The sequence below is a fragment of the Lissotriton vulgaris genome, chromosome 6 (assembly GCF_964263255.1).
Source record: "Lissotriton vulgaris chromosome 6, aLisVul1.2, whole genome shotgun sequence".
Lineage (NCBI taxonomy): Eukaryota > Metazoa > Chordata > Amphibia > Caudata > Salamandridae > Lissotriton > Lissotriton vulgaris.
Window position 1 is genome coordinate 929,245,054 of NC_141694.1, and position 144,179 is coordinate 929,389,232.

General features: G+C 44.9%; 1 protein-coding gene across 1 annotated transcript; it reads right to left on the reverse strand.

Annotated features, from left to right (window-relative positions):
* Positions 1-7,961: 7,961 nt before the first annotated feature.
* SEC23B (SEC23 homolog B, COPII component) lies at positions 7,962-97,678 on the reverse strand. Its single transcript, XM_086926912.1, has 20 exons — positions 97,541-97,678; positions 84,610-84,842; positions 83,961-84,018; positions 80,629-80,715; positions 69,997-70,233; positions 69,814-69,899; positions 69,033-69,177; positions 62,144-62,302; positions 60,002-60,117; positions 52,277-52,400; positions 44,253-44,333; positions 42,346-42,435; positions 40,389-40,495; positions 36,556-36,709; positions 35,323-35,400; positions 28,684-28,845; positions 26,542-26,628; positions 24,175-24,330; positions 13,442-13,507; positions 7,962-9,411 (listed from the first exon to the last, which is right to left on the reverse strand). Exons 2-20 carry the CDS (start codon positions 84,828-84,830, stop codon positions 9,322-9,324), a joined length of 2,304 nt encoding a protein of 767 aa, XP_086783038.1. The 5' UTR covers positions 84,831-84,842; positions 97,541-97,678; the 3' UTR covers positions 7,962-9,321.
* Positions 97,679-144,179: the final 46,501 nt, after the last annotated feature.

Genomic DNA, 144,179 nt, shown 5'->3' on the forward strand with positions numbered 1-144,179 from the left:
GTAGAACCACATGCCAAAGACATTATCCAACCACGCCTCCGTCAGCCTTGTGTTGAGACTGCCAGTGGCGTCACTAGGGGGGTGCGGGGGGTGCGGACCGCACCGGGTGTCACCCTATCTGGGGTGACACCAATCTAGCTGCCTCATCCCTCCTGGCTGGCCGCGCTACTACTGCTAGTGCAGTGCATGCAGTGCTAATCATCAGACAGACTCAGCGCACCGCGGCACCGCCAGCAGCACAACGCACCGCGGCGCGCGCCAAGAGAGATACTGTGATTGATGATCCCATTCGGGATCGATCGTCATTGCCTGGGCTGTTGGTGCGATGCGAACGCGGGATGCGTGCGGCGCGGCCGCGGCGTTCACTAGTTCGCCGCGTACCCAGGCCAGCAGAGCAGTTAAGTTAAGTTTACTTTGGGTCCCAGGGCCGTCAATCTAATTTGTGCACCAATGACGGCCCTGGGACAGCCCCCGCGCACTGTGCGCACCTGCTGCCTGCTCCCTCTCTGACGCGTCACAGCGGCGGTCACGCGCCCGTCACGCGCAGTGGTGCTGCAGCCTGGTCACGACTCGTGACTCACGAGAATAAACAATTAATTACCGACCGACGAGTCCGACGACATCAGAGAGACCACCTGGCACCATAATCTTTTTGTTGTTGATCGATTCGCGATCGCCGTCGTCGTGGTCTCGTAGTCGTCTCTCCAGTCTCCCCTGGGCCTTCAAAATTTGGAACGGTGAGAGAGAGATTGAGAGAAATAATATTTATTTATAGTACTACTCCGACAATGCATGAACTTATTACTAAGTTAAAAATGTGGCAGTGCAGTGGCACACAAATGATTATAGTTTATTTATAATTTATTACAGTAGTACTACTCCGACTGTTACCAGTCTACAGCACCCTTGGCTATAGTGGCATGAACTGGTACCACCATTAACTGCCTATGTGTTACCTAAACTCTTAAACTGTTTTGCGACCAAATTCTAGAAAATCCACACAAGTTACAGAGCAAAATAGTTGTACAATGTGAGCTGGAACTTGACTACCCTTGGACTCGCCAGGAGTGCTGGTCATTAAGCGATTGGGATCCATTAGGCATACGTAGGTCAGGCTCGAGGTTGGACCCGGCCGGGTCACATTGCATGTCTATTGCGGTATTTCAGGGTGTTACACAAATTCAGGTGCTTCATGCTCCGCTAACAGCTCCCCAAGGAAGAACAGGTGGTGCTTGGAGATTCTGCCGGCCTCTCTGATGGTAGTGATTGAACTGGAAACCCAAGGCATATTCTTCCTTAGTCCAAGACTGGCATTTCTTCACCGAAGCCTGCCAAAGACCTTTGAGACCATCTACTTTGATGGACCCTCTACTTTCTTTGCCAGTGAGCCCAAAGCTCTTGGCTTGTTTTACGTAAATTTGAGTCTTGTTTTCAATTTGTTAACTTTTTTTATGTGTCTTCGTCTTATTATCGCCAGGCTCTGCAACACTCACTCGACAGACAGTGCATGAACTTACTAAGTTAAAAATGTGGCAGTGCAGTGGCACACAAATGATCATGCTTTTTTTCTTTTTACTGTAAATTACTGGCACAATGACAAACGAACGTGCAGCCCGTGCACCAGGCTAAAGCTTTCAATTCTAACCTTCCTTAGTTGGGCTGCGGGGCGGGCAGACAGTCACGAAAGAAAGGCCCTGGCCCCCCACCACACCTCATAATCAATCATTGATGTCTCCCCTAAGTGCGACTTGTGAATGCTAGTGATAATTGAAAACACGGTCAAGTCACAAAACAAGGTCTCATCACCTAGTAATCAGCGCAGGGCTCTGAAAGAGATTATCCTTTTTAATCAACACCCTTGATGTGGTGGACATGAAAATGTCTTAGGCGCCCGCGCCAAGATGCAGCCAGGCTGGCAGTGGCATGGGGAAGAACTGACACAAAAGATGAACTTTCTTCTTAGCATTAGGCTAGGGCCTTCTGTGCTGCCCACTTCCTCCCAAGTCCAACAATTGCAGCCATGTCGAGACTGTTGTTCTGGAAGGGTGCAACTCATGATGTATAGGAAGTGCTTTCTTGCTGTAGTGTACCCTGCCAGCCGGTCAGAGTTACTACCAAACACCAGGAGCGGGGCCTGCCGCCTGCATGCTAATTGTCAAGATCTCCAGTCCCTCCCCACCCTTTCTTAAGTCGTTATAGGGGTGGGGGGTTCACTTCAGACAGTATCACAGGCACCACCCTACTATGACACACGCTAGAGTGGGGTACCTTACCATCCCAGCCCCACAAGGTCTCGAGTCGGGCCACTCGAAAAGCTGTAACCATTGAAGCCCACCTTTCAGCCACCATCAAGCGCCACTGGCACTGCATGCCACCCTGTACAGGGCGGCCGACCCTGAAGCTGGAGAGCCGGGTTGCTTTCTAGGCAGGGAGGCCCAACACACGTAGCTGCATTCTGGCCAAAATGGTCACCCCTGTGCCTAAACATGAAGGAGCCCCCCTGTAATATCTAGGTGAAGAAACAACTCTCTCCCCCATCTGTACTTGATCGATCCCTTCAATCGCTGTGAATACAATGTTGTGCAGAATCCAGAATTATTCCATACAACCGGTATTCGCACATTCTATGGGTTTATAATGGTAAACGGAGGGTGTTCTTTCCACAGTGCTCATTGTGTCTCTTTTGTAAAGCAGTACAGATGTCTAAGGTGGTTATTTAGACAGACCGTGTTCTGTCTGTATGTACAGTGGGCGTTTTGTTTCACAAAAGGTGTAACCCATGCTCCTTCTAGCACAATAGGAATGCAGGCACATCTCATGGTGTGCCCAATGGCAATCGGGGTGATGCTCTACAGAAAGACTATCAGATTTTGTGCACTTGATCCTCTTCAGATTAACACAGTGGGTGTGTGGACAAATCTACCTGGGTGGGAATATAATGATGCTCTCCAGTTGACAAAAAGGGCACCTTGGCATATCTTTCGAGTGAGTGTTGCCGGGGACTGCGCAGTAATGGCATTTTGTTTGCTTTGATACTTGCACAAGTGCCACCATTGCCTACGAACGTAACGTTTGTTCTTGTGCTTGAGTGTATACCATATATTGCAGTATCATACCTCTTCTAATTGTACTTTGTTTTCTCTTGAGCATACTTCACTTTAAAATAGTTTATTGGGATTAGACTGTAGACACCTGGTGCAGAGATCTTTGTTTACCCAACAAATTCCAAATCATTGTAGCTGTAAGATAACTTTAGTGGTGAATACACTTGCTGGCAAGATCTGTGTGCTGTGTAGTTACAGGCCGGCCTGACTCAGACAAAGTATAAAGAGACAGAGTTAATGTGATGTCCCAGCTGCAAAGTGAAGCATGCACCATGCAGGTCACAGATTTGTATTTTACGTAGGAAGCTCAGTGAGTTACTGCTTTCATTGCAGACTTTCTTGAGTGAGATAGGTCTCAGGTTACCATCCTTGTAATATACCTGCTTAATGAATTATGAACCATCTTTAAGGCATTGCATGCTAACTGCAAGGTATAAGTTTAGAAACAGTGCTTTTTGCTCAGTATTTTATTATTCAAATTTTTCACAAAAGTGTTCCTTTAGTAAGAAAGACGCATTAGTAACTGCTTTTATACATTGTTATTAGTTTAATTACTCGTGTAGATAATGCATCTGGCATTCAGACAGTGGATGTGAAGCTCTTACATTCAGGGATTGGAAAATTCAAAACCTGCCTTCAGTCATAGTTTATCTTTTAAGCACTTGTAACCTGCACACGTCACTTTTTCCTCCTGTAATGCACCATTTGCAACCTCATGTATTTTGTTTGCTCACAATTGTCACTTTTGCCTCTTGTAACTTAACGTTTGCTTTTGTAATTTGTTCACTTGTAATTTTCTCCTCATGTTTCATTACTGTTCCTATTTTGAAGCGCTCTGACGCCTTTGGGTAAAGTCTGCGCTATATAAAAACGCATAAATAAATTGAAGACCAGAAGACCCTGTCCGGCCCTGCCCTTCCAGCCTCCTAGGCTAGTCCTGACCCGGGCGGTGCATTGTGCTTGTAGTTGCACACGGCCGGCTGCATGATTGGGAGCACGCCAGGCCTTTCCTTGAACTCGTCATTTCACTTGCAGGTGGTTCACTTCACAGTTAGTTCACTTCATACGTATACTATGAAGTGAACTGCTTTGGCTGAAATATGCCTGCTTTGCTGGCGGTCTTCATCCTGCTGCCTTATTGTCCATCCTGGCAGTGGCAGCTTTTATGTCCCTGTGCTTTTGGCTGTGGATTTGTGTTTCTGCTGACTTGTGATTTGTTATTTTGGTCATTCCCTCGGTTGGGGCCCTGCTTCCCTGGGTACACTGGCTGTGCCATTTCTCTTTTGGGTTTCTGGTCTGTTGGAGGTAGAATCGGCGTTATGGGGTTACCAGTTAGAAAATAGAGCATTCATGCTGCCCCTTTTAAGTGCCCACAAAGAGAAGAGAGGTACCAGATTTTAAAGTGAAAGAGACAGTCAATCACGAGATGAAAATATGGTTCTGTGATTCCATCACATGCCGCAGTAAAGAGAAACTGTATGAACATATATATATTTGCCATCTGTGTCCACTGGCGGACTCGGAGCGGAGGAGGTCCATGCGGTAAGTCATGAGGGGGTGACACCATGAGTTACCCGCACCGGGTGACACCAACCCTAGTGACGCCACTGGAGACTGCCCACACATACCCCAACAATTTGCATGACACTTCCTGACAGCAGCAATGTTAGACCAGGTTTTTAAGGCTGGCATAAGACAGGCCATTGTAGAGTATTTTGAACACAATACAGGAACAGTGGTAAGTGTGCATAAGTTATGGGAGGCCTTTAAGGCAACGCTGCGAGGACTATGTATTGATAAACATACTGGTATACAACGCGACATCCGCCAACAACACACTAAGTTGGAAAATGATATTGAGGCATTGGAGCGGGAACCCGCATAAACCCCAGACACCGCACTACTAGCTGTCTTTAGAAACAAAATGACCACTTATCAGGAATTTGCAGAAAGGAAAGTAATATTACTCTAAAGCAGGCATAGAGCATGAAGGTAACAATGAGGGCGGCTGACCTGGTCGCTAGTTTGTGGCACGGCTACAGTCATCTCGAATCCCCACACAAATAGTGCAGATAACTTATACACAAGGCAGGACATGGCACACAGTCTATAATAGGGGTATTAACAGAATATTATGCAAATCTGTACGGCCTACCAGGCAAATTTTATAAGAAATTTAGTGAATTACTGATCCCTCACCTGCTCATGATGTACACAGAAGCCTACAAAAGAGGAGTGCTCCCCCTAACTCCGAGAGGCTCTTTTAATAACATTACTTAAGCCAGAGAAGAAGCCAGACCACTGTGATTCTTACAGGTCTCTTTCACTTAAAAACACTCATGCCAAAATTCTACCTATTAGATTATAACTTTTAATGCAACACCTAGCACTAACTGATCAATCAGGATTAATTCTAACTCGCTCGTCAACTCATAACCTATGCACAATTTTTGCACTATACCACCAACAGGATCCTGATCTGCCTGCAGCTGCTGCGGAGGATGCTTGTTTCTGGTACAGGGAGGACCTGGCTGGGTAGTTCGGTCTGGACTGTTCCCAGGAAGCACAGGGTCAAGACTGATTTGCATAAGGCTGGGTCCCCACTGGGGTGGCGTAGTGGGCAAAAGAACGATGGATTTAACCCATATCTTTTGACTGGGGGAGAATGTTTGCATTGTCAGCATTCAGTGCATCATTTGTTTGCTGCAACGTTCTTTCGGATGTGGCCAAAGAATTTGACTCAATGGAGTGAGAATTCATGATTGCAGTCCTCCGCAAAATATAGTTCCTGCAAACCTTTCGTCGCTGGATTCTGTTGCTATATACTGAACTGGTTGCCAGAATTTGTATTAATTGCAAAACAGCAGAACCGTTGCGTATTCACAGAGGAAGCCGACATGGGTTCCCTCTGTCCCCATTATTGTTTACATTAGCCCTTGAGCCAATAGCATGAAAAATACGTCAACAGAATGCGATGCAGCGCTCCAGTTTTGATTACTGCCCATCAGCATCTCATTATATGCAGATGACATGGCATTATATGTCCGACACCCAGCAGACAACTTAAACCCACCAATATGAGAATTCACTTGCTTCGAATAATAATCCGGACTAAGTATAAACTGGTCTAAATCAGTAGTAATCCTGTTGACGCCGTGCACAAAGCAGTTTCCGCTGGATTTTCTGTCCGACGACTGAAGTTTTTGTTGCACTCACACCTAACTGCAACCTACGTATTAGTCACTTGAAATGCTTGCAGTAAACCTATTCAACACCGGCACAACTACATAAGTATGGCTTATTGGGGGGATGACAAATATGTGCGATGTGGAGCCACCCAAGCAGATTTTTAACATGTTGCAGAGATACTGGGAGGAGGGGACGTATAAATTGGGAATTATACTATCAGAACCAATTGCAAATACCCCACAGATTTGTTTATTAGGCCGGATTAAAACACAAAAATTACCCAACCACAAATAACTGCCCATAGCCTTTTTACTGGCCCAACAACACATTGCTATGAAATGGGGCAGCAAACTAGCACCATTCGCGGAGAACTGGATAACAGACATGATATATTGTAAGGAACAGTTAGAAATATATGAGGAGGAGCTACTAGTGACCTTTGGAGTCCATTGGTGCAATACCTGCGGACACAATGTGATGGACAACCACAGGGTGGTGATGGTAAAGACAATTACAGAATTAACTCCATTATGTGATGAGACCATGGATGCCATAATACTCTGTAATGTGCTGTAAAAGGTGGGAATGATCAGTCATGCAAATATCTAAGGTTAATGTGCTGATAATTATATGGTTGTATTGTATACCTCACTATCAATAAAATTATAAATACATTTTGGTTTTTACTTGCGGGGACAAGATTCTCTCTAACAGCATGGTATGCTGTAGTAACATCTGGTGAGAATAGCCTTGGTGGCGGTGGCTGTTATATGTCCAAGGTGATCTAGGTGGTAGTGGTAGTGGTAGTGATAGTGATAAAGTGGCCTGCTTGGGTGCAGCAGGTGAGAGTAGGGCTGTAGGAGCTGCTACTTGATCATTGCGTTTTTTTTAAGGGACTCTGTGCTATCATGCTTCATACTGGAGTTCCTTCTCAAAAGCAAGTCTCCTTTTCTTTGGGAGAGTGGAAACATGGAAACTATCCTTGGCTGAGGAGGGTTCGCTGAAATCCTGCTGGTCTCCGGATGGATAAAAAATGCTTCTGTCTGGTGCCGAGATACTCTGCCAGTCTCTTGACAGATGGGAGCTATAAAAGGTTTCCAAGGTAAACACCAGGGGTGGGGTAGTGGGAATGTTTCAGCTTCAATTTCAGATGCAGTGTTTTCCGCTTCGACGGCTAAGGCTTGGTGCCCTTTGGCTGAGAAGGCATCCAGGTAGGGTGAGAATGTCAAGGTTCCAAAGCTTTATCTTGGCTCCGGCCAGAGCCCATGGGCGGAAGTTGACCGGTACCTGGTTCGAGGCTCGATGCTAGATTCCCTGGTATGCTCACTGCTCTACTTAAATGTAGGGCTGTTTCTGAGATTGTGTCTTTATCCTACGGCTTAGGGGTAGTAGTCACAAACACTGGAAAAAAACACAACCTAAATGTGGAATTGCTACACATACGCATTGGGAGAAGTCACTTCACATCCTGTGTCTTGAGGCTTCTTTGAAGAAAAAGAACTTGTAATGCTGAGCACCATACTAGATTATCCTAGTATACCTTAGCAATTTGTTTTACTTAGCATGGTTGCTAATGCTGGATCGATTCAATATTTAAGAATCACTTCTAAATTTCTTATAGCAACCAGAACAGTTTTCTGCAAAGGTACACATTCTGTGAGTCTACTGTTCTCAAGTTGCTTTAATATTATTTTGTAACCGACCATATTGTGATCAGTGAACATAGTAACTCACAGACAAAGCCTCATTAGACCAACCATAAAGCAACCAGATGGAAAATGAACTTAGACAAATTGATTGATGAATATGTTGTACAAAAGAACTCTAACATAACAATCCATAAGATGATTTGCCCCTATTTGCGAACTCATAAATGTTCTGGTTTCGAAGAAAGGTGTTTCTCTTGATTTTTAATGAATGTAAAAAAATGGTTAATCTACTCAGCAAGAGATGTTACATCTGACACACTGTTCCCAAAACTGTAGAAGCCAGAGTTAAGAGTCTATCTTCTAGTGCAGAAATGTTCAACATAGATCCAACGGGGCAGATCCGTTCCAGATTTTCGACATATTCACATACAAAAATTACATTCATTCAAGGAACCCACACAGGACAAATGTACACATTTTTCTGGCATGGATTGTTGTACAGTTGATGGAGATTTTTGCATGGGAGAGACCTGTAAAAATAAGCTTACCTAGAGTCCAAAGCCATAGTATAGCCTTGTCCTCCAAATAGTTAAGTGTTCTCTCCTCTGGAATTTGTTTGGCATGGTTTCTGTACTACAGACATATTTTTTCATTTGAGAAATATGCTAAATTAAATCAGTACTTTCATTAATTTTAAACACACCATAATTTAAACGTGAAGTTGATAGGATCAATATACAGTTATCTATAACAAGGGTTGTAATCAGATAAGAACAAAACAGAAATACAAAATAAATTAAAGCCTAAAAGCACTACACAGACAACTTGCACACTATACACATTTTCTATAACATTGAAAGATATTTTGTGTGGGGCCACGAAAGGGGGGCGGGGGAAATGAGTTCTTAGATGCTGTTCTAATACTTAGTCTGGTTTGTGGTTCGGTTTATGAGCCCATTAGATTTGGTCCCTCAGTTTGCTTTGCTCCAACGTAAACATCACCAGCTATTTGTTCCAGAAAAGGACAAACACCTATGCCCACTCTTCACAATAGTATACCTCCGCTGTACCTATACATCAGTTGTGGCATGTAATATTGGCATGACTTCAAAGAAATAACAGCCAGACTGTTTTATATTTGTCACACTGTTAAAGGATCAATGAAAACATGCCATCATGAGGTTTAACAGTTTTCAATCGGAGTGGTGATAAGGAACACTGGAATAGATCGTATTTTCATTTTCCACATTTCAAATCACACAGCAGAAAACAGTTTCCTGGCAGCTGTGGTGCAGCTTTCAATGGTTTTGAAAATGTCTTAATGTTCTGCCTTTCATAAGATTTGTTTTGCTTCAACAGCGGTATACAGAATTATTTGGTTATGATGCCGTGGAAACCGCCAGCTTTTTCAAATGGTCCATAAACACTTGCAGACTGACATCATCTGTCAAAATGGGAGCGCCCGATTCCTGTAATTAGATGGAGGACATGATTGAAATGCAGCGAATAACAAGATGTAAATGCTTACATTATAACATGCAAATCCTGAATAAAACTTTTGAGCAAATTGATTTTTCAAAAAGTAGATCGAGTCTCAGATTCATAGAATAGGGGGTAAGGCACCTCGTTGTAGACCCTATGTGGTTGTGTGGATATATCATGAGTAATCTACATGTTTGGTGGGTGGTGGCTCCCTTGGCTTACACATGGGCTTTGATGGCAGGAGAAAGCCATGGTGAAGTAGATTTGTCCTTACAAGTGTCTCTGTGCTATATTCTATTCCAGTGCTATTCATTTGTGAATTGAGACATTTTTCTGCATTTTCTTTACCTTCCTATTGTTTGTAGTACGTGGGTGTGGCTTGAGCCACTGTCTGTAAACAGCTGTTATCCATAAAATTCAAGAAAGATTTGTTCTTAAAATAAAAAAATAAAAAAAAGCAAACTGGCTTCTGTGAAAGTGGCAGCTTAGGTAACTACATTATTTTCGGGTTACTCTACTTACGCCCTGGTACATTATAGCATAAGTAAACAGGAAAAAAATAGATGTGGATCTTGATGGATGAGTAAACACAGTAACGCTAGCATGGTGTTTCAAAGGTTAAGGGAGGTGAACTAAGTTTGAGACCAACCAAAGGTCGAAATAGAAGCATATCTCCAATAAAACAGGGCATTTGTAATGTGTTACGTCCAAGTCTCACGGACGTACATTTTTTTTAAGGCTTTGCTTAGTTTCTTATTGCAGTTGAGTTTGAAAATCAAGTGAAAGCATCAGTCCGGTATTAGAAGCACTATAAATGAGGACATCTCACAATAATAGCTTTCTAATTAAAGCATACTCAACACCTCCAACTTAATAAAGTTAAAAATTATTATTTAAAGAGGCCATCAGCAGTGCTCCGACACAACGCCATGAGCAGCGCATACTTCTGTATTCACCTCACTTGCATACAGGAGTACAATCAACTGCTCCTTCTAGAGACCACCTTCTTTCCAGACGACTGGAAACATGCTGAGATCAACCCTCTCCTGAAAAAACCCTCAGTGTACCCCATCGACCTCAAGAACTTCAGACCGATCTCCTTACTCCCGTATCCGGCGCAGTCATGGAAAAAGCAGTCAAAAGTCAACTCGCCTCCTTCATAGAAGAAAACAACATCCTCGACTCCTCCCAATCAGGCTTCAGGAAGAATCACAGCACTGAAACCACTATTCTCGCTGCAACAGACGACATCCACTCCCTCCTCGACAGAAGAGAGACTGCGGCCCTCATCCTCCTGGACCTCTCAGTGGCCTTCAATAGAGTTTCACATCGTACCCTAGCCCGCAGACTCCACCATGCAGGAATCCGGAACAAGGACCTCGACTGGATCCACTCATTCCTCTCCGGCAGAACGCAATGGGTCAGGCTCCCTCCTTTCCTCTCGGAACCCACAACAACCACCTGCGGAGTCCCCAAGGATCCTCCATCACCCTCTCACTTTTCAATGTCTACATGGCCCAGTTCACACACATCGTCAGATCCCACGGACTCAACATCAAATCGTTCAGAAGACAGCCAACTCATCCTCTCCCTATACAACAAACCCAACATCTTCAAACACAACCTCCAAGAAGGATTGGAAGCAGTTCCCAGGAGGATGAAGAACAGCTCCCTGTAACTCAACACGGATAAAACCAAAAGTACTCATCCTGGGCCCACACCCCGACGCTTGGAACGACACCTGGTGGCCTCCTGCCCCTGGGAACCCTCCTGCCTCCATGGACCATGCACGCAGCCACAGAATCACCCTGGACTCCCAACTCAAAATGGACCGCTAGATCAACGCCTTCACCTCTTCCTGCTACCACACTCTCCACCTACTCCAAAATACCTTCAACTGGATTCCCCTCAAACACAGGAAAAGTCACCCACGCCCTCCTCAGTAGCAGACTGGACAACAGCAAAGCACTCTACACCAGGATCAAAAAAAACCTTACCCGCTAACTCCAAAATGTCCAGAGCACCGCCACCAGACTAGTCCCAACCTACTGCACCACTCCCACATCAGTCAACGCCTACGGTCACTACACTGTCTCCCCGTCAAGAAGGGAGTTACCTTCAAGCTCATCAGTCACATCTACAAGGCCCTTCACACCACCGGACCTGCCTACATGAACCACTGCCTCTCATTCCATGCACCACAAAGATCCCTCCTCTCAACCTAGCTCTCCCTTGCGATGGTCCAACGCACCAAGGAGATCAGAACAGGAAGCTCCTTCTCCCAGCCAATTAAACAACAGGGGGTGGTGAAGGACAGAGTTTCTGAATTAAGCAGAATACTCTCACCCAGTCAAGAGATCAGGGCTTAATCCAACACCGTTTTTTAGCTCACTGCACCATCCCAGCTCAGAACCTGGCTATATGCAAATTAGTCTGTCCCTGGCCCAGTGCATCATGGGAACAGGGCAAACCAAACTACCAAGCCAATTCCTTCACTGGGAAGGAAACAAGCTACCGGGGACCAATTTCTGGCATTTCAGCCGTCTTCGGCCCGGCTTGCTTGAATCCTGATGGTGCAATGAGCAAGGGACTCACGTCTGAGTATACCCTTCCACGCTTATGGTGGACAAAATAATTAAACAACAGGGGGTGGTGAAGGACAGAGTTTCTGAATTAAGCATAATACTCTCACCCAGTCAAGAGATCAGGGCTTAATCCAACACCGTTTTTTAGCTCACTGCACCATCCCAGCTCAGAACCTGGCTATATGCAAATGAGTCTGTCCCTGGCCCAGTGCATCATGGGAACAGGGCAAACCAAACTACCAAGCCAATTCTTTCACTGGGAAGGAAACAAGCTACCGGGGACCGGTTTCTGGCATTTCAGCCGTCTTCGGCCCGGCTTGCTTGAATCCTGATGGTGCAATGAGCAAGGGAGTGTGCTGGGTATACTCAGACGTGAGTCCCAGGCTCTCCACACCACTGGAGTCAAGCTATCCAGGCTGAATGAAGGCTGATAGCCAGAAACCGGTCCTTGGATGCTTGATTCCGGTCTGGGAAAGACATGGCTTGGTAGTTCGGACTGGACTGTTCCCATGGGGCACAGGGTCAGAGCTGATTTGCATATAGCCAGTGTCTAACCCAGGGTGGTGTGGAGTGCAAAAAAACGATGGATTTAGGCCCAGATCCTTGTACTGGGATGAATGTATGACATTGTTCTACATTCTGTCCATCAACTGTGTTTTTTGCAATTTTCACCCCGAGTGTGCTGGGTATACTCAGACGTGAGTCCCAGGCTCTCCACACCACTGGAGTCAAGCTATCCAGGCTGAATGAAGGCTGATAGCCAGAAACCGGTCCTTGGATGCTTGATTCCGGTCTGGGAAAGACATGGCTTGGTAGTTCGGACTGGACTGTTCCCATGGGGCACAGGGTCAGAGCTGATTTGCATATAGCCAGTGTCTAACCCAGGGTGGTGTGGAGTGCAAAAAAACGATGGATTTAGGCCCAGATCCTTGTACTGGGATGAATGTATGACATTGTTCTACATTCTGTCCATCAACTGTGTTTTTTGCAACCTTCTCCCAGCCAAGGCATGGAACTCCCTCCCTCTCCACCTCCGACAGTCACCAACACTCCCCAAGTTCTTGAAGGACCTCAAGACCTGGCTCTTCGATGAAGCACAGTGAACATCCAGGAGCTGCACCCCCCCCCCCACCCCCACCCGCCCCCCCCCAGCACCTTGAGACCCAGACCCTCTTTGGTGATTAGCTGCGCTATACAAACCCCTGATTGAATCTTTCAAAAAGACTGAGCTTCTGAATCAGACACAATTTTAAATACACTCCTGTTATGAGACAAAAATGAGGGTGTGAAAATGAGACATATATTGCTTCACACAAGAGGTTTAAATTTCATAAGCTATTGCTTAAGCTCTGTGTGTGTAAGACCTATTTTAGTACAACTTTGGTAGCTTAAATATATATATTTCAGTTGCAGCATTAGAGTAAATGCTTACCTGTCCCCATGCATACAGATTATTGTGAGTTTGGGAAGGGTTCACTTTAGAAAGTAGGAACCGGGCCTGCAAAATTAAAAGAAAAAAAATATAGAAATGTATATTTATCAAAGCAGTTTCATGAAAATTTTACATATAAACGCCACAGTCTAATGACTGTGTTAACAAAGGTTTGTTCCATAATGTCAATGTTTCAAAATGTCAGCAACCTTTTCTATTAATGCTGGAATGCTACAGGAAAAGAGACTGGTTTGTGCCATTTGATTTTAAGCTTAGCCTAAACTAGAATAAAGCACACTATTAGGACTTTCAATACCCGGCACCACCAGCTAAATGAAAAAGTTATGTACTAACCTTTGGAATCATCTCCATCTTGTTGTGCAGAACATTTCGAAAGTAGAGAAACTGGGTAAAGGCAGCCTCTAGAGGAAGGGTTCAATAGCTTTGTCTCTCTAACCCACTTGACTTTTGGCTGCATATTGGCACAAACGCCAGAGGCCATTTTGTTGAGCCAACGTCCACACACCAAATGCAATTCATGTAGGGCCAAACTAGGGGGGGGGGGATGAGAGCGAGAGCGAGGTGTGTGTGTTTTTTTTTTACACTAGGCAGGAAAACAATACCTGGGGAAAATTATGAACTACAGTGATTTTATGCTTCCATGTCGACAGAAAGTCTGACAGTAAACTTGCCAATCTGAACCTGTGACATGAGGAAAAAAGACTGGATAGCACAAGTGTGGGTAACACCTTTTTAGTGTTTCAGCACAACTTGTTTCTTGTGTGGACAAGATGGAACTATGTAGCTGTTGTTGTTGCCTCAAGTCGGATGGGTGAACTCTTTCACATTTTTTGATCTTGCGCCAGGAACATCTGTACTATAAGGAATCTGCAGTTGGAAGGGTCCATCATAAATCGCCATTGAAAAGCTAGTTTGTTCTCTTTTACATATTTAAAATAAAATGCACTTAAAATTTGACATTAGGTAAACTTAGGGTTAAAAGTGTGTTTGAAGTCTCCATCACAATGTATTATTTATTCAAGAGTTTTATTTAGCACTGGCTAGACCCGGAGGTATCAGAGCGCATTACAAGAGGTTCCACAAAAATTAAAATAGAAGATTACATCAATTCCAATTAACATCAGATGCTAGACAAACAAATGCAAGATCATAGAAGACGAGATGATTGTAGTATAAAGGGGAACGGGGTAAGGGTAAAGGGATAGTAGGGAGATACGGCAGAGAGACGAAAGGAAAGTCTGTCCAAAGTCCGGCTGGGTAGGTGACGGTCGAGGGGAAGAGCCAAAACCCATCTCCTCTATAGCTATCAGGTAGCTCCACCGGGCATTGGCCAAATAGCTCGGTCTCAATGGGAAAAACAATTAAAGAAACATGGGGGTCAAAGTAAATGGAGCGAAGAGGGGAGGGGGCATGGAAGGAGAGAAAGGGGGGATGGGGGAAGAGACAACAGGGAGAGACGAAATGGTCTGTCTAACGGCCGACTGAGTAGGTGACGACCAAGGAGGAAGTCCACGACCCATCTTCCCTATAGCTAAACCATGTAGCTCCATCGGGCATTCGACAAAATAGTTCAGTCTCAATACATTGAGAGAGGAGAGAAGGAGAGCCAAAAATAGAGGGAGGATGCGGGACAAGACGACGGGCGAGACAAAAGGAAGTCTGGCTGAAGACAGACTGAGTAGGTGACGTCCAAGGAGGGAATCCCCGACCTGTCTCCCCTATAGCTAAACCAGGTAGCTCCATCGGGCATCAGACAAAAAAGCTAGATCTCAAATGACGAGGGAAAATTCACAGATAGACGGGGTGGGGACTAAGGGCCAGGACAGGTGAAAGCAGTGGTCAGCAGCAGGAAAGTGGAGAGGAGTAGAGCGAGAAGGGGTAGGGGGAATGTAGTTTGGCAAGAAGTTCCCATGGATCTGGTGGGTTATAGTGCTCACTGAGTCCCCATTGCGTTGGATATCTGCCATCCGGTGGTGAGATCGGACTTTAGCTGATCGATGGAGGTTTGGATGTCTTGACTCCATTCTCTACGCAATTCCGCTTTAAAGTCTCATAATGAGGACATCAAATGTTCCTTGGTGAGGGCCATATCGGACGTCTCCCTGTCATGATCCGAAGCCCGTTGTTTGTCTGCTAGCGGAAAAAAGCTTGAGACCTTATCTGTCATTCTAGCTATCAGCGGCATAAGGACTGACCCCGCCTGTTCACTTTCGGCTTGGCGTGAAGGGTTTAAACATAGACTTTAATAGTACCTTGACTTGGGGAAGCTCTGCAGTCGCGATTAACCAGGTTCTGCGCGGCCATGGTCACCCTGGAGTGGCTATATGTAGTGAAACCAATAGGGAGCAGACAGTGAATCACATGCGGTGGAGCCCCATCACCAGCTCAGTACAGCGGTGGATGGCGGAGATGAGGTGTGCCCTGGTTCGAGTGAGCAGTCCGGGTGTATTCCAAGTGAGGCTAGTAAAAGCTCCGCGAAACGGGTGCCAGGGCTTCCCATAGGAAGGATGACAGTAGCATTCAAATCCTGCAGTGCTCCCTGTGGCTGTTCGATTTCCTGCCTGGCCTCCAGTCGTCTCCTCTGTGAGCAGTAGAGGAGTCCCTGGTGTCCGCTTCTGAGGCCTAGGGGTTTATTTATTTATTTGTTTATTTGAACTTATAATGCGCAACAGCTACCCGCAGTGGGTTTCCCGGCGCCAGGGATAGACAAAAGAAGAAAAAAGAAGACACAACACAGTGCAATGAGCCAGCTAGAGCGAAAGGACAGATCTACTGAAAGAGCAGGGTCTTAAGTTTTTTCCGAAAGCAAAATAAATCAGTCTCTGATTTCAGGGCGATTGGTAGTGCGTTCCAGGATTTGGGGCCTAGATGGGAGAAGGACCGACCCCCCATCTTTAAAAGTTTAAATCTTGGAGCAACAAAATCGCCATTTGCAGAAGATCTCAGTGTGCGACTGGGTTTATAGGTTTGGACAAGACTCTGTAGATATTTTGGAGCCGAGCCCTGCTTAATTTTAAAAAGATAACACAGGGCTTTGAATTTGATACGGCTCGGGACCCTAAGCCAATGTAGGTCACGAAGAGCCTGTGAGGCCGAAGATCTCCTCGGTACATTACAAAGAAGTCGGGCCGACGAATTTTGCACCACCTGAAGTTTGTTGATAGTTGAAGTGTCGGCACCGAGATAGAGGACATTTCCATAGTCCAGGCGGGAGATTACTAGCGCCTGGTCAACGGTTCTCTGGGTGGCACGGGGCAGCATCCATAGGATTTTCTGGAGCCATCTCAAGGTGGCAAAACAAACGGAGGCCACCTTAGTGGCCTGCTGCCTCATAGAGAGCTTGTCATCTATAAGAAATCCGAGGTTACGAACCACAGAGACCGGCTGGGGGAGGGGTCCCATGTCACTAGGCCAGTGCTGAGGGTTGAGTATGTGCTGCACCTTATTGCCAGGGTCGACTCTGGTTACTTGCAGCGATCGTCATGGGAGGAAATGGCGCCTGTTCTAGTTTTGGCCGCCATCTTAGGGTCAGGCGCGGTGGAGGATCAGGAGAGTCAGCCAGCCGCTTTCCCCCCTTCAAACAGAGCTCTTCAACAATCTCTCGTCCCCGCGCTCACCTCCCCGGGGGCCCTCTGATTATCAGCACTGCGCCGCTCCTTTAGCCTCACGGGAGATGGGAGCCCACTGAAGCGCCACATCGCCTGCTGAGCTCTAAGGCGGACCTCTTACCTCTGTGCTCGGGGCGTCGCAGCGGGTGTCCGGCTGTGTCCGTGGTTGGTGGCAGCGTGACTCCCCAAGGAAAGCTCCTCATAGCCCTCAGTCTTAGGCGATCGAGAAACTGGCGGCCGCCATATTGACCTGCGTCCAGGCCTCCCAGTCAGGGACTCCCCGTAGCTCTCAGGCATGATCTAGACTGCGATCACCAATTAACTTTCTTCTCCAGTCCCTGGGCCATCATAGGATCATTTTCCGTGCAGGTAGGGTGGCGATTTGCGGTGGTTTCAGGTCTGGAGCACCAGCATAGCCCTGGGGCCGTAACATTATCGGAGAAAATGAGTGCCTTCAATGACCAAAAGGGCCGTGCTGTACCACTTATTGCAGTTCACTTGGAAGGTAAGAACAGAATAAGTATGTGACAGTTTCAATTTTGCTGCTTGTTAAAGGAGCAAGTCAGAAGGATGTTTATAAAAGTAAAGATGATATCCATGAGGTAGAACTAGGATTACAAGTTACTTTGCTTCTGCACCTTGAACTGATCTGCAATATCCATATATAGATAAGCTTAACTGACAACCATAAAGAGGGCAAACCAGGTAGCAGGGTAAAAGAAAATAGGAATAAACAAATTAAAAAGAGCACAAACTCTTCCAGAGATAGAACATTTCCATCTTGATGGTACAGTAAGGTCTTTTACATTGAAGTTTTCCATAATTCAAGATGCTTGTGTAGTCTTGCTGCAGGTTAAAATAGCTGACCTGGATGGAGTCCAGTGGGCTATTGTAGAGTGAAGATTATCATCTTCTTGAACAGTTTGAGCTTTATCAGACAGGGCAGCTGGGTGGCAGCTGGTAGATCACTGTCGAGAGTACAAAAAACTGTGAAATTAGTCAGCAAAAATAATCATTTCAGTGGCAGTTGGGCTCTTTGAACCTGCAACTATCAATGCTTTGTCTGTGTGGTGGTGAATAGTTCCAATTAAGGGGTTCTCCACTAGACAAAAATGTCCATGAGGACATAGACAGTCCACTCATAGTCCACAGTAATACATAGGAAGTGTATCCACCTTTACATACTGAAACCTCAGCATGTCAATTACCACTAAAAAAAGGGAACTTACCCCAGGTGACAATGTAAAATCTTATAGGCCTCCTTTACGAAGTGAACGACTAAAGAAAGGGCCAGATGGATAGGTCTAATTTCCAACATAATTAAGTGGTACGATTGTTTGCTCATCTACAACTACCCGTGATCTGTCAGCTGATCTATGAAAGGGCTCAGTCACTACTGACTGAGTGGATAACTGCTTCTTGAAAGATAGTCCTATCATCCAAGTCTCCTAACGCTTCACCAAGGAACTGAGTGAAGGAGTAAGGAGAGTTAGCTTCTTCCCAATTCTCCTTCCTTCCATTATGGTTTAAAGGCGCTTTTGAATCTGTATTATGTGCAGTTGTGTATGTTAGTGGTGACTTGGTCATGTTGTTGAAGTTTGTTGTCAGCATGCTCTAGTGTATTCCTGGCATGTGGTTTTCCCGAGTGGTATACATAGACCTGCAAATAGCGAATATTCCATTACCTAACAATCATATTTAGTGTGCTATCTGTATTCCTACTCAGCTGAGGCTCTTTTTAGGTCTTGGGCCTAGTGTCCGACTGCGTCAGCAGTGGGCGTGGCCCAGAGTCATATTCTCAGGGCTTCTGAAAACATACCTACGAATTCCAGGCTGCTCGTGGTTTTTCGTGCTTTTTTTTGCTACCTGCATTGCTATTGGCCTTCGTGTGCGTGTGCTTTAGAAACAGAACACGCAATAGGCCATAGGCGGTCGAGTAGCTCCGCCTATGGCCTATTGGTGTCTGTTACGCGCACCAGAAGGCCATATATCTTCAATTATCTCGGCCGTCACGGCGGAGATAATTGAAGACAAATGCTGGGCGCTCGTGCAGCACTCACGCGTTGTTTTAAAAAAAAATCAATTTCACGGAGCTCTCCCTGTCAGCGCGTCTTCTCTGTGAACACGCTTTCCCCATCGCGTGCAGCACTCTCGGTTCTTTTCATGCTAGCCTGGTAGTGCCAGGGATCATGGAGAGGAACGGGGGCTTTGCAGCCGAGCTGGGGAGCTCAACCTTCGGGGTCAGGGGCAAGGAGCAGAGGGGGGCGCTGCTGGAGGGGATATTTTCACAAGCAGTACTTAATTGTTTGGAGCACACAGTTGAGCGCATATAGGGGAACTTGTTGAAAGACAGATGGCCCGTAAACTATTGTAGTCGCAGTCTATCCATGCCATGAGTGATATGAATACCTCAGCATTGTCACTTACCTGTAGCGATGAGGCTGTCCGAGTTGCGCATGAATGCACAACAAGTGTGCTATATGAAGTAATACGGACATGAATTATGTCCGTGCGCATGAGAGTGACAGTGAGTACAGAGTGAGTGAGAGAGCGAGCGTCAGTGAGTGGAGAGTGAGTGCGAGAGTGGAGAGTGAGTGCAGAGTGACAGTGAGTGGAGAGTGAGTGCAGAGTGACAGTGAGTGGAGAGTGAGTGCAGAGTGACAGTGAGTGGAGAGTGAGTGCAGAGTGACAGTGAGTGGAGAGTGAGTGCAGAGTGACAGTGAGTGGAGAGCGAGTGCAGAGTGACAGTGAGTGGAGAGCGAGTGCAGAGTGACAGTGAGTGGAGAGCGAGTGCAGAGTGACAGTGATTGGAGAGTGAGCGAGAGTGACAGTGAGTGCAGAGTGTGCGAGAGTGAGTGCAGAGTGTGCGAGAGTGAGAGCAGAGTGTGCGAGAGTGACAGTGAGTGCAGAGTGCGAGAGTGACAGTGAGTGCAGAGTGTGCGAGAGTGACAGTGAGTGCAGAGTGTGCGAGAGTGACAGTGAGTGCAGAGTGTGCGAGAGTGACAGTGAGTGCAGAGTGTGCGAGAGTGACAGTGAGTGCAGAGTGTGCGAGAGTGACAGTGAGTGCAGAGTGTGCGAGAGTGACAGTGAGTGCAGAGTGTGCGAGAGTGACAGTGAGTGCAGAGTGTGCGAGAGTGACAGTGAGTGCAGAGTGAGTGCAGAGTGTGCGAGAGTGACAGTGAGTGCAGAGTGAGTGCAGAGTGTGCGAGAGTGACAGTGAGTGCAGAGCGAGTGCAGAGCCAGAGCGAGTGCAGAGCGTGTGCAGAGCGAGAGCGAGTGCAGAGCGAGAGCGAGTGCAGAGCGAGAGCGAGTGCAGAGCAAGAGCGAGAGCCAGAGCGAGTGCAGAGCGAGAGCGAGTGCAGAGCGAGAGCAGAGCGAGAGCAGAGCGAGAGCGAGTGCAGAGCGAGAGCGAGTGCAGAGCGAGAGCAGAGCGAGTGCAGAGCGAGAGCAGAGCGAGAGCGAGAGCAGAGCGAGTGCAGAGCGAGAGCGAGAGCAGAGCGAGAGCGAGAGCAGAGCGAGAGCGAGTGCAGAGCGAGAGCGAGTGCAGAGCGAGAGCGAGTGCAGAGCGAGAGCGAGTGCAGAGCGAGAGCGAGTGCAGAGCGAGTGCAGAGCGAGTGCAGAGCGAGAGCGAGTGCAGAGCGAGAGCGAGTGCAGAGCGAGAGCGAGTGCAGAGCGAGAGCGAGTGCAGAGCGAGAGCAGAGCGAGTGCAGAGCGAGAGCGAGTGCAGAGCGAGAGCGAGTGCAGAGCGAGAGCGAGTGCAGAGCGAGAGCGAGTGCAGAGCGAGAGCGAGTGCAGAGCGAGAGCGAGTGCAGAGCGAGAGCGAGTGCAGAGCGAGAGCAGAGCGAGTGCAGAGCGAGTGCAGAGCGAGTGCAGAGCGAGAGCGAGTGCAGAGCGAGAGCGAGTGCAGAGCGAGAGCAGAATGCCTGCAGAGTGAGAGTGAGTGCGCAGGGTACGAACATTCGAACTAAGTCCACCACAGATAAGACCACACACACACACACAAGAACACACACACACACAAGACCACACACACACACACACACACACACACACACACACACACCACACACACGACCACACACACAGACACAAGAACGACCACACACACACACGCAACCACACACACCACCACACATACACACACACACACCACCAGCCGTCACTGCACACTTTCACCAGGCACAAACACCACCAGCCGTCAGTGCAGGCTTTCACCAGGCACACACACCTCAAGCCGTCTGTGCACTCTTTTACCAGGCACACACACCACCAGCCATCAGTGCACGCTTCAACCAGGAACATACACCCGCAGCCGGCAGTGCACGCTTCCACCAAGCACACACACCACCAGCCATCAGTGCACAATTTCCACAGGCACATACACCACCAGCCATCAGTGCACACATCAATTGTTAACGCATCCACAATTAACTATTGTAGCAATCGCAGTATGGTGCACTTTACTTTTAAACATTCATCTAAAGCGCAGCATGCCATCATTGCTACAATTCCTATCCAACCCACATAATTCCGCTACACACAACGTGCATACACTCCATAACAGATGGCTAAAAGACATTGCCATTTACAATGCCATTAGCTCTAACTCAAATAAATCTGAGACCTATTGCATTTCTAATGCTTGTTGTTTCTGTAATGAAACATGTTGCTATGAAGTTTGGGAGAGTTGGATATTTGGTTGATCTCATAGTTCTTTATATAATCCAACAAGTCTGACTCCAAAGAATTGATGTTGACCTAGATCAAGACATTGCACGTTTCATGTATGGAGCAGAGTAGGGACTGAGACGCGAGTACCTTTTTCAAAATGCCAATGTTTGGCCTGAGGGGAAATCAGATCTTTGGGATAAAAAACATACCTAAATAAGTAGCAGGCTGCGCGTAGCTTGCCACAAGAAAGCTGCAAAAAAATAAATGAATATACAGCTGGGGAGAATGGAGATACCTGGTTTGGCATACTGCCACTACTAAATTGCAGGGATATAGGGAGCCATCAATGGCAATGTTTATACTTTGACAAAGGGAAGCCTCTCCCAAATATACCATGGAGCAAGTGCAGACAGCTCCTATAGGATACCCATGGGGACAACATCAAACGTTGGTGGGCCTGGGCCACGGCAGGTAAGTTTAGTCTAAATGTGGGTTATTTCAACCCAGAACATCAGACATCGCATGGATACCACAATAAAGGTCAGCCAAGAATGTCCAATCATAATCTTTTCTCGGACCTTTTATAGCTGCGTGCGATTGTCCAGAACTGAATAATCCTCCAATCAGTGTTTTATATGCTTAATCCTGTTTGCAGCCAATTTTCCTGTTTTTTTGTTTTCTTAGTAATCCAATCAAGGAAGAAATGAGATTCTCAACCCTCACCTTTGTTGCATGAGCAAGTGGTAAGTCTCTCCACAAAGCAGGTGCACCAACATTAAATTAATCTTGCACCGTCACCCATTGCCTGGTCCAAGGCCCAACTAGTGGAACACTAACATCATGAAAGCAGATGGCTGAGCATCTCAGAAGCCTCCCATATTACTGTAGCAGATGGGCTGCTTCACGTGTCAAAGACCAATGAAAACAACACTAACCTTGTATTCAGGCCACTCTGAACCCAGTGATTTTGACAAGTGCTTCCTATCCACTATTTCTCACCTTGAAAGCAAACCTCCCTCACGGTATAGGTCAACTCATAGTCTTGCATGACTACTAAGATCTTATCCCCTACACAGCAGCACGCATACGCTGCTGATAATGCAGCCTCCTCTACTACCAGGATTCACCATCATCATTCACCAGTAGCTTTCCACTAATGTGATGTCCAAATAAACTTTGCATCATCCTTTCATATAATCTACATCAAATTCTCTGTCAAAGCTTTGTATCAGAGCCTCAGCTACTAATCCCTAGTGTCAGCCATGTGGATACAGATCAACTCAACCTCCACATCTGTACCCTACCAGGATAAGACTATTTATTATTGGTGGCCACCCTTCTTGCCATTCTTCTCCTCAATAACCATTTCCAAGTCTTTTCAATATAAGGAATAGTGGCAATGGTGCGGCGGCACAATCCTCTCTACACAGATGAGCCAGCCTTAATGTTTTCAACATGTGACCCCTACAGAGATGGCACACTGGTTCTTGAGAGGACGAGGCCCTTCAGATGAAGCAGAGCTTTGAACCCATCACTGTCTGAATAGCCAATTAAGATTATTTGAGGTGTGGAGTAAGGGAGAGCGAGAGAGAGAGAGAGAGGGAGGGAGAGAGAGAGAGAGGGAGGGAGAGAGAGGGAGGGAGAAGGAGAGAGACGGAGAAGGAGAGAGACGGAGAAGGAGACGGAGAAGGAGAGAGAGGGAGAAGGGAAAAGAGGGCGAGACAGAGGGAGGTTTTGAGATGGACACTGCCTGAACAGCCACTCCGAGTCTACTCAAAACACAAGGCCATATTATGCTGCCTCCAATATCCTAGGAGGATGAAATACCAAAATTGGACTACAATTGTGCAGAGATGCCACTCACCAGATAGAAACCTACTGTATAGCAGTTTTGAGTTTTCTTGGGTTCAATCTTGTAATGCTCGTTCTTCACCGGGTGAATGTGTAAAGAGTGCCGATAGAGTGTCAGAAAGTGGAACTTGCGGATCGGCAGATCTGCTCTCGGTCACAATCATCACACAGCAACAAAGCCTAAATGCACCATTATTAAAAAGAATGAGCTACCTACCTTTAACAGTCGCTTCCCCGTTCTATTTCAAAATACTCTCTGCAGTTGAGTTGGACGTACAACACTGTTTAATAGTTCGAATAACATTTTGAACCTATGAAAGACTGAATGCTGAAGAGCTTTCATTTTGGGAACAAGGACCTAAGGAAGCACTCCATTTTGAGGAGGATTTATTTCAGTTCCATTTAGATTCATTGCGTCACATTAAAAAAGTAGCACTCTTGCACCATCAGGATACATGTTGCAAAGCAATCACTGTCTTGGCGGTCTACCAACATTTCTCCAAACATACACTGAAATGCATTAGAGATAAGGTATTCTAGTGAACTTTTTCAAAATTGTAATAAGCTAGAGCAATGAGGTACCTGACTGCCTCCATGTTCTGTGTTAATGTAGCGTGGCATTGGGAACCGACTTTGCAGAATCTCCTGAGCATCATCCGATGGGGCTTGCAATAGATGTTTGAAGTTTTCATATTCAGGCATGTCCTGATATCCAGCTTTACGCCACTGCGCAATTGTCTATCAAAAACAGAACACATTAAGAAAACACTATTACCATACCAATGCTTTGGTAATATCAAAACCCACAAGTACCACAGTCTAGTATGTCACCAGAACCACAAAAATGTTGCTAAAACTATGAAATGCTAATAACGAACAAGTTACTTACCTTCTGTAACGATATATCTGTAAGAAACATAGGTTTTGCAGGGCAAGTTGACTTTGACTTTGCCACAGTTTTCGCAAGGGCTGTAGACAGGCCAAGTCAGTTTCTCTCTTCAGTCTTCTGCTTTTGAGGCTCTTCGGTATCCTCTCTCTTCTTAGGTCATCAGGATCTCCTTCTACAGTGGCAGGGAATCCCTAAATACTGAACTTAGGGGCGTTAGGGAAGGGTAGGGTAGTAACCAATGGACCTTGGGGTCACTACATCCCCCTATATGACCACTTCCTGTGGGAAGCGGGCATAACGCAGTCCCAAAATTCCTAGGCATGCCATCACAAAGATGGCTACCTCTGAAAAATAATGTCGAGTTAGCTCACCTTAGGGGTAGTCTGGAGGTGGCACGCCTGCCTGGGCCGGGTGAGGGGGGCTTGGTCTACTGTGGGAGGAGCCAGATTCGCATTCCAAATGTCGCAACTCCTTTGAAGCTCGCCAGCCCAAGGAGGCCAATCAGGAGCTCATCCTGTGGGAGGGGGTGTTACACCCTCTTTCAGGACTGGCCATTGTTTCTGATCTCCTACGAGCAAAAGGTACTCGCCCTAGGAGTTTAGAAACGAGTCTCGAGTAGCAGGCTGGCAAAAACCAGTCAGCAAGCACATCAGAGGCTGGTAGGTTTTCAGGGGGCATCTCTAAGATGCCCTCTGAGTGCATGGTTTGATACATCTAACACAGGCATCAGTGTGGGTTTATCAAGACGAGATGTTTGGTACCAAATATACCTATTTTCAGTGATTCCAACATATAGCTAGGTAACTCGTTTTCACCAGTGTTCAGTATATGGTTAAGATGGCTTTCCTGGTCAATTACACTGGCAGCAATGGGGCTGACCAGCACAGGGGCATACCTGCTAATTCAGTACCCAGCCTTAGGCCTGTCGTAGGGGTGGCTTACTAATGTCAAATGCAGTGGTAGGGGACCTGGCACACAGGGATGTGCGACAGGTTGTGTTTTCTCTTTTGTTTGCACCTAGACATGCAGCCTTAAATGGCAGTCATGCATGTGCTTGGGGAGGAGACCCTCTTTAGTACCGTAGGTCTTGGAAACCAGGTTACGATTTGCTAGGGACTTAGAGGGTGCTGAACATTTGTCAATTGGGTGGGGGAGGATGATGGGGGGGGGGGGGGGGGGGGGGGGGGGTTAACTGTACAGATTTGGAAAAGCGTTCTGGCACTGGGGACCCCATTAGTAAGAACCCAGTGCACTTTAAGTTAAAATCATGTCATGTACCGGCGTAAACCATGTCAAAAAGGGGCACTTTCCTACAGGCATACAATATTTAAACAGGAGTGTATTTAGAAAGGGTACCCTCTCAGACCTGCTGTTTTAAGTCATAGTAGCACTCGGCCCAATCCAAATAATATCAAGCGAGTTATGGTTGAAACGCACTACTCACTCGTCAGGCCCCATCAGGCCAGATGGCTTTGTATACCAGGGAAGCAGAAAGTTTAAGTGATTTTTCAAGGGGTCACTCACCAAATATTGCAGCTTGGGATTTGCGGGAGGGTGAAGGGGGTTGCATCTGTTGTCACAGAGTTATTCCTCCTCCCTCGCTTGTGCTCATGAGCCACATATTCTATCCTGATGGGAGTAGCTGCAAGCTCCTACCCTCATCCTCACCTCACTTCCTTCCTTCTTCCCCTCCCTCCCTCCCTCATCCCCGTTCTGTGTGAGGGGGTACTGAGCTGCAAAAGGGAAACGGTTAGCCAGTACCACTTGGGACTGCAATGCTGTCCTAGAAACTTGTGGGAGGCCTGTTCTGCGCCACTGAAGAAAGGAAAGTTTCTATTAGTTCCTTTGGTTCTATTGTAAAGAAGCCAATACAAACATCATTTGTATTACCAAGCATCAGTTTACCTGTAGAAGGAGGGTTTTTTACCATATCTTTCGCTGCAAGTAAGCACTCACTTATCGTGTAAAGTGCCATACATCTGCTACTACGCTGTAGGAGACTGTTAGAGCAGAGACTTTCACCTAAATGCAGAGTTAACAATTGTTACACATAACCATACCTCGCCAAGATAGATGACAATCTGGAAAAAGGTATCCATGAGCAGAATTCGGTCTTGCAAAATGCTGCTGCTATCCAAGAGAACGGGCTAGGGCAAAGAAAACATGAAATTGGTTAAGTAAGAAATTGAAGGGTAACACCCAAAAACAATCACATCAAGGTATTTTACACTAGAGGAAACTTTTCTCTAGTATAGTTTGTATGAGGACACAATTAGATGTGTTGATTCCAGTTTTAACTAGCTGTCCAGAAGATGGGTGCGACAGGAAGGAATGACTGATATTTATAAGAAAAATGCTAGCCTATAACAAGAAGAGTGGTTTTCTGCCTGCATAATTATTAGTAAAAGACATCATACAACAAACAAACAAAATTAAACTGAGTAACTCTTCAAAGACGAAAAGAAGTTAGAAATTTTGAAAGTTTTCACTTTCAGTATCCTTTTTCCCTATAGACTCGTCTCCAATGCAGGTATAGATTTTTGTCTACATAGATTGTGAGAAATGATAATTAAACCAAGGTCTGAGAAATCAGCGATGTTGTTATAAACTAAAAGTAGACTGGAATTCCTTTTAAAACTGCCTAAATTTCCAAGGAGTCTTGTCTTGCCCACAAACTTATGAACAGTCTCCCAAAGGAACTAAGCCTCAACCACCAACTCATTATCCTTCAAAAAAACTTTAACGCATTTCAGCATCTTCCTTAATGTTCCATTCAGCTCTTTTCACCTACTTGTCTCTGCCAGCCCAAGTTCAACCTTCCTATTTATTTCCTTTATGTAGGCAGCATAAACTGATAAAAATAGCGGGCTAATTACATATTTTGAATGCTACAGATTATTGAAGATTATAGCCAGCAGATACGAAACCCAAGGCAGAGGTTATGAAGCTCATATTTTTCCGGCTGGAGTTGGGCCTTATTTGGGTTTGGTAAATTAATTAGAATGTCATCAATGCCGAGTCCCTGCATCAGAGAAGAGGACTTATTCGACTGGCATCAATATTCAACCCTGTCAAATGTCATTTATAGTAACAAAGTGATCTGCAAGTGAAATCCATTAAGCCAGACCGAAAAGATCAGAGGGCATTTCCACCCACTAGTCGAACTCACTACAGCATGCAATCCATTATGGTCAGTGTCCGCTGCAGCAGTTTTACAATTAGGGAAGAGACGGGAGCAGTTCTAAAAGAAGAAACTAAGCCTATAAAAATATTTCCCTCAAACTCCATTCTATATGGATGGTTCAAACGTTTTGGAAAGCCATTTCCTACGCTGGTGAAGTAATCCTGCAAAGACCAGAAGTAAATGCGCTGCCAGTATAGGAATTGACAGTTCAGAGGCACATTTTTCATAAGGATGTGAGAGAAAATCTATTCCCCAGAAGAAAAACATTTTCTCATGTAAATAAATTATTTTGCACATTTCCACACCGTGCTGCAGCGGACAATTCACTTGAGTATGCATAGTGGCAAGAATGAAGTCAGTATCCCATCAAACAAATGTGCAACTATATACATTGATGCTCTGCTACTCAAAAGAGAAGGCCCAAAGTTAGATCCTGTTTTGTTAAGCACAGTGCATAAAGAAAACAATGCATTTTAACATTTAGGACATTTGAAGAATTATACTAATCCCAAGAAACTTCTCCTGTTATCTTTAAATGTTAGACTTGTTTAATTGCAGTTTACAACATTTTTAGTACTAATTGATAATTTAAACAGTTCACGATTGAGACTCAAATGACAGGTCTTAATATTAATCAACAGAATGGTACTAAATGGTATTAAGTCTAGCCCTGTCCAAGTTTCAGCCTGTGATTAGCTCCTTGCACTCAACCAATCAAGCTACTGTGTCAGCTAAAAATCATGTTCAAGAGCAACATTCAAGGCCACGATGGTACAATTCCCTAATGATAGCAACAAATACATTCATGAAAACGAATGTCCGATTAAAAAGAAAAAAAAAACAGGATCATTTTTCTAAATCAGGCATAGGCACATTTTGACAACATTCTTATGGAAAAAAAAATTACATACAAATTCGGCTAGCAAATTAAAAGAATAACGATGAAAAAAACTCTTGGATTGCACATTTTAATCTAGTTTTTGTTTCAGAGTTTCTGTTCAACCCTTGGTGTCCTTACCTCAGGTGGCCCATGGAAAGAGTAAGAATACAGAATAGGTTGGATCATAATGAGAGACTGGGTCAGGTCTTGTCTGGTGAAATGGTGCCGATAGTAAGACGATTCATCAGGACTGTTATTGAACACTTGAAGGAATGGTGATCTTCGCAAATGGAACATAAACTACAGCCACAATAAGAAAAGAGACAAAGCACAGCTTAAATGAACCATCGTGACTCTGGGCAATTCTGCAACAGAACCACTGAAACTGAAAACAAATTAGGTCTTTAGTTCGTCAATTCATTTCAAGTCCATATTAAGTGTCCTCATTATCTATTAGTTTCAACAATATGCATGTGACAAGGTACATAATAAATAGAATGTACCGGAAGTGAACGCACATCTAAAGAGAATTATCCAGAATAGATAAAATTATCAAGTTCAAAGGCTTTTTGTAGCAATGATTACACAACTGCACATCCGAACTACCAATGTTGGGGTCAAAGTAACCAAATCACACAAATATAAACTAAAAAGAACACAGTGCTCTAATAGAATTCTACACCCTGCTACCAATTGGGTGTAAATTGATCATGTATCCAAAGAGTTCACAATCCGACACTACTAAAAGTCAGAGGATACCAAAGCACATCCGGCAACTGACAATTTGACACGTTGTCGGTCTTTAGGAGCAGTAATGTGATCGAATAACCTAGTCTGGACTGTATGAACAAGTGAGTAATTCAGAAAGAAGGCTGTCATGAGCCCATGCTAGAATACCGGTATCCACCCGAGAGCAGGAAAACTCCAACAGAGTTTCGTGCAAAATACAGAGCCCCTTAGTCATTCCTTTCTACCTTTGAGAATCCACAATCATCTATAACCCAGACAATTCAAATTGTCATTTGACCTGAAGTGAATACTTCATCCTATTGGGTTGCACATTGTGGATTCTTTAAACAACTTTTTCCATTTGTCTACATTGGATCAAGCCTGAACAACAAACATTGGAAAAGTCAATAGGCATCGCTGTCTCTGGCTGCATCATAGCTTTTTTTTCCAGCCCTGCTGCACAGCAACCTTACTGCTGCACAACAGGACTAAACAAGCATTTACAATGCAATGGTCTCAGCATTATTAAAGGTAGAGCTATTGGCATTGCTCATGACATTTTTTTAAAAATCATAAATAAATGGCATTGTCATTCACATTGCCAATAGCTTAATCGTTAAATAGATGGCATTGTCATTTACAATACCAATAGCTTAATCGCTCGCCCGCAAGCACAACCAGGGTGCAGGGGAGCAAGCACAGCCAGGGGAGCAAGCACATAACAGATGCTGAATCCACAGCTATTCAGTGGAAGAGCTCAACATACAACAAGCAGGGAAACAGAGGCACGAAAACGGCAGGCACAATCACCGGATCACAAGCAAGGAAACAGAGGCACGAAAACGGCAGGCACAATCACCGGATCACAAGCAAGGAAACAGAGGCACGAAAACGGCAGGCACAATCACCGGATCACAATTTGGCTTCGGAACCAAAAAACTCAAAATAAAAAACAGACAAGTCTCTAACACAGATTAGATTGAATTTGACATATGCCATGCGCAAAAACTCAAGACCAGTCACCTACTATGCGATCCATCAGAATTCCAAAACGACAAAAAAAGCAGGTACAACTCAAACGTTTTGGATGAAAACAAAAAGGCCCTATATCTCCCCCAGTGTAGCAACCAGAATTGGTAACAGATAATGCAGCTTACACTCAGTTGAGATGACCAGTAAGTTTGAAACATCTGACCATTTATCCCACTCAATCCACACTGCACCACTCCTAGCAGCACAACAGAACATGACTACCACATTCTTTACTTCTTCAGGCCCGGGAAAGGTTGCTGACCCACACCACATCCACCCAAAATGATCACTCCTGCAAACCCTCAATCACGTTTATTAATGTACCGAGATTCTACAAAGAGACAGGAAGCAGAGTATGCTGTAATACATAAAACGGAGTCCTGCAAGCCACTGGTTTACAGTATTGAAAATCAATGTATCAGTAAGGACAGTCCCTGCATCTACCAGTACCTTGTACTGCAAAACCGCAGAAAAACATAGCGTGACAGTAAACAAGCATTATGCATACTTCACACCATGGTAAGAAAGCATGCATTCACGCAAACACTCATGCACACACACAGCCGTCCATACGTTTATGCAGACTCACACTATGATAAGAAAGCAAGCATGCATTCACACATACACCCATGCACACACACACACAGCCGTCCATGAAGTTATGCACACACACACACACACACACACACACACACACACACACATGGTTAGAAAACACGCATTCACACAGACACCCATGGACACACACACACAGCCGTTTATGCAGACTCCTGTCATGGTAAGAAAGCATGCATTCACACATGCCCCCATGCGCACACACATACAGCGGCACGCACTTACACACACACATCCATCTGTTTCTTCATACATACACACCCAGAGCCACACACACACAAAGAGCCACACACCCAGAGCCACACACACACACACCCAAAACCACACACACACACACCCAAAGCCACACACACACCACCGCTCACCCACAGGCGGCACCGGAGAGGGAAAGACACTAAAAGTACATTGGCTAACACCCGCAGGCCACAGTACTGAGGGTGAGAGGGGGCATAAGGGGGGGGAGGAGAGGTGACGCGGAGCCGCGGGGGTGGGTCTGTGAGGACCGACGAAGCAGGTATGAGGGGAGCCTGGCAGGGAAGCCATGGGAGCGCGGGACGGGGGCGGACAAAGGAGGTGCTTCATAGGACTGTGCCCGATGCTCACCTTCCCAGCCTTGCGAGGTCGGTGCACTTACCAGCCAACAGTGAATCTCTGTCCTACCCTCTGTCACACCTCTCTATCTACCCCCCTACCTCAGTCACTTCTCTCCAATATTGTCGATGTACTGCTGGTGTGCGACTCGTACAAGGGCCACAATCACAGATGCGGAGCGTACCCAAGGCTCCTGAGGCACAAAGGGCGGTGAAAGCCTAACTCAATGCGACTCGCACTGGGAACGCCAGCCGGGCCTCCCCAAACCTCACACGTCTCGCGTAACCAGCGTACGGCGCGTCTGAGGCAGCAAGGAATACGGGGCGTACGGCAGCTGGAAGACCCGTACAGCGAGGGGGGAGGTCAGGGAGACGTCTCACTCGTACGATGCGGACAACTAAGCAAAACAAAAGCTATCACGGGGTGCGTGCCTCGCGGACACCGTAGTCCGGAGCGCGACGCACAGAGCACGCCTTTACACAGTACCTTAGGTTTCGTAGGGGGGGGGGGTCTGGGGCGGACAATGCAGGTCGAGGCGATGTCCCTCGTTGCAGTGCCTTCCTCTCAAGTTGCGAGCTTTGGATCTTGAAGAGTGCTGTGAATGCTATGAGTTGTTCTGCTGTCTGTGTTGCTGCAGTTTCTCCCGGCGCTAGGGAGTCGCGTCCACCATCATGGCGAGCTTCGGGAAGAAAAGGCTGCCTCAAAGCTCAGAAATTTTCGGAATCAGGGGCGTGTTTTTAGGTTTGAGTGACAGATGACGTCACAGGTAGAAAGAAGATTAAAAAAAACATGCCCCCGAATCCGAAAATGATGAGGCTTAAAGGGAGTGATGCCCCTCTACTCCAATGGCTGGCCAGCATTTACTAGGCCAGCCAATGGAGAAAAGGGGTGGGATCCAAGCCCCCTAACAAAAAAACAAAATCTTCGGGCGCAGTGCGACGGTCCCTCGACCTAAAAACACTGAGGAACCACGTAGCTCTCTCGTAGGAGAGAACTACTGGCTTTGCCACTGCTTGTTTTCTTCTGGGCAAGTGCCTATGGTAGGGACCATAGGTATGATGGCCTATTGTCAGCAGAATGGATTTGTGTTTTAGTGAAAAATATCACTAGGTGTCTCTTACATGAATCGTTTAAGAAGAAAAACAACCTTGCACTACGGGGTACATTTCAGTGAGCACATCTGGCTGGTTCACTATCAAATCTCCAGCCTACCTTGGAATGCGAACCTGGAAGGCGAGCATCTAAGCTTTTCAAAGCATACATTTTATCGGGTGGGACCACAATAGGGCAATGTGCACATTCTCATATTTTCATTGTGAGGAATTTGGTTACCACCCTCGCCCCAAGACAGGAAAATAGCCACAGGCACTTTGTTCTCAGATGGAAAAGTATGGTATTTACGTAAATAAATGAAGGACAGTAAAAAGAAGGTGAAGAATCGAAATTAGAATTAGTAATTTACTTTAATTTAATACTTAAAACGTGGATTATGAGAGCAGCTCAATAAGTGACAGTGCTGTTATTCAAGTCAGTGGCAATCCTTTTATTGAACTTAGAATTATGAATGGCTGAGTTGGCCCTGTGTAATTCAAAACATGACCCAACGATCACTGACTGAGATCATTGTACTGCTAAATTACATTATTAAAGTAGGTTTGTTGGTGCAGATTTGGGTGGGAAATAAGCCGCCGTAGAGTTCTGAAAGAGCACTGAAAACGAGCTGTTTTGCATTCATTATGGATGCAGATGGAAGAGAAATGGGATTTTAAAAAGTAGTCATTTGAGAGAAATGTGACCGAGATGTGTGGGTGTGTGTCCCTGGTAGACAGCCATGTGAGGTCAGCAATTGTTCCTGATATGCACCATGGCTTTTGTCTAGGTCATGAGATTCAGTACAGGTAATGCCACATCCGCCTTTCATTCTTACGGTTTGAAAATGGACTGTGCATATAAAAACACCAGGTTTTGTTTGCAGCGCACAATGATTCTGAAGTCAGTGCTAAGGACATACCCAGATCCACACCACAGAGCACAACGGGAGGGCAAGAATCAAAAAACAAAACCAGACCAATTGGCTTTATCGGTCAGCATTGTTGGCACTAGTCTATTTTTTTCAGTACTGCTTTGAAGTCTGATTTCAACCGAAATATTTTCCTTGCCTGCCTTGAGCGGTCACAAAAGCATTGTGAAGGGTGAACGCTGAAAAGGAGAGAATGCTTTCAAAGCAGACTCCCTATGGAAAATAAATGAAGATTGCAAGCACGTCATTCAATCTCCCGTCCAGGTATGCGCACAGACAAGTAACAGACAAATCAACCAACGACAACAACAACAGAAAAAGCAACTGCACAGGAAGAGGGTAAGGGGGATCAAAATCATGTTGGAGTGAACAGTGGATAGGGGGGGGCAGGGGGGGGGGGGGAGTGGGAGGAGGAAGAAATAGTACCTCAAACACGACAGGAGCAGCAGACGGGCACGGATTACATTTGATTAACCCCTTCCGTGCTCATGACGAGCTCAGCTCGTCATGAGGCACAGTGGAGCTGTGCTGATGCTGAGCTCGTCATCATGCCACCCATTTCCATTATGGCCCAGCACAGGGGAAGAATGACTAGCAGCCAAGGTGTTAATCTGTGCTTGGGCCCTGCTGCACAGAAAGGATCAGAAATGGTTTAGTCAGCACTGTCCAATTAAAGTGGCAACAAAGAAGAGGGACGCTGCAGCCAACAAATGGTAAGCATTTGGAGGACTCCATGCCTAATTTGTAGATAATATTGTCTCCTAAGCAAGAAGCAAGCTCTAGCACTGCTCTCGCAGGCTCGACCCTAAAAAAGCATGCAAGCAAAATACATTTTGCCTGCCAGCGGCGGTGTATGAATTCTCAATCAATATTTGTGTGAACACTTGGGACATTTTATTAATAAACCACTTTAACTCGAGCCAATTTGAAATGACTCATCAATGGAACTGCATGGACTACGATACGTGTGCTTCAGTACCATTTGATTTTTTTTTTTTATCCTTTTTATTGACTTTAACTATTATTTGATTGTTAGCAGATAACATCACAAGAGACTATCCAGTTTTAGCTATCAGAGTTTTTAAAATTCATTTAACTGAAGAAAGCTCTTTAAATTATGATTGGTTACTCTCTTCTTGTAGCGCAACTACTTAATGTCATGAATCCTTTCCCCTCTAACCACACATGGGAATTGCAATATAAGCATTGCTTACAAAACAACCAAAATCATTGAAGTATAAAGCCACAGTATAATGTTCTTCTCTTGGAAACCCAATGAAAATGAAGCCCTTCCTGTAGGCCTTGGAGTGAATTGGTCGTGTGATATTTAACTACTGAGCAATTGCATGGACTCTTGACTAGCCGGAACCCCATCCTCAAACTTACCAACCTGCACTCCCAAATACCTTCTTCATAATTAAATTCAATACTCAAGGAGCTCAACTGGAATAACACATTTTTATAAGTAATCACAATAATAATCCACACAAGTTATTGACAAAACAAGTGTGTTTAGCCAGCAAATTGCAACTGCGGCTCTAAAGCATTATGTTCTTTACTACTGATAATAGAAATAAACAACCATTCAAACCACAAAAAGCACACCTGAATTAAGGCATGCATTTTTCTAGTAACGGTTTTTGAATTACATCACAACTAAGGTAGCAAAAAGAAAGATCCCCACCCCTGCTCTTCTTTCAATGAATGTAGTGGTTCGATTTCACTCCAGGTACATTGTAGAATTTCATTTACACCTCAAAGAGAAACACTGTACATCGAGAGGTACTTACTTGTGGGTAGAGAGAAAATGATTCAGATAATCTAAAAGATGTTGGGTCATCTTTGTTGTACTGTCCAAACTTTTGGCACTGTAGGAAAAATGTGGACACATTATTGTGTATGCAGTTACACAACTTTGAGAATTAGAAATGGCGACTTAAAAACAGAATGTGCCAAGGCTGTGCACCGTCCAATTTCATATGTACTTTTATCACAATGTTTACATTCATCTCAAACAAAACACCCAGGTAACTCATTTCAAAGCCTGAACCTAAAACTGAAAAAAATATTTCATGCATATAATACTAGGTCAAGAGCAAAAAAGGTGAGAAATAGCCCTGAGTAAATAAGGGTTACAGAGATTGAAACATCCCATATTTCAAGCTCTTTGAATGTTCTGAAGTGTCACAGCATCAGAGCTTAGAAAACATATATTATATGAGATTAAAGAGGACAAGAAGAGTCAAGGAATGTTATGAGCATTTCTGCAGTAACCTTTTAGTAAGCCGTAAGTGACTTCACATTCAATGCTATTTTACCAGACTAAAACAAAAAGAACACGCCATGGGGAGGGAATGAGAGTAAAACATAGTATCAGTTGCCATCCCAGTAAACATAGAACTGTAGATGGAAATGGCTCATTGGATAATCATGCGACACATTGTGCTGTGTTACAAAATGGAATGTTACATTTTAAAGCTTGGAGAGCGGTGGCTATTCTGGAGGTTTAACTAGTAAAATCCACTAACAGAGTATACTCTGGGCCCACAATCTGATAGGTTTGACTGGGATACCTACCCTAAGTGCAAAACATTGTTTACACTCTGGAAAATCACCTACGAGTGAATGGCAATAATAAGACTGAATGCTAGGACACAGTGAAGAGAGGAGAACATAAACGACAATCAACTCAATGATATGCTCATCCCTTATTGATGGCATGTAGTTCTGTTCTACTAAAAACTGATTTTACTTGTTTTAATACTCTCTAGCATTGGCATACTGGCACCCTGAAAGAAAAGTCTGTCAATTCCTTCCTTGAATGTAGTTTATGCTAAAACAGATAGGTCATGGTGGTTCAGCTAATGCAAGAACGCTTTAGAATAAAAAAAATTACAGAAGAAAGTATTTATACAAGAAGTCAATGTCAGATTACTTGAAGTAACCTTGAAATTCAGAATTAAATGATCCAACTGATCACAACTACATTGCTTTTCATCTAACATTTTCAAATGAGCACTTACCAATCTGATAAGTTGTCTGTCCAGCCAACGCAGTACATCTGGCCCTTCCTCTGATTCGGCTCTGTACACTCCCAGCCGTGCCATTAATACAGCAGCCGCTTCTTGGTCAAAGGCAGCTTCTATGTGCTGGAGCTGGCTCTGTGCATCTGCCCAGCTACATGTACAAAAAGAAAGGAATTAAAGAGCATATCTTACAAGGTTAAAAATAGAAAGCACTGCTGTATGTTTTTTACAGCATGGGCTCTTGGAGAATATAGCTTATAGTACAGGCAAGCTCTGTTGGTGTTTTGGTTCACTTGCAGGGAGCATCTGCGGAGTCAGGTGTGACTTTGGCACGTTGATAGTGAACTCCAGCGAATGTAGGAGGTCTGCCGTAGTCTGGACATGGGTAACGATTGCCTATGGCACGCCATTCTTCAGCAACCAATCATCGAGGTAAGTAAAATCTGGAACTCCCTACCTCTGCAACTACTGCTATTACCTTCATAAACAACCGAGGTGCACTGGCGAGACTAAAGGCGAGCACAGTAAACTGAAAATGCCCGTCCCACTGTAAACAGCAGATAATGCCTATGGGCCTGCTGGATGGAGATATGCTGCAGGTCCAACGCTACCCATACTCTTTAATATTTTCCTGGAACCGCTAGCGAACACTCTTAAATCCATGAACATTCTTTTTCATTTGTATGCGGATGACACACAACTTTACCTGAAAATCAATTCTTCTGAAGATTATGTTATCCTCTCTTACTTCCTCTACACTGTTCCCCTTTTACCTTGTTCTCCCTTCAATTATTGTGAAGCGCTCCGATACTCCTCGGGGTCCTGTTCACGCTATTCAAAACTATTTTAAATAAATCTAGTCTCCAGGGTCTAATGCAGACAGGACCTAAGAAAATGTTGGGTCTGCCCCCTCTCAATGCCTTACTGAGAAAGGAGAAATGTAAGATGCTAAGATAAGGCAGAGGCCTCAGTTTTTCTTGGTCACCTGAAAGTAGCGGGAATAGCAATCACGACCTACTTCCGATGCCAGCACCCTCTCAATTGCTCCTTTGGCCAAAAAAGTCTGCACTTCCTCGCACAACAAGAAAAGGTAGTCTTCAGTCATCCGATCTGTTTTGGGACACCTACTTGTCTAAAGTTATTGCTTGCCATGAAGGCAGGTGGTGCCTGATCCTGCTTGCACTAGGGTGCCTTTGATGTTGCGAGGGCATACTAAAGGGGTCTGAAGGCTGCGGCTGCCAGAGATTCTGGACAAATCTCTGGCATTGGTTCCCACTGGACTTGTGGGAGCAGTGTCCATGGCCAAAAAGGCTAGTTAGGTTGTAGGCCGCAGTGGCTCTGATGAAAACTATGCAGCTAGTAACTCATATCATAACCACAGGAGCAAAAGGAAATGGGAGGTCGAAGTGGGGCCAGAGCGAGCCCTAACGACAGACGGTGACCCTATTATTCTTTTAGCACCCAATCGCTGAATTGGTTTTGACGCGGATCAGGCGAGTGTCATCGAAGGGCACGTCCATAATTGATGCCTGGATATCCAAGGAAAAGCCACATAACCTCAGCCAGACTTGGTGGCAGAGTGCTACTGATGAAGCAATGACCCTGCCCAGCGGGTCTGTCGTGTCCAGCTCGTATCTGATGGAGAACTTTGCTGCGATCCTGCATCAGCGATAGCCTAGTTCACGATGGCCCGGTCCACACAGTTTTGCGATGTACACCAACCACACTCTAAGGCTGGCTAAAGAGAAAATTATTTTCCCGGAGGTATCCAAACTCTTGGATTCCCCATCCGGTGGAGTGGTGGGGAGCGTGCCGGGATTCACTCCGATTGCGGATACCTGCACCACCAGACATGCAGGTGTGGGGTGCTGGGTGAGAACAACGATGTCCCCAGGAGCGGGCAGTGAATATGTGCAATCATCCTGTGCATAGGCGTTGCCGTGCTGGGCTTAGCACTGATCCAGAGCAAGATGTCAGAGAGGCTTGACTGAAGTGCAATAGGGGTTATGTGTGACATACCCCTGGCTGAAGCACCTCCGTTAACACAATGGTCTTGACCTAGATTGAGGGCTGCTGGATGTTGAAGACCTCAGCTGCCCTTTTCACCACCATAGCAAAGGAAGTTCCTTCCTCTTAGCCACACTATGATGAGGGACAAGGCCAGTGTCCAGTGAGATGTCAAGGCCACTGGAAACCGCCAGCTCCCCATACCAGCTGTCGTCATTCCATTGGGCCAAAGGGTCTTCTTGGGAAACAGGGTAAATGTAAGGATCCTCAGATCCACCCCAGTCAAAATCTACACGAGGCTGGCAAAGGAAGGGAAGCAATGTCTCCAACCTGGACAAGTGTTGGGGTCCAGGCAATGCCAGTGCAGCTCTGTATTGGAGTCGGGAAGGACTATGGGATTGGCACTGCTGTGATGTGTAGTATCTGTTGGGAACTGTGCTTCGGACCATACCCCAGCAAAGTTCGGTGGTTCATGGCCGGGGTTGGTCCAGGAATCGATTCAGAGGGTCCAACTAGCAACAAGGGCAAATCTGCTGTGGAAGACAGCCCAGTCGGGGCATCTCCCAGACCTGTGAAGCCTGAAGGCGCTCCAGAGGGGTCCTTATTCCCAAATATGAGTATCACAGTCTGATAAAACTCTGTGAAGACTTATGGGAATGAGACAGAGAGCAGGCTGGGGAACTTCCACAGGACCTAGACCAATACGGAGACTTCTGGTGTCGGGCAGCAAGAAGCTTCATCTCTCACTCCCAAATCGCCTTCAGATTCAATGTGCGGCAGTAGTGGTAGTTCCTGAAGTCATGGCCCAGCTTTAGGCACCACAAACAAACCAGATGGGGGTCAGTCACAGATATTTGCCTATGACATGCCCCACAGGGTTTAAACCCCACGGACTTCTTGGGGGACATCCTTACGAGACTGGAAGCAGAATGCCTCCAATGTTCTGACAAAAATGTTGAGGAAGAGTTCACAAATTGACCCGGGTAGCTATTCTTAATCCATGCTGTTGGCGCAAAAAGAAAAGACCTGAGGTCAGCATGCTGGGGTAGCGCCTACATAGGCACCGTGCACAACACATCTGGCTAGGTCGACAGGAGCTGTTCGACACCACCTACCAGTGCGCAGCAGTGTTGCTCAAGATTTTTCAGATCCAGTTGAACGTCTCTGGAATATTCTAGGGTAGGGAAACTGCATCTAGAAGTCTCCATCATATCACTGCACCCTTAATTAAATATAGATCATCCTTTAAAAGCAACTGCACTCAGCCAGATTTGAAATGTGTGGGGAAGCAGTTCATTTATATACTGTTTCAAGACCTGTTCATTGGAACTGCAACAAATGACTAGGTGCACTGAATGGCCCGTTGTCTCTTTAAATGCTTCCCTAGAGTATAGACTACTTTAAGATACCCCCAACAGTGCATTATACATATGTATACAATTTTTTGAACAATGCGTAGCAATACTAACCAGTACAAGCTATTTCAGAAGGCTGAAGATAGACCGTCAAAAGCCGTTCTTACGAATCACATGATCAAATGTGTTAAAATAGACATTGTAACCACAATTCACACGGATACTCAAACAATGTATGTGGCAGACCTTTGAGTTTGTTCCACATTGAACACATCAAAAGAGACATTACTCTGTTTCAGAGATTGAAAGCTCAAAAAATGTTGTTCTTTGAAATTAGATTTTTGACTGTATCTGCTACCAGTCAGATTATAGCTAAACTCCATAGAACATCAGTTCATATTACAGGATTAATTTGCAATGGCATGTCTTTGCCAGGAGACAAAGTGTTAATGATGGCAGAAGACTCACTTTCTAGCAACGGTTGTGACTCTGATGCGCCTCTGGGTACTGGAATGCTGGTACTGTGTGACAAATTGAACAGCCCCTCTTCCACCTTGAGGGATTGGTGCGTTGTGCTGAAAAACAAAGAAACATGGACATATTGTTTGGGGTAAAGGGCAACAAGTTTTCATGTGTATTTTGTCCTTGGGACAAGTAGGGCCAACCCACTACAGCACAAACCCTTTGGCTTCCAGTTTACAGTACCACATAATGGATCAGGGAAAGGCATTGCCTGCAGATAAGGTAATATCTGTGTCCATGTTGTTCAAACTTGTATTTATGGTTCATTAATGGAAAGCCGTTATTATTAGGAGGAGTCTTCTAAGTAAAAGGTTGTAAGCTCAGAATAAACTACTGACAGTGGTTCCAGTATAAAAATACATACACACGTTTTCAATGTTTAGCAATATGAGGCTGTGTATAATGCTCCCAGAATGCTCTGTGATGCAAATATTTGCAGAAGCTTGAAAGCAATATTGATGATTCTTTGCTTTTAAAATAAAATATTCACAATAAAAGGTGAAAACATTTAGCTAAACTACTGTAAAATTTTACGTACCATTTATTTGTAGCATTATTTAGTAAAATGTGTTGATGTATGATAGTATTTCCCTGAAAGATTCCCAATAGAAAATCAGTGCAACCAGTTTTAATAAGATTGGGGGAAACATAAAAATTAACAGTCATTGGTAAAGCCAATAGGTCTGAAATTTTTGGTCAGCCTTTTTGTTTTGTCAATGCGTGACTTGTTTTGGCATGGTTTTGGTAAAACCTTATTAGTGTGGGAGTTGCCGGGCCCTCACCATTAAAACAAACATTGGCAACAGCAAATATTGTTTTGGTCTCAGAAAGGACACATTGCCACAGTTGTTCCTGGCACTGAACAAAATAAGTGTGTGCCTATATGGAGTGGTGGAGGGGGGGAAGAGATAGAAAGAGAGAGGGAGAGAAAGAGAGCGAGAGAGAGAGAAAGAGAAAGACACCGATGTCCTTGCATTAAGTGCAGATATACAGCTTTCGAGAATTCACAACACTTTACAGAAGTAGGTTAAGAAATAGTACTCCTAGAAAATATTTGTGACCTGCATTTTAGCACATGGAAATATGCAGGTGTAAATTTGCTCATGCGCAAATCTGTGTCTTTGTAAGTTCATTTTCCCTCCAACCACTTTTACCCAACCCTGGAAGAAGTTTTAGGTCTGCCAGAGTAAATTTCCAACCTTTCTCAGTATTCAAAAAGATTAGAGTAGAGTTGATGAAAAACGTTAAACATGCCAGCTAGTGGGTTTGCACAGACACAAAAGGGCATTCCAACCTAGAACTGTTACTTCCTTTCAGCCCCAGTCTGTAGATCTGCGAAAACGTGGCAACATAAGGGAATTGCTAGTATTCAAACCCCTACTATGGAAGGAACCCTGGCATAATGAGAGGCTATTTTAGAGTTTCTATATCATGAGATTGCTGCCATAATTTGTTGCCACGTTACACAGCAAAAAAGGGACACATGGATTTTGTTCCTGGACAAGTAGATTAAATTACACACCCCTGCTAGAGAAACTTGCCACAAATTTATTGGAGTGTGAGCAGCCTGCCTTCATTCTGGTCCGTATAACCACTCATTTACAGCTTTCAGTACTTCAGGGCTACTATAAAGGTATTCAAATGCTGAACTTTATCAGTCCCTGGTTCTCCAAATCTCGCTCATAGGTCTAGTGATTGTCAAGGTTTGCCCACAGTATAGGCTGGTTCCGCAAAAAATGATACCCTGATTCCAGGTCTGCTCCTAGTGTTTCAAAATGGACTCAATGAGTTAGTTAAACGTAAGCATAATTTACAAGAAGAGAAAACCTTTATGGGTATCCGGAGTACAAGCGAAACAGCCAGCTCAGAAATAGGGGGGGGGGGGGGGGGGAATTATGCTTACCTGGTTCACTACTTCAAAATATAGGCCAAGCGTAGAGCTGGAATCTAGGCTACATATTTTCCATTGACAGGTGCTTCCAGTGCCTAGTTCCTAATGGGAAAAAAAATGTGTTTTAAATGTCTTTCGTTGAACTTTCTATATTCTTATCTATTACATCTACATATAATAATCTAACAGACTAGGCCTAAAAAGATAATGCCAAACACAACGCAATCGGTATGTCAAACAAATCAACTCAAATATAATTAAATCAATCAAGAATTTTTATAGCGAGACTACTCACCTGCGAGGGAGTCATTATTCTCATAATTAGCAGGTTTAAACCATTATAACATTTTTTGCAATAAATATAAGTATATTGAAGAATTGTAGGGGTCTCTAGCGGTTTGCACACAGTCTTAAGAATCCCACCATAAACCAAAAAAGAGCATATGTATATGTTATCACAGGCCAAGGTCCCTGAATGGCAATGCCTAACAAAGTATTTTGCTCTTCATCACCTTTCCAGGTATTTTCCAAAAGAATCATTGGCAAAGCCAACATATTTGACACACTCAGTCAAGTATATACAAAAGTAATATAATGCCTACTATAGTGTAAAACAAGTTAATACATGGATTGCTTTATGCACAAAATGCCTGGAAAAGCATAAAATGTGTGTTTATAAATTGCACTTCTCAGATGTAAAACAGCCCTATATGATTTCCAATGGAGGTGGAGGGATACACCCAAATACCCAACAGAATAAAGCTAAGACTAAAATACTCTTATGGAATGATACAATATGTTAATGGTAATGCCTCAAGCCACTGGCTGAAGGTTCCTGAACAAACTAAGCCAATTGCCGAACCAAATCCCATTAGAATATTAATAAAACAAGATCATTGCCATAAATGGCACAAGTGCCATTACCCATCAGATCTGAAGGACAAGATATTTCCGGAGGTAAAATAGCGTTCAAAGAGCATATAGATCATCCCTTCATGCCTGATGCAGTCTAGAGAAGCAGACCATCAAACAGAGGAAAACCAACATGTTTACTGGTGTTGCTTTTAGGATTTATTTTTCCCTATGGGGGCATGGAACGAATTGACTGTTGGGTTTGTCTACTCAGTTCCCAACAGTACACAAGTGCCAGTTAACGTCTCCCTCCATTTACATGAGTGACGGTGCAATTTTGATGTCTTGCCTGCCAACAGCAACTCCATTCAATAATGGCAGAATCAAGTGCACCAATTTTAAAGCAGATTGTTAGTGCATGACTTGTCAATCAAAAATACTCAGTGGTGAGTGGAAGATAATATTGCCTGAGAAGAGGAGATGTCACCCAGCCCCAATAGTAATCAGGGACTCATTCTTTACAAGGCCCAATAATTTCCAATCCTTAGCATTCAGGAGAAGTTTAATTAAGTTTCAGGTTACTTCAAGCAGTGTTCCCTGTCCAGAAAACGAAAGAGCTTAGGTCATAGTAAAGAACTGCCACCGAAGCAACTTGCCTTCTTTTATTGACATTTACAATTCAGTGCAATAAATAAGCTTATGAAGGGAAAATAAATAAGATTAATTCAGAACAAGCATAACTTTTTAGAACCACATTAATTATTTAATAAAGATCTCTTTGTCTTAAAAAGAAATGTTTCGATGCTAGGCTGTTGAAAAGGGGTTAAGCAATTTGCGTTCAGTAACGTCACTTTCAAGATGCAAACCCTAACACATGCTCCAAAGTCGTAGCTGAATTCTGGGCACATTTTGTGCCACTAACTAAGCAAAGTTACTCAGGCTTGTGTGCATGCTAACCAAATTAGACAATAACTAGGCTGCTTTGGTGACCTCTGCATCCCTAGTAAAGTTTAGCAATTCTCTAAATCTCAAACTACCAATGAAGGTGGTGTAGTAGAAAGACTTACATTTTCAGACACACATGGGCCTTTGATATTTAGTGATACACATGGTCCAATAGCCCCAGAAATCTTCAGCTCTCTCGAGGTCTGTAACAAAACAACATTTAAAAATAATTTTAATAAATCAAAACATTAATGACCAACTTTTTCAGAAAGGTGTGGGACAATGATTTTCTAAACTATGTTTACTGACACTTTTTGACAAACATTCTATATTTCAAAACAGAAGGACAAATTTACAAAATGTTAAACAATGGCGTGTTACAATTGAAAAGCATGCTTTACTGGTAGACCTGAAACCAAACTATTTTTTCAGACTGTACCAGCTTCCAGAGTCTCCTTTGAGCAGTAGTGCAACAAGACCAGCCTCGGTGAGACAACTGGCTCTTTAAGGTCGCCCACGCGGTTTTCTTAACTGTCTAGCACTATGAACAAATGCCAGTAAATTGTCGATTCTAGAGCACGCTCATTTACACTGCTTATAGATCAGCATAAAAAAAACCTATAGAAACGTTTAAAGCAGCTCAACTTCTCGGATAGTTGTTTTTTATAAAAATACCTTTTACATTTATCAAATAAAACATTTTCCAAATATGGATAAAATCGACATGAAGATTGTCTGCACTCTTAAAAAGCATAAGTCATGACAGGAAAGGAAAATCACTGACCACATGGACAAAACCTTAAACCAATCCTAATCCCTCCCTACTTATGTTTGGAGATTCACCTCTCAATCTGCAAACACATGGAATATGGCGACATTCAGAGTAATTACAGCTGGACGAGCTGTAAATGTTGGTGGCAGCCCCTATGCACTCCTACCCGCTCTACTGCTCCCGTTTTGCAGCTAGCTATGCGCTCATAGTGTATGAATGTTCTGGGTGACTTTTGTGGCAAAAAGACAGTCTGCTATTAAAGTACATAGAGCCTCTAGGGTAGCTGTCATGGTAAGGAACGTTTTACAAATATGAATGAAACTGCAAAGAAACGTGCAGAATAAAATTTAAAATAAAATAATCCAGATAAAAGATGTGGCTCAGTATTACCAAGCAATAGTTTAAGATTAATATGAATGGAATACTAACTATCTATGATATTTGAGCCTAATTATTTTTTTATCTCCTTTCTGTCACCAACAGCCCTTATCCTCAAGATCATCTGTAGCTCTGAATGCCCTCTGTCAAAGGCATTATTAAAAAGTGATATGACTAAACTGGTTTTATTTCAAGATGGACCATATAATCAGTCTCTGCCAGGACTAGAAACTGTGACCTGTACGTTACCAAGAGATTTCAGTAGTAACCACTTTATTAACTAAGCTATCTTAGCAGCCATTGGCAGGTTGTATTTTATTCCAGCACTAGTCTCCCAAGTGTATTTCTACACTGGTGGCATTCTCTAATACACACCAAATGTCATCTATAATCAATGGTTACATTAATAATACACCCGCAGCTCATTAGTTTCGAACTGGGGAAGTTAGCTCAGTGGAGAAGAGCCTGTGCGTCACATAATTCCTACAAGTCAGGTCTATTGGCTTTGTCAGTGATTGTTAGTTGCATAAAATAAATACGCAGCAACTATTGCTTGTTTATATTTATGTTCGGTTTTAATGGCTGCTAGGGTTGCTTTGGGTTTACACTGAAGAGCTGAGTGCTGGCATGGAGGGGTAAGGTCAGTCAACTGCCAGGCTAAGTTTGGCCAGGGACTATCTCAGGCTGTTAGAGCTGGGAAGAGCCAGTGACGTTAGGCTTGTGGTCCTTTGCGTGTTCATCACCATCCATAATTCTCTAGCAGTCAGCGCCCACCCGAGCATTGTCCACATCTGGTATTGTTTGTTACTGCTAACACGCTAACACGCTAACACGCTAACACGCTAACACGCTAACACGCTAACACGCTAACACACACACACGCTAACACACACACACACGCTAACACACACACACACACACACACACACACACACACACACACACACACACACACACACACACACACACACACACACACACACACACACACACACACACACACACACACACACACACACACACACACACACACACACACACACACACACACACACACACACACACACACACACACACACACACCAAGATTTTTCTCCTTTGTCAACGCTCGCTGCTGACATCTGCAGTTATGTAATAAAGGTAATCAATTCACATCCTAGCAGGACCAGCTCACACTGCCAGCTTCTAATGTGGATTAATTGGGTACTGTTACATTGGGTAATAGTAGTTCCTTTTAATTGTGTTGTAAATGCACCTGCTGGCCAAAATAGACTGCCACGTTAACGCATGCATGCAACACATAGCGCCAGTGGTTCAACGGCTCCGGCTGAGGGGGGGAAAAATATATCACTTTGTGTGCAGACTAATTACTGAGATTCATGCGCATCAGTAAAAACGGAGGCCTGCGGTCGGCCAATGCTCATCACATTCTCTGCCTCTCTCGTCATCCCGTCACTGTATATTGCCTGGAATGCAGCTCGCACAAAGCCTCCCTTTACCTGGGGAATGCTTCCGAGGAGCACGCTGCCCACAGCAGAAAATCTATAACTCACTCTGTCTATCTATTGCACTCACTCTATCTATCGCCATCACTCTATCTAGATATCTATCGATCGCCCTCACTCTGTCTATCTATCTATCACCCTCACTCTATCTGTCTATCTATCGCCCTCACTCCATCTATCTATCTATCGCCCTCTATCTATCTCTCTATCGCCCTCTATCTATCTATCTCCATCTATCTATCTCCCTTACTCTATCTATCTGATTATCTATCTCACTCTAATCGCCCTCCCTCTATCTATCGCCCTCCCTCCCTCTATCTATCTATCAATCGCCCTCCCTCTATCTATCGCCCTCCCTCCCTCTATCTATCAATCGCCCTCCCTCTATCTATCTATCTATCGCCCTCCCTTCATCTATCTATCGCCCTCCCTCTATCTATCTATCTATCGCCCTCCCTCTATCTATCACCCTCCCTCCCTCTTTCTATCTATCGCCCTCCCTCTTTCTATCTATCGCCCTCCCTCTTTCTATCTATCGCCCTCCCTCTATCTATCTATCGCCCTCCCTCTATCTATCTATCGCCCTCCCTCTATCTATCTATCGCCCTCCCTCTATCTATCTATCGCCCTCCCTCTATCTATCTATCGCCCTCCCTCTATCTATCTATCTATCTATCTATCTATCTATCTATCGCCCTCCCTCCCTCCCTCTTTCTATCTATCGCCCTCCCTCTTTCTATCTATCGCCCTCCCTCTTTCTATCTATCGCCCTCCCTCTTTCTATCTATCGCCCTCCCTCTATCTATCTATCGCCCTCCCTCTATCTATCTATCGCCCTCCCTCTATCTATCTATCGCCCTCCCTCTATCTATCTATCGCCCTCCCTCTATCTATCTATCTATCGCCCTCCCTCTATCTATCACCCTCCCTCCCTCTTTCTATCTATCGCCCTCCCTCTTTCTATCTATCGCCCTCTATCTATCTATTGCCCTCCCTCTATCTATCGCCCTCCCTCTATCTATCTATCGCCCTCCCTCTATCTATCTATCGCCCTCCCTCTATCTATCTATCTATCGCCCTCCCTCTATCTATCTATCTATCGCCCTCCCTCCCTCCCTCTTTCTATCTATCGCCCTCCCTCTTCCTATCTATCGCCCTCCCTCTTCCTATCTATCGCCCTCCCTCTTTCTATCTATCGCCCTCCCTCTATCTATCTATCGCCCTCCCTCTATCTATCTATCGCCCTCCCTCTATCTATCTATCGCCCTCCCTCTATCTATCTATCGCCCTCCCTCTATCTATCTATCGCCCTCCCTCTATCTATCTATCGCCCTCCCTCTATCTATCTATCGCCCTCCCTCTATCTATCTATCGCCCTCACTCTATCTATCGCATCACCACAGCATCACTCAGCACCACCACAGCATCACTCCGGGGCACCACAACATCACTATGCGCTACCACAGCACCACTGAACGCCACAGCATCACTCATCCCAACCACAGCATCACTCATCGCAACCACAACATCACTCATCGCAACCACAACATCACTCATCGCAACCACAACATCACTCATCGCAACCACAACATCACTCATCGCAACCACAACATCACTCATCGCAACCACAACATCACTCATCGCAACCACAACATCACTCATCGCAACCACAACATCACTCAGCGCCACCACAGAATCAATCCGTGCAGCCATTCAACAACAACTGGTTCAAATATGTTCTCTCAATGTTTCAAGCTTTATTACAAATGTCACAAAAAGATGTTAATATTTCACTTCTGTTCTTGGATTTTCGTCACAATAAAATACACTGAACATAATCTTAACAAAAGTTATTTACAAATGTTTAAGCTATTGCCATTATACATTACAATAACTTTTATATAAGTATTAATTATTTTAAAAAATTAAAAGCCATTGTTATTTGTAATATTAATACATCTAAGTCACCTAAATACAACACATATTGCATTACAAATGTTATATGTGTCAAATTTGCGAAAGTTACAACTATTGGCATTGTAAATGACAAAGCTATTAATTTCGCTATTTTCAAAACCAACACATAAATAAACAAGCACTGGCGTTGCCAATAGGTCTCGCATTAGGAAAGTGTGAGCTATTGGTATTGTAAATGACAATAATTTTTTTAATATGTGTTGGCATTGAAAATATATAAATTAATAGCATTGTTATTTACAAAGCCAACAGCTTACACTTTCCTAATGCGAGTCCTATTGGCTATGGGAATGCTTGTTGTTAGCCAGCAAGGACAGTGCTGTTGTGGTGCTGAGTGATGCTGTTATGGTGCTGAGTGATGTGGTGGTGTATTAGAGTGATGTGGTGGTGTATTAGAGTGATGTGGTGGAGTCCCAGAGTGATGTGGTGGTGTCCCAGAGTGATGTGGTGGTGTCCGTGAGTGATGTGGTGGTGTCCGTGAGTGATGTGGTGGTGTCCGTGAGTGATGTGGTGGTGTCCGTGAGTGATGTGGTGGTGTCCCTGAGTGGTGTGGTGGTGTCCCTGAGTGGTGTGGTGGTGTCCCTGAGTGGTGTGGTGGTGTCCCTGAGTGGTGTGGTGGTGTCCCTGAGTGGTGTGGTGGTGTCCCTGAGTGATGTGGTGGTGTCCCTGATTGATTTTGTGGTGTACATCAGTGATGTGGTGGTGTCCCTGAGTGCTGTGTTGGTGTCCCCAAGGGCTGTGGTGGTGTCCCTGAGTGCCGTGTTGGTGTCCCTGAGGACTGTGGTGGTGTCCCTGAGGGCTGTGGTGGTGTCCCTGAGGGCTGTGGTGGTGTCCCTGAGTGGTGTGGTGGTGTTGCTGAGTGGTGTGATGGTGTCCCTGAGTGATGTGGTGGTGTCCCTTAATATTTAACACAGAAACTGCAGTAATGGCCCGGACTAGTGCTTTAATTACGATTTAATACTTGCTGTTTGACAGCTGAGCTTACTGGACTTAATATGTATTGTTAGTGTTGCTGGGACTGTTATTACATTGTTCCTTGTAATATTAGCAGAGATCCTATTAACAGCATGGGCATAGTTCACACTGACGATTTACATGTATGCATTAGTGGTGCAGCAGGCGCAGTGACACTAAGACGCATAGGGGCAAGGGGCCTGGCCAACAGTATTTCATGTAAAGCTAATGTTTTAATTTACATCTTTTCTTGGTGATGTATTTTACGGCTTTTGACAGAGTTTCCTGGGTCCGTTCTCTTTGTAAAATATAGGCAAAGATGACATTTTTATTTATCTTGACGACTACAAAGTAATAGCATTTTCCGTGCATTTAAACGTATGCGAAGAGGGAGTTGTGTTTTTACCCCTTACTTCAGCAGTGACTTCTATTTTTTTTCCGGAGCTTAGCTTCCTGCTGTTAGTTGATTTGCATCTCACAGATGCTGCCAGGCAACAGATTACAATCTTTATGACGCAGCTTAAAGCACTAAAGTATCCTGTTCTTGTTTCGTTTCCAACTGGTGAAAACATGTGATGTTTCACACTCTTGCAAGCCATGGAATTCCTTCCTTTGTTCTGCACACTTTCAGGCGTCCAGAATACCCCGCCATAAACCTCACAATTACAACAGCTCCAATAAAAAAACAAGCGAGGGGCGCTCAGGAGACAGTAGCAAGGAAAATGGTTAAGAGTGGAGATGGGGTGGGGTAAATGAGGGTCAGACAGGACAGAGATCTCTCAACCGTGAACAGCGGGACGGGGTGATTGAGGGATGGGGGAAGAACAGGCTTCTGAGTGCGTTCGGGAAAGAAATGAAAATAAAAGCGGGGCAATACAAAAACAATTAAAGGCGCGCTTAAAGTGAATGTGGTGCCATTCATATACAAATAAAGGTGCTAGAACATGCTATATGTTAAACTGCATCACTCACGTCTTTAAAGATGCAGGGGAAATCTGTGTGCTTTCGGGAAAGAAATTAAAGTAAAAGCGGCACCATACTTAAAACAATTAAAGGTGAAGAGGAACTAAAGTGTGAAATAATCCCACACGTATGTTACAAGCAATAGCACACAGAGGTAGCAAAAGAGCGTTATCTTTTCGGGTAGTGAAAGATAATTGATGTTTCGATTTAAAAAAATAAATTCTGCAACAATGTAAAACATCTAATTGAAGCCCAGAATGTGCATAGCGAGCTCAAAGTTGGAGGGGATTCTGGAAAGCTGAGTCACAAAGAAGACATTTTGTAACTTGTAAGGCGTCATCACCAGCGAATGGAGGCTGACAAAGAGAGAAGCACGGATAAGAAGGATCTGCCCCCATTTTCTAGCAAGAGAATGCACTGCACCCTTTCGGTGCTGGTGCCGGGAAACTTGCACGCTGCTGTTTTGATGGCAGAGAGAAAAAGAGACATTTTGGAGAAAGGCTAGAAGTACAGTTAGCACAAATAGTTTTATTAGTTGAAGAAAAAGGCACACACACTGTCAAGCTTTTAAACTAGAAAGCAAAGTGCAAGCTGTGTTTAAAGAGACGCGGGAGTAAAAGTGAAAGCGAAGTGAAAGCGATGACACGGCCGGGCGGCCGTGAGACGCGATCTGGGGTGGGGGAGGGGGGAGGGGTGGTTGTGAAGGAATAGAGAAAGTTTAATATAAATCAAAGAGGATGGAGTAAGATACAAGTATGGAGAGAGCGGTAAATGAAGTAATTTGCAGGGAAATGTTTCTCAATGTTTATGAAGGTAGGCAGCACAGGACTGCAGATTCATTAGGCACCAAACTGCGAGGTCGATAGAGATCAATCAACCAACAAGGCAGCGCTGGGAGGGGGGCTGGGCACGAAGGAAGGCGAAATGTGAGTCACGGCCCTGAACGCATATGTGAAGGTCCATGTCGATGATTAAACATACCAAAGTCTGTGCACATGCAAGTATGGAGAGAGCAGTAAATGAATAATGTTTCGGGAGAGCCTGGTGCGGGAATGCAAGCGAGGGGAGGCAGGCAGATTACGAGGGAAGCCGGATGGGGGCGGGAAAGCCTGGTGGGAGGCGTGAACGCCGGATGGGGGCGGGAAAGCCTGGTGGGAGGCGTGAATGCGCGAGGGGAGGCAGGCGGGAGGCAGGCGGATTGGGAGAGAAGCCTGATGGGGGCGGGAGAGCCTGGTGGGTGGGCGTGAATGAGGGGAGGACTGGGCTGGGCTTGCATGCGATGCGCGTGCATGTACACGGGCACTGCATGAAAACCGCGGGGCTGAAAGCCCTTTGGTTTGAAGATGTTTTCGCCACATGAATTCTCGCTACGCTCGATGCGCTTATCGATAGGTCGCGAGACCTAAAAAATTGTCATTTACAATACCAATAGCTCAAACTTTCCTAATGCGAGACCTATTGCATTGAAAATGGTTGTTAAAATGTTTTCAAGACTGTATTCATGAAAGTTTGATAAACTAGTTTAAGAGATTGTTATTGCATTTATTTTCATCCCCAGAAAAAATGCTTCCAATCTACTTTCATTACAGGTTCTCACCTTCACCTCCAACGTTGCTCCAAATGCCATTCGAAATTCTCCATTGAAATCTTTGCTGAAAACTCTTTGAAATGTTTGCTTGAATAGAGATGTATTGAAAGAGTCTCCCATTACCATGTGCCCTCTAAAACACATTACAGAAGGAGGAGGTTATGTTAAGGTTTTAGAAGACATTGCTGTAATACTTTCATTCCAAAGGACAACATCAAAATGACAGCACAAAGCATTATGTACATGTGTACTTTTCAAGAAAGCACTTCCTCCTACTGTCTCTGCCAAGTATAGCTCTCAGTCTACCAGACTATTATTGAAATGTATTTACAGCACATTTCCTTGCTCTGCTTTCCAACCTGGGAGAAGAAAAACACCAAACTTACAAAACGTCTTAATCAATTGCTGAGCACCCGTCTCTTCTTACACTCCTCATCTTTGGCACTCCCTAGCTATAAGACCCCCACTGCCCACCAAACACCCCTTACATGCATGCATTAAACATACATGTTCTCAACTTTGAGCCTCTGCTGATGAATACTTGATATCCTCGGACATTCGGTTCAATTTTAGTTTGCTAGACAATGAATATGTCCCAAACTGGTGGTAAGCTGGCTCTTCTTCCATAGTTGCTCTTCTTTACCCTATTAACCTGTTCTTGTCTATGCAGTTTTTTTTAAGCACGATTTTAAGATATCCCATCAATTTTGGGCTGACTTAAATGTCAGGAGGGGATGGTTTACATTTTCCGATCAAATTTGAAACTGGCCTTTTTTTCTGGTGTTTCCCCCTACCTGAGCAACACCCACCTTCATGGCGCAAGCCACTTTACAAAAAATAAATATTATATATTCGATCTTTCATAGCAGGATGACATGGCTGAACGCAACCAAAGTCTGTGATGTGGGAGTTTTCAATAAATGATGCTCACAACTCAATAAGGAGATCCACACCAAATTATAAAAAGAATACTTATCTTTATATATATATATATTTAGGCACCAGAGTCAGTTCGGTCAGGTAAGTACGTTTTTCAATAGAAATACTTTTGCATTTAAAACATCAACAGATTTTCAGAAGCTGCAATGTTATCCTATAGGAGAAGCACAAGTACGACATTCAGGTACAGTACAGCGACATATGGGACCAATCTCCATGAGTTAAGGTGAGTGGTGGGCAAGGTCCAAGACAGCACCAGCAAAACACCACCAGTGGTAGCAGGATGGCTGGGTGCAGGGGTGCAAAACAGCATTGGGTGCCCAATATTATTCTATTGCAAAAACAACAAGTGATGGACTGAATGTGGATCAATGTCACACACTCCCCCAGTCAAAAGATCTGGGCCCAAATCCATCGTTTTTTTGCACTCCACACCACCCTGGGTTAGACAATGGCGATATGCAAATCAGCTCTGACCCTGTTGCCCCATGGGAACAGTCCAGTCCGAACTACAAAAGCCATGTCCTTCCCAGAACGGAATCAAGCATCCGAGGACCGGACCGGTTTCGAGGTAACACCTCTCATCAGCCCGGCTAGCTTGACTCCAAGTGGTGTGGAGTGCCTGGGACCCACGTCTGGGCATCCCCAGCGCACTTAGGGCGGCAATTGCAAAAACAACAAGTGATGGACTGAATGTGGATCAATGTCACACACTACCCCAGTCAAAAGATCTGGGCCCAAATCCATCGTTTTTTGCACTCCACACCACCCTGGGTTAGACAATGGCGATATGCAAATCAGCTCTGACCCTGTTGCCCCATGGGAACAGTCCAGTCCGAACTACAAAAGCCATGTCCTTCCCAGAACGGAATCAAGCATCCGAGGACCGGACCGGTTTCGAGGTAACACCTCTCATCAGCCCGGCTAGCTTGACTCCAAGTGGTGTGGAGTGCCTGGGACCCACGTCTGGGCATCCCCAGCGCACTTAGGGCGGCAATTGCAAATATTATTCTATGTCAAGAGGCTGCAGGATTTGACAGATAAGCCAGTCGGGCTAAACCAACAGGGGGGCTCAGGCGTCACAATGTTCGGGACATAGGGACACCTTTGGTCCTATTCTCCAGGACCCAGGGGTGTCGGGTGAAGAGGTATCTTTAGGCGTCGAGTTTTCCTTACTGTGGAGACACAATGGAGGGTGCCGGTGTGCAGAGGCTGCAGGCAACATCTGGGAGTCCACGAGAGGCAAAATCACAGTGGAATCGGTCTCTGGAGAGCTGAGGGACCACACTGGCACCGTTAGCCCATTTCAACTCGGGTTTGGAGCAACAGGTGCAGTGCTGGCAGGTCTCCCACCTTTGGATACTCGGGAGCTGCAGGACAAGTCGTCTTTTGGAGCAAGCTGAAGGTAGCAGGCCGCCCGGCAGGGTTGGCCTCATGTCAGTTGCTGAATCTTCTGTTCTTGCGACTCTTCACGTCTGTCTTCTTCTTTCAGGTCAGCAGGATCTGATTTTCTGGTGCCACAGGCTCTCCTACACACTGAATTTAGGAGCGTTAGGTGAGTGTGGGGTAGTAGCCACTGGGTAACTGACCCTTGGGGTCACTACACCTATAATATGACCACTGTGGGGAGTGGCATACCCTGTTCAAGATATCGTAAGTTTGCCATCACAAAGATGGCTAACCCTGAAAAGTCGTGTCCACTTCAGTTTAGAGCTAGATTCATATTGCATTTCAAAGGCAGTGGCGTCTTTGAAGCTCCACTGCCAAAGAATGCTAATCAGCAAGTCATCCTGTGGGAGACGGTGTGAACGCCCTCTTACAGAGTGGGCTTAGTTTCTGTCCTCCAGAGAGCAAAGGCCCAAAACCCTGAGATGTCAGAAACTTGTCTCTGGTGGCAGGCTGGCAGAGACCAGTCAGACAACGAACCAGAGGCTGGCAGATGTTCAGGTGGCACTTCTAAATTGCCCTCCGTGTGGTGTGCATGTATTTACAAATCCACAACTGGAATCAGAAGGGGGGGGGAAAAAGGGGGCGGGTGAATACGAGATGTTTGATACCAAACATCCCTATTTTATGTGAAGCCCTCTTGTAGCTGGGGAACTCGTTTTCACCAGTGTCCAGCACATGTTTTAAAATGGCTTCCCTACATATATAACCTAGCGAATTTCCTGGTAGAGTTATAAAATGCTTTTTGAAAAAAATCCAATTCGGTACTTTATTCAATACTTATCCGGTACATATATGTAACCAGTTATAACCCAAGTACCGCGATCACTGCCTACTCTAAGATGGCGCCCGAGGCTAAAAAGATTAGCTATTGAAACCGACAACGGGGCCGGCTAAAAGGTTGACCAATGGATGACCTTTTTATTTGAATAAAAGGCGGTTTCCATAATGGCGAACTCAGCCTGGAACCAGCCATGCCGAGACGCTGAAACCGAACATCTTCTAATACAGGTGAGAGATCGGGATGGAAACGTAGCGAGTAACTATAACTGGGCTCTATAAGCTAATGGGTTTTTTGCGGAGGATAACAGGGCAGGCGGGCGCTTTCTACACAACTAAGTCCCACTTGATAACTTTAACGGTATCTCCATGGGTCTTGTCCGTTCTTTGGGACATTTGAGGGTTGAAGGATTAGGAAACTAATGGAACCCATTCGGAATAATGCCCCCCCTAAATCGTTTTTTATTTTATTTACCTTTTGGATAGAATAATGCGGGGAACAGTTAGTGTACGGCTGATCCCCATTCCTTGCGCTGGGGGGGGGGCGTGATAATATCTCGCGGAGTTATGGCATAGGGGAGGCTGTCCCCCTGCCCTGACAATGTGAAATATCTTGATGGGATATATGGCAGAAGTCTTTTTTATCTCTACCCAACTAATAGCCTGCCACTTTAAACCGGGCTATTATAAATCTATAACTGCAGGCAGGGAAGCTCTTACGACACTAAGCTTAAACACTTGGCAAAATGTTAAAATTTGATCACGTGATGGACTTAGTGTCTCCCTTTCACTTCTCTTACCATCTAGTACCGCAACTACCTTGAACGAATACGGCCAGGGACGGGTAAAACAGTGGATTACCGGAACCGATTTGTGGGCAAGATACATAGAGTCCATGAAAACGTGATAAGAGAAGGGAAGACAGATACTGCAGAATCTTAAGGTATGCGCAGAAGGGAACAAAAATGAATGTTATTTCAGAAAAGTTTTAAAAAGATATATACAAATGGCTTAAAATAATTTTTCCTTTACTGAATAGAACTATGCCGGATCGAATAAATGAATGGCACTAAAAAACGAGTGTGATTATAGAAGGAACCCGTGAACACAACACACCAAAAAGATTTGCAGCGGTAAGAACTATAGTCCCGTTATTATACCCTTCCGTTCAATCAACTGATAGGAGAATCCTGTTCAAACCATCGCCATCACCTCTGACCCATCCCCGCTCGACCCTAAGTTCAAACTACATAGAAATAGTTGGAAGAAAGACGTATTACCTTGGATGTGGGTCATACTTATAGAAAGGTCAGTAGGATGGCAATGTTACGGTATGAACCTCAGAGATTAGACAAGAAATGGTGCAGTGTGTCTAAACATGTGATTTATTTAATTCTATGTTTCTTTTGCCTTTTGTCCTTTTCTAACTGCATGGTATAATATGGCACAAAATTGTGATCCAAGCACTTATAGAAAAGTGATATACTAGTCTATAGTTACGGTATGAACCTCAGAGACTAGACAAGAAATGATGTATTGTGTCATAACTTGTGATTTATTTAAATATCATGTTCCCTTTGCCTTTTGTCCTTTATAACTGCATGGTTTAACAAGGCACAAATTTGTGATCCCAGCACTTACAGAAAGGAGATATATTAGTTTACAGATATTGGTTGTGATTCTACTCTTAGTCACAAATGTGGAATATTGGAACTATACATATATATGCTTATGTTATTGTAAAATGAGACATGTATTATATTCTTTACCAACTGTGGGACACCCACTTCTCTCCGCGGACCATCTTGCGGTGAGGTGTTAAAACTATAGTGGGACTGTAATATGCAATTCAACCATGACGTCTGCACTCTTCTTCTAGGCCTGCCATGTAAACCTCTCCCCCTTCCGTGGTGTCAACCGCTTAGAAAGGTGCTTTTTAAGATAATAACAATATTCGCTGATGAGTCTTTCCCTATGTCAGGTTTTTGTGTTCCTTTTTTCCCTCTCTTTTGGGAAATAAGTGCTTTACAAAGAACCCCCATACGAGGGAATATCAAATGGGTAAATGTGTATATACCTGAAGATGCAGGAAATTGATGGGAATATTTGTTTTTATTGTTCTTTCAGCCCTGAAGAAACTCCTCGGTAGGGAGTGAAACGCGTTGGCTGAACTCGTGACACATTTTACTGATGACGTGTATTTTAATGTATAAAGACAAATAAAGAACATTTTTCTACTTATCTCTTCTTGGACTTCTATTTGGTGCGCCCCCATGAACAGTAAAAAATTGTTTAATTGATCTGGAGAGCACAGCGACGCCAAACAGCAGCTGGTGTCGGGGTTGGCAGCACAAAGAAAAAATATACTTGAAACATTGATTCATTAGAACTGGAGTTAGGTGCGGCACTTCAAGGTCCGCTGCTGCTTTTTCGTACAAACATAAAATGGCTTCCCTGTTCACTTGTACTGGCAGTAATGGAACTGACCAACATAGGGAAATATCTGCTCATGCAAATATGACCACACATGTAATATACAGCACTCTGCCTTTGGGCTGCAAGACCTGTTGTAGGAGTGGCTTACAATTAAATACATGCAGTGTTAGGGTACACGGCACACAGGGATGTGTATCATGTTGTGGCTTCACTTTTGACTGCAACAAAACATGCAGCAGAGTTTGGTTAGGGGTTCCGGGGGGTGGGGGGGGCACAATTTGTGCTGAAGCCCTTGGAGACCCTCGTAGTACCTCGGGCTCTAGGTACCATTTACTAGGGACTTGCAGGGGATACATGCTAAAGGTATTGCTAATTGGGGACAACTGTACAGTTCTGGGGAAAGATCTGGCATTGGGGACCTAGCAGGAACCCAGAGCACTTCTAGTCGAAATCACATCAATAACCATGCAAAAAGTGGGGGTGACCATGTCAAAAAAGGGACACATTCTTACAGAGGCTAAGTGCTTACTTAAGGGAAGAGTGAAGGTGCATTCCACTAGGAGCATGGCATGAACTGCGGCCACGCAGCAGTGGGACAGGCAGTCCATTCTGGTTTCGCTAAAGGTGAACCTGCGTGCTATGTTTTATAAGCTACACTGCTCTTAGTCCGATTCAAGCAAAAGGCTTATTTATTATAGACACTTCTCACACTTTATGCTCTGAAATTTGAGTACCGGTGGACTCTAGGAGGGAGTAGGAGAAATAGTACTTCCACCCCACTGGTTGACATTTGGGTTGCTTCAAATGAGATGGATGTTCTACTAAACAAATACTGTTGTTCGGGCCTATGGCCATTTTAACACTATTTACGGCTATTTAAATGTACCTTGAATTCCCAGCCTGATGATAGGGAATGATACAAGCATGGGAATGTACAAAAAATCCAATGTTGGAGAATCAAGAAAACCATCCTCTTCAACTCTAAACAAGACAGGGAAGGGCAAGGTAGGATGATTAAACAGCCACCAATTTTTTGCAGGCCTGTCCTATTACTGCTTACCTCTAAATGAGGCCTTTTGTTCTATTAAATCGCACTTCAAATGGCATGCATTCTTCCTTTGTGTGCGATAAGCTGTGTATATGAAGCACCATGGATGCGACAGTTGGATCCTGCTAAACTAGAGATAGCACTTAGTAATCAATACATATAGATAAAGGATCCAAGACTTTTCATAACTGTCCAAAGTGCTAATGCAATCATGGGCCACTAAAGCTGTGTAAAACTCACAAACTTTTTATACTTCTCTAGTACCTGTTTCTTATGTTCTAGAGGAAATGAAAGCTTTTGGTAAATGCTGCCCTTTTTTTCATTTCAAGTTTTTTTTTGCGGCACTTCATGGTGCTGTTTTACAAATGGTAATGCACAAATGAGGGACAACGTAAAGGATCATGCATGGTTGTAATACAAAAAGTTCCTATAGAGTCAAATACATTTGGACACTGTGATTACTTTATGCATGTACCTCTATCATAATTAGGGATTCCGGTTTTATGGCATTCATTTTTTTAACCTTTCTGTCTTTATCCGTATATATCTTATTGATATTTATCCATATGCATTTTTCGAATAAATGGAGTCGTAAAATGGTATATTTCCACATTCATTTAACTGATAAAAATGCACTCCTACTTGTCTGCCTGTCGTTTTTTTAGCAAATTAAGCAGCCAAATGTAGCGAAACACTACACCCACAGGTACATTTCAGCATTATAATGCAAATATAGGTTAATTTATGCCTGTGTTTAGGGGAATCTCAACATGATTTTTAACTTCATATGCTATCTATCTGCTCATCTGTTGTCCTGTAAATCATGAAAACAGCATGGAGAGTGACCCAAAGGGAGCACAATATTCATATTTTTCGGCTTTTAAAAATAAATGAAGGAAACACATTTGCTTTCTGTCTGCATTTATCTATCAAAATGGAGAACTGGGAATCTTAATCTTAATTCAAAGTTACAGCAACAGTACTGAAGAATCTTTTACCAGCTTCATTAATACCATCTCACAGATGCATGCAAAGGAGAAGGCAGTACACCACTGCAACTTATCAAGCAAGCAACAATTACCTACCCAGTCAGGTTTGAACAACATTTCATTTCTAAAAGCCCAGTCTGATCCAGAGCGCAGGCATAAATATCAATGCAGTGACCATTGGCAGCAGTACGGTTTGCTAAGGACTCATAATGCTGAAACAGAAAAAAGAAAATAATTCCTAGTGCACTTTCTCTCAAAATTGCATTATGCATACAAGTAAGTCTCAATCTGAAGGCTGAAATGTATGAGGGAGGACAGGGAAGAGGTGTGCATACAACTACACTCCCCCAATTCCAGGTGTGTTATAATTTTAAATAGACACAGCTCTGTGCCATGACAACTGTAAAGAACCACTAATTCAAAAAACAAGAGCACCAAAAACAAATTTGCCATTTGCTAGTGAATCTGCAATTGACTTGCCCATAATTAAAGTTGGATTTATTTATAGTCCTTCACTCGTTCTTGTACTAAAATATATCATCGGGATAGAGAGACTTTCTTTTCACAACACAGATTTACAACATGGTTCATATCATAAGGAAACATGTCTATAAAATAGTGTTTTTTAATAAGGCAACTGGAGCACAATCCCTTGACAAGGAGTCCCCTTTTAGACAATTTCAGCATAGACAAATGTTTGTAGCAATAAGCCACAAAGGTAGGACAAACTATGCATAAGATGACTTTCTGCGTTTATTAAGGTTTTTAAAAAACTCGAGTCAGTGATTTTTAGAAGTTAGAATTCCAAATGTGTTGATTTTCTCCTCTTTAGGATACCCTCTAATAAAAATAAGGTATTTACATGGTTAGAAAAGTAGAAGTTGAAGAGAGCATTTCACATGGTCTCTTCAAGCAATCAACTTGGACTAAAAAAAATACCTTGTTACATCTTACTGTGTCATAAGAAATTAAATAAGCCATTACTTGGTAGTGGCATGAAAGAAAATGTTTAAAACAAAACCATCAACTAAGACATATACTTGAAAACTTTTAAAGGGAATCACCTCTGCTCATAGGAGTCAGTGCATGCACTTTTGTAAACAGAACAGAAAGACCTGTAAAAGGATCACAAGGTTTTTGACATTGGCTAAAAGAATTTCTTCTGAACCCTGCTTAATATGCCAACCATGGAAGCCCCTATTTAGTGAACTTGCCTTCAGTACCCCTCCTTCAATAATACAGCCAAGTGGGGAGACACAAATAGCATATGTAGATGGTGGTACAAAAGATACCTGGTAAAATACTCTTCCGACTTGTGTATACTGCATTGAAATTAAAAAGGTGGAAGCTCTTTTGCTGTAACTGAAGTGTTCTAACAGGCATTCAGCTAAGTGTCTCAGTTTGAAACTCTCTCATGATCAAGTTTTCTTTGCAATTTTGAACTTTTTGTGAGTGCTTTAGAATTTGTGTAGACCATACGGCATTACAACATGGACCGCAATTCACAGACCTTAATGAATAAATAGGCCTTACTTAACATAGTTACTTCGGTCTTGCTAACTGGAGTGGAGGGAGGTCCAGGGCATTTGTTTCCAGCACTTGTCGGAGGATAAAGCTTCTAACTGATGCATGCTTGGGCTGCTATTGCTCCCCGACAAGGGAAATTAAGCTGAAGCCATGGGAAGCACAACTATTTTTCAACCCCTGTGCGCCCATTCAAGAAACAAGTAAGCCAGCCACGTATGATAATTATTCTCTCTTAAGGTGCGTATACAGTCTGACACAACCAAGATACAGTGAAAGTGTATTCACTATTCTGGAAGTACTAAACAACTGAACAAAAGTTCAAGCAACCCATTTTTTCTTTTGCATATACTGTATATAACAATACAGTATGTACTGGACTAGTCACTGGTCTCCATACCACTCAACATTTACAAAAACTATGTTTTGTGCACTAAATGTAGGCTTTTGAATTGTGATTTGTGAGGCTGCTTTAAAGTACCCTGCCTCTAAAATCTTGCCCCATATTACTTGTGGTATTTTGTAGAATGTCACTTGGTCACAGCATTACATAACACTGTTGTAGACAGCATACATTCTCAAGCAAGAGTTGACACTCACTAACAGCCTTTTTCAGTTTTTAAACGAACTAGTGCTCACGCACAAGAGATGCTTCTCGAGATCTGAGAGGATACAGCTGATTCTCCATTACTCCAAAACATTTAATACTCTTACCTTGGTTGCTTTCTTCATGAAACGGGCATTATCTTTTTCTAAGTCATGCCAGGAGCGAATGGGTGTTTTCAGTTCATCGCCAACAACCATACCTGGTCCTTGCGTTGGGGGGCCACCAGTAAAAAGCATTATTCTGGCTCCTGTGTTTGGAAAGGTGCCCTGAACGGAACAAAAAAGGTGTTGTTTAGCTAATAACTAGTAGCACATCTTCATGCAGCAACTGCAGGAGCACATTATATCCTACACTTAACAAAATGTGCCCGGAGTAAGCATCATTAGAAAGGTTGTAAAAACCCCACAATAACCTAATAAGTACCTTGGCCTTCTTATGCTCACAAGGATGGCCTATCATTGTGCCCACCTTGGGAGGTAAACATCTAACAGGAGGGGAACAATGATGAAGGGGGGGGGGAAGAGATTGCACTCATTGCTCAAAATCGCCAGAAAACATTCACCTAATGCTGTTAATGAGCAAATACAGTCTGCAAAAACATCCCAACAATTAGGCTAATAACTTTGGGGAAATAAGCCAAAGTTTACCAAGTGGATTTTATGTGTTCGGTTGGAAACTGGATAATTATAGATTATAAGGGAGGCAGGTCAAAAAGAAGTCAATAAATGAATCTACTACCACCAACCAGGAAATAAATATTCTTAATATCAGGAGTTCAATAGTCTAAAACATAAAACAAAATAATGAATGATCATCACCAACAACAGAAGTAGAATACAAATTGTTCTAGAGATTATACTTTGGTCAAAAAATAGGTTTAAGAAATTGAGGTATTAGTTGTGCAGAATATGAGGCAATAGGTCCACAATATTCTCTTACTGGGAAGCCAGCACCTCATCGTAGCGCTGGGCTCTCTCATGGAAGCAAAGCATAGCAGCCCGAGGCCTACTTAGAGGAGGTAGTGTGGGCTAGTAATCACTAGCACACAATAACACTAAATAAATGATTGTCCAGTGAGCGCTTTTTACCCAGAAAAGGAAAAGTACATTTATTACACAAACACTACTAAATCTAAAAATATATAAACAATATAAATATCAGGCAGATTGAAAATATCGTAGGTGACATTCTGTTCTGAAATCCCATTTGATCCTAAAATTGGCATGACCACCAAAATCACAGTACCCCTACCTACATACGATAGAACATCACAATATAGGGGGGGAATAGTGGGAGACCCTTTCAAATAAGGCACTGGAGCTGGCAACTTGGATTCACACTGCATGTCGCACTGGTGGGGGCCACCCTGCTTCCCACCAGACACGGGTACAGGGAACAGGGCCAAGCCCCTGCTATTGGTAGGTACAACAGCTGGCTCCCAGCACCCTGATTTCTACCACCTCGAAGGCCCAAGATGGGGTCCTGGGCCCCTTTTTTCCTCGTTTGGGTGGGCACAATGACGCTTCCCCCCTCATCATGAGTCAGGGGCCGGGAGATGGAATCCCAGGCCCCTTATTTGAATGAATCGGTCCAGGGGATGGGGTCCCCGGAGAGCTCTGGGTGACGGTTAAATGCACAGACCCTCCCAGGCACATAATTAATGGACCTTTGCATCTGCTCACAAGCAGTAGCACACCCAGGTGGTAAATTTTGAGCTCCACACACTGTTTTCTTGCAGAGTCAAAAACTGTAAAAGGCTATAACCTGTACCCAGATGGGCTTATTTGGATGATCCTGGGCTGATTTTACTCCTGGAGAGGAGCTCTAGCCACCAGGAGCAATTTCAGTAGGCATCCTGGCCTAAGAAAAGCAACATATTTTGCAGGGAGCTGGTTCCACTGGCTTTCAGTGACAGCTTTTTTCCAGGTTTTTGTGTCTAGTTTTCTTCTTCGCCCAGAAGCCCAGATCTTCCCCCAATTGGTCTTTAAGGAGTGTAAGGGAACAATATTCCCTGGTACTGGAGAGACCCACTGGTTCTGAGGTCAACTGTAGGCAAAGTTCTAAGTTCATTAAGGCATCAGGGAGCTTGCCCTTCCAGTTGTTCATGGCTGCTGCTGCCATCGAATTCCAGTATCGAACTCCAACAACAACTCTTGCTTGTGCAAGAGGTTTTAAAGTTCGAGAAGTTAGGCAGGCCTGGTCAATCCTAGGTACCACATCACACCTCCACCCCTGTCCCAACCCGCTTGCACAGCATGCTGGGACAATCCAGGATCACTGTTCACATCTTCTCTGGGAGCCTCAGCTGCACCCCAAGCTGATGTCACTGCCAGGGACTTTTCCACCTCAACTTCAAAGGGGAAGCCCCCCCCCTGTGTTCGCTCTAGAGGTCTGGGTGTCCTCCTCTGTCAAAACTCTGGTGCAATGCGACAGCTAATCAACTGAGGCAGATTTTCTTTCCCCACTCCTTCTTCCTCCAGACCTTTTGAGCAATAAAATAAAGCGCACGTTGGTCCTGCAGTATGTGAAGCGCCATACCCAGGACGTAGTTCTCCTACAGGAAACTCATTTGCGGGGCAATGCTTGCAGGGCACTGGACCGGTTTGGCTACAAGATGGTGGCCCATTCAGGGTTAACGTCTGGCTCCGGGGGTGTATGGATTCTTGCCCCCGTAAAGCCTTTCCATGGATTGTCACGGGCAAGTAAGAGGAGGACTCTGGTTGTCTGTTGGCGGCCAAATGGAAGGGTCGCACGCTAGTGTTCAGCTCCTGCTATTTCCCACCCGGATTGCATGCCCAAACGTATGTTAAACTTGGGACCCACCTGGCGGATCTTCTGTGGGGTACTCTGGTGAGACACTAACGTGGTCATGGATGGGGATCCGGACCGCTCAGGGGAGAGGCAGGGCAATAGGGGGGAAAGCAGGCTTGCGGGGCTTTGCCACAGCGATGGGCCTCAGCGACATATGGCGCATACATCACCCCACACAGAGACACTACACTTTTTACTCCGCTCGACATGGGTCCTTATCCAGAATAGATCACACCTTGGCCAGAGTGGACCAATTGGGCAACTTCGCGCACTCCTGCATTATGGCCCAGGGAATCACTGATCATTCACCGGTGGGTGTCACTCTCAAAGGGCAGTATCGTCAAGGGCAGCCTTCCTGCGGATAGACCCATGGCACCTCAAAGATGACTCTATAGATGATAAGTTGCGGGAGGGCTCCCAACTATACTTCGCTGAAAACCAGGGCTCAGTTGATTCCCAGTTAACCTTGTGGAAGGCATTCAAGACCGTTTTGAGGGGCCAGGCCCAGGTGCTCAGAAGAAGGAAGAAGCACTTCAGCTCGCGCGGGCCCCCCTCAGTGGAGCACAGTTATGAGCTTGCCCGCGAACAACATGAACTTCGCGCATTGGCGGAGGGCGAGGCGCGCACCTATTCCCTTGCCGTGCAACACCAGATTTATGATGCCGGGGATAAAAGCATGAAGCGATTAGCGTGGCTCGAGCGCAGACACCGGGAGCGATCCTGGGTCGTGGAAGTGAGGAACGAGGCGGGTTCCTTGATATCGGCGGGGATCGACATAGCGGAGGCCTTTGCGTCCTACTATGAGAAGGTGTGCACCAGATCGGAATCTGACTGTGAGGAATTCCTACGGGATTTCGCCCTCCCAACGCTATCCCAGGAGCAGACTGACAGTCTAGAGGCAGACCTCACGGTCCTGGAACTGGGTGAAGCCCTTAACACACTTCAGGCCGGGAAAGCGCAGGGGCCCAACGGGCTCACAGTTGAAATCTACAAGAGACAGGCCAACGTTGTGACTGAACCCGAAGCAAATGCTCTTTAAAGCAAGAAAAGTGGGGAGACTCCTGTCTGATCAGCGGGAGGCCACAATCGTGGTCATCCGCAAGGCTGGGAAACTCTCAGACCAATGTTCATCTTATCTGCCTATATCCCTCCTCAACGTGGAGGCCAAGGTTTTGGCTAAAGCCTTGGCGACGCGACTGCTCTCAGTCCTGCCTGACTGGATACATGCGGACCAGTCAAGGTTCATGCTCCATAGGAGTACACAGCATAACCTACGACGGCTCTACAGGGAGCTGTATATGAATGAGGATGTGGGCGACACCCAAACTGCGTTGATGGGGCTGGACGCCTCAATGGCCTTTGATAGCATCGAATGGCCATACTTATTCATGGTCCTGCAACGTTTGGGCTTCGGTCCGATCTTCTGCAGCTGGAAGCGAGGGTAAACAGAGTTAAGTCTTGTGAGTTTTCCCTGTGGCAGGGTACAAGGCAGGGGTGCCCTTTGTCCCCTCTCCTTTTTGCCTTGGCTCTAGAGCCGCTGGCCCAATAGATTAGAAGGGACCGGTCTTTCTGGGGCCTAGCGCTCACGGATGAGTGGGAGGAGCATATCTCCTTATACGCCAACGATATTGTCCTTTAAAAGGCCAGACCCTACCATTAAATGGCGCAGGCTCTTCATCTCTTCAAATTATTTGGAAGTTACTCAGGCTATAAGATTAATTGGGCCAAATCCTTAATTAATCCGCTCTTGGGTCCTCCCCCGCGGGTCCAGGCGCGGTGTCCGGCCTTGGGAGTCACTGAGGGATTTAAATACCTCGGTGTATGTCACTAGGGACAGGGCGGAGACCTTCACAAGAAATCTAGAGCCGCACTCGGCGCGGTTAGCATCGGATGTCGCTCACTGGTGGTCCTTGCCTCTCACCCTGATGGGACTTGCAGCACTCTTCAAAATGTTGGTGTTACCGCGTCTCCTCTATATCCAACAGAATACGCCATATCCGGTCCTGAGTGGGGTGTTCCGGCGCATATACCAGACGCTGCGAAGTCTGCTCTGGGATGGTAGGAAGCCGAGAATCGAGTTGCGTAAACTCACGTTGGGGTGTACGACGGAGGGCTGGCCCTACCGGACGTTCAGTTGTATTATTGGGTGTATCAACTACAGGGGATTAATGACTGGGTGTATGTGGCGGGGTCGGAGCCGGCCTATAGGGTGGATAGATATGCCATGCCGGGGGGCAATTGTGAACCTCTTCTATACTCGCGGAAGAACTGGAGGGACTTGCCCTCGCATACAGGGGTGGTACTGCAGTGCTGGAGGGAGGCCAATAGACTCCTGGGGTGGGCCTGCACTATAACGGGTAGGAACCCGCTCTGGTTCGGGTACCAGTTAACGGAGGTGAAGAGGCTAACCGGTTTTAAGGGTTGGAAGATGATTGGGATTGAATATCTGGGTGATGTTTGGAAGGGTGGTGCCCCTAGATCCTTCGACTACCTCCAAAAAAAGAGTATCAAATGCACGACTCCCAGCACTACCACTACTTGCGTGTCACGCACGCCTTACGCACCCATATCCTCATAGATACTTCAGTCCTGGAGTACTCGCCGTTGGAGGACAGGCTCCTGCTTAACCCAATCTTAGAGAAGCCTACTGCCACTATCTATCGCAAGCTCATAAATAATATGCCTGACCCCCTGTCGTCTTTGCGAGCTAGATGGGAAGAAGATGGAAGATGCGGATTGGCAGGACGCCCTGCAGAGCCCCCGCGAAATAGCGATACGGACTCGATTCAGTCTTGTCCAATTAAAAATCTTGCACCGGGTGTACTACCCGTGAACTCACCTGTTCTCGTGGGGCAGGAGCCAGTCTCCCTTGTGTGCAAGGGGTTGCCAAGAGGTGGGAACTTTCTTCCATATTCTTTGGGATTGTCCGAATGTGGTACCTTTCTGGACCAGGGTGGCCCGCACTATGGCGACAGTAGTGGGGTCGCCAGTCCCAATGGAACCGAGGTGGCTTCTATTAATGATTAAAGGGCCGACAGACTGGTCACGGTACAATGAGATCTGGCTGGCCATGACGGGGGCCGGGGTGGCAAAAAGGAATATAGCCAGGGGTTGGGGGGCGCAGGAGGCCCCACAAAGGGACCAGTGGCAACGAGATTTGGATTGGTGCCAGAGGGCGAAGGAAACGATCTAGAAGGCATGGGGTTGTACGAAAAAATGGAGTAGGATCTGGGGTCCCTGGCGAAAGTACCGAGCAATGGAGGAGGGTGCGGGACAGGAGTGACGCTGGTTGGGGTTTTACGATACTGTATAGTATGCTTTTGATTGTACAATGAATTGCTATCTTATTCCATGCTAATTGAACACTGCTATGTATTCTCGGAGTCATCGAGCAAAGTTAATAAAAAGATTTTCACAAAAAAAACACATTAACTGAAGTACTGAATAGAGATTAAAGTTATTTCTTATGTTATATTGCATTCTGTGTCTTCTCTAAATAATAGAGGGATGTAGATGCCCTCTATTATTTATAAAAAGCCTTGGCAGCTCGCTCTCACGACCCCGCAAGTGTCCATTTCTGAATGGAAGTCTCTTGGCTAGCCAACTTGGAAGGCAGCAGAATTGTGGCCCTGGGACATCAGTGATAAACATTACTCCTAAAAATTAGAGCCCAGTAAACTTGGACTGTCAAAGGGTGCCAAGAAAAATTCCCACAATATGAAAATGCCTGATTTTATGTTCAGTCTTGCTAGACACTTGCTTCCAGTGGACTGTGAACCACAAATACACACATTCATAAACACTACAGTTACAAGATTTTATAATGAAGGTAAAGCAATTGCATTTTGTTTCCCCAAAGATGAGGCAAAGTATGGAACGGATGGACTAAGATAGGAGCAGGAATAACCATTCTCATGCGTATGCCATGCAAATATCAAGGTGGTATGGGGAGAATGCTGTAAAATGCCCAATGATCATGCCGAAGTTGGGCAAATCTTTGACTGGGCACATAGGGCAAGCACCTCAAGGTGCCATATTTTCTACAACAAAAATAAAATGTCAGACTGCTCTCCTGATGTGCAAGAGATTTTGAAGGCACTTTACTATATGTGGCAGGGATTGAAGGAGATCTAACACTGGCTAATCGGACCATTACTTAAGATTACAATATACAGGCCTTCTTACCTCCAGCAAACCAACCGCAATTGATAAAGCTACCCCTGTTGATCTCAGTGGTCTTTTTCCCTGTGTGACTGGCCAGGGATCCCGCTGCAACTCCCCAAGCAGATCAGTCAGATTCATGTCGATCTTATGAACAGGCTGGAGGAACCTACAATATATATCCAAACAAAGCAATGTTGAAAAAGCATGTAAGTACCCATCTGTACATAATAAACTTTTCATAGTACAACATCTAAGTGATACAGGAATACCAAATAAAAAAATAGATTAATGAAAATAATTGACAGAGCATTTTTCCAGCCAAATGTATACAATAGGTATCACACTTTATGACTCAAAGCAGACACAGAACACAAAGCAATATTATGAACAACACAGTGCCCTGCGGATGAGCCCATTCACTAATAGCAAGCAGGAACATAGTGACGCAAGAGTAGAATATGTCCGGCAGCTGAGTGTTGATAGTAGAACATTATCCCACTGATGATCTGCTTATAGAGAAGGCTCATGGCAAGATCGCTGGTTAAAAAAACCCAACATGAACTGAACCATGGATTAAAATATATCTGCCCCAGTAACTACTTGTGGAACATCAAATTGAAGAATCATAACTTCAGTTTTATCAACACCACTAACAAATCTCGCTTTTCAAACAACTAGGTTTGAGAACACTCAAATAGCATTAGCACAAATGAAACACAGATGAGCGACAGCAGATCATTATTAAAGTGTACATCATCTGCACTCCCTATATCCTGAGTGTGGACATTTTTTGCAAGACTACCTGCTCGAGATAGTTGGTTGTTCCTGAGGTTGCAGAGGTCTTGCTTGTTGAGCAGGCCCACCAGGTCTTGAGAGGCCAAGCATATCCTAAGAAAAACAATTAAATACAAAAAAACTGATTAGACTGCCTACAGGCAAGAGAGACTCATGGGAACGAGACACTTCAATGCAACATTAAACAAACCTGTATTTGCTTTGCCGTAAGGTCTTTGGTACCCCTGAAGACGTAGCTTTTGGAGATTCCTTCACAGCTAAGTTCATGTACCTGCACCATTCTGCCAAACGTGATGAGCCCCACCAAAGCATCAGGAGGAAGCAAGCTCAGAGACATCTGCAGGGATTCCTTTAGCGCTTGTAGGTCTTCTTCTTCCAGACATGTGTCCACAACATACAAGAAGATAAGGGGAGTCTGAGGGCCACGCTAGCATCAAAAGAAACATAAGAACACATTACACACATGCCACCTACAATACATATAACGTAATATATTTGATCAAAATTATGTAAAAATAAGAGATTTGTATAACACAAAATCTGGTGTTCAGATTTGTTTTGTTCATGACTGCTGTAGTAGAGTGTAGGAAATGTACTACTGACCTACATATAGCGCACAGATGTTCCATAATTAAAGCTACAAAACATTCCTACGTTTAGCTTGAAGAAAACATGTTTGATGTTTACATGTTTGATTACTGCCTTCGGTCACCGGATAATGACCGATTACTATTTTAGTCCTTTGTCATAGTTAAAAAGGAAGAGGATTTTAAGAAGGGGCTGTTTACAAAGGAACATTTCTTGTCTCTGTTCTACAAGAGCAGGGAAAGCATACAACAATACCTCATTCTGAAAAGTTATTTCTTTTACACACTAAAGCCCCCTCCAGAAAGGAAATATGTGTTTTTAGCACACATGGCCTGATTTAATAAGGCAAATCTATATTGCCATGTTAGCGTTGTAGAAGAAATGTACTGCCCGATAAAGGAAGGGCAATACATTGAGAACAGTTTAAAAGAGGAAAGTTAAACAATTTCTAGTGCAAGTTGTAGCATGTCCTGAGAAAAAGAATGTCAGCACAAGAAATCCAGAGAAAGTTTAATGCTTGCCCTCTACAAGTTTGTTCTTATTCGAGACCATGAGTATTATTCAATGAAGCACTTGAGAGTGTAACCTGGGAGGGAAAAAAACAAAACAGGTCTGCTTGGCCCAGATCAGATCAATGGAAATCACAGCTGGCATGAATGTTCATAACTTTGATCAATTTGGAGATTCAAAACAGAAAGAAGAGGCTGATGAAACTTTAACCACAAAGTCCCTGGGGAAGTATTTATCTAAGCATTATTAATGATTTGAACCTCAAAACAATACAGAACAAAATGCTGAAACAAATATTCATCAAACAAACGATTAATTGTTTATTTAAATCATTAACAATTACATATATAAGAAAAGAAATTCAATTGAGGCCACTCATCATCCATACTATATTCAGTTTGATGTACTTGCACTGCTTCCATGAATCTGAGGATGCTAACCTAATTTTCAGCCTCAAATTTTTAATGCCTTCACATTTACAGAATGCGTTAACATTTTCAATCTATATTTTGTTTCCTTATTTATACAATCTATATTAATCTGTTAATATTTAATTTTCAAAGCAGACGCGGACCCCCGAGTAGGCTTCTGAACCCCCTGGGGATCCTGGTCTACTGGTTAGGAGCCACTGCATTAGTCATTTGAGCAGCAATTAACCTAGCTGGAATACTACAACGCCCTCTACTGAGGCCTACCTGAAAAAATGACATCTTCATCATTCAACGGATTGTAACTAGGAACATTTAGTATACATGCTTAAGTGCCCTTGTGGCCTACTTTATGTAGGAAAAACCGAACGCAGAATCAAGATACGACTATCAGAACACAAAAGTCGAATACGCAATAAAAATACATAACCTTTGGCGTTGCATTGGATTGAGCATCGACATACAGTAGCTCAAATTAAATTTCAAATCATTGAACTAGTACCAAAAATGGAGGGCAGAGATAACTCCAAGATTCTCCTCCAGAGAGAAGCCTTCTGGATTAAAAAACTACAAACGTTGACCCCGTTCGGGCTCAACGATAAATTGGAAATGAGCTGCTTCCTATAGGAACATTTCTTGAACAATAAGGCTGGCCAGCTACACGTGAATACACATAAACACACTAATTCGCGCACAACACTAATGTACATACTAGAAAGTAACTGATGTGGTGAAATGTATATTGTGTTCACTTCAAATATGGGAAAGAGAATAAACATACTCATATTGTTTACATATATTTATTTGAATGTTTTATTAATTTTGGCCTGGTGTGTAGTCTTGTTGGAGTCTTCAATAATTCATAGTAATCAATGTTAAATAGGATTTGATACATAACCCACAAGTAGCGTTCCTTTGATTTGCGGAACTTTTGTTAGATGCTTGCGTCCGTTTTTTATGTTTAGCGTGGTTATTCTAAGATCTTATTTCCGTCTTCTGAAAACATCATAGTCCGTTTTCAGTGTTTGCGTGCACTAGTTACGTTATTTCGCGATAAATAAGCCGTCTAGGGGGCGCTAGAGGGCGCCAGGCAAGATGGCCGCGCGTAAGTGAGGCTCCGCCAAGACCGTGTAAAATCCTTCATTTATCCTGAGAATCCTGCTGCTACGCCTTCCCAGCCCGACGGGAATTGACAGCTGCAGCGGGGCTGTACGCGGTGGGGAGCTTCTCTGCCGCCAAGCGGGACGCTGAGCCTGCTTTTCTGGAGGTGCGGTGCTACGCCGGGGCCGGCTCTGGAGGTGGGCGGCCCGGTCGCTTGATGCCGGCGGCTGTCTCGCTGAAGTGTGCTGTTCCCCTTGATTGGCGGGGGTGAACGTTGTGCCTGTGAAGAGATCTGGCGACGTAGAGAGCGGGCCCCGACGAGGAGCAGCGAAGCGAGGACCTCGAGGCCCGGAGCTAGGCCCGCTGCGAGCGGTGAGTGAGGTGGGGTTCTACGCGAGCCCGGGGCTGCGGAGGTGGCACTGGGCCGCACTAGGCAGCGCCGAGCGAGCCGCGACTGGCGTGGGCGAGGGAGGAGCGGCTGCTCTGGCTGAGAGAGATCTCGGGGAACATTTTTGAATACGAGTGGGGGATCGCTGCCTGTGTGGTTGGCTACTGGCGGGGCTGCTGCACGAACTGGGAGAGAGGCCTTGGCCGGTGTGGATCAGCGCTTTGGATCTTCACTTGGAAGGCGGCAGGGGGGATCTGGTGCATTCCGGCCTTACTGATACTTGTAAATTGGAGGCCCTGCACAGAGAGGAGTACCGGGGCACCACCCTTGAACTACTGCTGACGGGTTGGTCGAAGGACCTAGAGTCTCGAGATGGGCAGGCCCGAGCGAAACCAACCCAAGCTAAACTTTGACGCAAAAAAGACTGCGACGTCCTCGCAGGGCCCTGCAGACAGTGACCCCCTTGGGGCGGTCAGTGGCACCCCTAACCTGGAAGCCACTTTAATGGCGATGCAAAAGACACTTCAATCCATAGAGGGCACCATGGAATCGGTTAACCATAGATTGGACCACATGGCGACGCAGTTTGACCGGCAGAATGAACGCATGAGCGAGGTGGAGCAACGGGTGTCTGCCACTGAGGACGGGCTGGCCACAGTGACCACGAAAGTGTTTAATATGGAGCGAGTTTTAGCGGTCACTCAGGCAAAGAATGAGGCGTTGGAAGGAAGGTCCAGACGCAATAACATCCGCGTCACGGGCCTGCCGGAATCCACGAATGTGGGTAAAATGGAGGATTTTATGGAGCGCATGCTGGTGGACATTTTTGGGGCTGACCAACTATCGAGTGTGTTCATTGTGGAACGCGCACATCGCTCTTTGGCGAAGAGGCCGGGGGTGCAGCCTCGCCCTGTCATTGCTCGTATTCTCAACTATAGAAACAGAGATGTTATATTGCGCCTTGCCCGGGAAAAGGGAACTGTGGAATATCAGGGAAATAAACTTGAATTTTATCCAGATTTCACAGTTGCGGTACAAACAGCGCGTAAGGAATTTGCCTCGGTGAAACAGCTTCTTCGCGCCGAAAATGTACCGTACGCCATGTTGTATCCGGCTAGGCTTCGGATTGGGCCTCCCTCAGATAACAAAATCTTTTCCTCCCCTAAGGCAGCCATGGACTACGCCAAAAAACAGAAAAAACGGAAAAGAGATTCCAATATGGCGCAAGACGGTGAGGACGTTCTACAGGAGGAGGCGGCTTAGGTGCTCTCACGATTGGCCTTCGCGAAGGGCGAACTATCACTGCTACTGAACAGGCCCGTTTCTCGACCTGCAGGACCACTGAACACACTAACTTTTCCTTTATCAGTGGCCACTTTTGCCTATTATGTAAGCTGAATTTACTGTGACTCGATGATTGCGTGTTTATTATATTGCATTGCCAATAGACCAGGTCGCATAGGACAATTTGCAATGGGGGGTGGCTGTGTCGGGGTGGGCCTGTATTGGACTGGTATATCCGCAGCTGGACCGTACGAAGGCTATCGAACACTGTCTTGAGGTGCAGTTTTTCTGACATGTGCCGCGCGGGGTGGGGTGGTGCTCTTGCTGCTCCCCTCCCGCCAGTTGCTGAGGGCTGTTGCACACTGCTTTCCTGATCTTTTGACTATTGTGGGGCTGGGGCTGGAGTGTGAGGATGTACACATGGTTCCACGGTCTGCTCTTCGTTAGTTCGCTGACGAGAGCTGGGCGACTCTGCGCCCCCGTAATAAGGGAGATCCCCACACATTAATGGTTGACTTGTTGGGGCTTTGGGGTCTGTGGGGGTGGGGACAGCTTTGGCAGGTTTGGGGTGCTGAAGTGGGTGAAGGGGGGATGTTGGGGTTTTGAGACTTGAGGGTCAGGGCGATTTGTGATCAGTGTTCTGATTTGGGGTTGGATCGGGCGGGAAAGACTTTGGGTCGATTTTGGTCGCTGGGAGGCGATACACGTGCAGCGGCACCTGCTGTCTGTATTTTACTTGCTTATCTTCTGCTATGCACTGTATGTGGGGTACTGCACCTATTTAAATGCTCACAGGCTGTACTTGAGTTTGGGTTCAACGAATAGGGGGGGGGGGTAAGCTGACTTGTGTTACCTGGAATGTGAGAGGATTGAATCGTCCACAGAAATCTAGACAAATGCTAGCATTCCTGAACAGGCATGGCGCGCACGTGGCTTTCATACAGGAGACTCACTTGCGGGGGAAGGCGGCTGAAACTGTGGGGAAACAGTGGGCGGGTACTCGGCTAGCCTCGAGTTACTCGGCCTATGCACGGGGGGTTATGATTCTGATCAAGAAAAATGTGCCATTTGTCTCAATGCATGAGGAAATAGATGAGAACGGTTGTTATATTATTTTGCATGGTAAGCTTTGTGGTACGCTGGTTACGCTCATAAATGTCTATGGCCCCAACGCTGACGACCCCGATTTCTATGTCAATCTATGGAACAGGGTCTACCTATTGCCCCCATCGGCTATAATCTGTGGAAGAGATTTGAATGTCACTCTGGATGGAGTACTGGACTGGAAACAGGATAGGCCGTCAGCGCGAAAGAGAGCAGCTGACGCGGTGTTAGATGGCATGGGAGGGCTTGGAATGGTGGATGCATGGCGGTTGAAACATCCTGGGTGGAAGGAGGGCACGTGTTACACATCAGCTCATGACACGTGGTCCAGGCTAGATTATTGGTTGGTGACCCAAGATGTCAGCGGATGGGTGTTGGATGTTGGGCATCTTCCCCGAACCCTTTCTGATCATGCACCAGTATGTATGGAGGTAGGCATGCCGTCGCATGTCCCAGCCCCTTTTGCCTGGAGACTGCCGCTGGGCACTCTGACTGATTTGGTATTGCGTGAGCGTCTGAGAACGGCTATTGAGGAGTTCTTTGACAAGAATGTTGGGTCTGTTCACAGTATGTGCACGGTGTGGGAAGCATTCAAGGTGACGGTGAGGGGAGCATGTATAGGCTTGCAATCGAGTGTGCTTAAGTCGTTGAGAGACACGATGACCAGGTTGGAGGGCGAATTGCTGATGTTGGAAAGGCAGTTAGAAGAGCACCCTGATGAGACTTTACTGGCTGATATTCGTGTGAAAGTAACGGAGTACAATGATCTGGCGGACCAGGAGGTAAAATTTCTGTCCAAACACACCAGAGCACGCTACTATGGTGAGGGGGGACGACCAGGGCGGGGATTGGCGGACCGTATTAAGGAACCTTGGGCTAGGCACTGCGCGGTGCAGGAGATAGAGGACGGGGATACCACTGTCACTAATGCAACAGACATTCTGAATTGCTTTACCAAATACTATGAACGAATGTATGAGTATAAGGAGACGGCGGGGGAGGATGAGATTGCACAGTATCTTGAAGATATTGCGCTGGTCTGGCTCTCGAGGGGTCAGCAGGAATTCCTCATGCACCATATTACGGAGGGGGAGTTTCGGGATGCAATTGCGTCTTTACCGAATGGCAAGGCGGCGGGCACCGATGGGTTGCCGTCCGAATTTTATAAGGAATATGTGGATCTCTTGCTTCCGCATTTGTTGATGGTTCTGGAGGAGGCGGTGGAACGGGGTCGATTTCCGGCCACAATGAGAGAGGCACTGTTGGTTGCTCTTCCGAAGCCGGGTAAGCCGCCTAACAAATGCGAGTCCTATCGACCATTGTCCCTTATGAACACTGACGTTAAATCCGCATTTGTCGATGGTTCTGGAGGAGGCGGTGGAACGGGGTCGATTTCCGGCCACAATGAGAGAGGCACTGTTGGTTGCTCTTCCGAAGCCGGGTAAGCTGCCTAACAAATGCGAGTCCTATCGACCATTGTCCCTTATGAACACGGACGTTAAAATTATAGCGAAAGTGTTGGCGACCAGACTAAGTCTGCTTCTCCCGGACATGGTTTTGCCGGATCAGTCTGGTTTTATTCCCCTCCGATCCACCTCCCACAATTTGAGAGCTATCTTTGCGGTGCTACATCTTCTCAAACCGGACCTGGCTGCGGTGGCTGTCATGCTTGACGCTGCAAAAGCCTTCGACTCGGTCGCATGGCGTTACATGATAGCGATACTTCATCGTATGGGAGTGCCGTTTTTTTTTACGTCACTGGTGACTTTACTGTACACGGCTCCCGTGGCACGGGTTCGGGTGAACGGCCATGTCTCGGCTCCATTTCCTGTGCGTCGAGGGACTAGGCAGGGCTGTCCCTTATCGCCTTCACTATTCGCTCTTGTGATGGAGCCCCTGGCATGTGTCCTGCGGCAGCGATATGCGGACGCTGCCCTGAGGTTTCCTCTTCGGTCTCTGGCGGTGTCCATGTACGCCGATGATATGGTCTTATATGTGCGGGAGCCAGTGAGGTATCTTGAGCCTGTATTGCGCGAGTTTATTCGGTTCGGCCATCACTCAGGACTCTCCATCAATTGGGAGAAGTCGGTTATTTTACCACTCACGGACACTGCGGCTCCCTTCCCACTGGAATTCCCTTTGGAGTGGGCCGAGGAGCCGGTACGCTACCTTGGAATCTTGAAACACAAGGACAGTCAGGAAGTCATTAGGGCTAATTATGGGGTGGCTATTGCTAAGCTTGAGGACCAGGTGGCGCGCTGGATTCGCCTCCCGCTCACGTTTGCTGATCGTGTATCTCTCATTAAAATGGTAGTACTGCCGAAGTTTTTATATTTTTTTGTTAACATTCCTATCCCGCTTAAATCGCATTTCTTTGCTAGATTACAGTCTTTACTGATAACGCTAGTGTGGGCCGGTAAGAAACCAAGAGTGAAATGGGACGTACTGACTAAACCATATGCTCTGGGGGGCTTTGCCATCCCAGATATGAAGCTCTACTACCTATGCGCCCAGGCGCAGTTTGCTGCTTATTGGTGGTCAGCCCCGCCGTACACGCCACATGTGGCGCTTGAGGCCAGTGGGGTACTGCCTATTCCATTGAAAGCGATGATCGTTAACTCCCACTCTGTGTTTGAGAAGGGTAGACACGGTGCGATCCACTGCTAACGCCTGGCAAGAACTGGGTAGGCGGGCGAACCGGCTGCCGCTATACGCCCCAGATATGTCACTGCTGTATCACACGGATATCTCGGTCTCCAGTGAGATTGGGGCTCTGCAGCTCCTTCAGGGGGTGGGCCTCCACACAATAGGGGACCTTTATCCAGGTGCCTCTTTTCTCTCACTGCGGGATATGACGGATCGTTCTCCGAACGTGGTTATGTCCACATTTATCTATGCCCGACTCCGAGCTGCCATACACACCTTATATCCTACATATCCTAAGGAACCATTATCGTTAGGTGCTCTGCAGTTGCTGTACACCGCACCGGATAAAGTTAAACTGCTCTCCAGACTATATAAAGCCTCGCAGGAGGATGAAGGGGGGGGGGGTGCAGTGACGGCAAGGGCTAGGTGGGATGCTTGCTTGCCTGAACCGCTAACAGATGATGAATGGGCTGAGTGTTGTTCTATGACTGGGGGTTTGTCGCCAATGGCAACTTTCGCCTTATCCATTACAAGTTCTTGCATCAATGGTACTACACCCCTGTAAAGTTAGAGCGGTATGGTCTTCGAGAGACATCTCAGTGTGCTCGATGTGGGGCAGATGGGGCGGACTTTGTACACCTGGCCTGGGGCTGTGCGCGTGTGTATGATTTTTGGGTCGCTGTGACTGATGCATTATCTACAATGACGTCGGTTGAGGTTACGATGGATATCCGCTTATGCCTGCTGGGCATGGCATCTGGTGTGCCTGCAAGTGTGAGACGATTGATACTATTGGCATTACAGATTGCTAAACGTAGAGTGGCTATGGCCTGGGAAGGGAAGCGAGTACCAGAGGTACGATTGCGGCTGCAGGACATGGCGTACTGCAGGGATCAACTGGTTTGCTACCACGAGGGGCTCCCAGCAAACTCACGCCCGCGCAATATCTGGGACAAGTATACGGCTTATATGCTATCTTTGGACGCAGATGGAAGCACTAGCAGTGTGCATGATGGCTCCCTGGTTGGGGAGGGAGGCTCGGGGTGATTAGATGCGGGGGGTCCACTACTGAGGAGTGCTGGATGCGTGTTGCGATTTCTCCAATTCACAGACTATCTTCGGCTGCTCACCTGTAAAGCCGTGTGGGCTAGTTGGGTGTGGGTTGCCGCCATGCTCGGTGCGTAGTTGTCAATTCTCAAGAGCATTTGAGGTGAGTTTCCTTGATGTCCTATACAGCTGTATGTTGTTTGCTGCTAGATCTACAACCTAAACCACTGTGTATAACTACCAGGACCTGACTCATGGGGTGTGGGGTGGTGGGAAGTTGGGGTATTGCATTGTTAATTGTATAAAGCACAAAATGAGACCATACTTCCTGTGTACAGTGCTATTGAAAGATGCGAGTGACACCTGGGGAGCGGAGGGAGACCGCCTTCATAATACCACTATGTATTGTTATCTATAACTAACTGTGCGCCTCTCCTTGTTGCTGCCACTTTGATCGCGGCCGGCCCTACCAATGGGTTGTAGGCCTGTTGCCGTGTACTTGTATTCTTTGCAATAAAGGTCTACCAAAAAAAAAAAATAAATAAAAAAAAATAAAAAAAATAAGCCGTCTAGAATACGGAAGTCAATCCCCTCCTGAGCTTGAGGAAGGAATGGCGAATTAGCGACCGGGCAGCGGTTTTTCGGTATGTGTCGGAGGCATTTGTAGTGACGGGAGAGATTTTGACAAGTCTCACGTAGCAATTGCTTAAACAATATGTATCCTTTTGCTTTCTAGAGCACTAGGTCGGCGAACCCTGCTCTGGCTATTCGAAGGACTAAAGCGCTATTTTAGCAGGTGAGATGTGGTATCATTTTCGCCTCTGTGTTATTTTCAATCAGTTTTCTCTACATTCCGGTTGCTAAAATCAGGATGTACTCTTGTTTTTTTAAATTATATTATCATTTATCGTGACGATCACGGTGATACCAGGTGAGAGTTTGTATCTGGTAGTAGTTGATACATCGTAGTACTGTCACCGCAGAATTATTGAAAACCCACTAATTTTATATCCGCAGGCAATTTCCTTATCTCTTTCACAATTCAGGTAAGCGAATTGTGAACACGTATTAGTATAGTTGTCTTCTTTTAGAAAGATAGTCTTTTTTTGATAAACAGTGTTGACTCTCTTTGAATATAGGAAGGATAAGAAGTAGAATAGGTACTTCTTAATAGTGATCCAAGTAATACATAAATGCATATCTGTTTGGTAACATAATAATTTACATGTTGTGTCATGACCGCATTTTGAACAAATTACATATTGAATGTTTAACTGATGTATTGATTCCTATTGTTGTTTTTGTATAGGCTCATAATGGCATCACATAAAATTGTTTCCTTGTTCTTCTTTATAATACAATTACCCCTGATGAAGGGACCTTTGTGAGTCCCGAAATGCATTGGGTTCTCAAGAATTGTAATTGCTGGTAGAATTCATGCTTAAGAAAATGTATTATGGATTCTTAGTGATAGTTCACAAAAAGTGTAATATGTGAAGAAAATAACATTAAATGTGTTGATGAAAACCGATAAAATATTGTTCAAATGTTTTTGAAAATCTCTTTTTGTTGATGCATGTTTTGGCTTGTGTTGTGCATTTTTCCTGTTTCTGACAGCATATTTAGACCATCCTCAAAGCCTTCTAACTACACCAACATGACAATTTGCGTTTATAGATCGAGCAATCCAAGACGATTTTAAGAGGGCTCGCTGAGCGTAGCATACCTGCACGATGTATTCAATTGTAGAAAACTGTGGCATTAGTTCTGCTGGTTGATTCATTTCTGAGATTCCTGCATATGTTGGGGGGAACTGAGAAGAAAACATAGCATTATTTTATGACATCTGCCATTGTGTGATAAAATTCATCATTTATAAAAATATCAATGGCACAATTCTTTTAAAGTACAGTAGAAATGCAGGGCATCTGTATAAACCAAAGCAAAAAGTTGTCAGTATTATTTCAAATGCTACAAGCACAGATTTTCTAGAACTGGAATTACTTAAGATAGAGTTCTCAAATATCAGTGTTCAGATGAAACAGACCCTTTTGACCGTTCACAGATAACTCAACCACACAAAATATGCAAATAAGCAGGGCCCTCGCTAATTGTACTGGAACAATTTAAATCCCACAATTTGATGGCGAGTTAACAAAAAATTCAATACGGTCTCTACCAACAATTTTAATTAATCCTTTCAGTACAAAGGTTTTGTATATAAATGTCCATACTTCTTTAAATTGTTAGAGTTTAGGCATGTTTGACTCCATTGCCATGTAGCATAACCAGGCAAACAATATGGTCTCTTTGGAGCACAACAGTGATATTCAGTTGTGACGGCACTGCCTGCCTTGATGAACATATCTAATTTTACAATTTAGAGTCTATGATGGTTGGATAGTATATACCCATTGCTGCACTTGCTAGTGGAAAAACTGATCGATTTTTATAGAAATTTATTGCGGAAACACACCCCCCCCCCCCCAACCCCCACATAGGAATGTCCCAAAATTACTACCAATCAGTTTTATAGGAACCCAAAATGAAGGCAAGTATGGTAGAGAACCACAATAATAAGGAGTGTTACAAGTAGTGGGAGTATTTGTAATAGTTCAATCAACCAAGAGTCAGTAGCTTAAAAAAATAAAAAGGGGGACAGGCAAGAGTAAAAGAGTGGGGTGCACTTGTGAGATGATGCATATATTCTATAGTTTTTTCCTAGTTCCTTTCTAAGAGGATTTAGGAATGGAGGTTATGGATCATGACAGCCTTTTACAATCCTTCCTGGCCATGCGCTCATTGTGGGGGCACCAGGGATTTCCACCTTGTGGTGATCGCTCGTTTAGCAAATATAAGAGCCAATTTGGTGACTTTTGTGACAACTTTGGGTTTTTGGGGGTGAGGTGTATGCCCAATAAACAGGCTTCAATGTTTTCTAATCTTGGTCTACTGGTTACAGAGAATATACTCCCCATGACATTGTCCTAGAAAAAGTAAAAATGTATTGCATATGCTAGAAATCAGCTGGTAAGTGATGGCATCTATCACACAGCAATTACATGCTTTCTTGCAGCCCATTTGTATCCATCAATGCCAGGAATTCTTGTATTGACCAATCATCATAGAAGTCAGTGGCGGCTGGTCCATAGGGAGCGCAAGGGCGGCGACCTCTCATCACCAGCACGCAGGATGAGAGAAAAGCTACTCTGTGCATTTCTAGCCTCCAGAAATGCAAACGGACCGATTTGTCAGTTCGTTTTGCTTTTAGTTCTGTGCAGGTGTCAACGGAAGGGCACAGAGGAAAAAAAATAACAGGACAGTGGTGCTTCAGGTCCATGTTTTGCGCATGTGTGAAAAGCGCTTTTCATTTCAGCCCTCTTCACACATTTGCAACCCATAGACTTGCTGTGCATGCTCTTTGCAGCACAGCTGGTCTAAGAATGGATGCATGCACGGACAGTGAGACAAAATTGCCCCAGGCCCTATCAGGAGTCAGGATGGAGCAGGGGTGAAAAGAGGGTTAAAGCTCAGCTCTAACCTGATTCCTGATATGGTTGTGATCAGCACGTTCCTGGCGCTACAATTGAAAGACTGAATGGAGCCATTCAAGACGCGCAGAAACATGCAGGTAAGTAAACAATGGAAAGGAATCCTTCATTTAAAAACATTTCCAATAACTTTGAAGACTGCACGCAATGGTTAAGCACCTTCCTCGGGTAACAGCTTCACAACTATTGTAATAGAGATTTGTGACCTCATTTACAGTGTTTCAACACTTCCAAGAAGCCTAGAAGTGTATATTGTCCTTCATGAACTCAAAGCAGATGGACAAATAGCCCAACTATACCAGTGCATGGCAGCTTGTTTGGCAGTACTGCAAATATGGTGCCTCCCCTTTTATGCAATTGATAATAACTAAATTACTATACCGAAACAGGTATATTATGTTTGACCTAAAAATGAGGAAACGTGGTTAAAAAAATGAGGGGGTGCAGTTCCTTCTAATCTCCATGCCTTGCTTTTTATTATATTAATATTTCACTTACAACCCCGACTAGGCTCACCTATGACGGCTGGACTCGGTGTCTGGGTTCAAGGAGAGGATTGTAAAGGAGGGACTGTGCAATCTCTGAATAAAGGAGAGAGAGCATCGGAAAAAGGGGTTAACTGGAAGGGGAGTAATTAATGGTTTTAACACCATCCTTTTCCATTCTCTCCATCCAACTCTGAAACCTGGGAATGGACATCCTTCTAAAATATTCAAATGATTACCAGGCCAAAATCCTAAATTTAATTATTCCCTCCTATATCAACATGGACGAATCTACCATGTTATTACAAAAGCAAAAATGCTTAAAATTACAAACTGCTATTAAGAATTGTTCTATATTGTAACTGCTTAATAGATTATTCTTATCCAATAAGGGCAGTTAAGGCCTAATCTGTTTACATGCATGCTAATTAAGCTTTCCTGGTTCAATGCCTAGATCATTATAATATGGCATGTTCTGGTGACTAAGCCATGGTGCTAAAGAAATGTAATGCACCGTCTGTTCCCCAACAGGAAGATAAATGAAGTGCTTTTAAAAAAATGTAAATCAGCTCACCCAACTGTTACAGCTTTGAAGAGCAAGTGATGCCTTTAAAAAAATTCAAGGTAGTACAGCCTTAAGATTTCATGTCAGTCTGAGGCAGAAGCAGTCAGAGAGACAACGGAAGCTTGCCCTGTGGTTTCCCTGCTGCCCGCTACACTTGAAAAAAGATCATCGACACTGGGTGGTGAGCGGGTCCATAATGAGGATGTTTCAGTCTAGAAAGACCAAATAAGATGGTTATGCCAATTATGCCACACTAAGTGCTTCCCGGAACAGACACCACTTTAAGGGTGTTTTGAGCCCAAGGCCAGACAAGGAATATTCCTGTGGCTTTCAATCACATCCAACAGACAAGCCACAACTGAAGATTAGCACCTGTACTTGGGTTGCTTCTTAATCAAGATCACTCTAGTAGTATACAAATCGCATGTACTAAAAATAGTACACAATACAGACTTACTTGGTTTCTCTGAAAACAGAAGTTACAAGCCCAGAGCTTAGCTCTATAGTCCACCTGGCTGAAAGTAAAAGAAAAAGAAATGAGGATTGAAAAGCAATATTGTTTTATCAGACCGGGGTGGGCTTGCATGACAAAGAAAAGCAAAGGAAAAACAAAATATTAAATGTAATTCTTGTGAATCATAAATTACTCATAGAAAAACCCCATCTCAGTTAATTTATCCATTATTTTTACCTAAACCAAAAGGTCACAGCTTTGAATTCTGGTGGTTGACATTCTTACACAAGTCTTAGACCTAAAAAGCAAAACAAGTAGCAACGAAGATCTATACAATTACTTTAAATCCCAGAATTCATTAATATATATTTATATATATATATTATATATTTCTGCACAAATCCGACTCGGAAGTTTATTCTGAATTCTCCATACTACTGGAAAAAGCTTGCTGTTGTATACACTTGGACCACCTCCAAGATGTAAGATCACAGGGTACTACTACCTGCAGACCAGACAGGCATTAATGCTGTACTACCCTCAATTTGAAAAGGGCATATAATTATCTGAAGGCAGAAAACGGTCTGTAAAGACAAACTTCAATAACACTGACCAAAATGTAATTCTTCTAATTTTCCAGGACAATGCTTACCAAAGTGGATTGAGCACTGCTTTGCAGGTGGGTCTACTGCACAGGACTGGTTCATATTGTACAGGAGGGAGATCGGGGCGCTCTTTTAAGGGAGTGAACAGGCAGCCCAAGGGAACCACAAGACGTGTGGCCTCCAGCCTGCTGGAGGGCCATACATTCCAGCTGAATCGCACACCGTCCCGCTCTTCATTTTGCTGAATGAATTCCAAATATGTTGCCATGTCGAAGAGATACTGAAAGAAGACAAAATGTTAAGCTGTGGATCTGCTGGCCACAAAAACAATGATCAAAAAGAAGAAAAATAAGTGACATCTTAACATGAGAGCATTTTATTACAATTTCACATTATGCATTATTATAAAATAGAATATTGGTGGGCTGTTACAAGATACCCGCCACAATACAGAAGCAAGGTGGCGCAACATGGAGGACATCTTAAAGCAGTATACCAATATAAAATAAAAAAATATAGAAAAAATGGAATTCCAGGATGGTATGGTCTTTCCTAATGCTTGCCCTGCGCAAGCACGGGCAAACCCAATAATGCCCTGGCCAAAGCAAGATACTTGTCAAGCTTTCGTTTCCAAAGGTGCAGTCACTAGAGTGCATAAGTGTTGTAGTGATGCATGAAAAAGTGGATGGAACAGGAGGCACTCAAGTAACTAACACATCGACAGCCGCATTCCCCAATCCTGAAAAGGTGGTTACCATTACAGGAAAGTATCCGCACTGCATTCTGATTGTTATGTTATGTTATGTTATGTTAAAATGGGACTTTTATAGCGCAACGGCTACTCCAAAGGAGTGTCCCGGCGCTTTGAGCTCCAGACCAAGGAAAAGAGCAAGAAACATAACAATAACAGAACGGGGCCCAAAGGAGGGGATAAATTATCCAGCAAACAACCAGGTTTTCAAGTCTTTCCTGAAGACAAGCAGATTTGCGGTGTTTCGCAGGGACAACGGTAACGAGTTCCATAGCTGAGGAGCAAGGAAGCTAAAAGACCGGCCGCCTAGCCGAGCCTTTTTAATGCGTGGTACCCGAGCCAAAGCCAAGGCTTCTGACCTGAGGGATCGTGCAGGTCGATAGAAGTCCAGCCTCCTCTGGAGATACTTGGCGCCATTGCCATGCAAGGCCTTATGGGCAAGGGTCATGGCCTTAAACAGTATCCTCTTCCGCACCGGAAGCCAGTGGAGGGATACAAGGAGATTAGAGGCGCTAGTGCGACGATGAAGGCCAAAAATGGCACGCGCAGCAGCATTCTGGGTGACCTGCAGACGTTGGAGGAGATATTCAGGCAAGCCCAGATAAAGGACATTGGCATAGTCCAATCTGGACCCTATAAGGGCCTGAACAGTGATCCTCCGATGTTGCTCCGAAAGAAGGGGAAAAAACTTGCGCAACATTCTGAGAATCCCGAAGCATGTTTCCGTAAGAGTGGAAACCTGGGACTTGAGCGAAAGCTCGTTGTCAATTTTAACTCCCAGGTTCTTAGCCCACTTAGAGGACTGTGTGGGAGGGAACATGTCGGCAGGCCACCATCCTTGCCAATCTGGTTCTGATGGGCATCCGAAGAATAGTATTTCAGATTTGTCCGAGTTGCACTTAAGGCTGTTGTGTGAAAACCAGCTAAAAACAGCCCCAAGGCACTCACGGATCCTTTCTCCATCGAACTCTTCGCTCTTGCGACAGGTGAAAAGGAGCTGAGTGTCGTCAGCATAAGAGACGATCCGGGCCCCATAGGACTCCGCCAATGTCGCCAGAGGGGTCATAAGGATGTTAAATAGAGTGGGGCTCAAAATAGAGCCCTGAGGCACTCCGACTCCCAATGGCGGCATCTCGGCGGATCCGGGTGGGACCCAGACCGTCTGGCGGCGGTTGGCCAGAAAGGAAGAAAACCAGTTGAGCACCGTCCCCCCTAGCCCGATGTCACGGAGCCTGGTGAGGAGATCCTCATGGGGGACGGTGTCAAACGCCGCCGACAGGTCTAGCATAACTAACATCACCCTGCCTCCCATGTCCAGCACCTCTTTTACGATCTCCGAGACTTCCAGGAGCGCCGTCTCGGAGCTTAAGTTGGAGCGAAAGCACGATTGGGATTCATGAAGTAAATCATTAGACTCCAGGAAGTTGGAAAGCACGCTGTGCACGTGCTTCTCCAAGATCTTGGTCAGTGCTGGAAGGAGCGAGATTGGCCTGTAGTTGGAGGGTGCCTCTGGGTCAAGATTGGGCTTCTTAATCAGAGGGATGACCATGGCTTGCTTCCAGGTCTGGGGCAGAAAGCCCTCGCTCAGGGATAAATTAAGGATGGGATTGGCTATGGGGTTGATGGCATCTGCCATTTTTGCCAGAAATTTTGCCGGGCACGGATCTAATGGTGAGCCCGACTTAAGGTTCCTCATCAAGGCTAAAGATGTGGCAACCGAGAGAGGAGGAAAATCAAGCAGAGCTGGGCCTGAGGGAGACAGAGAAGCTGTCTCGATCGGCACCGCAGACACATCATCTGGGGCTCTCAGCGGAAATGAAACCTGGATTTGCCTAATTTTGGTGGTAAAGAAATTGGCAATAGTGTTGGCCCAGGTCTCCGCTGGGGCACCCTGAGTGGAGATGGACCGGGGGCTAGTGAATTTGCGCACGATTGAGAAGATCTCCTTGCAGGAATTGGCAGCATCGTCAATCCTTTTGGCAAGATACCGTTTCTTGCTCTGAAGGACTAGTTCATGGTATGACTTCATCATGGTTTTATACCGTTGTTTGGCCTCGGGCTCATACTGGACTCTCCAAGCCCGCTCCGCCACTTTACATTGCCTACGGGCATGGGCTAATTCCTCCGTGAACCAGGGGGCAGAAACCCGTCGAGCAGCGGACCTGGGTGACTGTAAGGGAGCGAGCTCATTTAATCTGGCAAGAAGCCAGGATTGCAGGCTCTCCAGATCTTTCTCCAGGTCCCCAGTACAAGCCACAGGGTGATCAACCAGAGCATGTGTGAGCATATCTGGGGTCACCCGATGAAGTGCCCTGTAACTGCTGCCCTGCTGTCTCGTGGCGCTAGCCGGGGAAGCCAAGATAGAAGGTATTTCAAAATGGGCAAGGAAATGGTCAGACCAGACGATTGGCAGAAGTGTTACATTCATGATAGGTATGGTGGAAAAAACCTGATCAAGTGTATGGCCTTTATCGTGGGTCGGACCAGAGAGATAGGGGGAAAGACCCAGGGTGGATGCGAGATCTAGCAGTTTGATGGCATTTTGGTCATTGTGGTCGTCCATATGGAAATCAAAATCTCCCGCAAGTAAGCATTGCTCCGATCTCAGGACAAGGACCGACATGACCTGTTGGAGATCATCAAGGAAGGAACCCACTGGGCCCGGAGATCTGTAGACGATCAGGCCCTTCAGTGCTTGTTGCGGCGATAGGGAGATGGTAAAAGCTAATGAGTCAGCCCCTTCGATAGTGTGAGTATGCGTGACCGTGCACGAAAGAGAGTTCTTCACAACCAAGGCAACTCCACCTGATTTTCATTATGAAAAAAGATACCTCCATTTCTTAGTGCTGTAAATGTTGCAGAATATTTGTGAAATACAGCTATCATGCTGCTTTGCTTCTGGAGCTCCTACTGCGCCACTAAATTTCTACTAGTGGAAGCTGCTCTCATATTACTCTTCCAGGGGTGTGGAATTTAATAAAATATCTACCTGTCCATGGTGCAGAATGCTTCATAAATCTACTTCTCCTGTAACACAATCCACTTGTCTCTTTGGTGCCATGTAGCACGACGATAAATTATGGCCTCAATCTCATTATATAAGAGCTCCGATACAACCTCTCTGATTATGCCAGGGATCATACCATAGTAGTGTTTGAATACTTGCAATCCCCTTATGTTGCCATGTTTCCGTAGATCTACATACTGGGGCTGAAGGTAGTGGTAAGCAATAGTTTCAGGAATGGATGCTCTGGCTCTCACCTATGGGCGAAAAGGCAGTCACTAGAGAACTGGCGAAACTTGGGCTTCATAGAGCGGGCGACTTTTTTCAGGATGGTATCGCCAAAACCTGGGGTCAGGTGCAAGGAGGCAGCAAGGAGACCCCTATGTTGCAACGCTTTCAATTTCATAGAACGTGAAGTGCACTCATGGAGCTGCTAGGCCCAGACATGGCGGAGCCTCCGGACATCCCCGAATTGACACATATTATCAAGGCTAAGGAGCCCCGGAAGCAACTCACAAATTTGTATAGGGTAGCCAGGGTGCACGGAGAACACCAGCCTATGAAAGCGAGACTTGCGTGGCAGAGAGATCTGGACACTGCGCTAGATGACGCCACATGGCGGTACTGCTGTGAGAGTACGAAGCGGATATCGCTCAATGGCCGGCACAGTTTGATTCACTTTAAGTTCCTACAGAGGGTGTATTACACACCGGAGAGACTCCAAAGATACGGACTACGACACACGGCAGAACGTGAACGATGTCACTCCGCAAATGCGGACTTCATGCACTTGGCGTGGCACTGCCCGGACATCCAGTCCTACTGGTGTGACATCTTCTCGGAAAGGAGCAAAATCTTGGAGGTGGATATGCCCCCGGAACCGGGATTGGTGCTCATAGGGAATTCCAAACGACTCCCGACCGCGATTCGCAGACTTGCGGATATGGGAATGCTAATGGCTAAGAGAGTAGTGGCATACTGCTGGATGAGAGGTCCGCTCCCCACCAAAGCTAGATGGGCGCGAGATATGCTCTACTGTAGCACCCAGGTGGAACACTATAGTGAATTGCTGCCCCCCCAGAACCGCCCTAAGAACTTTTGGACGCTATACCGCACTTACTTTGACGGTGGGGCGCAGGAGGAATCTGACACTCCGGAGCAGCACGGTACAGAAATGACACTACGAACCCAGACGGTGACGCAGAATGACGAGGGGCCTGGCTAGATGGATGGGATAGCTACGCAGACTCTCTGATTATCCTTAGCTGGTAGCTGGTAGTGCTAGAGCGCATTTGGAGCGGATTAGGGGACAGGATGGACGGGGCATTCTTAGCATGCACAGTGAGGGCAAGGAGGGAGGGGCGGGAGAGGGCAGGATCAATAGTTGAGTAGGAATTCAGTATAAGTCAAGTTTTGTTGATAACACTTTGGGTGCTAATCCAGGCAGTAGCTCTGGGGGAGGGGTTGGCGGGATCGAACAGTTGGGGTTGGTGAAAAAAGGAAAAACACGCACGAAACTGAGGTCTGGTTGCTTTTTTGATAATGAATCTGTTGCATCCGCTAGCGCATTGGAGGAACACGCCGTCGGACCTCTGGGTTGTTGGCTGATGGGTCGTGTATGCAAGAGCAAGTTGTTTACTCGTAAACGTACATTTCGGCCGGCCCTTGAGGTTGTAGGCCTGGTAATGCATATTTGAAGTGTGTGGAAATAAAATAAAATAAAAAATAGTTTCAGGGTTGGAATGCCCTATACTATATAAGGCTACATGTAATGCTCCCAAAATGCAAATATTTGCAGAAGCTTGATTGATGATTATTTGCCTTTCAAATAACATTATCACAAAAAAATGCAACTAAGAAAAAAACATTTTGCTAAACTACTGTGAAATGTTAGGTACCATTTCTTTGAAGCATCATTTAGGCCAATGTGTTGATATATGCTAGTATTTCCCAAAAATATTCATAATGGAAAAATCAGTATATCCAGTTTCAACAAGATTATGAGAAACATGAAAATAACAAGCAGTGGTAAAGTTAATAGGTCTGACATTGGTGGTCAGTCTTTTGGTTTTGTCATTGCATGTTTTGTTTTGACACAGCTTTTGAAAAATGTATTCTTGTGGGAGCTGCTGGGCCTTCACTATTGTAACAAACATTTGCAAAAAGCAACAAGAAAAATGGGTACTCAAAGCACACATTGTCATAGTAAGCCCTGGCACTGAACAAAACTACTTTGTGTGCTGATATGCTCCTTCTGAAAGAGCAGATTGCGATCAGTCACAGTGAAGTCAGCCAATACATGGATAGAGAGAATGAGAATTTTGGTAGAAAGAAAAGGTCTTGGTTAATGTCAGACTTAATTAGGGGCCCTATTCTTAAAAAGTCACAAAAGTGCACACATGGTGTATGTCTTTCCATTAGTGCAGATTTACTTATTTCATGAATTCACAAAAGTAGATCAGGAAATCATACTCCCAGAAAATATTTGTGGACTGTACTTTAGCATGAACAAATGTGCATGTATAGATTTGCTCATGCAAAAATCTGTAGAGCGTTCACAAATTCACGTTCTCTCCAACCACTTTCTCCCAATCCTGGTCAGGAATAAATTTCCAACCTTTCTCAGAATGGTAAAAGATTAGAGAAATGCTGGCCAAAAACATTCAAGTTAGTAGGTTTGCAAAGGCTCAAAATGGCATTTCAACCTTGGAACAATGGCTTATCACTATTCCCAGCCTCAGTATGTAGATCTGCAGAAACTATAGTCTATAGTATTATCCCTGGAATAATCACAGAGGATATAGTCTAATATCAGCGCTCTTAAATAATGAGATTGCAGCCATAATTTGTCGCCGAATTACATGGCACCAAAGGGACAAGTAGATATTTTATTAAATTCCACACCCCTTGAATTATACGCTATCTTTGAATCAAAACGCTGGTAAGTAACACCTACGACAGTTGGCAGACTTCTTTGCTGCTCCTCAGCACATCAGATAAGTTACCTGGATCTCCACAGGGGATCTAGGTTTTTATGTTTTAAACTGATCTGTAGATGTTTTGATAGTACCTTTTCCCCCCTTCACTACTACCCTCCCCTCCTGGGAGCCACGCCACAAGTGCATATGGCCCAGACCCCAATACCTTTCCCACGCCGGACCGCTTTATGGAGGACTCCCACAGGGATTAGGATCTTGACATGGAACACTCTAGGTTCTGGCACCCTACTCCTGCCCCGTCCAACCCTGCCGGGGTACATGTGACCCTGAGGACCTACAGCATCCCTGCCCCTCAGAATGGCTACAGGTGGCAAAAGTGGTCGCCTATGTGGCCGATAGGCTCAGGAAGCATTGGATAAGGAAGTCAGCAACAACTAAAGGGTGGAATGTCCACATCAGTCTCTGAACAGCGAGGTGAGTCTTACTCTGGAGCTAGTCTCAAAAATGGCTACCTTTCTGGTAAAGTACATCCATGACCTGAAGATGGATATAAACAGCTCATGGCATTCCTTCCAGGATAATCTCTTGGATGTCACAGGGCCCTTAACAAAGATTCTCAATATGGTAGAGGAAGCTAAAGCATCAGGGTCTCTCATACCTCCTGGTGTCCTCTTGGGCTGGACCCAATGGGCTATCATCCTGCTAGGTAATACGAACTACGCACTGTCCACCGAGTGTCACAAGTTTTTCCTTATCAAGGTGGACCCTAAGCTTGGGGATCTTGCTACTTCTGAAGCAGGGGTGGTGGCACAAGTTGGTCTGTTCGGTGACTTGTTTATAAAGGAACTGGGGATGTTTGTTGCTACCTTCAACCACCTTGGCAAAGCCAAGGGCACTATTAAATAGATCTTTAACCCAAAGGTTTTCACTGTGCCCAGCCATGGCAGGGGTGCAATCAGCCGGCCATCTCGCCTCCCAGTTGTCTTCCCACCCCCAAACCTCAGGGGTCACGGCTCTAGAAGAGGGCAATGGTAAGACACAACGAGATTCAGAGGCTTCTTCCCCACCAGACGATGGCCACGTCAACATGGGTAAACAGGAGACCCAAGAAGGCATAAAATACATGAACAACTGACGGCAGGTCTTACCCTTTCTTCCCACATAAGAGCTGGGGGTAAGCTAGCCCAAGCGAGCCCAATTTGTGCACAACTAGCGTGCGCTCACATCAGTCGCCTGGGTGCTACAAACAATTCAGGGCTTCCAGATAGAGTTCTACGGCTCCTCGTTCCAGCCACTCCCATCAACTTCTCTGAACACAGCACCTCACTTATAGATCAGGAAGTCTCTGACCAACTTGTGAAAGGAGCCACCTCCCCATCAGTCTTACATCATGGGCTCGCCTTTGCAACCTTTTCCTGGTAGAGGAACAGGACGGGCCAACACCCCATCATCAATCTCAAGGAGTGCAACGAGTGACCGGTATTCCACCACTTGAAGATGGAGGGTGAACACTTCTTCTGGGATCTACTTCATCCTCAGGACTAGCTGGCACGGCTGGACCTCAAGGATGCTTACCTCTCAAACTTCATCTATGGTCCTCAATGCAGAGTCCCCAGTTCCAGAGGAAACACCTAGGGCTAGATGTAGGTGAATAGTATTTACCGATTCTAAAATACTGAATTTTACCGATTCGGTATTTTAGAATCGGTAAATGCTATGTAGCAAAAATTCAGTAAAAATTACTGAATCGGTAAGATTCAGTATTTACCGAATCGGTATTTACCGATTCGGTAATTGCCATTCATTCCTATGGGCCTATGGGCCTGGAGGCCCATAGGAATGAATGGCAATTACCGAATCAGTAAATACAGATTCAGTAAAATGGGGAAAGAGTCAAGGGTGGCAGGGTGTCACATTGACATCCTGTTGCACCTCTGAATAGGGCTTGTATGCACATGTGGCACACATGTATGTCTGCCACATGGCACTGGTGTAAATGCACAGATTTGCATTTACAGAGCTATTCGTTATTTACCACCAACTAATAGTTGGTGGTAAATAACGAATCCTTAAAGCACAGAATCACTCTTCAAAGTGCTTCCTACATGTCATTTACAGATTCGGTAAATACTGAATTGGTAAATACCGATTCGGTATTTACCGAATCTGTAAATTGCCACCTGCATCAGAAAAGCCCATTACCGGTCGGTAACGGCCGAAATTCGTTAATTTCGGCCGTTACCGACCGGTAATAGCCTTCCTACATCTGGCCCAAAGTGTTCAAATTCATGATTCTGCCTTTCAGCATGTTGTCAGCATCCTGGTGATTCACCGAAGTGTTCAAACCAATAATGGAACACTTGAGGGCCAGAGGCGTCCAACTCAACCCATTTCATGGACATCCTCCAATGCCAGAGGAGGCTATCGGGACTCATCCAGTATGCAGTCTTTCTCCTAGAATCCCTGGGCTTTGTAATAAACTGCAAGAAATACAATCTAGTGCCTACCCAGAGGCTGACATATCTCCGATTTATCGACTCTAAGGAAAACACCCAGTCTACAATCGAGGAAGATGGCAAAGATCAGGCAGATGCTATGCAAAACTATCAAAATCGACATCCTCCACCATACATAGAGAGTGGCTGGCCTCCTCTCACCATCCACTCAGGCCCTATCACCAGGGGCGTTACACTATCGAGCCCAACAACGGCTGGAGGCTTTCCACCTCAGAAGGGCCCTCATGCACGTGGAATAAGCATCCCTCTTGCCACTAATGCATCTAATCCTTGACCTCTGAAAGGATTAAATTCATTGGTCGCTGACTCACATGGAATACTGAAAGAGGAGACCCATCGTCGGCTCAAGCCCGGATCTGATTATCGAGTCAGGCATCAGCAGGATGGGGTTGGGGTGCATGCTATGGGGAATTACCCACAGGAGGAGGTTGGTCATCTCAAGAACATAAACTCCCCAAAAACTGCTTAGTACCTTTACAGTTTGATGCTGGACCAAGGACAAGGTCCAATGCTATGTGCTCCTGAAAATGGACAATGAGTCAGCGCTGCGCTATGTTTATCACCAGGAGGGCAAGATCTAAAGCCTTCTCGGACCTGGCCATGGACTTTGAGGACTTCTGTCTTGACCACAGGCTATCAGTGACAGCAGAACATCTTCCAGGTTCCTCAAATCTATGTATGTGTTCAAAAGGGAGGTCCCATTAATTTAGATAGATGCTGTGACAAATTCAGAGCTCTTCTGCCAAAAATTGCTTCACTTGTCAATATATTTGCAATACTTCTGCTCTACCATAGGTCAACTTCTGGTTAAAAGTAACCTGGTCAACATTTTAGATTCTCTATACATTTTAGCATAGACATTGCAGACTGAAATACAAGGAAAACACAGTATACATACTAACTCCTGACACCAGCAATCAACAGTTATAAGAGCATAATGTACCACAACGTTTATAAAACCAGACCATTCCCTGGCTAACCGAGACCTTCTCTGGGTACCAGGACACTAATCGAGGACTACTGAAAACACACAAAAATATGTGCATTTTTAGTTTACATTATTTCCTCACTACACAATCACCACCACTTGATAAAACAGTCAATAGTCAAGGCAACTGTTGTAGGATTCAGACCAAACTGTAAACGTGAGGAGTTAGCAATATCAACTCCAGCAATCCTTTGTTAATGTCACGGATAAAGCGATGGCTCAGTAATAATCTGAAAACGTTTTTAGGTGTGTTATTTGTTCCATGTTGCACCATATGTGACTAGACACTAGCGAGTAAGGGGATGTTTAAAGTATATGCAACTCACTATATATGTGGGTGTCTCGAGTGCTTTGTAAAATTGCAGGGATAGGACGGTATCATGTGTCGGAATGAGTTAAGTCTGAAAGGTGTCATCTGTGTCCTGCCTGTGACATGAAACCTGCTCAGAGGAATAATTAGTGTTTATACTAGGACAATTCAATCAGGTCTTTATGCACAGAACTAATACTAAACTATTAAACAACTGACAGCCTAGCTAAGAAGTGCAGACAGTTCAACGTAAAAGAATATCAACCAGAACGGCAACCATGGTGACACTGAATGAACAGAAGCAAAAAGAGCAGATATTGTGCCAAATAAAAACAGCCAGAACTGCAGGTACTGTAACAGAGAAAGAATAGGAGCCATGTTAACATGTTGGCAAGTGGACAAGTAACTCAGCTCCACTGTAATTTGAATCAGCAATCTGCAGGTTAGGGAGACCCCCTGAAGCAGAGACCTATAAGTAGGGCCACTGGAATTAAGCATTTCTGTAGTCACGGTGTTTCTGCCCAATTATAGATTTGCCATATTCATCAAATGCTGTATAATTACATATTTTAACAACAAAAAAATGTTTTCAGCATTAATGGATCGAACCTTCCTTGAAATACAGTGAAATGTGTTCCCGCAAGGCCATTTGTAAAGGTTGACTGATCATCCTACAACTGCCGATTGCTATACTTGGGTGTTAAATTGGTACCGATTAGGTGAAATCTTTGCCCAGTGTCAACATGTGTAAAAACAACAAAATAATTAATACTTTCACAAAATGTGCAGCATTAAGCTGATTATTCCGTCATTTTGCATAATTTAGTCATCCCTACAGCATAAACTGGTCCTCAACTAGCACAAATATCAGTTGTCTGTTACCCAGACTTACTGAACAATACACACAAAGTATTGGAATAATCGACGCATGGTGGTTTCTCATTATTCACTGGGTGGCTTTATCAATATTTGCTTCTTTGTGGATCATAATTAAGGCTACCTGTTTTCTGTTTTGACTGATTTTTACAGATAAATACAGCCAGAATACATTCATTTTCTGGTCTACATTTATTTTTAAATGTGGATAAGAACAGAAATTGGGTTGCTTTTTTTGAGTAATTCAAAATACTGTCTGCCATGACTCCCAGGCCAATAGATGTTTGGATTGATAGATAAGGGAGTTAAAAAAAAAAAAAAAGAAAGAAACTTTAGTAAAGAGGCTTTAACAGCAGTAGATATGCAAAAGAGTGATACAGAAATTTGCAGATTTTCATATAGGTGCACTGATTTTTCTTCTGTGAGTGTTCACAACACTGAAACCTGGCAGACATTCAAGCATGAGCGCATATTTATCGGTTAAAATAAATATGGAAATATACTTTTTCAGTTAAATTTTTCCACAAAACCAAAAATAAATATGGATAAATACAGATAAAATTAGCAAAAAATAGATCTGGATGAATACAGGCAGAAATGGCAAAATAAACAAGATACCATAAAACCGGGAGCCCTAATCATAATGTGCTCCGTGGAAGATCTCTATCTTATCTGTGAGCAGGATATGCGATTGTTTTGACAAAGCCAGCACTAGCACATATGGGTTGCAGCTTAACGCATCCTCCACAGCCTTGCTGCTCAGCCAGTGTAGGAGGTCATATAGGATGTAGAGAGTATTTGTAGGATTGAGTGTCAGTTGGAGATATGGGCTGAGCAGCATTCGCTCCTGGTGGGGCTTTACCTGTTTTACCTTATTTACTTGTAACCTGATCTGAACTTACATAAACCTACATCTTTTCTACACTACGGCCTTAGAAGTTTGATTACAACAATATTCTCTTAGTAAGGGAGCAACACATTGTTGAAAAGTCTTTTCACCTCACAGAAATACGTTCAGCCAGTCCTGTTTACTCAACAGAAACAGCGTTCTGTGGCCCATAGACCAACTCTTGAGAAATGGGAACTACAAGTAGTAGTATTTTCCTTGTTGTAGGTTAAAAATCCATGCCCAAGTAATGTCAACTTCGATTAGGCCAATTGCGGTTAACACAGTCCACCTGAATAGGCTACGGGGCTCACATAAGCAGTGGCCTTCTCTTGGCTACTTCCCATGTTTCTTAGTGGACTGTCATTACGCGACCGACAGCCCCTCCTGTCATCGTGTTCTGTGACATCACGACATTTCAAAATAACATTGGCAACAGATAAATAGGCTTCCCTGAGCTTAGATCAGAATTGCGATATCTAGAGGAAACGTTGTGACGACAAAGGTCAGCGACTGGGGAGAAAGCATAGCCTAAGGAAGCTGTTAACCCTTATTAATGGACCGGAGCAGTGCCTGGGGAAATCTCTGGTTAAGTGAGGAAACGCTTATACATGGTCATGTCCGATCTCTATAAACCGCTCAGCCTGAACATACTTCGGGATGGGACAACATCAAACAACTCATGGAAAACCAACAACTCACACCCACCTGCTGGCCGCTTCCGTGGACGGTGCTGGATCCGGGTCTTGTGCTGATGAGGAGGATACGATTAAAGGTTCAGCTCGACAAGTACAGCTCAGCTCAGCAGTGGTTGGCCGAAGTCTAGTCCTCCCCGATGACGTAGGTAAAAAGGGGCAGAACCTGGCTGCCACGTACAGACCGGCAAACCAATAACAGAGAGCTATAAAAAGAGAAAGAGGACAAAGTGGTGTGTCTCTTCCTGTTCAAAGGCCAAAGTAAGGCGTTGGCGTAGTCCTTCTTTTATGTCTATGGCGCACCTTTATAGTTTCTGTCCTCGGGGATCTGCATGACGTCCTATCCTCTGCGGGGTTTTCCCATCCCCAGCAGGAGCTGCATTGGGAGACGTCACCAGGGGGAGAGGGTGACGTAGGTGCGCCACTCGTCCGGAATTGATCTTTTTTTGCAGATTTATATAGCGCGAACTCGAACCGAAGCGAAGGTATTGGTAGTGGTTTCCATGAGCACCAGTTACGCTAGACAAGGACACATTCATTTTTTTCTGGTAGGCACGGGGAGATTAAGTGATTTGCTCAGTTTCACAGGATGTAGAGTCGACCCCTAAGCTCGAACCGTGGTTTTCCCAGCTCCAAAGACGGCAGCAGTTTAGCCTTCAGACCACTTCCTCTCCCCAGCCTAAAGGCCCATGGGAGTCGTCGTGCTTTCAAGGCCACCGCCAAATTATGTTAGAATGTAAAGAATGTGTTAAAATTGTAGCATATTTCGGAGATTCCTGCTAAGCATGTTTGACGTAGGAAAGCAATTGCTATTCAACAGGAATGGAAATCAAGAACTGGATATTGTAGCACATGAACACGCTGGGCAGAGTTTAAGAAAGTTGCTAGGAGAGGTTAAAAATCGGATGTAAAGAAGTTAAAATACTTTTTGTCAAGTATGCGTTTGGATGACTCGTGAACTACTCAAGTAGCCATCGATATGTTTACGTACACTCTCTGAGTGTTCATTATGATTAAATCTGTATTGCCTTTGAGCCATTAGAAGATTTATTACATTCTTTATATTTGTGTATCTTTTTTTCACAATTTCCTATATAAAAACATAATATCCATGATTCTTTACATAACAGGGATTATAATTATTCAGACCCCCCAGGATATTGCGGCATAGATTTGCAAATTTAGCGGCACAAAAATGGAAATTTAGCGGCATTATTGCGGCACTTTATTTTTCTCTGAATTATTACTTTTCAGCATTAAATCAATGTAAACTGATTTTGCAAGTATTCCACTGTGTAACAGGCAAGTGTCTGCGATTCTACGGAAGCACAGCTCCAATCTGCAGAAGGGGCCTTATTTCCCCCTGGGGTTTTCTAGCACCCATGTATGCACCCCTGCAGGGGCAGCACTGCCTCCAGACTTGTCCATTTTAAAAACAGTGATTTCTATCAACCTTTTTAACATTGAAAATATATTGATAATACAAATATGACCCATGCAGGAAGTCCTGCTTTGCTCCTAGAGCGCTTTACCAGAAAGTAATGCAGCAAATTAAGTGTGGGAATTTAAGATACAGTTTGTGAGTGGACAAAGGCAAGAAAAATCATTAAAAAAACTATCGTCTTTTCTGAAACCCAATGTTCTAAAAGGGGCCTTAAAATATCCCCAGCAGTTCTGAAGTTCGGTTGCTGGGTAAATAGCTGCCAAGGTTTCAGATTGCTTGTGTGTGACATTTTAATAAATTCAGTGTAAATATGAGTGACACTCAACGACTTTGAGTGACACTTTCTCCTGAACAAAATAAAGCAATGAAGTCTAGGTAAATAGCTGAATATCATAAATTACCCCCATTAGAGCAATTAGAAACTTTAAGAATATTTCGAAAGTGCAGCAAAGTACCGGAAATTGGAGGACACTATCTTAGTGCCTTTGTAACCTGATTTACGTCCTTTGCAGCAGGAATAATCCTCTGCCCTTTTTTATCATGACAAAGTGCTGATCTTGCAACAGAAGTAGCATTATTCATCAGTTAACTTGGCATTTTTTATTGTTGCTTGAAAACTCCTGGATACTAAAGGAATTCAGCACCGTGCTGCATAAGTTCCACAAGCAAACAAAAGGATCTCTGTGAGAAAAACAATACATCACAGTTATCCTCATAAAATATGGTTTTGCGAATATGCGCGCTACGTGTGATCACAATTACCACAGACCATGATGGTGAACCTACAATTTTAAGTTCCCCCTTAGGCTTCGCAATCTATCCTCACCCTGTCCCCTAACTTCACTACCTTCCGGTCCTTAGTTTTTTACCCCAAAGATTTGCACTCGTCTCTGAGTAACTATCCTTGTGAGGAAACGGCTCCAAAAAAACTCGAGTCTCAGCTACCCAGTCAATGGTTAATTTACAATTGGATCAATTAGCGTTTCTCTGTATGGTTCTAACACCTCTCCTCCCCCCCCTCCCACCTAAAGACTGTCCCGGCTGGTGAGAGGAGCTCATCATATTGGCACCACTTTCCTGAGAGCCATGCTGTGTGCCTTTTAAAGACACTCAGCACCTGCTGTCAGACTCACTATTACCAGACACAAACCCCGGTGTCCAGGTGTCCCAGCCCCCTCCCCCCTCACACACAGCAGGGTTACAGCATATGTCGTGGTCAGGAAGGATGGGCCGTCTTGCCATGCTCCTATATTTGAACACTAGCGCTCGGTGTCAGCAGCAATTCCTGGGGGCCTGGGCGGCAGGAAATTGATAACATCCTGCCGCAGCCTGAGCCGACCAACGCTCTCTCTGAGTCTCTGGCATCATGCGAGCAAAAGTCCTGTTCATGTAGAACTGACTGCAGCAAGGCGCCAGTAGGCGAAGTTAAGGGGCGCATTTGCACATCAAAGCCACGTAGGCTAAATGCTTCGATCTTGCTGAAGGAAGGGGTACTGGACGGCTGAATGGCGGCACGTAGTGACGTGTGCGCGCACAGCCATTAAAAGGGTATTGTTTTACTAACGCTTTTCTGTAAATATCGCGGCAATAATTGTAAATATTGCGGGCATCGCGCTAGTCAGCTGATTTCACAATTTTTTTGTGAATCGCGAAATGCTGGAGGGTCTGATTATTTAATCATCCGAATAAAGCACATTATACAATCTCTACAAAACTCGTTTAGTACTGCAAACTCCCATTCATAACTATCACACTCACACAAACACACACACACATACATGCTCAAAACGAACAGCCATGTGTGTCCCCCCCTAGAATCTTCCACAACTTTTGCTTTTTAGCCATAAGACTCAAAAGTAGGTGAACTCACTTTTCGGTGGAATAAATTATTGCTGAATACTGTTGTGTTGGCAAGAGTCAACGTTGAGCATGTGAAAACAGGCCTTTTGGTTGAGTAATAAAAGGAGGCCACATCGTGATGTTTCTGCCTTGCGTACTCGTCTCTCTCTGCCATTGTATATTTATTATCCCTCCCCACTCATCATGGTCCGTACCATTGTGGCTGGACGAGTAGGGGCCGGAATCCGAACACCCCTCACAACTCTGTTGGAGCAAGGTTTCGTGGAAAAGAGACTTGCTCGGATGCAATCCACTCGTTAACTCACTAACAAATTTATTAATCATGTTTTGTGAATAATACGCACCACATGAATACGTAGGTTAGTGAAGCTTGCTTATGTGATAACAATGAAGACGGGCTAATACCGCTTTAAACGGGGAACTGCTGTGCGCATGCGTCAACTGCATTTACGTAGTATGACTTATTAATGCTTAGAGGGAAATTCTGGCGCATGAGCAGAAGACACTAAAGTGAAGTCTTGAACACTCGCGTGCATGACATCTGCCTGTTTGAACTAAATCGAGTGGTTTTACTAATAGTAATGCGGGGAAAAGTGTTAATAAGTAAAGGGAAGTAGAGGTGGGTGGTATACAGTGCGACCACTTTATTTTTGGAATTAATATTTGTCTTTCTGACTTCATCACTAGTGCGTATTTGGGCCTCTCTCGTATAACTGGATTAAGTTGAGTGACGCAAAATCCGCGCATGCCCACTGAGTGAAGCCATGAAGGTCATGACTGTGCATTTTGAAAGAGAGCCAAGATTGATTATTGCAGCATGAGAACGGAAGGTGAAGAGTTCAACGAAGAAGACTCTTATTCAGAATGTTATCAAAATGTTTCAAAGTGAATTTAGAAACATATGAGAACTACATTTATGAATAAAAATTAAGGGGATGGGTTTGGGAACAATAGTTGAACTGATTTTAATGACCTGTAAGCATGGCGTGACAGAGCTTTCCCCCTTGCCTGACCAATCAGATTTCGTATTTTTACGATATTGAAACATTAGTGGGTGGAATATTCAGGACAAAAGGTATGATTAATATAGCCTTAGAGAGAGAGAGATTGACAGATCCTGCTGCTGGGAGAGATGCTGATGAAGAGCCTTATGCAGAATCTGAAGCAGAACTTTCTATCCTAATTAAATTGGGTTAGATCAGAAGATCGCAGAAGAATCTCGAGGAGGAAGAGAGTGGGTGTGGCGCAATCACTGGTATTCTAGAGAGGTCAACTATCCTGTCCTGAATTCTGTCCTGGAGTCTTTGCCTCCTGCCCTATCCCAGGGGACCCTCACCCGCCCTTTGGCCAGGGGGTTGGTCTTTCACACCATCCTTGGTAACTATATTTTCTTGTTATTTGTTGATGTCCTTTTCTCTATTTCCTCTCCCTTTCTAAGCATTGATTATTGTATGAGTCTGAAGTATATGCTTGGCGTTAATGAATTGAATTTTCTCTCCTATGAATGATGGTGACCACTGTATTTTGGAATGGTTCACATTGCCTTAATTTTAGATGAATATTTAAAACTTTCCTGAGTCTGTGGTTATTTACATTAAGTAAAAGAACAGTTTGTTATTTGGATGCTGACCCCATGAACATTGAGGTGAGGGGTTTCTGGACATTGTGAACCACAAACGGCTGGCCATATAGATACAAATCAAAATGGCGGCACCCCCAGTATACCCCAATTGCTTCTTTCTCTATGTGGGAGTAGCGTTGTTCAGTGTCCGTCAGTGCTCGCTCTGGCATAGGCCACCGGTGCCCATTCCCAGTTGTTCGGCCTCTGTGATAGCACAGCACCAAGGCCGGTGGGACTGGCATCTACAGATAACTCAGATTCTTTTTTCGGGTCGAAATAGACTAATGTTGTGTCCGCCGACAGTACCCATTTCTTGGCCTGTAACGCTACTTCTTGGTCTGGTACCCAACTCCAGGCAGTGCTTGCCTTAGTCAGTTCTCTCAAAGGACCAGTGAGGTCGGTGATGTTCCGAATGAAGCGTCCACAGTAGGAGGCCATGCTGAGGAAGCGCTGCACACCTGTCCCCGTGGTGGGAGCTAGGGCAGCTTGGATGTCCTGGACCTATGCAGGATCTGGTTGTACCCCTTCCTGGGAGAACCGGTATCCAAAGTACGATATTTTATTTTTGAGGAAAGAGCACTTGTCTCAGTGAAGAGTGAGACCGTTCTCTCTTAGCCATTGAAAGGTGGCTCTCTGGTGATCAAAGTGATCTTCGAGAGTGGGAGCATGAACCAAAATGTCGCCACTGACATTGAAGACTCCGTCTAGGCCAGCCAACACGCTTCGAATGGTATCCTGAAAAACGTTGATGGCACTCAATATCTGGAAGATGAGGTGCTTGTATCTCTGTAAGACTACATGGCTGGAAAAGATAGTGATAACGCGGGACCAGGGTCCAACATTAACTGATGATAGCCGGCTTGCAGATCCACTTTTGAGAACCATTTCGACACATTCACTTCTGATACAATGTTATCAACCATGGGCGTCAGATGGAATTCGCTCTTGATGACAAAATTTGGTAGGCCCACTTCCACGCACATCCGAACCTCTCCTGGCTGTTTAGGTTTGCGAGCTATAACGATTTGGGACACCCACGGAGTCGGCCCTCCACTTTTTTGATAATGTCTGCCTGCTCCAACTTCCTCAGTTCGTCTTCCACCTTGGGCCTGAGGTGGAAGGCCACTTGTCAATGTTTCAAAGCTACAGATTGGATTGAGTCGTCAATGTGCAGGCGGATCAATCGGCTCTTGAGGCACCCTACATCTTCAACTAACAATGCAAACTGAGCCACTATGTCTTCCACGCTTTCCTGGTGTATGCTGAAGGCAAAAGCGACGAGTTGAAGCTGCTCTGCTGTGCGACAACTCAGTAACATTCCGGTACCTCCTTTGGTGACGTAGATCTTGGCCCTCCTTGAGTGAGATTCATGAGCGATCTCAGTTGTGAATACTCCCGTTAGGGGAAGAGGAAAGGTGGATCCGTAGGCGAACATCTTTGTGGTGGTAGGCTTCAGAGTGGGTTGAACCAGAAGTGTGAGCAGCAGGGACTGTATCACGATACACCAGCTTCCACAGGAATATCAGGCGGGGATGATAGGTCCAAACCTCCAGAGACCACTGGATTGCCCAACAAAGTCAAAACAAAGCAGTGAAATCTAGGGAAGAAGGGAAATAGGGAAAGGCACAAATAAAGATCCCTCATCGTAATCTCTTCAAGGAGAGGACCAAACAATCAGGAAAGCCCTCAATAAAACAAGACAAATCATGGAAATCCTATAATTACACAGATGCTATGTGTTGTTACTATTTCATGTTATAAAGTTATTGTAAGTACCTGTAAATTCCCTTCTTCTTCTAAATGAAAATGGGGCAACCATGAGACGCCTAAAAAAAGGAAGGAAGACTCTCCACGGGTGTAGCGTCACACCAAATGGCTTACAAAAAGGAGGGGTAATGGCACCGAGGGAATATGCCCAAAAGAACCGTCTCTATGTATATAAAGGAAGCGCAGACGAAATAAAAGTGAATGCACCTACCGCGATCTCAGTTAACCCCAGGACTGCGGGGAACCAACGCAATGCCCATCTGAGCCTCGGTGAATGCGATAGGAGATGAGGACGCTGAATCAGCACGGCCTCGCACAGGAACAAATTCAGGGGGGATGAAGGGGGGAGCGAGGACGCCTTGCTCAGCAACCTTGCGTCGTATCAGGAGCAGGGAGACAAGTACTCCAGGATCAATACAGGCCAAAGCGATGCAGGAACAGAAAGCCTGATGGTGAACCGGACATTCTACGCTGGACCCGGAAGTGAGGTAAGACCTACAAACTAGAACGCGATGCGGTCTAGTGCGTGGTTAGAGGGATTGTATAGTCTTCTGTGTCAGTATGTGCCAGCGAACTCCAACAGACTTGACAGTACACCCCCCTACGCCCCCCCGCTGGTCTACACTTCTCAGGGTAATGTCTGTGTAAAAGGCGCAACAAACGAGGGGCGTGTACATGACTGGCTGGTTCCCAAGTGCGTTCTTCTATACCATACCCTTTCCAATGGACCAAGGGCCAGATGTAGGTGGTTAAATACCGGTCGATAACGCAGAAATTCAGTATTTAGCTATTCCTAATGTAGGTAAGGAATCGGTACATAAGGAATCGGTAAATACCGATTCTTTAATACTGATTCCTTATTGCTCTTGCATTTATGGAATCAGTAATACTGATTCCTTAAATGCAATGTAGGAAGCACATTAAAGAAAGAGTGCTTTTGAGCCTTAAGAAATCGGTAATTACCACCAACTTCAAGTTGGTGGTAATTACCGATTTCACTTAAAAAGCACTTTTCTGCTTTTTTTAAAGTGCCATGTGGCACACATCTATGCCCTTAGGGCATGCATGTGCGCCACATGAGCACACAGGCACATTTCAGGGGTGCAACAGGGTGTCCTTTGGACACCCTAGCACCCTTGAAATACCTCCTGGTATTACCGATTCGGTAATACCGATTCGCTAATACTGAATGTCTTCACATTCATTCCTATGGGCCTCCAAGCCCATAGAAATGAATGGGTAGATATTCCTTATTACCGAATCTCAATTACCGATTCAGTAATAAGGAATGTTAAGGATTCAGTATTTTTTACCAAATCTTTACCTACATAGGAAATACCGATTTCTTAATAGCGAATCTGTAGAATTCGCTATTAAGAAATCGGTATTTCTGATTTACCTACATCTGGCCCCAGGTATTGTAATTTACGTTGCACTCTTTGTGAATCAATGATAGCTGCCACCTCATATTCAGGTTCGTTATCAATTAACACTGGTTCGGGGGCGGCTGCCACATCAGTACCCGGCACCACCGGTTTCAATAAAGAAACATGAAAGACGGTGTAGTCTCATGGATTCTGGAGGGTCACGCTTCACGGCAACAGGATTAATAACCTTACAAATCTTGTAAGGACCAATAAAGCGGGGTTTGAACTTGCAGGCTCCCTTTAGGGCTATATTCCTAGTGGATAACCATACCTCATCTCCCTCGCCATATGTGGGTTCCAAATGCCGACGGAGATCCGCCCTTACCTTATACTCCCTTTTTGCTCTTTCTAAATTGTCTTTGGCTAATTTCTGTGTTTCATGAAGCTTTGAGACAAAATCAAGGGCAGCAGGAGTGGAATGTGATGACGGGATAGGTGTCATCATGGTTCGAGGGTGAAAGCCAAAAGCACGATAGAAGGGTGAGAAACCTGTGGAAGAGTGACAGCTGTTGTTATGTGGGAATTCAGCCACCCATATGAGAGTGTCCCAATCAGATGTAGAGTGAAGTAGCTGATATCGTAGGTACTGCTATAAACAATGATTTACCCTCTGTTTGACCATCAGATTGGGGATGATGACTAGAAGACAAACTAATGTCGATTTGCAGAAGATTACCCATTCCCCTCCAAAACTTGAAAATAAATTGAGTCTCTATCTGATACAATGACAGATGGGAGGCCGTGTAACCGAACTATGTGTTGTACAAACAAGGATGCCAAATTTCTAGACGTAGGGATAGTTTTTACAGGAATGAAATAGGACATATTGGTCAATAAGTCTATGACTACGAGGAGGGCAGTGTTTCTTTGTGTAGTTTTGGGCAAATCAACAATGAGATCCATTGATAGAGTATGCCAGGGTTGAGGGGGAGTTGTCAATGGTTTTAATAGTCCTACGGGAGCCTGATGGGATGCTTTCCCCTGTGCACATACATGACACCTTTGAATGTATTGTTTGGTATCTCTAGTCATCATAGGCCTCCAGACGTATCGTTTCAAGAGGTCATTGGTCTTAGTTACCCCAGGATGTCCCGAAAGGGGATGACTATGCCCCCACTCCAAGGTGTGCTGTTGTAAAGGCTGTGTGGGAAGCAGTAAACCCCCTTGCACATATAACACATCCTGCATTCTGACTGCAGCATGTGGTTGAATCATCTTGTCCACTTCTGTGGATTCCTGTGCAGCCTTAACGAATTTTAGATACCCCTCCTCTGAACAGATAGTGCCAATAATTTGTTCTCGGGCTATATGGAAGGGGGATCACTACATGTCCCCTCAGGTTCGTAGCCCAAACGGGATAGGGCGTCCGCCTTTCCATTCTTCTTTCCTGCTTGGAACTGGTTAAAAAAAACAAATTCACAAAAAAACTGCGCCCAACGCAGCTGTCTCATAGACAATGCTCTAGCAGATTTAAGGAACTGTAAATTCCGATGATCAGTAAGAACAATAACTCTGTGGTTAGCCCCTAACAGATACTGTCGCCATTTTTTAAAGGATCTTTTTATCGCTAGCAGTTCTCTCTCTCCTACAGCATAGTTTTGTTCAGCTGGGGTGAGTTTATGCGAGTAATATGCCACTGGATATAAACTTCCAGTTGAGGGGTCTGTTTGGTAAAGAACCCCTCTAACTGCCACTTGCGAGGCGTCTGCCTCAACTATAAAGGGACGTGAGGGGTCCAGATGCTTGAGAATAGGGACTTGAACAAAGGCTCTTTTCATCTTTTGAAAAGCTTCCTCAGCTTCTGCAGTCCAAGTGTATTTAACCCCCTTTTTTAGTAGTCTGATGATAGGGGAGGCCAAATCAGAGAATCCCTCAATGAAGCGCCTATAAAAATTGGCAAACCCCAGGAAGCTCTGTATTTCTTTCACATTTTTGGGGGATTGCCAACGAGTTATAGCCTCCACCTTGTGTGGATCCATACTTGAACCGTGAGGAGTCAGCACAAAACCAAGGAAAGTGACCTGCTCCGAATGAAAAAAGCATTTGTCTAATTTACTATACAGTTGATTGTCTCTTAAACGTTCTAGGACATTTCGGACATGAATCGTATGCTCTTGTACAGAGGAAGAGTAGATGAGGATATCATCGATATAAGCAATGACGTAATGGTCTAGCATGTCATTAAGCATCTCATTGATAAAAAACGGAAAAGCAGCTGGTGCGTTGCACAGAGCAAACAGCATTACCAAATATTCATAAAAGCCGAATTTTGTACAGAGAGCCATCTACCATTCATCCCCTTCTTTGACTCTTACGAGATGATAAGCTCCTCGTTAGTCTATTTTGGTAAAGATGGTGGCGTTCTTTATTTGGTCTAAAAGGGAGGAACTCAAAGGAAAAGGGTATCTGTTTTTAATAGTCACAGAATTGAGAGCCCTATAATCTATACAGCACCGGAGACCCCCTTCACGTTTTGGTATAAAAAAAAGTGAGGATGAGGCTGGTGATTGAGACGGACGAATGAATCCTATTTGTAACATTTCGTCTAGATATTCGCGTAAGTACTGGTTCTCTTTCTCAGTTAATGCATACATCCTGCTGCAGGGTATGCGGGCTCCATCTACAAGATCTATTCTGCAATCGTATGCCCTGTGCGAGGGGAGCGTGGTAGCCTTCTCCCTGTTAAAAAACATTTTCAGATCCTGATAAAAAGAGGGCAGTTCAGGTAGTTCCGAAGAACCAACCAGCCTCTATGTCCTTAGAGGGGACCTGAACAATACCACAGTTCTGCAGACAAAGTAGAATTGAAAGATACAGTCAGCTCCTTCCAATTGATGCTAGGGTTATGATGATGGAGCCAGGGAAGGACAAGAATAGCAGGGAACTGTGGTGACTGGATGAGGTAAAAAGTGACGACCTCTTGATGTTCCCCTTGAATGAGGAGTCTCAATTCTACTGTGGCATTCTTTACAGGGCCTGACTTAATGTCAATACCATCTATGGTTTTAACCTCCTTCCAAGATGTCTTTGTAATCACTGGTATATTATGAAGTTTGGCCCAGGTGAGATCCATGAAGTTGCCAGTGGCCCCTGAATCAACCATGATTTGTACCCCTAAGTTCTCACTGGCACATTCTAATAGAGAGGGGAGAAAGAAATGTAGCGGTAAAGAACACATTAAGGGCCTTATGTAGGTAATCTACATTTACCGATTCTGAAATACAGAATTTTACCGATTCAGTATTTTAGAATCGGTAAATGCTATGTAGGAAGAAATTCAGTAAATTTTACAGAATCGGTAAAATTATGTAATTACCGATTCAGTATTTACCAATTCGGTAATTCCCATTCATTCCTATGGGCCTGGAGGCCCATAGGAATGAATGAGTATTACTGATTCGGTAAATACCTAATCGGTAATAGGGGGAAGACTTACAAGAGTGGCAGGGTATCACATTTGACACCCTGTTGCACCCCTGAATAGTGCATGGGTGCACATGTGGCACACATACATGCCCTATGTCTGCCACATGGCACTGTTAAAAATTGCTTTTTTAACGGTTTTCGATATTTACCACCAACTTGTAGTTACCGACCGGTATTAGGCTACCTACATCTGGCCCCAAGTCTTTTTCACTATGATTTGAGAGACTAACAATCCAGGCCCCTCTGAACCTCGGTGAATGCGATAGGAAATGAGGACGCTGAATCAGCGTGGCCTCGCACAGGAACAAATTCAGGGGGAGGAAGGGGCAGTGAGGATGTCTTGCGCAGCAACCTCGAGTCGTATGAGGAGCAGGGAGACAAGGACGCCAGGATCAATACGGGCCAAAGCGATGCAGGAACAGGAAACCCGACCTTGAACCGGACTTTCTACATGGGACCCGGAAGTGAGGTAAGACCTACAAGCTAGAACACGAAGCGGTCTAGTGCATGGTTCGAGAGATTTTATAGTCTTCTGTGTCAGTATGCGCCGGCGAACTCCAACAGACCTGACAGACTGAGACATGATGTTGATGACGGCCCCTGTGTCACCCAGTGCCTGTACTTGATGTCCAACCATGATGAGACTGTACCTTGGGATGTGCTTCTGGGGGCATCTGTATGGTTGCATATCATGTATTATGGGTACAGCACCTTCAAGGTCATCATCGTCCATGTCCTCTTCACCTCCTGAAGGGCCCGATGTAGGTAATCCCAGATTACCCATTCTTAAATACTGAATCATACCGATTCTGTATTTAAGAACTGGTAATCGGGATGTAGGTAATTTTACCGATTTAATTACCGAATCGGTATGATTCGGTAATTACCTAATCGGTATTTACCGATTCGGTAATTGCCATTCATTCCTATGGGCCTGGAGGCCCATAGGAATGAATGTCAATTACCGAATCGGTAAATACCGGATCGGTAATTGGGGGAAACATAGAAGGGTGGCAGGGTGTCACTCTGACACCCTGTTGCACCCCTCAATTGTGCATGGGTGCACATGTTGCAGACATACATGCCCTTAGTGCATGTATGTCTGCAACATGGCACTGTTTTAAACGAAAAAAAATGCTTTCTAAAGGGTTTTCATTATTTACCACCAACTTCTAGTTGGTGGTAAATAACGAATTCTTAAACCCCTGTAGCACTGATTACAGTGCTACCTACATGTCAAAATACAGATTTAGTAATTTTACCGAATCGGTAAAATTACCGATTCGGTAACATTACCGAATCTGTATTTTAACATGCCCCTACATCCCAAACTCCAAATACCGGTCGGTAACGGGCGAAATCGGCCGTTACCGACCGGTTTTTGCCTTCCTACATCTGGCCCTAGATCTCTGCGGCATGGAGGTTATTTACCGGTTTGTGACTCTGACCTTTGTTGGGTGCAGACAAGCGACATACTTTAGCGAAGTGGTTCAGTTTGTTGCATGCTGAACACCGCTTCCCTTGGGCTGGGCAGATCCCCTGATAGGGACCGCCGCACCCCATAGCATGTCCTGGTTGCGCAGTGGTCTTGGTGCGGGTTGTCTTCTGGTCCTGGTTACGGATAGCCACAGTGACCAATTCTGTCTTAACCTAGGGTTGTAGAGCCGTCTCCATGTTAGCTGCTGGCCCTTTGCACAGTTCTTTTGACCTATGTCCGACATAGGCATTCTGGGTACTTGTAGAATGTTTTCCTGGAGTTTTGTTGAGCAGCAGCCCTGAATGAAATTAGCTCATATCTCATACTTTTCATCAGGCAGCATGCACGTGCTGGCTAGCTCCCTCAGACGGGCATAGAAATAATCAACTGATTCCTCTGGTAGCTGTCTGGACTGGCACAGCAAGAATCGTTCATAATCAAGATTGGCCAGGGTTTCAAAGTAGGCAGTTAAAGCCTGTTTAACGTATATGTAGGGTGGCCCTGCTTTGTCAATGGACTTTCTCGATGTATGTATTGCTGCGACTTCCAAATGTAATAGCATAGGGCGTTGTTGATCCAGATCAATAGCTACAAAGTAGGTCTCCAGGCCCCCCACCCATTCTTTTCATCTCACAGTGTGCGCAGATGCGGCACCAGCGATTAGGAAGGGTTCCACAGGCAGTATCTAAGGTATAGCAGCGGCGCTCACTGAGCCGACCTATATGCACCCCTCGAACCGTGATCTGGGGCTGTCGTGGGTGACCAGTGGAGGATCTCACCACTGTGGGAGAAAACTCACAAAGGGGTGTTGCTAAGCCGGAGTTCTCACTCACCAGGTGAGCAGGAGATACTGGTGAGATGGAGGTCCCTCAAACCATAAAGTCGACGTAGCAGCCTGCCCAGGCACACTCATGATCACCAGACACCTCACTCAAAAGTGAGTTGTACACTGTTGTAGGATCATGAAAAAATTGTAGGGCTGTTGATGCAGAAACGTAGACCAAGCACTCTTCAGGAGTGCAGGTGAAAGGAAAAATGGGCGTAGGCACTTGAATGTTCAAACGCCAGGTGATGACGGCAAAATCTCTTAGGAGGAGTACTCACATATGACACGCCCGCCCGAACGCCGCAGCAGGCAGGCGGCACTCCTGCAGTGCGGCCCTGCGGAACTTGGGCAGCTGACGCCGCAGGCACAGAGGAAGCCATACCATGATGTTTCTGCCTTGCGCACTCGGCTCTCTCTGCCTTGGCATATTTATTATTCCTACCCACTTGTCACGGTCTGTTCCATTGCGACCAGACGAGTAGGGGCCGGAATCCGAACACCCCTTCCAACTCTATTCACGATGGGTGAACCCAACCACGTGAACCTAACAAATACCTTCTCCAGGACCTAAACCTGTATATCTTTTTTCCTCAGAACATAAATGTGGGGTTTGTTCTGAATATAAAACCAAACATATTACATTTAAGGGCCAGTGTATACAAACTATAAATGTAAACTTTCTTTTCATCTGCACAGTGTAGGCATGGATAGTCATAAAGCCCACCAGGTAACCCACAGTGCATTAATAATCAATGTACAGACACTAATTTATTCTGGCTACTCAAGTCTGTCATCAGTATCACCCGCGTGTTTCATGCAGATCTGAATAATATCATTTATAATCTCCTCGATATATACACCATAGTGTGCCACCTGAATGCAGCATGTCACTTCCCAGTGTGTTACTATAGTGGAGAGCATACGTAGCAGATAGTCAAACTTACATATCGTCCCTATTTCCCTTCAGCTGTTACTTACTGGTACATTCAACTGGTTACCATCTTTTTTTCATGTTAGGGTGGTAATTCCTCTGTATCAGCCATAAAAAACTGAGAAGTGTACCAAGATAATCCTATCCTAAACAAGAAGACTAACCAAAAAATACACAGTATAATTACCATCTTATATAGAGTGTTAGCTGGACCTCAATTTCAGTTCAAAATACACTTTATTCGATTTGGTTAAAATCATAAAAGCCAATAAAAACACAGTAATATTTACAATTTAAAAAGGTACATACAGATCTTTAGAATGTGCAACACTTTAAACAGTCATTAATAACGGAACAGAAATGTCAACATTCATGTTACAACGTTACCCTTTTTAAGCCTCGACTTGATTCTAAATGCAGCAACTAAAAAGCTAGCCACAGAGTATGTGATGAAAATATTACCTAAAGACTAAGTACAACAGGGCAGGCCTGACTTGTATAAAACCGGCATCCTTTAAAACAGCTACTAAATATTTGTTTCTTGGCTCCCTAAAGATACTGCAAAACATCATAAAGTGGAACGTGTCCTGCGTTGAGAAATCATCGCATTTACATGGGGCTCCTGATTCTGGCGTGCTCCAAAGGTGGAAGCAGCCCAGCACGTAGGGAATTAGCAGATAGTCAAACTTGCATATCGTCCCTATATCCCTTCAGCTGTTACTTACTGGTACATTCAATTGGTTACCATCTTTTTTTCATGTTAGGGTGGTAATTCCTCTGTATCAGCCATAAAAAACTGAGAAGTGTACCAAGATAATCCTATCCTAAACAAGAAGACTAACCAAAAATACACAGTATAATTACCATCTTATATGGAGTGTTAGCTGGACCTATAATGTTTTCTGTCCTGCAAAATTGTTCGGGTATATAAATCCAAGGGCCAAATCCATTCTTGTTTTTACTCCTTAAACACACCACATTCAGTTTTGTAAACAATTATGGTATCTCCACTCACTGCGGCATATACCTTAGTATAAACAAATGACAGAGTTGTAATGCATAGCTGTATGAGAGCACCCTCGTATGTTTTTTGTATGTTTCCATTCTATGAGAATGAATTCCGTCAAATCATAATGTTTATACCAAAGTTACGACCTGTCAATATAGTGTTATAATCCTCTTTGCCTTATTTCCTGGTCCTACATCAGAAATCCAAAGATCTCACACAGAACAAACCACTTTATGCAAACAACCTTCATCCCTAATCACCCAGAAGAGGCAAGCGCCACAGACCTCTACTTTTATCATAACTCAATATCTCACCAAACGTATATTTAGACAGTCAATTGGTCCCATGGTCCCAAATGGTCCCATGTCTCACTTACTAGTTTACTGCTGCACTCTGCGCCCAGTAGCCATCGACACATAACAGCTTTCAGGTGGGTCAACTTTCTTACTACAGATACCGGTATATAAACTTAAACACAGTCGCTCAAAAACTGGCAGTATAAAATACTAACATGCCAGGATTATGCCTCTCCGAGGTCACAGGATGATAAAACACAAAACAATTGCCCTTTTTAAATAGTACATCACTCCCTCCAGTGCGCAAATATTGCCACACTATATTCACGGTACCCATCTTTATAATGCTTCTAATATTGTTCAATGATTACAAGCATTGAAACATAGTCACCTACACAAGGACACATATTTTCAGAGCGCAGTAATATCCATAAATGTGGCAGCTCATTTGAAAACAGGTGGAATACAAAAGGACCCTCCATCGCCACATGACAGTAAAATGCAAAATGGTTGGCATCTTTAAATAGTACATCTTCCCTGCTAAAAAATAAATAATGTTGCCACACTTCATTTATGATCCCCAGCTTTTTTGAGCTCATATTTGACAATTATAAGCATTGAAATATAGCCACCAACACAGAGGCGCATATTTCCACACCCTATCATGCAAATTAGAGAGAGACGTAAGACCCGACCACTGATAAGTCATCTGACATTAGCTGTGATATGAGTGTGATCTTTAAACCAAACAGTCATCACATGATAATGAGAATAAACCCTACAACACACATTACTATCCATTTCATAATTCCATTTGGTCATATCTATCCATATAAAAGGAGATTGAAGTTTTTTTGGATAAGAATGTGGGGTCAGCAAAGATTGATATTGTCTGGGAGACATGCAAGGCTTTTTTGCGAGGCAGGCTAGGTGCTTTGGGAGCAAATAAAAGGAGAATATATTTTAACAGAGTAGATTAACTGGAAAAGAAAATCCGTCAGCATGAGGCAGAGGTAATAAGTGTTGGGGGCCTTGAAGCAGAGGAAAGAATTGTGCAGGAGTTGGCTGAGTTAAACAGTAAAAAAAGGAGGGTTTCCTTTCTGTGTAATTCACTATATCTATACTCCAGACCTTGTTATGTAGTTAGAGTAGAGCCTAAAGCATTTACCTCCACACAAACATTTTAAAATCTTACTTTTGTTTTATTTTCTAAAAACTGGCATTTGATGCCCCAATTGTCATACATTTTTCATACATTTAATGCAATATTAACAATATATCATACATTTATCAGTTTTTCACAAAATACATAATGTGCATAAATAAAGTACAATTAAAAAGAAGTCCTTTTGTCGACGCGTTTCGGTGTCTTGTTCTTATTTTGAGCACACCTTCCTCAGGACTGTTCAATTTTTAAAAAACAAATCTGAAAACAAATACATACAATTAATATCAATGGAGGTTCTGTTGATTTTTTTTAGACTTCATCTAAACTTTAATAGATATCATAACATGGTCAAGAAAGTCTTACTTAAAAGAATGTATATCTATTCTTCAAGATATTCAAATTTTCCTCTGAGGTTGACCGGTAATAGGCTTTTGGTCCTTCTTCCAGAGATTCAGGGAGACATCTTCCTATATTTGGAGATGGCATAAATAGATTTCCAAATATGGGTCTTCTGTCTCTTCGAATGCAACTAACCCTACTCCTCATATTTATAATCACAGGTTAAGTAAGCTACTTACATTTGTCTTGATGTTTTTATCGCGTAGTGTTATTCAAACTGTAGTGGCATCGTCTTAGTTACTGATGCTCCTGAGGGGAATTAGATCCTCCTTGATTCTTTAATCCAGTGCTTGTTTATCTTGATTGTACCACCTTATTTCTTTCGGTGTACATAAATGAAAACACACCTATAGGTAAAGAGGGAGTTCCATCAGGGTATTGGTATTTTTATGTCAGTTTTTTTTTTAAATTAAATGACTAAACATCCTAACCCACTATTTATACTTCTATTTCCCCTTATTTTTACATCATTATGTTAATAATTTTTACTCGGTATACAAAACCGGGTATTTGGGCCAGTTTCCGCTTACTTAATAAACCCGATATTCATATTCCCATTTCCGTTAGTATAGCATCATTTTAACAATTTTTACTCGGAGTTCAAACCAAGTGTATGAGCGGGATTAAGCCTCCTTAGTAAACCCACATGTTTCGGGGACAAAGCTCGGCAAAATAACCTTGTTTCCAGGCAAAGTCTCTTACCTCGAGTACGAATTAAAGTTTCTAACATTTACTGTTTCCTTACATACAAACTTATCACTAAAGGAAACTAAAACAGGACGTCTAGCGTTTCCTAATTAAATATTTAATTATCTCACGAAAACTATCCTCGGGCCGACATATCTAGCTGTTCAGCATCAGGGTTACAATCGTACCATTCTCTACCGGTTCAACCCGTTCCTTGGTATCGAGTTGTTAACAGCCAAGGTAACGGTTCTAAATCTCACTACATACTCTCATTCATCTCCGTTAAGTATCATACTCTCCGCATATATCTTACCTTGCGTAAAAGAGATGATTCGTCCGCGTTGGCCCCCTTCCGGATTTCTTAATGGTATGGGCACCGGATCTTTACTACGCCCTTGGCTGAGTTAAAAGCAGAGCTGGTAGCGCTTCTAAGTCATAGGGTTAAGGCGAAATGGGACGCCAGTCAATTGGCGCATTTCGAGTATGGAGAGGGGACTAGTAAACTGCTAGCCTGGAAGGCGAGGAAAGACCGGGTTCGGAATTTGATTAAGGAAGTGAAAGAGGGGGAGTCAGGGCGGGTTGTCACAGATACTAAAGACATTGCGGAAGCATTCTATAGATACTTTGAGGAAGTATATAGAGAGGATGTTAATCCAGATGCACAGGCAGTAGGGCAGTGGGTGAAGGCGTTGAAACCACTGTCGGAAGAGCTTCAGGAAACCCTGAATCAGGAGATACTGCAGGGAGAAGTGGAAGGCGTAATTAAGCAGGTGAAGAAAGGGAAGGCACCAGGACCTGATGGGCTTCCTGCGGAGGTTTACAAGGTGCTGACAGGGAGCTTAGCGCCTATTTTAACGCAACTATTTAATGAGGTCTTCTTGGGAAAGGCTTCTCTCCCGCCATCATGGAACGAGGCGAATATTATACTATTGCCCAAACTTGCAAAATCGCCAAAGTACATGGACTCATACAGGCCGATTTCGCTATTAAACTGAGATTACAAGCTTTTTGCAAAGATTATGGCGGATAGGCTTAGTAAAGTTGTCTCCCAGCTAGTACACGAAGACTAGAAAGGCTTTATCAAGGGTAGGTACTTGAAGGAGCTAACTTTCTCCCTCATAGGGAGCATAGATGCGGCTTCTACACATAACCTTCCCTTGGCGGTAATCGCGCTGGATGCCGCCAAGGCGTTTGATCGGGTGAACTGGGCATACCTGCAGGCCCTGATAAAGCATCTTAAGTTGGGTGTAAATTTTAGTTTGGTTTTGGCACTACTATATCACTCCCCTACATCCAGGGTATTAGTGAACGGGATACTAACTCAGCCATAAAAGTAATGAAAGGTACAAGACAAGGGTGTCCCCTTTCCCGCCTTTTATTTGACCTCTACATTGAACCCTTAGCTTGTAGGATTAGGGAAGCAGAGAGGATCCCCCCGTTTGAATTTGAGGGATGGTCAAGGAAGATTGGGCTATACGCCGATGACATAGTCATTTTAACCTCCAAGCTGCAGCAGTCGATGGGTTGTTTAAATGACCTAACAAAGGAGTTTGGGGCTGTTTCTGGATACCTTATAAATGCTGATAAGACAGAGGTTATGTCTTGGAATCTAACTGCAGAGGGTATAGCCTGCAAATCGGAGATACGTTACCTAGGAGTGAGGATAACACAAGATATAAGGGAGCTCTCTAAAGTCAACTTTGTTAGAGTTAGGAAGGAGATCTCTGCTGCTCTGCGAGGGTGGGCGTATCTCCCGTTAACACTGTATGGTCGAGTCAATCTGGTGAAAATGATGGTTCTACCTAAGATAACTTTTTTGTTTGATTCACTGCCGCTTTTATTTGAGAAGGACTGGCTCGTAAGGCTGCAGAGCGAGATAGGGTCATTCATTTGGGCGTCAAGAGGGTCCCGCCTGTCATGGAAGAAGATTAGGAGAAAACTTTTGAAGGGAGGGCTGGCGGCCCCGGACTTTCAGATCTATTCATGGGCTTTTTTGTTGAAGAATTGCAGAATGTTGTTGGGTACGCCGGGGAGTTCAGTTATAGGGAAACTGTTGTCTGTACTGCTTAGAATGGAGAATGTGAAGCAACATGGTTTTATGTACAAATTTGCCAATCCAAAGTACTTTAAAAACATTAGATTAAGAGTGTTGAAAGACCTAGCGACGGCCTGGTTTAAAATCAGGAAGGCAGCAAAAATCCCATACTACAGTTCTACGGCCCCGATCTGGGATACGCCAGGAGCCCCCCTCTGGACCAAGGATGCGTTGGCAAAGGCAATGAAAGTGGATGGTCCGCAGAGGTGGGAAGATCTGTTTTTGGAGGGCACCCTAGCTCCATGGGGGTATTGTGAGCAGGAGTGGGGCCAGAAATTTTCCAGGTTTAAATATTTGCAGGTCCAAAGCTCGGCGGCGGGTAAGGAAAATCAAATTGGTCATCACAATGACTTTGAAGAGAAGTTGGGGTTGGATTTGCAGATTAAAAAAGAAGTTGCGTTGTGGTACTGGTCATTAGTGGAGTTGGAGGACGGCTCTTTTACGCTGCCGGAGACCCTGAGGGGAGAGTGCTTGCCAGAGATTGCTTCAGAAGACTAATGGCAAGTAACAATGTCGATAATGTACAAAGTGGTTAAACCTGAAAATGTAAGGAGAAATCACTTGTTCACCCTCCACAGGGCATACTGGTCTCCCAGAAAACTTGCGAAGTTTAAGGCTGGCGGAATGGTGGTGTGTCCTAAAAGCAAAAGTCCTAATGAGGACGACCTACATATGTTTGTGACCTGCCCGGCGATAAAAGAATTTTGGGAGGCCGTAAGTACGTGTTTGTCATCAGCTCTGGGCCAGCAGATTAAGGTAAGCCCTGAACTTGTCATGACAGGAAGATTGGACTTACAAGGTAAGGGCTCGGATGACAATGCAAAACTTGTGTTTTATGCCACACTACTGGCTCGGAGAGAGATATGTAAAATGTGGGTTTCTGCAGACCCCCAACATAACTAAATTGGTTAAGATCGATGAGAGCTATTTCCAAGTTGGATATTGTGGATCGGCATAAAAAAAGATATAGATTTTGGACTCCCTTTCTGTTATGTTTTGGGTGAAGGGTTGAGCTGTAGAGTAAAGGTGTATGAAGTCCTATGATTAAGCTTTCTCCAAATCTCGGTTGGTTAAAGTCTCGAGGAAGACCGGTTAAGGTGGTAAACTTCCTCCTAAGAGCAAAGCTAACAGATGAGATGAGTAGCCCAAGGGCGGTATTGTGAAATTCGGGGCGAGGAGAGGGCAAATGAAGATAAAAAAATATATATATAGATGCTTTATTTTGCAAAGTTCAGAAGATTAGGCGCCTACCCTGATTGTTTCTTAATTTAACCCTGTTTTATTATCTTTAAGAGAAAAAAATTCAAAAAGCCCCTCTTTCTTTACTTCTCAATGTCTCTGATCTACTTTGATGAGATTTTACTTTCTCCAGTATTAAGAACCCGAGTTCCAGTTCTTTGTGTTCTTTCTACATACAATATTTTTCAAACGGAGCTTGAGTTTTCTTTGTTCGTATCACTGATATATGCTCTCCAAATCTCGTAATAAATTCTCTGCCAGTTTCTCCCACTTAACCAGGGCCAAATGGGCACAGAATAAGGTACACAATATTGTAGCTCCTGCAGTTCATCATCTCCATCAAACTGATCTTAAAAAGATTGTGTTCCCATTTATCGGTCACAATGTCTGCCCCTCATGCATGGCAAGTGCCACACCTGTGATAGCCTCTAATATGTGTTCCTCTATGTATAGACCGCCGAGTCCACCCAGATGTTTGCTTCTTAAAGGTGTGAGCCAACGTATCTCTTATGCTGAATTCATATAGTGGTTTCTCAATCAAAGAGTCCCCTTAGTTGGTATGGAGGATCTTCCAGTTAGAATAAAAAATCTTCCTTTAAATCTTATGTTTAAATGGTTAGTGATGCATGCCATCTTTTCCTTTCTCTTTTCTTTGTTTGTCAGTAGGGCTTCCTGATCATAAAATTTAGCAACCTTTAAATGCACAGTTCACCAAACATCTCAGATACCCCCTCTGGAGGGGTTTCCTTTTCAGTTCCTTCTCATTTTTCAAATAGTCCTCCATTTTTTAACAATCCCTTCTAGTCCTAAGAAATTGTCCAAACAGCACTTACTCTTTCCGATAATTGGGATGGACACTAGTAAAGTGGAGAAGTTTGTTTCTAGCCTTACGTTTTATAAACAAATCTATTTCAAGGTGAAAGTTTGTACCTATAATCCAGATGTCTTAAAACTCTAACTTCTCTCCTCTTGTATTTGCTATAGACCTCAGCTTTTGATTACTGGAGTTAGGCCATAGGAAATAATTGAGTTGTTCTTCCTCACCCCTCCACATAAAGAAAATGCTATCTGGGAAGCGAACCCAGTACCTAACAGTCTTAAAAAAAAGTGCAATTTAATTATATTATATGTACTTCTTCTCATATACCCAAATAGATATTTGCCATACTCGGGGTGCAAGATGCCCCCATGCTCATTCCTTTAATTTGTTGGAAAAGATCTCCATTACATTTTAAAAAGTTGTTAAAGAGGACAATATTCAAACGCTCCAAAATTTATTTTGTAGGTTTCTCTACAGGTGTCTTGAAAATCACCTTCCTAACTACTTCTATAGCTTCTCTTTTAGATACATTAGTATGGAGCGCTTTGACATCTAAAGTTACTAGTGTCTCGCGTTTCATACAATAGGGTACATTTTCAATCATTAAACATGTTCCCTGTGTCTTTAATGTATGATTTGATGTTTTTTTACAAGGGAACACAGAAAGGTATCTATATATTAAGAGATAGATTCCGTCACAGCATTGATGATGGAAATAACATGAGATAAAGACGGATCCTTGTCCTCTTTATGTCTCTTCCGGACCCCTTAACATTTTGGAGTAACTGGGTTGCTTTTATTAAGATACTCAAGTTACTTCTTACAAGTCCAGCCTTTCTCCAAGGCTGTTATAGCCTTGGAGAAAGAATGGCTATGTAAGGAAGGATTTGAGTATCCGCACTGAGACTGTTTATAAAAATTATGGCATCAGCTGTTGCACATCTGCAAGGGGTCCCAGTCTTTCCTTACTTGGACAATTGGTTGCTTAATTCTACAGCCGAAGATAAATTAATCTGTTTTTTGAACTTATCTTGCTTGGGTCTCTTGCTAAACATTCCAACAGGTGAACTGTCTCCAATGAAAGACTGGTTATTTATAGTAACTCAATTTCTGACAGATCTGGGAAGAGTATTGCTTCAAGACAAGAAGAGAATTCATCTTCAATCAGACCCTCCAGTTTATCGCGATTTCGCGATTCACGAAAAAATCGCGAAATCGGCAGATTACCGCGATGGCCGCGATAATAGCCATATTGGCCGCGATATTTTCAAAAAAGTGTCTCTACCGGGAGACAGCAAAAACAAACAATGCCTTTCATTGGATGTGCGCCGCCCATTTCATTGTCTGTGCGCCGCGCCCCCCCCAACTCGTGTGTGTCAGCAGCTTCACCGGACCAGTCAGCATGGCTGAGACAGAAAGCACTGAACGAGCCTCCGGTCCCGCCGCCTCGCTGGCATTCTCAGCTACTGTTTGCATTGTGGGGGGGAGGCGGTTGGCACCCTCGCCCTATTGTGGCAATGTTTTTGTAAGACGTGAACAAAGCCACCGTTATCTCCAAGTCAAATTCTGCTCGGCCAAAGCCTTGAATGCAGCAAGGAGGGGCGAGACGGAGAGGGACGGGTGCACAAAGGAGCATAAACCACAATCATGACACGAAAGCATTTGCATAATGAAGCACTGGGGCGCGGAAATAGTTCTGCAACCAAACAAAATCAGATTTGATGCCCAGAGCTCTCCCCACTTGTTAATGGAGCCTCACAACTACCTTTTTCAAGCGGGATGCATATAATTTGATTAATTATTCTGTGTTGCAGCCCAATTGAATCCTCACTTGTGGCCTTTTAGATCGGATATACAATGTGACTAATTGTTAATCTGACTAAATGGTATTTATTCGGTCTGCCTTGGAAAGAGGAAAAGACGAGTCTGCTGTTCTGTGAATCGAACCTGTAACCTTCAGTTTGAAAACTGTTATCTCACCTAGTGGCTCAACCTTCTGAGCTATTTTAACAGCTAATCTTGTGAAATTATTATTAGAGGCCAGGATATACAAGCGCCTGACAAACAGGCTTGAGCTATATGTATACATGTAAGTGTAGTGAAAGAGATGAGCTGGCCTGACCAATCTAGTGGCTCACTTGTCTTTGCACGGGCGATTTTCACCGCTGGCATCAAACAGTGCCAGAGATCTCCCTACACCCTGCAGCCCGACAACAAGGCAACACCAATGGCTCAGAGGGTGAATTCCTGGCAAGGCCTGGGCACGTCATGGACTAAGAGTATCATGCTTCTTGTCCCCCTATCTCTCTTTCTCTCTGGTACTCCCACCCAGCTCTCTGGCTCTCTCGTGCTCTATTCACACCTCTCTCACGCCTCTCTCATATGGTTAACTTCAGGTCTTAAAGCCCAGTTTCTATCCTGTCACTTTTCAAAGTTTCCCTCCCTCAAACCCACCCTCTCCTCCTATTCTTCTGCATATGAAAACCTCCATCTTTATGCGTCTATGGCCTGTTCTACCCTTCTTTCTCTCTTTCTCACACACTCTTTCTGCTCCTCTCGAGTTCAATAACCCCTTCCTACACAAACTACCTATCCCTCTCTACCTTCCTGGCTATTCTTTGCAGCTCACACCATTGTCTATTCACCATGTCACATAATTCCACTACATAAATACACTACACAACACAACACACAACTCCACATCTTACAATTCCAATACAACCCACACATAATTCCTCTCCACGCTCATCCACTACACTCCAAAACAAAACACATAGGTATCTTTTATAACGCCAATAGCTCTAACTCTCACAAATGTGAGACCGATTATATTGCAAATCCTTGCTTAGGTAGCTCTCACATAAGGCTTGGCGACAGCTGGGGTTTCAAGCCAGACCTAAAACGTTGTAAATACAGGTTTGGGGTCATTTAGAAACTGCAGAACGTCATGTCGAATTCGGGCCGCATTCTTTTGATCCTTTCCAGGCCGAGCCCCCTGGTTACGACCTGTGAAGCGCCTCGTTGTGGGTGTCGTGAGTTGCACGGGGGGGCCCGTCCGCAGTCTAGACTCGCAGCGGGGCTTCTAAGCCCTGGCACGGCCCTCCCTAGGAACAGGACTAATTTCCGCATCATTTGTACTCTGAGCCTGCCCCTCGGATCCCAGGCAGGAGCCATGACTTCAGAGGCAGGAGAGCTTTGGGGGCAGAAACCAGACATGCAGGGGGGTCAGGTGTGGGTGAGTGCCTGTCACTCAATCCCTGCAATGCATCCGCGCTGGGGCGGCCCGGATGGAGAAAGGGATGTTCTCCCCGATTCTGGGTACACGGATGGAGGAGGCCTGTTGTCTTGTTTTGTCTTTATTTCACTTCTTAGGAGGGCACAGGTCCTAAAAAACAGAAGTGGGGGGGTCTAACCAAGTTAGGCAGCATAGCGCGTGACATCACATTGAGTGACATCATTGAGCGCGACATGGCACGTCGCATCACAGGAAGTGTCATCAAGACCCATGATCTCACAGGAATAGACATCACAAAATGTGACACAAAATTTTAGACCTCACACTTCTCTTTAACCCAACTGGCAGATGAAGAATTGCAATTCCAAGGGATAACAGCCTTAACCTGTGGGCTGCTTCCTCTAGTCCATATTCCAGATTGCCTAATCAAAGTGGAATACTCTGCTAAAACAGTTTCCATTGATTTAAGGCTGAAAATGAATGCTTATGAGTAAAATAAAGTGCCGCTAAAATGCCGCTAAATTTCGATATTTGTGCCGCTAAATTTCCATATTTGTGCCGCTAAATTTGCGAATCCATGCCGCTATATCCTGGGGGTCTTTCAATCTCCTAGAACTGTTGTCCAAGGAACAGGCTCCTGCTAGGCTGTCGTTTGAAGTTCAGAGCCACATGGTAGCCTCTGTTCATACAGCTCAATGTGCAAGGCTGCATCTTCGTCCTCCCCAGTGGCATCTCAGCAGCAAACTGATCATCAACAATGGACTCCTTGATCAAATTAGTCCCTTTTTTTTGGGAGCTTCGCGCGCAACCAAGATGGCCGCGTGAGCACAGGGCTCCCGCATATATCCTGTAGCTTATCCTGACTTTCATATATGTCCCCGTGAAGACGAACCGCTGGTGAGGCGAATACTGCAACCAGAATCCGGATCGGACCCCGGGAGCCGGAGTTATGACGATTTGAAGATCGCGGCCTACGCCTCCGTGATGCCCGGCTGTGGAGTTGGCATGGTGCCCGAGTTGTAGTTGAACAACATCGGCCTGAGGCAGCGGAGACGACCGGGCCGGCCTACTTTCACTTTCGTTTTCGTCTGCTGGGCAGACCAAACACTGCGGATTCTGCACTGCTGCTCGAGGGACCTCCGAGATCTCCATCTTTCTACCAAGGTCGACCGTTGCTGGGCATGGCCTTCCACGTAGCCTCTTGATTGCGCTTTTATCCCCCCGCCCCAGTTTGGACTCATTTTCACTGTCTCCACGATGGCGGGGAAGCCGGAGGTGGACAAGCAGAGATCAAAGGCTACTCGGCGAGGCAGCTATACCCAAACCAACATCATGGACCGCTATGCCCAGGCTAAGGTGTCGCCCAGTGGACCGGGTAGGTTGCTGGAGGGAGCGAAAGATCCACTGACCTCAGCGACGGAGCCTACCCTACAAGACGTCATGGCCGCTATTGATGGGATCAGATCGTCCCTCGGGGGACAAATGGAGACTCTTGCCCATAAACTTGACTCTGTGGCTATTGATGTGAATTTGATCCACACAGATCTAGCGAAAACCAGCGAAAAGGTTAAATCGCTGGATATTAAGACTACTAGCCTGACGGACGACGTCGTCGAGATACAGACGGAGGTTCGCAACTTAAGGGCTTCCAATGACCTCCTTGCACGTCGGCTGGAGGATTTTGAAGGAAGGTCTAGGCGGAATAACGTCCGTATTATAGGAGTTCCGGCGAAGGTGGAGGATTCAGCAACTGATCTTTTTGTGGAGAACCTGATCATGAATCACTTTGCACCCAAGGGACTGAGCAATTTCTTCACTGTGGAACGAGCTCACAGAGTTCCGGGTGGACAACCCAAGACGGGTGCCCCGCCGCGGCCTATAATAGCACGCATTTTCAATTTCCGCGACAGAGAAGCTATCCTGCCAGCTTCGCAAACAGGCGGTCCCATAAAGTTTGAGAACACTACCATCAGTTTTTATCCAGACTTTACCCAAGCCGTGCAGAAACAGAGACTTGGTTTTCTTGGGGTGAAAAAGAGACTCCGAGAGATGGGCCTCAAATATGCCATGCTTTTTCCGGCCAAGCTGCGTATCGAACATGCAGAGCGGACTTATTTTTTCGATAGACCAGGCGTAGTGTCCGACTGGATTGATACTCTTCCGGCCCATCATCCTCAGGACGGGCAGAGTGGTGGCGCGGAGGGCGAATCGATGGACCAGGAATAAGCTTTATCATTGACTGGTTCCTGGGGTATTCTGGAAGCTTCGAACTGTGGCGCACTAACTGTGTAATGTGATTTTATGAGGCATCTCGGGGGTTGCGGGGCTATTGGGGGGTCATTTTCCTCCTCTGCTTGACTTTCTGTAGACTAGTTTAGATGTTGGGGCGACAGGCACACTGCAAGTTGGGGTGGCTTTATAGTCTTATGCAGGGGTGCAGGGTGGGGGGTGTTGTAACAGGTTGTTTGGTGGGGAGGAGGGGGGTTGTGTTGTTGTTTTTTCAGTTTCGTTTTCTGCAAGGCAATGTATTGCGAGACTTTCAGATTAGAGCGCTGGGTTCCTCTTGGGGTTGGAATTTTCTTCTTGTGTAGGATGGGGGGTAGCGGATTGAGACTTCTGAGCTGGAATGTGAATGGGCTGGGGGATAGGATAAAGCGTGGGGTGGTACTGAAGCAGTTAAAATGTCATTCCCCTGATGTGGTTCTACTACAGGAAACTCACTTGATAGGAAATACATGCTATGCTATGAATAGGAAGGGGTATCGTTTGGCCGCTCACGCAGGGTTTTCCTCAGGTTCCCGAGGGGTGGGTATTCTTATTAAGAATTCTCTCCCGTTGGAGGTAGATGCAACGGTTCTCAATGATAGAGGGCGCTATGTTGTCCTTACTGGTCGTTGGGAGGGTCGGACCCTGTCCCTGGTATCCGTATATATGTCCCTCCCCGTCTGCAGTCCACTACCTTCGCAGATCTGGGGCGGGTTCTCCTGGCTCTCCCCGAGGGGTCATTGATATTGGGTGGTGATTTTAATGCAGTTGTGTCTGGTATTTTTGATAGACATCCACCTAGAGACCTTAAGGGGGCACAGAACTGGCTTTGTGGTCTCATCGATACCTTAGGCCTTGTAGACTGTTGGAGACTGTTGCATCCCGTTCAGCGGCAATACACGTTCCACTCCGGTGCCCACGGTAGCCTTTCGAGGATTGATTACGTTCTGGTGCCTGCTGCACAGGCGGCGGCTGTCGCTGAGGTTAAGCATATGGCCCGAGGAATTTCTGATCACTCTCCTCTGTGGCTTCGAATTGAATTGTCTTCGGGGACCGAGGGGCGGGTGGCCCCGATCAACCCTTGGTATCTTCGTAATCCTAAAACTCGTAACAATTTGATAAAGTCACTTGATCTATATTTTTCAGAAAATGAGGGCTCTGTCTCGTCTGCAGTGTCGCTTTGGGAGGCCTTTAAAACAGTTCTCAGGGGTCAAGCCCTGTCTTTGATTGCTGGCGTTAAAAAACTGAACAATGAGGCGGTGGCGAATGTTGAAACTGAAATAGCGGACCTTGAGTTAGACCTGGAACAGGAGGTAACCCGTGCGAAGACACATATGTTAAGATTGAAACAGTTGGAATATAGGGCTCTAGTTACAGATGCTGCTAAGGCCATGAGTCGAGAGCAACAGGGTCGGCTATATGACGTGGGAGACAAGGCAGGTAAATTGATAGCATGGTTGGACAAGAAGGACAGGGCTAGTCGGGTCGTGCCTGAGATTGAGAGGGTGAGTGGTATGCGGGTCTCAGACCCGGTGGAGATTGTTGAGTGCTTTGCTGATCACTTTCGGACGGTATACTCCCCCGTGTCGGATAGGCCGGAGGAGGACTCTCATTTGTTGCTGCGTGACATTGCATTGCCGAGTCTCTCGGACGTTGATAGAGAGCGAATGGACAGCGCACTAACCGCCGATGAGGTTGCCCTTGCGATCCGCTCCTTGCGGTCTGGTATGGCCATGGGTCCTAATGGGCTGCCGATAGAGCTATACAAGTTGCGACCCGACAAGATAGCCCCCTATTTGAAAGATATGTTTTTGGAGTCTCGTGAGTGTGGTACTCTCCCCCGAGACCAGCGACTTGCGACGATTGTTGTTATACACAAAGAGGGGAAACAGAGGGACAAGTGTGGGTCGTATCGTCCTATATCCCTTTTGAACGCTGAGCCTAAGATTCTCGCAAAGGTGCTGGCCAATCGCTTGAACACTGTCATTAGTGACCTGGTCCATCCGGATCAGTCCGGTTTTATTCCCCATCGTAACACTGCGTTGAATCTCAGGCGTCTGCATGGAGTTCTCGCGATGGCTGGGACGTTGCGTGAGCCGGCCATCTTGGCGTCCTTGGATGCCACGATGGCTTTTGATACCATTGAGTGGCCTTATTTGTGAGCTGCATTAGCTAAATTTGGTTTTGGTCCCGGCTTTATCGGTTGGGTCCTGCTTCTTTATGAAGACCCGCTTGCTCAGATGGTAGTCAATGGTCGAGTTTCGGTACCGTTTAGTCTCGGGCGTGGTACCCGTCAGGGATGCCCCCTATCACCGCTCCTGTTTGCCCTGGCCCTGGAGCCCCTCGCCGCCTGGATCCGCTGGGAGCCCTCGATAAGGGGTAATCGGTGGTCCAATGATTATGAAGATCGCATTTCGCTCTATGCTGACGACATATTGCTATATCTCACCTCGCCCAGGAAGTCATTGATGGTTTTCTGTGATGTCCTGGCCTCCTTCTGTAGAAACTCGGGTTTAATTATCAATTGGGCAAAATCTTTCTGGCGATGCCCCCCTCCTCCCGCGTAATTGCCCCATACAGGTGACACAATTGGGATTTAAATATCTGGGTATTTGGGTCTCCATCGACCCTGTAGCCCGGTATGAGCTTAATCTTCTCCCACCATTAACTCGATTGCGGCAGGATGTCGCGGGATGGCGTAGGCTTCCACTCTCACCGTTGGGACGCGCGGCCCTTTTTAAGATGATGTCTTTGCCTCGCTTCTTATATGCCCTCCAAAACACGCTCGACATAGTCCCCGCCAGTTATTTTCGAAACATCGAGGGTCTCCAGAGGAAATTGATATGGGACGGTCGACCTCGCATTGCACTGTCCAACGCTCCCGTGGTACGATGGGGTATCACCCCCCCCGGACATCAAGCGATATTATTGGGCATCTCTATGGTATGTTTGGTCCTGAACGGAATCCCGCGTTTGCTATGGACAAATGGTTGTTGCCGGGGGGCAATTACTATAGGGCACTGTCCTCGAAATCAGCGGTCAGGTCATTGTCCGGGCCTACTAGGACAGCGGTTCGTGTATGGCATGATGCAACTGCTTCTATGGGTTGGAAGGACCGCCTGACTTTAGCGACCCCACTTTTTGACTCAGATAGGCTTGGTACTCTCTGGAAGACAAAAGGGTTTGATAGATGGGACCTCATTGGCATTAGCAAGGTGGGAGACCTATGGGTCAAAGGACAAGTGAAGTCATTTGATACGTTAAAGAAGGAGTTTGAATTGGGGAACTCTGAATATTTCCGCTATGTTCAGGTCCGCCATGCTTTGTTGTCTGTCTTCTTGGTGGGGGAGGCGATACCCGAGTCTTCCCCGCTGGAAGATAGATTGCTAGATGGCCATGTTCGGGATAGTACAATCTCCCTAGTATATAAAAAGCTGATTAATGATAGATCGGATCTTCTGTTGCCTTTGCGTGATCTCTGGGTCCGGGACGGTCTTGAATTACATGATGAGGACTGGCAATCGGCGATTTCCTCTCCCAAGGAGGTTGCGATCCCAGCGAGACTTCGGCTGGTCCAGCTTAAGATCCTTCATAGGGTGTACGTCACGGGCCCCCGTCTGGTCAACATGGGCTTCTCCGATGAGGGTTTGTGTAAGCGGGGATGTGGTCTGGTGGGGACATTTCTACATATTATCTGGGAATGTCCTGACGTGATGGCTTATTGGAATGGGGTGTATGATGTAATGGAAGAAGTTACGGGTGTCCCTCTCCTACCGGAGGCCAGACGCTGTTTGCTAAATGTTTGGGAACCCACAGATTATAATGTGGCCCAGACCCAGTGGGCGACCCTGGGGGCCATGATTGCTAAACGTGATATCGCACAACTGTGGGGTTCCCAAAGACCGCCTACGGTTGAGATGTGGAAGGAAAACATGGATTGGTGCATGTTTCAGGAGAAAACAGTGTATCTGGCCCAGGGCCGCCCCCGGAAATGGGGGAAGATATGGGGGCAATGGAATAGGTTTCGAGGTGACATATGTACACCACCTGCAATGTATGACATCGATATCCACTTTCCCCCTGACCCCACATTCACTGTTTGTAATTTCGTCTGCTTTCTGTCTCTCCCCTGTGCTCCTCCTTCCCTACAATGATTGCTTATTATTTGATATACTGTATACCTGACCTCATTTGAACGAAGCGCGATGTATATTGTGTTTGCCTTGCTTGTTTTATTTAATAAAAAAAAATAGTCCCTTTAACTCCAGAGGTCAGGGACAATTTGATTTGGTGGTTGAACACTTAGATCCTTTCCAGGTCAACGAGTGTGCATCAAAAGCCTCCTTAGGTGCTTACGACAAATGGCAGCAGGTTGGGAAGCAACCATACAGGCCATGTTTTGTCAGTTCAGATGTTCTCTCCTAGATGGTCGAAGATCATCGAATGGGAGGGAACTCATGGGGATCTTCAGAGCAATGAAATATTATCACCACATACTGAAGCAAAGAAATGTTTTGAAAAAGACGGGTAACAAAGTGCTAGTATGCTATATAAATCTTCATGGAAGAACCTGTTCCAAGTACCTCACCATAGCAGCTAGCCAATTAGGTTCTTGGACATGGAAGAGGTTGGTGAATTTCTCAGCAGTCTATATCAAGGTTATCCACGAAATTGCAGTGGCAATCTGAAGGTTTCCATCATCTCGTGATCTTGCTCTGTCCAGATTGACTTACTAGATAATTTGCAAATATTCCAGGAAGCCTTACCTGGATCTCAAGAAAACCTTCAAAACTTTGGCTTCGCCCAGCACATTACCAAACCCACCTGTTCTACCACACACTGATTGGACCCGATTTTCTCCTCAATCAGCAACATCACAGTTGACATGTCAGCAACTATGACTTGGACAGGTCATGCCTTGTCAGCTTCAGCATACTCATAGAACAACACCACAGACCTACTACCACCGGGACTGCCCAGTGCCACTGAAAAAACATCACAGAAGAGGCGTGGGCTACTATGCTCTCCGCATACCAGCCTAAGCACACCAACAACTTGCTGAAAACCATCGAAAACCTCACCAGCTGGATCACCACATGCACCAACACACTGGCTCCCCTCAAGCTCAACCCAAAGCGAAGAGCCTGAATACATGCCAGCTGACACACAGAGGAACTCAGGCTAATGAAATGCCACTGCAAGCAACTGACGTGCTAATGGAGAGCAAGTTAAGACACCACAGAAAAAGACGTCTTTAAACCAGATAGAACACATGGCGCACAGCTCTTGCACATCGCATTGACACCATCACAGCAGCAAGGACATTTTTGCCACTATCAAAGATTTTACAGAGCCTGCTGCTACCTCTAGCAACATCACCCCCTCACAAGACCTTTGCAACAAGCTCTCTGAATTCTTCTTTAACAAAATCATTTCGATATACAGCATCTTCAACGTGCAACCGGATCCCATCTCCGTTGCATCTAAACTTCTCATCATGGCCGAAGAACAATATCTGACCTCATACCACGCCATCACATCATCAACATTGATGCTACCATGAAGAACATCCTCTTAGGGGCCCCATCTGACCCTTGCTTCACCACACCTTCACCCAAGGACTTCTACTAATCAGTGAAGCACTAACACCCTTCCTCATTGCCTTCATTGATTCAGCATCATTTTCGAACACCTGTAAACATGCCACCATCATGCCCCTGCTCAGGAAACCATCCACTGACCCAACCACACTTTCCAACTCCTGACCAATCTTTCTCCTACCATGCCTTGGCAAAGGTCTTAGAAAAATTTATCAACCAATGTGTAAACCTTATGTCCCTCAGGATTGGATGGTGACGCAGTGCTACTAATATGGCTTTAACAGAAAGATCACAGACACCGTCTAGGATGGATTGAGTTCTGTTTATCAATTCTCACAGAACTACACAATGTAAACCTGGTTACTGAGTTCACACCACTCATGTACAACGTATCTGTATCGGTACCGTCCTCCGCATGAGTGTCGTCCTGACACTCCCCAACGGAGGGCACTGTGCCGACAATGCCACCCGACCCCTCGAACAACAGCTTCTTTGCTCAAGAACCGTCCCCCGCAGTGATGCTAGTCCCAGCACCCTCCAACGTGAGGTACAGGAAGTCTTGGTTAAATGCACCAAAGACCGTCTAATGTTCAGGATAATAGAGGGTTATACCCCTTAGTCTGTGTGAGTTCGTTTCCTAGCAATGCTTGTTTGTTGTGGAAAGGGCAAGTACTGAATAGGCAAGCAAGTCACACCCTCCTCCGAGGATGTAGTGTCCTGAGGTGCACCGCGGAATAGAGCCTCCGCTCTGCAGTGTCCAAAGCGTGACTCACGGCAGGCGAATTAGCGCGTTCGTGACATGGTACCTGCTTGAGCCTTACGTGAATCCAAACATCCCCCAGGCTGAACCAAGCGCTGACGTGCTGCGCGGAACTCTCCCTACGATTCCGAAAGCGGCAAATACTTGGGACAAGGAAGGATTGAGCCCCTTACCTCCACGGCGTTCTTCCTCCGATGTTCGTCAATATCCGATGGGGTTCCTCTGCGCCGCCATTGTTTTTATGCGTCACGAAGGATCGCGCATGCGCGGCGCCCGGGCTCACGGGAGTTGTAGTCCCCGGGGCGGCCGATATTGTAGTCCTGTGTTTCTTTCGTGGTTCCGTCTACCGCGACCTCTCTCCTGTCTACCGATACCTTGGAGAGGGAAGCGGACTTGACACAATGACTCACTGACCACCTCAGCTACCACCAGCTCATCGAAACACCATGTAATCCAGATTCTGGTCCAACCACTGTACAGAAACAGTACTCATCACCACCAGAGATTACATCTACGTGATCCTTGGTAGAGGACACGTGGCAATCCTCATTCTCCTGGGCCTCTCTGCAGCGTTTGACAAGATCTCACACCCCATCCTCAGCAGGTATCTGCACAAGATTGCCATCCCAAGATCTGCTCTCCACTGGATCTTCTCCTTAACGGATAGAACACAAGCTATCAGCTTAGAACCTTACTCCTCAGAGCCCACAAACTCATCTGTAGAGTACCTCAAAGTTGTTCGGTCAGCCTCACTCTCTTCAGCACATACATGATCCTTCCTTTGGTCACCACGCACATGACATCAACATCATCTCATACGCTGATGACACACAACTCGAACAATACCCCCAACACTAGAAACAAGTTCACCACCTGCTTGACTGAAGTCACCAACTGTATGACAGTCAACTGTCTCATGCTCTGTACAGACAAGACAGAAGTAGTGATCTTCGGCAAGGACACCTCACCCCGAGACTCTAACTGGTGGTCAACAAAACTCAGAACCACATCCAGCACCCATGCTAGGAACCTTGGAATATTAATCAACATCAAAATGGACACAACGCACAAGTCTACGCTGTCACTGCATTCTGCTTCCACACCATGAGGATTCTAAGGAAGCTCTTTAAATGGCTCCCAAGCAACACTAGAAAAGCTGCCTTTCACAGACTAGTTATCAGCAAGTTGAATTACGGGAACACCCTCTATGCTGGAATCACCAAGCAACTCACTAGAAGACAACTAACCATTCCAAATTCATTAGTTTAACTCTTTCCCAACCTTCCACTCAGAATTCAGATCACACCAAACCTCAGGCAGCTACACTGGCTGTCGATACACAAACTTCTCACACACACATTCAAGGCACTATGCAACTTAGGCCCCACCTACCTAAACAGTTGCATCTCCTTTCACCAACCACCCAGACACCTCTGCCCCGAAGGACTACTACTTGCACACATCCCCTGCATACACAGAGCCAGATGAGAAGGAAGGCGTTCTCTTACATCGCTTCCTAAATTGTGGTACAGGCTCCCACTCCACATCAAAGCCTCCTCTTTTTTTCCTGAATTCCACAAGAAACTGAAGCCCTGAGTTTTCATTTAACCAATCTACCAAAGACGTACACAATTGCTCAGCACCAGGCTACCCTTCCAGGTAATAGTGCTCTTTACAAATTCATAGAACATAACAGCAGTAACCCCCATCACAGGAGCTGTGACATCACATACATCCCATATACATAACACAACAGAACATTAGCAGTCATAAAACTACATACTTGTTCACAAAGGCTAGAATTGTTTCACATCTACAGGGTAAATATTGAGCGCATTGAAGCATATTACACCCATATATACGATTAAAGAATTAAGATTATGACTCATACCGCTGATAATGAATTAGAATGCCTGCAGAACTATAGCTGTGAATGAAAGAATACATAAAAATAAGAAAATGTACAATAAGGTATAGTGATGAATATTACTCTTATCACTTCTGGATGTAATCATCCCACCAACTTAGTTTAACCCTTAGAGCTAAACCTTCTTCTGCTACTACACTTCTCTCTCTCCCTCCCTCCCAACCTTTCTCCTCTCCCAAGCCCTCAACTGCCACACCTATTATTAGTACCATTTACCTTGCACAAGCGAAAAGTTTGCAGCATTTGGAAACAAGAATTTACATTTTTATTAAGGACACAGAGCTGAGAACTGACAGTGCTTTTTCCTTGCTTTTTATTACAGTGACAAAATATTAAACCACAACAACATAGAGGAATCTCAAACCCTATAGTTCTTTGAAGAAAACATGACCTCTTCCAAGGTGAGAGGTTCTCTACCAATCACAGTCCAGTATTCTTACAACCATAGTACAGCCTCATCTTGCTGCACAGATTTCATCATATAGCCTGAGTACCATTCATTTCTGCCTTTGATATGTAGCTAAACCAAAGGGGATAATCGCTCAAGTTGCTTTACTCCCTTATCTAAACAGTAATCCACAAAAAATGCGCATGATGAAACAATTTCCAAATCAATATCTTTGTAATCAATATTAGAGTGGGATAAACCATGCCTCCTTGTAGAATAGAAAAGTCTTGTTCATGATTGCTAGAAAATGTTTGATTCTGTGGCAGGACCAGATGCTTCAAATTATGCAAGTTTAAATTTGTCCAATAATAATTGAAAAGAGAATACTTAAGTGGCTTTAAGGTAGAATTTTTTTTAAGTGGATTCAAATGACCAATCAGCTATGTGCATAATGTGCTGCAGACTTCCACCTAATGAAAATGATTTGGAAGCCATTGCTTCTCTAACCGAGTGCGCTCCAAAGATGGAAATATCAGTGCCAGCATATCATAAAATCCAATAAACCCACTTGACTAAAGTGGGCACTGGAACTATACTTTAAGTACAAAGTAAAGAAATGAGGAACTGGGCAGAAGGGGATGATCTGAGGTCTCTTGTGACATTCTTGTAGGAGGGTAGGATATTTACAACACAGAGTTTGGGATCTTGGGATAAAGATCAGGGGTATATCTTGGTCAGAAAAGTTTGGGAGTGTGACCACCACATTGGCCAAGAATGACGCTGCTGTATCTAGTAAAACGCATTATACAACAAGCATGGCATGAGGGGGGCTTAAGGGGCAGTTTTGAGGGAGTGGAAGTTGGATTGTTAGGGATACTAAGATAGTGACAGGAACCACAATACTTTGTAAAACAGCCAACATTCTCAAAGACCTTAAACACTAAAGGGGCGGGAGGCAAGAAGGGAGGAAGGGAGAGACAGAGACAGAGAGAGAGAGAGAGAGAGAGATTGTGTGTATATTTTCATCTGTGTGTGTTTTTACAAATCCAGAAGAAGTTATATAGAGATCATACCATACCCGAATGTGAGCCCCTGTACCCAGCTGTTTACTACAGAATACATTTATTTGTGGGGAGGTATAACACCCCATACTCCCTCTTGAAGCTACGCCCCTGGAAAATATGTGTAGGGGGTTTGTCTTAATTTGTTTTTGTTCATTTGGACATAAAAATGTGCCCCTTCTAGTGTGAAGTATCTACCTGTGAAATCCAAGGCTTTGATGCAGGAAACTCTAATGAGATGACAGACTTACATAGTAAATTTGACAGACAATTGCTTCCTAGATAATGACTCAAACCAAAGGAGCTTTACTTGCTGCTTCTTTGTGTTGCCTGTCACCTGTAACACGGAGCTGAAGACCGGGGGCTTCATCTGGACACTGCCTGATCTGGAAACCTTGCCGCTTCACTGCCTTCGTCGCCTCCATCCAGCGCATCACCCTGGGGAGTTGAATACAGTGCCCAGGGTGCATCTGGCTACTCCCAGCTGTCACGAGTGTGGGGGAGGCCGGGCCCATCGCGCTTAAAGCGCTGCCTCTCCCTCCACGGCGCGGGACGTAGCCCTGACGTAGCCCGGACCAAGAGCGGGCCCTTTCGTGCCCGTCAGGGGCCGGAAGAGGCTGGGCTGGGCCAAATTATTTTATTCTTGATTGCAGACTCTTGGACAATTAACTCACTTACAAGCTGACTTTTTCTCTCCCTGGTTTTAGTTGGTGGCGGAAATGATCTTGATTAGTTCCCCTAGGTAAGTGATGTAGATCCCCCTGGGGACTATCTAATCAGTTTTGATCTCATTTTCCATCCATATTGTGGCAAATTTGATATAAGCTACAAGTTGCGGGGGCCAAACTATTCTTGCAAGCTTTGAAAAATGCAATTGGCCTGTAAGCATGGGGAGGCGAAAGACCCAGACGAACCAAGAAGGGACTCCTTCTTGACAAGAGCTGCTTCAGTCATTGACAAGGAGATTGAACTGGTAAATAGGCGCCTATCTAGATCTCCCTCCAGCTGCCTTTATCACCTCCTGGGCGGGTCTAACAACTGCTCCAAGGAACTCACTGGCGATGTACAGAGTTTATCTCACTCCCCGGGGTTGGGTAGTGTTAGCCAGGTTACGGATGTGCTTTCCCCCGTATTAGAATCCCTCTGTCTCTCCTGTGTGATTATCGAAAATAGGAAGGGTGCTGCTTCATCTGTCACATCAGGGAAGGGTGTGAATGGTGGGAAGATTGCTAATACATCAATAGAGGCACCCTGTAGCCTCGATTCACCACAACTAACGGGGGAGGCTCGTCGATTTAGTGGTAGCCTGAAAAGAAAGTGTAAAGCAATAGGTAGCCAAGCCAAAAAGACTAAACCCAACCTGCCGCCAAAGCCTGCATCTGTAATACGGTATCCCCGTCAGTAGCATTTATTTTATTTATTTAAACTTCTAAAGCGCGCAGCTACCCGCAGTGGGTTTCCCGGCGCTCAGGGACAGACTGAAGAAGAAAGACTAGCAAGCTGATTTTACAGGGCTACAAATTACTGCTGGAAGAGCCAAGTTTTAAGTCCCTTCCGGAAATGAAAAAGATTGGTTTCTGTTTTTAGGGTCACAGGAAGAGTATTCCAGAATTTAGGACCTAGATGGGCATAAGAACGGCCTCCCATTTTTGCCAGATTAAATCTGGGAACAGAAAAGTCACCATGTAGTGATGATCTTAGAGTTCAACTGGGTTTGTAGGCCTGGATAAGGCCCTGAAGGTATTTTGGGTCTGAGCCGTGTTTGATTTTAAAAACGTGACACAGGGCTTTGAATTTAATTCTGTTTGGGATTTTAAGCCAATGAAGGTCACTAAGTGCTGTAGAAGCAGATGTTCTCCTAGGAACGTTGCAGAGCAGTTGGGCAGCAGCGTTCTGCACAACCTGGAGTTTTTTTATGGTTGCTAGGTCGGCTTCAAGATATAGGACGTTGCCATAGTCCAGGCGGGAAACAACCAACGCCTGGACTACCGTTCTTCGTGTGGAAAGGGGCAACATCCACAAGATCTTCTGTAGCCATCTCAAGGTGGCAAAACAGATGGAGGTCACCTTGACAGCCTGCTGTCTCATTGTGAGTTTCTCATCAATGAGAAACCCGAGATTGCGAACTGCGGTTACCGGTTGCGGGGTAGGTCCCATATCAGTGGGCCAATGGTGGGGGCCCCAGAGATCCTTGTTCTTGCCCAGTATCACAACCTCGGTTTTGTCACCGTTAAGCTTCAAGAAGTTACTCTTCATCCATTTAGAAACACGGATCAGACCTTCTTTCAGAGCAGAGGTATTGTTGCACTCTTTATTGGAGAGAGAAAAAATGATCTGTGAGTCGTCGGCGTCTCCTATGGTTGATCTGCCCATGTTGGACGTTTTTTAATCTATCGTGTGTTGCATGCTGGAGGAAAAGTTGTGCCCTATTGTGGCTAAGCTAAACCGTATAGAGCAAAGTATAGCAGGCCAGCACAAGATCTTGCAATCTATCCAACTATCAAACTGTGTAGTCACAGATCTAACAAAGCCTAAAACTGTATCAGGCCCTCTGCCTTTATCAGAGGTAACTGGGGATTCTCGTTCTTCTAGTTTTATCCCATCCTGTGGTGCAAGCGTGGCTCCTAGAAGTAAAGGGGGGATGCCTTACGGTATAACTGATGGTTCGGCATTGAATGTGGTCCCATTAGCAAATCAACATGGACAAGCCACCCACAGTTCGAAGAAGAATGCAGGAATGTCGCAGGGACATTCTACTAATGCCCTGCAGAATTTAGCAGTTATCAATTTACCGCCTCAATCTACACCATTGGTGGTTATCTTGGGGAATATCCCGCCACCCCCACAAGGCTCAAAGGAGGACTTCCCCCAACTTAAGAACAAAGTCACCCATTGGTTGTCGAATAACACTTCTGTAGGCCCAGCGGTGGACCAAAATATTATTATGGTACGCCGTGTGGGCTGGTTGGGAAACACCAAGAAATCTGGGGGGGAGGGGATTGTATAATTGTGAATTTTAATAATCCTTTGCTTGTAGAGAGAATCTTCTGGGAGGTTCACGCCGGACTGGCTAACAGGGATTCTGGTATCCAGATTTTGCCTCTAGGTTTTTTTATAAGTCTGAGCTTCCAAGGCGCAATAACCTAAATTTATCATGTAATAGGCGGTTTCAAAGGCCAGTTGAGGCCTTTGGGGACAGTCAAATTAACCCCAGGGTAGGGAGGCATAACATGCTGGGGCATCGCCCTTTCTCCCCCATGCTACAGGTGTTGAATAGATTTGCAGCACTCTCAAGGTTGGATGATTGCGATTGACTGAACAAAAGTTTAGAGTCTAAAGAATCACTAGTTCAGCATCAGATGTGCTCCTTCCCCCCGTAATGCTGGGTGCTCTATTCAGATGTTGTCTGTGTTGCCTAGCCCCGCGCTAAGGGAGGTTTTACCTACTGTACCCCAAGGGGATTCCACTAAGTTAAATGATTACAACGTCCTGTCATGGAATATGCAGGGCTAGCAGGGAAGATTCAGGACCCAATGTGGGTGCAGTTCATCAGGCAATTCCCTGTGATCTGTCTTCAGGAGACATGGCTGGTGGACTGTAACCTATTCTTGGAGGGGTACAAAGCCTTTTATGTCCCCGCTTCCCCACCAGTTAGTGGTAGAGCTAGGGGTGGTTTGGTTATATATACATCAATCGCCATGAACTGTAGGATTAAGGAACTCCCCTCCGTTCATAGTGATTTCCAAGCCGTCGCCTTAAAGCAAGGAAATGAGAGTTTGTGTATGATTAATTTTTATAACGCAGTACACACTCAGGGGGGTGGCAAGATCACCCAGTTGAACTGCCTTATTAGGCAGCATTGTGGTCATGTTGCTCATAGTCTTATGATAGCAGGGGACTTTAATGTTCACCCGTGTGGTGATCCTAAAATTACTAGCATGGGAGAAATGGGCTGTGCCAGGATGCGGGGACTACACTTCGAGCATTCGGTCCAGGGGGATGCACTTAATGATTTGCTTAATGAATGCCACCTGATCTCATCTATGTTCTCTGTAGTGGCAAACGTTCGGTCCGACCTTTAAAGGACGCAGCGGTGGGTCTTTCTGCTGGCCTCCAGTCCATCCGCCAGGGATTTACAATCATAGAGAGTATATTTAGTGATCACAACCCTATGTGCGTGCGCTTGGAGGGTGGTGTGTTGAAAAGGTAGGCAAGGGTGTTTGTTCCGGGTGCGCTGAGACCTACAGATGTGCTATAGAACAAATGGTCCTTGACCAGTTAGGAGTGAATTTGTAAACTTTAAGAAAATATTCATTAACCAATCACTTGTTAAAACACTATTGTTTATTCAAATAGTGTTGGTACGTAGAAAAACTGTAGATTTCATTTGCAAACATATAATGAACATTTTTAACAGTGCCCACTGTACAGGGAAGGGAAAGGGGGTGTAGTGCTCAGGAAAAGTGTGGGTAGGTGAAGTGACAATTCAATTGTATATCTCCTTTAACAATTGATAATGGCTTCCCGGTAGAGCCTGAATAGAATTAATCATCAATTATCATTATCATTCAATACGACATCATAAATAACAGGTGTACATATTAACAAGCTGATTATGTGCAGCAGTTGGTAGTCGACGTTTCGACCCTCATGGTAGGGATGCTGGCCCTTACGCGACGGGTCTTCCTCAGGACAGTGCAAAGGGGAGGTGTGGGCAGTTCCAATAGGGGAAGGACATTTGGAAACAATTACTTAATTTCCACTAAATGAGGAAATTCAATTATTTATTTACAAGACCTACAGATGGCAGGCGCCGCCTTAAGTGGTCCCAGGTGGCCCCGGATCTATTCTATGAAAAGGTACATGAATTACGCGTTTCAGAAATAGCATTATGTGTGTCCCCTGGTTCCCTTGATGTGGCTGTTCTCAAGGCTTTTGAAGGGATTGTTTCTAAGGTGGGGGCGTTATTAACTGTCCCTGCTCAAAGAACGCTGTCTAGAGATCCCAAATGGTTTAATCCTTTATGCTCTAAAGCCACCAGAGATCTAAAGGTAGCCCTGAAAGCAAACCCGAGAGATCAACCTCTGATCCCTATACTCCGTATTAATTATAAAAAGATACTGGCAAGGCGTAGGGTGGAACTAAAGGAATCAACATGGAGAGAACTATTAGAACCAAGTACGTTAGGTAGTAGCACAAGATTTGGGGGAATCATCAACAGACCCTTATTTGAGAGGAGAGGGATGGGGCCGAAGATATAGGTACCAACATAACCGAAGATGAATGGGTGTCTCACTTTTGTTCTATATTTAAGAGTGCCACAACTCAACAACAACCTCAGGCTAGAGCTCAAAATGACACCATGGTCCCATTTATCCAGTGTGGGGTGGAGAAAGCTATTTCAGGGCTGTTGTGTAACAAGGCTCCAGGTCCGGATGGTATTCCGCCTGACCTTTTCAAATCAAATCCATCCCTCTGGGCTTCGGTTCTAGTGGCCGTGCTTAATGCTGTGGCAAAGGCCGGTTGCCCGGAGTCCTGGGGCAGCTCAACAATCGTACCAGTATTCAAGAAGGGCAATTGTAACAGCACCCTCTGCTACAGACCAATCTCCCTTATTGATTATGTGGTCAAGGTTGTGGGCGGAGCTGTATTGAATCGATTGGCCGACTTGGAGGAAGATAATAAGATCATTTCTGATATTCAATACGGGTTCCGCCCAGGGCACTCTACCTTAGCATAGGGTGATCAGACGTCCCCGTTTTCCCAGGACGGTCCCTGTTTTTGGAGAAGTGTCCCCGTGTCCCAACACTTTTCCCCAATGACTCAAATGTCCCTGTTTTCAAACAGTGTCCTGGGTAAACACAGAAATGTCCCTGTTTTTCAGTGTTCTGGTTGAGCATGCATGCGCATGCTCTCTTTGCACTGTTTACGGCGTGTGTCGTCGGCCAGCCTTTGCGACCTTTAAGACCCTAAGGCAGTAATACCTGGAGAGAAGTGTTTTCCTACATTGGTCCATGGATGCCCTTTGGCAATTTAGCATTCTGCAGTTTACCTCCCATGCTTTTCTGTCATGAGCAAATAAGCAACATTAGTGAGTTGTACTTTACGTGGTGCTGACGCGCAGCTTAAGAAACGAGCATTGATAAAGCTAGTAAATCTGGCGTTTTCTAGCCTGTGATGTTTTACTGATTTTTGGCAAATATATGCTATAGTCCTTAAAAGTGTAAATGTAATAAAAAGTACTAATGCTGCTGCGTAAAGGAGAGGAGTGCCAATAAAAGACATCGGATTTGTTGTCTATAATGCTTAATCTCGGTCTGTGGAGGGAGCTGTCATAGTCCCTTTTCTATGTCTATGACAGCTGTCAAATAGTCCTACGTTTATGTCGATGGTTACTGCAAACCGTAGTCCTACTTCTATGTCTATGACCTGTCCCCGTTTTTTGTTTTGAGAATCTGGTCATCCTACCTTAGCACAATGCCTCAACCTATATATGATCCTCAGGAAGTACATGGTTACCTGCCGGTGTACGATCTACATGGCGTTCATGGATCTTTCCTCCGCTTTTGATTGTGTCAATCGGGGAGTCAATTGTGTCAATTTGATTGTGGCAGTCCATGAGGGCCATGGGGGTGGAGGCTAGCCAGGATGACTTCCTGAGGGACCTGCACAGTGGCACCAAGGCAAACATTAGATTCGCCCAGGACTTTAGGGTATCTAGGGATTTTAACGTCGAAAGGGGAATACGGCAGGGGTGTATTTTGGCCCAGTTTCTTTTGAACTTATACATCAATGACCTGGATAAGACCTTGATAGAAACTAGGGCCGATTTTCCTTACATGGGGGAAAGGGATCTGCCCGTCCTGCTTTACGCGGACGACGCGGTCCTCCTCCCCAGAACCGCAAGAGGATTGCAGACCCTGCTTGACACCTTTAGAAGTTTTATGGCTGAACGCGACCTACCCATAAATAACTCAAAATCCTATATAATGCAGGTCGGGTTGCGCCCCCAGAAGCGGTATCCCTTCAAAGTGAATGCCGAGAAAGTGTCCATAACCTCAACTTTCTCATACCTGGGCGTCTTACTAGATGACCACCTGAATTGGGGTGCCCTAGTCCAGAGAAAAAAAGGGGGATGTGATAAGAGTAAATACAGCCATTTTCAACATTGCGGCAAAAAATGGGTAAGCGCCCTAATGTGGCAATGTTGAAAATATACTAGGCAAAAAGTTATGGTAGTGAATTATGGGGACATGCAGCATCTGAGGGTATCCAGGTGGCAGAGAATGCTTTTTTAAAACCGCTCCTGGGAGTACCTAGAGGAACATCTAATTTAATAGTACATGAAGAAACAGGGTTACCATTCATTAGTGACACCGTGGCAATGTGCCCATTGCTCTTCTGGCTCAATTGTTGGTTAAATAAAGATCTAGCCCTCAACCACCAGATACTGCGAGAAGTTTTGAGCCTGGATCACATGATTCACATCCCGTGGCTAAAATATATAAAGGGCTGTTTTGACGAGCTGGGAGCCCGGACCTTTTTTTAAGGCCTGATCTTATTACCGCAGCGGACGTGAAGTTTGTAAAGAAGTCTTTTATTTTACACAAAAAACTTAATAGAGATGGGGTAGATCTGTGTAAACCTAGCGTCCATAAATTTGTGATGCTCAAAACTACTCTCTCCACGGAGCCATAGCTTTTGTGGCCTTTGTCGGCCCACAAGCGTTTTTTATTGAACAGGTTTCGTATGGATTATTTCCATCTTTTAGTTGCTGTTCCGAAGGGGAGCCATAGAGGCCAGGTGCTAGCACCCTGTGGCTCTGACAGAGTGTCTCCACAGGATTTGCTTCACTTCTTGTTTTTCCTCTACGCTGCTTCATGGAGGTTTTTTAAAAAGCAGAATTTTATCCAGGTCCGCCCTGCCCTTTGCTTTTTAAAATGTTGAAGCCAGAATGTATCCCATTTGTGGTTGGTTTCCTGAAATCTTCACTGAGGTCCAGAAACTATACGAAGAACTAGTATATCCCCATATTACAGCTGGTATGTTTTTAGCTATCCCCCATGAGTGTACATGTTCTCTACAGGTGGCTGTTTCTTTTTTTTTCCATATTCTTTATCACTGATCCCGATGTATATATACTCCTTTATATGTAAAGGAATGGATATCTGTGTATTGTGATTAAGAAGTGTATACATGTGCTTTTTTAAAATTGTAATTGGAGATCTGTAACTTTTATGGTTTTTTGCTTTTAAAACCGAATAAAGTATTTTGAAATTGAAATTGGCTCAAACCAAAGACAATTTTGAAGATAACAAACACCAATAGTAATATCCTGTAAGGTAGAATATTTGGGCCTTAGGGGAGAAACAAATAAAACCTCCCTGAGAAGTTTACAATCCAAGGGATGTTCACCTATCGGGTGGGCTCCCACTGGAGTGTGCCCTGCAGAAATGGCCAATTTGTAAGAAATGGCTGTTCTATAAGAAAGACTTTAGCCATCTGAATCACAAAGAAATTTACTACAAAAGTGACATCTGCACCCACAGGATCAATATCCCACTCTGAGCACCAATGTGCACATCTATCTTACACTGATTGATAGCATCTGTGGGTGGAGTCTGGCTGGGCCTTGCACATGAGTAAGAGAGCATAACTTGAAAGCCCTGGCTCTTCCAAGCAAAACTTGAACGTTTCCATGCTACCATTTAGAGTTCGTTGTGCCAGAACTAGAGATGCTGTTGTCAAAAATAGTCCAGGGGCAGATTTGGAATAAGAGAAAATGGAGGATCACATGACAGCTATATCAGGATTGCAAATGAAAAGTAGTTATCAGGATGACATCTGTTGCTTGTCTCCTGTTACTCTGGGAAGTTGCTTTGGGAAGCATAGGGAAAGGTATAATTTCATCCCAACTACTCCTG

What these genes read in the sequence shown, in the direction of transcription:
- SEC23B (XM_086926912.1), bottom strand. Translation starts at nt 84,830, where the DNA reads ATGGCAACATATTTGGAATTCATTCAGCAAAATGAAGAGCGGGACGGT. An exon ending in ATTTTGAAGTAGTGAACCAG is followed by an intron (nt 40,496 to 42,345) that starts GTAAGCATAATT and finishes TTTGTTTTTCAG; the next exon opens with CACAACGCACCAATCCCTCA. An exon ending in ACAGACAACTTATCAGATTG is followed by an intron (nt 35,401 to 36,555) that starts GTAAGTGCTCAT and finishes TTTTTCCTACAG; the next exon opens with TGCCAAAAGTTTGGACAGTA.